The 132305-nt window shown below is 45.2% G+C and overlaps 1 protein-coding gene and 1 non-coding gene across 2 annotated transcripts; both read left to right on the top strand.

Moving 5' to 3' along the window:
• The first annotated feature begins 55040 nt into the window (after positions 1 to 55040).
• Positions 55041 to 124235, top strand: SYT6 (synaptotagmin 6). Its single transcript, XM_038748779.1, has 9 exons — positions 55041 to 55142; positions 55490 to 55585; positions 58394 to 58519; positions 72272 to 72531; positions 77920 to 78478; positions 106082 to 106202; positions 113055 to 113226; positions 113902 to 114052; positions 123017 to 124235. Exons 1-9 carry the CDS (start codon positions 55041 to 55043, stop codon positions 123086 to 123088), a joined length of 1659 nt encoding a protein of 552 aa, XP_038604707.1. The 3' UTR covers positions 123089 to 124235.
• Positions 124236 to 126806: 2571 nt separating this feature from the next.
• On the top strand, positions 126807 to 126949 carry LOC119931175. Its single transcript, XR_005452032.1, has one exon. It is a non-coding gene; the product is annotated as a small nucleolar RNA SNORA7 (small nucleolar RNA).
• The last annotated feature ends 5356 nt before the right edge of the window (positions 126950 to 132305 follow it).

Genomic DNA, 132305 nt, shown 5'->3' with positions numbered 1-132305 from the left:
CTCCCTCCCTGCAGCCTCAGATTTCCTCTTGCCTTCAGAACATCTCTACTTGGCTCTTCTGTGGACACCTCAAACTTAACATTTCCAAAACAAAACCCTTTATCTTCCTGCCTAAGCCCTGTCCTCCTCTGACTATCCCATCACTGAAGACCGTATCACCAACCTTCCTGTCTCAAAAGTCCGTTACCTTGGCATTATCTTCAACTCATCTCTCTCATTTAACCAACATACTCTGTCACCAAATCCGGTATGTTTAATACTCACAAAAACACTAAAATCCACCTTTCTTCTCCATCCAAACTGTTACCATATCTATCCAAGCATTTATGTTTTCCTGCCTTGATACTGTATCAGCCTTCTTGTTGACCTCCTTGCCTCCTCTCTCCTCACTTCAGTCATACTTCACTCTGCTGCCCAGATCATTTTTCTACCTAACCATTCAGTCCATGTTTCTCCACAGCATGGCCTAGTGGATGGAGCTCGGGCTGGGGAGTTGGAAGGATTTGAGTTCTAATCCTGGCTCCACCACTTGTCTGCTGTGAGACCTTGGGCAAATCACTTAAATTCTCCGTGCCCATTAACTTACCTGTTAAGTGGGGGTTAAGACTCTGAACCCCATGTGGAACATGGACTGTGTCCAATCTGATTAGCTAGTACTGATCCTGGTGCTTAGTACAGTGCCCCACACATGATAAGCACTTAACAAATACCATAACCCCCCCAACCAGGGGTTGTCCATCCACCTCTTTTCTCTGTAACAGAAACCCCTTACCCATAGGCTTTGAAGCACTCAATCACTTTGCCTCATCCTGCAGTACTTCCCTGATTTCCTGCAACCCAGATCACACACTTTGCTCTTCTAATGCCAACCTACTCACTGTACCTGATCTCATCTCACCACTATCTCACCACTGACCTCTTTCTCTTGTCCTGTTTCTGTACTGAAGGCCCTCCCTCTTCATATCCAACAGACGGTCTCTCTCCCCACCTTCAAAGCCTTGTCAACGGCACATCTCCAAGGCTTCCCTGACTAGACCCTCATTTCCTTTTCTCCCACCTCCCTTCTGTGCCACCCTTGCACTTCGATTTACACCCTTAATTCATCCTTTACTCAGCCCCTCAGCATTTATGTACATATTCATAATTTATTTTAATGTCTGTCTTGCCCTCTAGACTGTAATTATTGTGGGCAGGGAATATGTTTATCAAACATTATTTTGTACTTTCACACATGCTTAGTACAGTGCTGTGCACATAGTAAGTGCTCAATAAGTAAAATCGATCAGGCATGAGTCAATTCAGTCCCATGAATCAATCTAACCTGTTCTTGAGCCTTCTAAGAACCCTAATTTCCCCCTCTTACATCCCTAATCTTCCCTTTAACAATCCATTTGGAATTATTTCTAGGACTTTACCAAACCTTTCTTGAATCTCAAGCAGGTTGTGTGTCTTGGAAGAAAGGTGAATCAAATTTCAGCTATTTGTATCATTAATCAATCCATAATGTATGTACAGTTCACCATTCTGTATCCTCTGCACCTCCGAAGAATTAGTGGCAAGGTTCTAATCAGCTCAAGTAGCCAGATTTTACTTCCAATGGGTCGGCAAATTTGTTATCCTTTCAAAGGTCTTTCTTGTCACCCTTAGATATAAGCTACTACTAACTTGATCATCTTACTTCCAAATGTATCAATGTACCAGTAACTGTTTAGTTCTGAAACAAATTTTCTTATTCATTGCATTTCAATCTAATTAAGGGCCCTGAGATACATGTGTTATCTGAAGAGGAAACAACTGCAAGTCTGAGAGGCTTTTATCAGAATATATAAGCAAAGTATTGACATTTTTGGATTCAAGTTTCCTCATGAATAATGGATAGGACTTTCACGGGGGCCATTGTTCACTGTTAACCCATTCGCTATTATTTTTCATTTGGCAAAAAGGCAAACAGTGGGAATTATGAAAAATCTCATGTTGGATCAATGTTCCTAATAGATTTATTTATTATGCCATTCCTTTTATGGGGGACAATAAATCAATAAAGTCTAGCAATTACCTCATAGTTATACCGAAGAATCAAGGGGAACGTTTATCAAAAATGTGGCTCTAGCTCTACTCTATGGCAATGTATCCAGGGATTTTTTCAGATACAACGAATTCTGACAACTACGCATGCTTTTATGACTTGTTTTGTCTAGAAGGTGATGGCAGAATTAGGAACCACTCTTTCTACAATGTGTATCTACCAGGATAATAAAGATTTTTTTAAAAAGTATTTGCTAAGTACCTACTATGAACCAAGCGCTGTACTAAACTACTAGATACAAGATAATCAGGTCAAATAGTCCCTGTCCCACATGGGGCTCGGTAGGAGGGAGTACAGTTATTGAATCCCCATTTTATGGATAAGGAAACTGAGGAACAGAGAAGTTGTTACTTGCCAACTTTACACAATGGGCAAATGGAGGAGCGGGGATTTTTCTGACACCCAGGCCCGTGATCTTTCCACCATATAGTTAGTTACTGCCCTAGAATAGGATAAAAGAGGACTGTGCCTTATCCAGTATCCTGTGCCATAATAATAATGATGATGGAAAGGAACTTGGCGTTGAAATCAGTCAAAGCTGTTTACAGGGCACTTACTGTATGCAGAGCACTGTATGAAGCCTTTGGGAGGGTACAATACAGCAGGGTTGGTAGACACCACCCTTGCCCACAGGGAGCTTATAGGAAGAGATAGATGCGGATAAGAAAGATAATACATTATAAGAATGCAAGCATAAGAATATCTGGATAAGCACCTTGAGATGGCTTTTGTCTGTGTACTGTATTGCAAATGGCATGAGTACTACATGTGAGTTTGCTTTCATGTAAGATTCTGCAGAAGGCAAAACCTGCATTCCAGGAGAACTCACAGCTGCCGGCTCTATCACATACCTCCATTCTACAGATGCTGTTTTGTTAATTACCTGCCTATGTACACTCTGTCACCTCCTAGATCATTTACAATAAATGAGTTTTCTGCCTGATGAAGATTTGGATCACTGCCTTGAAAAGGTTTGTTGTTGTTTTGTTTTTAATCCGTGCAAGGAAAGGAAAATTGCTCACCTTTTGATGTGATAAATATAACTTCCTGTGATGTTAATAGTTTATATTTGTCTTTCCTTCAGTGGTTGTTTATGGTGTCAAATGGTCTATTAATGGTTTCAGTGAAATAAGCATTTCCAAGATACCACCCTGTTCTGTCATAACTTTCTGGAGTTTCCTCTATTTGGAATGAAAATTGTTTAAATCATTTTTGATTCAAAGGAGCCTAGTATCGACACACAAAGAGAAACAGGACAAAAAGTGATTAATCTACCTATCCACTAATTAATAAAGAGTTGTTCATATAGGGCAGATTCCTTAGCTGCTTTCAATCATTTTGGGACACTCCAGGTGCTTCAAAAACATTAGGTTGCAGAACCATGATTAGATAACTTTGTCATGATGACATGCACATTTCATTTTCTAAACACTTAGTAATTGCTCTACCCCAAATTCTCACCACATGGGCACTATTATTACCTCCATTTGACAGTTGGAGAGTGGGGAGGGGGCTTCTCCAAGGCCATTACCCGTGCTTCCTATTTCATTTCAAAAATGTGAAACCAAAGGGAAGAATTGCCTATAGGCATGGCACAGAGAAGTCCATTAAAAAAAGACAACTCCTCCCTCCTGCAGTGAACAACCTTATCTAAGTGTTTCAGGGTTCATTTCCTCTTGGTACATACACAACCTTCTAGGACATCTGTCTTCGTAAAACCATATCCTCCCCTGAAGCCAGATGCTCTCATTTCCCTTCTCGGGGTCATGAGGATTCACAGCCTGTTGTTAAGGACTGCCCTGCTCCTTCAATCACTCTTCCTGCTGGATTTGGCTCGTGCTGGTCTCTGGGGGTCACCACACTTGCACTTTGGCCATTTTGGTCCAGGACACCTGGTGTTGCAAAGCAGTTTTCCTTTTTCTCCATAGGTCATTTAATCCTGCTAAAATATAATGGCTTGTTTCGCACACTGGGAAAATAACTCACCAGTAAGTCATCTGAATGTATCAAAAAAGGGGGGGGGGGGGGATCCCCAACCCTTCCTAGGGGAAACTTGAGTCACATTTCCTACTGAAAAAATAACAAATAGAAACAAAGGGAGGCATTTAATTAGAATGTAATTATTCATCCGTGGTGGGCTCCAAGCCCCATGTCCTGTTCTCATTAGAGGAACATCATCTCTTCATTAACAGACAGTGCCATGAGGAGTTACTTCTCTGTAAGCATGCTGACTGGAGTTCTAATGGCTTTTTGGAAAGAACACCAGCTGCAAGAAATCATCTCGATGTCACAGCTTGGAGTCACCCACAGCTGCCACCAGACAGGGACCAGTGCTGAATGGGATTGGAGAAGCACCCAGGAGGTTGTGGCCTCTAGAAGCCCATAGTAAATGCTCTTTATAATACAGCTGTGTGAGTGAGAGGAATGGAAGTAAATGATTCCGGGGGAGAAGTATAGAGTGGGGGAGAGTCATGACACTACAACAACAAAGGAGTTTGTGGGCTTAGGGGTGATGTGCCTTTCAGGAGGGATAATAGGGAGAGGTTAGGTTTAGCAAAGGTTGTTTTGGAATCAGAAAAACTGACTGAACAACCTCGGATTCAGTTTCTTTCTGCTTGTAGATCTGTTAATAGAGGATGGAAGGAGGGTCTGTCTGAGATGGTCATGTTACAGTGCTTATTTCATCCTGACAAGGAGACCTAGATTAATGTCCACTTTTTTGTGTGTGTGTATGGGGGGGGGGGGGGGGTTGACCCCAATTTGTATTCTTCTGATGTTTTTGTTGTCAGGGACCCTTTGTAAGTGGAAGACAAAGACTCAGTATAAGTCTCTCTGTACTTTCAAACATTAAAAATGATGATGATGATGGTATTTGTTAAGCACTTACTATGTGCCAAGCACTGTTCTAAGCACTAGGGAGGATACAAGGTGATCAGTTTGTCCCATGTGGGGCTCACAAATCAATCCCTATTTTACAGATGAGGGAACTGAGGCCCAGAGAAGTGAAGTGACTTGCCCAAGGTCACACAGCAGACATGTGGCGGAGCCGGGATTCGAACCCACGACCTCTGACTCCAAAGCCCGGGCTCTTTCCTCTGAGCCATGCTGCTTCTCTAGACCCTCAACTTGGAAAAACTTGAATACTGCTCTCAATCCACCGTCTTTCTATTTCACCTACAGTTTCCTCTCAGCTCAAGCCATGAAACCAAATGGTCCAAGTACAGGAAAGCTGACTTGAGATACAAGTGGATTTTCTAGGCAAAGTTTCACTGGGTCATGCACTGAAATATATTTTTCAGATAAAGAAAATACTTCTATTCTCATGTACTTGACTTTGTTAAGAATCTCAGGCAGCGGCAGTTCTTATAGATTGAACCGAAGGCAGCCAAGAGGGTCTGAAATTAATGGGCAGCAATTTTCTGCCATTTGTGATAAATGCCTTGCCTTCTATTGCATATAAAAATCTTGAAGAAGAGTAGGAGCATAAATACAAGACAGGAAAATGTTTCTACTTGCTTCCCTCCCAGCCATTTCTCTATTGTCTCTTCCAGATTGCAACCCTTAGTTTTTTGTTTTGCACTGAATAGCGTTAAAAAAACCCACAACTTTAATGTTCAACTGAAATGCAAACAGAATAAAAATGTTCTTCTGCTTCATAAAAAGTGAAAAGAATTTGGTTAGGGGCAAGGAAACCCATTATTGAACTTCATAAAGAGCAGAAGTAGAGAGATGAAAGGGATGAGAACACTTCACCTTTTCCAAGCAACACACAGGGCTCTTTTATAATCAGCTGCTTTGATTTACTTTCTGTTCCCCATCACTAAGAATCATTATCTCCTAACAATCTTAATTTTGATCCTAGATCTCACTCCTGGGGACTTGCTTCCTTTGGGAGTCATACTTCAGGGTAAAAGGAGGTGCTTCTTACACAGATTTAAGACTGTTCTCAAGAGGATGATCATTCTAATACAAAACAGCTGCAAAGTCCCCAGCAGAAATTGGATGGAGCTGGCCTGGAATGAGAGCTCATGAGGTGAGTAAGTTTCACAGTATGGACACACATGGCTCATGCCCTCTGAGAGTCAAAGAAAAGTGATGTTCAGACCCCTCTAGAGCTAGGAAGCATTGCCCACTGGGCTCTGAGCAACTGTCAATCAACCAGTGGTATTTATTGAGCACTTAATAAGCACATGCTAACCATAAGCCTACAATACCAAACTAGACAGAAGGAAAAACTTCCTGATTGAGGATTAGCAATAAATTAGTCCATCAATGTGTATTAGAGCAGGAGGAAGAGCAAAGATATAATAGGAAGAAGTCTGATTAGGTCAGGTTGAGAACTAAATAATTGGCTATTCAGAAGAATATGTCTCTATATGTTGCCAGCTTGTACTTCCCAAGTGCTTAGTACAGTGCTCTGCACACAGTAAGTGCTCAATAAATACGATTGATTGATTGACTCTTACAAAATTGCTGATGATGACCGTAAAATATATGTGCTAAGGCTGGGGTTACCCCTCTCAGGGTCATATCTGGAGAGTTGCCAGTACTCTACTAGTCTCGACTACAGGAGGGAGAGTCGAGCAGAGGCATTGTATTGTTGTCTGTCTCTCCCTTCTAGACTGTGAGCCCGTTGTTGGGTAGGGACCGTCTCTATATGTTTCTGACTTGCACTTCCCAAGCGCTTAGTACAGTGCTCTGCATACAGTAAACGCTCAATAAATATGATTGATTGAATGAATGAATAAATACGATTGAATGAATACCCATTCCATTCCTAGCTTGGCCAGTGGCTAGCGAATGGAAGATAATCTACTACAGGTCAAAACTTCCCTGTGCTGGGCAGCAGTGGTGTGGGAGAGAGTCGAGGGGGAGAGTTAAGCTTACTGTGCAGAAGGAGGCAATGGTAAACCATTTCTGTATTTTTACCAAGAAAACCCTACGGATAAACTACCGGAACGATTGCAGATGGAGGTGGGGTTCTGGTAGAGATGTGTCTATGGCATTGCTATGGGTCAGAGAGGACTCGACAGCATAAGACAAGGGTGGGGTTGAGTTGACTTGCCCAGAGTGTTGTGAGTTAAGGGAAGGCTTCCTGGAGGAGTTGGGATTTTTAGGAGGATTTTGAATAGGGAGAGAACTGTGGTCTAGTAAATTTACTGTGGTGGGTGGGGAATGGGTTCAGACCAGAGGAACAGTATGAGTAAGGTGTCAGAAACAGGAGTGTCAAGAGTGAGGTGTAGTTAGAAGGGGAGTTTAAGAGGAGTAAAGAATGAACACTGTAGAGTCTCTGGTGAAGAGAGCTGATAAATTAGATCAAGAGAGCTACCTGATGGAGAGCATTGGAGCCAATTGCAAGTTGTTGTTGCTTATGAAGGGAAATGGGCAGGCACTGAGATTGAGTTAATGGGACAGGAATCTCCTTTTCTGGAGAAGCGGTATGGCTTAATGAAAAGAACACTGTCTTGGGAGTCAGAAGACCTGGGTTCTAATCCCAGCTCCTCCAGTTCCCTGTTCCCTGTGACCCAGGGTAAGTTACTTAACTCCTCTAGGCCTCAGTTTCCTCATCTGTAAATTGGAGATTCAGTACCTGTTCCCCCTCCTACTTAGACTGTGAGTCCCTTGTGGGACTTAGACTGTCTCCAATCAAGTTATTTTGTATTTAACCCAGTGCTTAGTATAGTACTTGGCACATAGAAAGGGGTTAACAAATACCACAGTCATTATTTAGATTGTGAGCCCCATGTCAAACAGGTACTGGGTTTAATTCTCAACTGTGTACTTTCTCCCAGTGCTTAGTACAGTGCTTTGCACACAGTAAGTGCTTAATAAATGCTATTATTATAGTAGCTAAGAGAGACAATCCTTTATCAGTCTTGACTAAATCAGGGACAGTACTGGAAGAGGAAGAGGTGTGGGCAATATATCTAGGGATTCCCCAAGCAGGTATGCAGGTGGGCTAGGAAATTGCTCAGTAAGAGAGACGGTGCCTTCCAGTTGTGAGTTTGGCATGTCAAGCTCAGCAGTCATTTCAGCCTGCAGTATTGATCTATGGCCCAATTCCTCTGCTCTGACAGTGGTAATATTTTGAACAGAAGTTTGAACTAATGAGAAACAGGCAGTAGCTGCTCAGGTCAAGCTAAATCCATTCTGGGTGAGCTTCTATAGAGGGCTGAATTGGGTTGTGCACACAACTATTTCAATTCTTCTTATCCCCATAAAGGAGGGTATTTTGAGAACTTTGCACCAAAGAGGTGCTGTGAACACAGTATGTGAACTTTTCCAAGGGCATTCTTACCTGGACAAAGCTCTCAATCAATCAGTGATATTTACTGAGCACTTACTGTGTTCAGAGCACTGTACTAAACACTTAGAAGAGTACAATATAACACAGTTGGTTTGACATGCTCTCTCCTGCCACTACGTCCATATTCTCCTCCTTCCTAGCAGTCTCTCAAGAGAGGATTTCCTACTGCTCTTAAAATCTAACACCTCTACCTATGACAAGAACCTTCCGCCCCTTTTCACCTCCCAGAAATATTTGTTCTTGTCAAATATTCTCTTCTCCCTTCTCTTCCAGCTATTTTCAACCCCTTGCTCTCCTGTGGCATCTTATTCTCTGCCTTACAGTGGGTTCTAATCTCACTTCCTTATAAAGCCTTTTCTTGACTTCTCCTCACTATCCAGTTTATCACCCTATTTCTCCTCATTCATAGACATAACTCATTAAACACTTTAAATTCTCTTTGCTACCAACACTTCTCAATTACTGAATGCTGTTTTGTTCACCGTTCACTACAGAAATTATGCTCAGTCAGGTCTCCAATGACCTCCTTTAGTGCAGGTACAATGAGCTATCCACTATGGTAATCCTTCTCGAATACCTTTGACAGGGTTGAGCACCCCATCCTCCTAGAAACTTTCTCTGGCCTTGGTTTCAGTGACAGCAGTCTTTCCTGGTTCTCTGTGATCCCTTCTTTCCTGGCTTTTATTCTACCCTTTAGCTATGGATGCCATATAAGGCTCTATTCTTGATCCTTTACTCTTCTCAGTCTACATTCATTCTCCTGGCTTCAGTTATCACCCTTGTCCTATTCTCTCTACCACCATAATAATAATAATGATAATAATAATAATGATGGCATTTGTTAAGCGCTTACTATGTGCAAAGCACTGTTCTAAGCGCTGGGGGGGATACAAGGTGATCAGGTTGTCCCACATGGGGTTCCCAGTCTTAATCCCCATTTTACAGATGAGGTAACTGAGGCTCAGAGAAGTTAAGTGACTTGCCCAAGGTCACACAGCAGATGTGGCAGAGCCGGGATTCGAACCCATGACCTCTGACTCCAAAGCCCGTGATCTTTCCACTGAGCCAAGCTGCTTCCCCAACAATCAACATCAGTGGTTTTTATTAAACGTGTATTTTGGGCAGAGCACTGTGCTAAGCACTTGGGAGAGTATAACAGAGTTGGTAGACACATTCCCTGCCCACAATAACTGTACAGACTAGAGGGAGAAACAGACAATACAATTTATGTTATATATGGATTTATTATTTACATGAATCTGCCTCCTCTCTTATCTCCCATCCTCCTGTCTCTCCCCACTTCAGTCTATACTTCACTCTGCTGCCCGGATTATCTTTGTGCAGTAACGCTCTGGGCATATTACTCCCCTCCTCAAAACTCTCCAGTGGCTACCAGTCAACCTATGAATCAAGCAAAAACTCCTAACTCTCGGCTTCACGGATCTCCATCACCTCACCACCTCCTACCTCACCTCCCTTGTCTCCTTCTACAGCCCAACCCGCACCCTCTGCTCCTCTGCCGCTAACCTCCTCACTGTGCCTCGTTCTCGCCTGTCCCGCCATCGACCCCTGGCCCACATCCTTCCCCTGGCCTGGAAGCTCTCTTCCTCCCTTCAAAGCCCTACTGAGAGCTCACCTCCTCCAGGAGGCCTTCCCAGACTGAGCCCCCTTTTTCCTCTCCTCCTCCCCATCCCCCCGCCCTACCTCCTTCCCCTCTCCACAGCACCTGTTTATATATATTTGTACAGATTTATTCTTCTATTTATTTTACTTGTACATATTTACTATTCAATTTATTTTGTTAATGATGTGCATATAGCTTTAATTCTATTTGTTCTGACGATTTTAACATCTGTCTACATGTTTTGTTTTGTTGTCTGTCTCCCCCTTCTAGACTGTGAGCCCGTTGTTGGGTAGTGACCATCTCTATATGTTGCTGATTTGTATTTCCCAAGTGCTTAGTACAGTGCTCTGCACACAGTAAGCACTCAATACGATTGAATGGATGGCCCATAAACACCTTAAACTTGATATGGCAAAGCTAAACTCCTTATCCTCCCTCCTAAACTTACTCCTTGTTCTACTTCTTCTATCATGGTCAACAATATTCTTATCCTCCATTTCCCAGAAGTTCATAATCTTGGTGCCAGCTCAAACTCCTCAGTGTCTTTCACCTCCCACATTCAGTCTGTCTCTTAGTCTCACTTCTCTCCTTCTGCAACCCAACCAGCACACTTCGCTCTTCTGGTGCTAACCTTCTCACTGTGCCTTGATCTCGCTTGTCTTCCCCCCAACTCCTGGCCCATGTCCTACCTCTGGCCTGGAATGCCCTCCCTCCTGTAATCCACCAGACAATTACTCTCCCCCTTATTCAAAGTCTTACTGAAGGCACATCTCCATGAGGCCTTCCCAGACTAAGCCCCACTTTTTCTTATCTCCCACTCCCTTCTGTGTCACCCTGACTTGCTCCCTTTGCTCTTCCCTCCTCTCCTCCCCCTACATCACTTATGTATATATCTGTAATTTTATTTATCTGTCTTCCCCCAAGTCCCCTTCCCCCCCACCAGACACTGAGCTAGCTGTGGGCAGGGATTGTCTCTCTTTATTGCTGTATTGTTCTTTCCCAAACATTTAGTACAGTGGTCTACACACAGTAAGCGCTCAATAAAAATGTTTGAATTAGTTAATTAAATCCTGCTGGTTTTTAGTTGTATCTACTAAGCCCTTACTATGTGTCAAATACTCTGGGCTAAATGCTAAGTTAAGTATAAGATAATCATAGCAGAGTAAATCCCTGTTCCAACTTGGGTTCACAGTCTAAGAGGTAGTTAGAGCAGGTGTCTTATCCCCATTTTCCAGATGAATGAAGAGAGACAGAAAAGTAATTAACCAGAGATCTCACAGTAGGCCAAATGGCCCATCTTCAAAGTCCTTCTGAAACTCATTCATTCATTCAATCGTATTTATTGAGCGCTTACTGTGTGCAGAGCACTGTACTAAGCGCTTGGGAAGTACAAGTTGGCAACATATAGAGACGGTCCCTACCCAACAGTGGGCTCACAGTCTAGATGGGGAGTTCTAGAAATCACATGCCTCCAGAAGGTCTTCAAGAGTAGTCTCTAATCTCCCTACTTTATATCCTCCAAATGTCATGTCAGCCCTACAGCTTCACCTAAGCACTTATGTACATAGCTTATCTCTCTTACTTCCTATTACCTAATTTATTTTAGTTTCTGTCTCTTCCCCTAGATTGGAAACTCCTAGAGGCAGAGATCATTGTACTCTATTGTACTCTCCAAAGACCTTAGTACAGTGTTCTGCACACAATAATTATTGACTGAGAAAGCACACAATAGGTGTGGATGATAATGATAAAAACTGAGGCATAGAGTGAAAAGGGCTTCTCTGTAGTACTGGAAATGGACCATAACCCTCGGCTCCTTGGGCTCTCTCAAAAGATGTCTAAGTCTTACTAATCCAAGCACCTTGCACAGTGTCTTGCACTCAAGAAACAGTCAATAACAGCCATTTAGAAGTCTCTCTTTGTCCCTGCAGTGGGTGAATGCTTCCTTTGTGGAGCAGTGTGGAAACTCTATAGCAGTAAGATCTCTGTCTGAGTCACAGAGTTAATACAGCAGTCTGCTTTCTGAGCTCACTGTTCTTCTATCACCATGTCCCTAGTACTTTCTGTGGCCCAGTATGAAAGAGAACTCATCTACTGGGAGACTTATACATCCTTTAATACATCCTTTACAGACTTATACATCCCTCCCTTCAGGCTTGTGTCTCCTCCTACCTTCAGGACATCTCCATCTGGATGTCTGCCCGCCATCTAAAACTCAATACATCCAAGACTGAACTCTTTATCTTCCCTCCCAAACCCTGCCCTCTCCCTGACTTTCCCATCACTTTAGATGGCACTACCAACTTTCCCATCTCACAATCCTGCAATCTTGGTGTCATCCTCGACTCCGCTCTCTCGGTCATCCCTCACATCCAATCCATCACCAAAACCTGCCGGTCTCACCTCCACAACAGCGCCAAGATCTGCCCTTTCCTCTCCATCCAAACCGCTACCCTACTGGTTCTATCTCTCATCCTATCCTGACTGGATTACTGCATCAGCCCGCTCTCTGATCTCCCATCCTCCTGTCTCTCCCCACTTCAGTCTATACTTCATGCTGCTGCCCAGATCATCTTTGTGCAGAAACGCTCTGGGCATGTTACTCTCCTCCTCAAAAATCTCCAGTGGCTACCAGTCAACATACGCATCAGGCAAAATCTCCTCACTCCCGGCTTCAAGGCTGTCCATCACCTCGCTCTCTCCTACCTCACCTCCCTTCTTTACTTCTCCAGCCCAGCCCACACCCTCCACTCCTCTGCCTCTAACCTCCTCACTGTGCCTTGTTCTCACCTGTCCCGCCGTCGACCCCCAGCCCACGTCCTCCCCCTGGCCTGGAATGCCCTCCCTCCGCACATCCGCCAAGCTAGCTCTCTTCCTCCCTTCAAAGCCCTACTGAGAGCTCACCTCCTCCATGAGGCCTTCCCAGACTGAGCCCCCTCCTTCCTCTCCCCATCCTCCGCCCTACCTCCTTCCCCTCCCCACAGCACCTGTATATATGTTTGTACAGATTTATTACTCTATTTATTTTACTTGTACATATTTACAAGTAAATATCATTTTATTTAGTTAATGATGTGCATCTAGCTTTACTTCTATTTATTCTGATGATTTGACACCTGTTCACATGTTTTGTTTTGTTGTCTGACTCCCCCTTCTAGACTGTGAGCCCACTGTTGGGTAGGGACCGTCTCTATATGTTGCCAACTTGTACTTCCCAAGCGCTTAATACAGTGCTCTGCACACAGTAAGTGCTCAATAAATTCGATTGAACGAATGAATCCTTTAATGAGCAAAGATCAGCACTTCCTAGACTAAAATTAAGCCCCTAGGCTTCCCCTCCATGCTTGTTTTCAATAAACTCCTTGGTCAAGCAGCCAGTGGCAGTGTGCTCTCTAGGTCGTCAACATGATCTCTTAATTATAAGCTACAGTTGCACTGTTAGGGATATTAGAGGCTTGGGTGTTTAACTAAGATGAAATGGCACAGACCTATTAAAAACCATATACAAAGCCCAAATGAATAAATAAAAGAAACCAAAGATGAAGTCTATAGCATTTAAATGGGAGATTAACCCATTATCCAAAGGTTAAGAGGATTATGCGAACCTGAAAGGGGTCTGGAGTCTAACCTGAGGTGAAGCCTTCACACTCAGAGAGGTTTCTGGTACAGAAGGAGAGACCACATTTCTTAAGGGAGAAAGGGACTGCCTGGTGCAGATGAAAGCAGTCGAAGTTCTCCAACCCTGCCTACTGCAGAGATAATCTCTGCCCCACCAACTGGGGCCTAATGAAGCCCGTGGAGCTGGAGGCAAAGTCTTCTCCCTACTTCCTCACAGCAGGAATAATTAAGCTCTGAAAGGTCGGGATTCATAATTTATGAAAAGCTCCTCAGAACAATTTCTTAAGCTTAATTGCCAGGCCTTTCACCCCGAAAAAGCATTTTTTAATGTCTACATTCACCTTAGCCTGCCTGTGTACAACAATGCCCCACCAACAATGTTCAAGGGGGTGAGACTCTTAGCTGGATGAAAGGAAGCCACAGATCCACTCCCTGAAATCACAGACCAGGTGCTGAGAAATCTTGCCCCATTAGCTCTGACTAACCCTTTGGTCTCAGGATTGCATTTCTCTGGTTTTCCGGATGCGTTTGAAAGGCAAGACACTTGTCCATTGATTTCATTAGAGAAGAGTCTCTTGGCTTTCTTTCTTTAAAAAAAATATTGTGCTTGTTAAGCACTTTTTATGTGCCAGACACTGTTTTAAGTGCTGGGGTAGATACAAGGAAGGCAGGTTGGCCACAGTCCGTGTCCCATGTGGGGCTCACAGTCTTAATCCCCAATTTACAGATAAGGAAACTGAGGCTCAGAGAAGTGAAGTAACTTGCCCAAGGTCACACAGCAAACAAATGGCAGAGTCAGAATTAGAACCAAGGTTCGTCTGAATATTGGGCCTGTGCTCTAACCACTAGACCATGCTTTTTCTCTGCTGCCAGGCTGCTCCTAGGCCTGGTCACTTGTGCTGACTGCTTCCTGCCAGGCAGTTCTCACGCATAATGCCAGAGAATATGGGAATCTAAGCAGGTAGTAGTGAGACTCAGGTCCCTCATGCACATCACATAATAATAATAATAATAATAATAATAATAATAATAATAATAATGGCAGCAGCTAGTACAGTGAGTTGAAGTCAAGGTGGCAAGATTGTGAAAATGCAAATGAGGATCCCAGGCAAGTGATTATTTTAGGCAACAAAGAATCATCATGGCACCTTCAGAGTAGCCAAATTCAAGAGATTTGGCTGAAAATTAAAATGACTTTTAATCCCGTCTCTCCCACTTGTCTGCTGTGTGACCTTGGGCAAGTCACTTAAAAAATATCTGTTCCCCCCTTCCCTCATCTGCAAAATGGGGATTCAATACTTGGGCTCCCCCCTACTTAAAATGTGATCCCCATGTGAGGCCTGATTATTTTGCCTTCCAGTGTTTAGTACATAGTAAGCACTTAACATAATTATTAATAGAAACAAAGGACTTTTTGTTTTGGATTAAGCTTAGTACATTGAATAATGATGATGATGATGGCATTTATTAAGCGCTTGCTATGTGCAAAGCACTGTTCTAAGTGCTGGGGAGGTTACAAGGTGATCAGGTTGTCCCACGGGGGGCTCACAGTCTTAATCTCCATTTTACAGATGAGGTCACTGAGGCACAGAGAAGTTAAGTGACTTGCCCAAAGTCACACAGCTAACAGTTGGTGGAGCTGGGATTTGAACCCCTGACCTCTGACTCCAAAGCCCGGGCTCTTTCCACTAAGCCACGTTGCTTCTCATGAATAATGAAAATATCCTCCTGGTGAACACAGCTGTTTGGGAATGATTGGTTTTGCCAATTTCAGAAAGAGTCCTAAAAAATTTGAAATGAAAGAGGCCTGTGAGGTCATTGAATCTGCCCCTGGTAAAACCTAACCATCATCCCAGTCCAGTTGTAAATTACCCCATTCCATCAACTAATGGAATTCATAGTCCAAAAGTTTTCTCTGATGTCAGGATATGTTTTCCATTTAATATTTCATCCTTCTATTCACCCTCATACTCCACTTCTAGTAGGTAAATACATTTATCTTCTCCCCTCCCCCAGGCATTATTTATAAGTTGTTATTTTATCCCTTCTAAATCACTTTAGCCCCAGCCCTCAGGTGCTTCTCTCTTTGAATCAAAGTCACAAGTTAATCTTCCCCTTTTGCCTAATTGTTTTTACTGCTCTTCACAAAGTTCCAGACAAAGTGCCTTTTTCTGGGTCTTACATGCTTTGACTGAATTAGGGCTCTCTTTCTTTTTAGCCTTAGGGTGAGGATACTTCTGAGGCTGCTGTTAATAATAATAATGATAATAATAATAATGGCATTTGTTAAGCACTTACTATGTGCAAAGCACTGTTCTAAGCACTGGGGAGGTAACAAGGGGATCAGGTTGTCCCACAGGGGGCTCACAGTCTTAATCCCCATTTTACAGATGAGGTAACTGAGGCACAGAGAAGTTAAGTGACTTGCCCAAAGTCACACAGCTGACAATTGGAAGAGCAGGGATTTGAACTCATGACCTCTGACTCCAAAGCCCGGGCTCTTCCCACTTAGCCACGCTGTTACTCTTCAGTTGGAGGTGTAATGGCACTGCATGCCCACTCCCCAGCACCTGGTGTAGAATTTTATAATGCCCTGACACTTCCATTCATTCAATCGCATTTATTGAGCGCTTACTGTGTACAGAGCACTGTACTAAGCACTTAGCACTGTACTAAGCACTTCCATGATTGACCTTTCATAACCATCATCATCATCAATCGTATTTATTGAGCGCTTACTGTGTGCAGTGCACTGTACTAAGCGCTTGGGAAGTACAAGTTGGCAACATATAGAGACAGTCCCTACCCAACAGTGGGCTCACAGTCTAAAAGGGGGAGACAGAGAACAAAACCAAACATACTAACAAAATAAAATAAATAGGATAGATATGTACAAGTAAAATAAATAAATAAATAGAGTAACAAATATGTACCATAGCACTTCTGAGTCTGGCATTTTGGTTGTGGAAGTAAAGAACTATAATTTTAATTTGTAAGTATTGTCAATGTTACTATCTCATACTCCTACTATACTAGCAGGCTGCTTTTTTTCAAATAAGCTCACTAAGATTGAATGTGTGTCAGCAGTATATTGATAACTGTACCGTGCATACAGTCATTAACATTTTAAAATGTAAAATTAGATAATAGCTTGAGCCCTGAGACCCTCTTTCATTACAAATTAAGCCCTGATGTTTTGCACACCATAGGTGCTTAGTAAATGCTCTTGATGATGATAAAATTACTGAACGTTTGAGAAGCAAAAGACTTTTGCTTCACAGATGTATCTAACTTCTTTGTCCCTGGACTTCCCACCCTTCCTTTAGCCTGAATGATTTGCCAGGCATGGGCCGTGTAGCCTGAGAGTCAGCATGGCTTAGTGGTTAGAGCACTGGCCTGGGATTCAGAAGGACCTGGGTTCTAATCCTGCCTCTGCCACTTGTCTGCTGTGTGACCTTGGGCAAGTCACTTAACTTCTCTGTCCCTCAATTACCTCATCTGTAAAATGGAGATTAAAACTGTGAGCCCCATGTGGGACAGGGACAGTGTCCACCACAATTTGCTTATATCCACTCCATCATTTACCACACTTTTTAAGGGTTTCTATTTTAGATTTATTTAATCACGTGATTTCTTTTGCATTTTCCAAAACAAAATCAAAAGTATTTTTCCACCTATTGATACCACATTCCAGTCCCTATTCCTAAACTTTGTATTCCATGATGTGTCCAATAGCATTCACTTAGTACAGTGCCCTGCACACTGCAGTAAGCACTCAATAAATACAACTGAATGAATGAATTCACTCTTCTAAACCTCTGCAAAGGAGGTGAAGAGAAAGGATTATTGAGGAAAGATGTCCAGGAAACAGGCTTCCTTTTGGACTGAAAAATGAAAGAAACCGTGTCAATGCTGGGGCCCTGTCCCTACTCCAGGTGGAGTTGTTTCACTTTCAATCATCTCAAAATTTCTCTCCCCTTCCCTCCTGCCCTCCTTAGCTTTCATCTTCAACCACTCACTCTCCACTGGTTCCTTCCCCTCTGCCTTCAAACATGCCCACGTCTCCCCCATCCTAAAAAAAATCCTCTCTTGACCCCACCTCCCCTTCTAGTCATCACCCTATCTCCCTCCTACCATTCCTTTCCAAACTCCTTGAACGAGTCGTCTACACCCACTGCCTCTAAATCCCATCTCACAAGCCCGCAACCTTGGTGTCATCCTTGACTCTGCTCTCTCGTTCACCCCTCACATCCAATCCATCACCAAAACCTGCCGGTCTCACCTCCGCAACAGTGCCAAGATCTTCCCTTTCCTCCCCACAGTACCTGTATATATGTTTGTACAGATTTATTTTATTTATTGTTTTATTACTTATTATTTATTATTACCTATTTATTTATTTCATTTATTTTACTTGTACATATGTACAATTCTATTTATTTTGTTAATGATGTGCATCTAGCTTTACTTCTATTTATTCTGATGATTTGACACCTGTTCACATGTTTTGTTTTGTTGTTTGTCTCCCCCCTCTAGACTGTGAACCCGTTGTTGGGTAGGGACCGTCTCTATATGTTGCCAACTTGTACTTCCCAAGCACTTACTACAGTGCTCTGCACACAGTAAGTGCTCAATAAATACCATTGAATGAATGAATGAATCATTTATTGAGCACTTTCTCTGTGCAGAGCACTGTACTAAGTGCTTGGGAAGTACAAGTCGGCAACATATAGAGACGGTCCCTATCCAACAACAGGTTCGTGATGCCCGCCTACTCACTGTACCTCACTGTCATCTCTCCCACTGCTGACCTCTTGCTCATATGCCCTCCCTCCTGCCTGGGATGCCCATCAGCTTCACATCTGATACATCATTAATTCATTCAATCATATTTATTGAGCACTTACTGTGTGCAGAGCACTGTACTAAGCACTCTCACCACCTATAAAGCCCTTGATATCACATCTCCCCCACCCACAAGACTGTGAACTCCTTGTGGGCAGGGAGTACGTCTACCAAATCTGCTACATTGTACTCTCCCTATTGCTTAGGACAGTGTTCTGCACACAGTAAGCTTTCAATAAATATGATTGATCTATTGAGGCCTTCCCCGATTATATTCTCATCGCCCCACCCTATATCTCTGCAACTGCCACTTCAGGATTGCTGGAGGAGTCAGGCCCACCACAAACCTCCAGATGCTGAGACATTTACCCTGCCATTTTTCTCTGTAGGTGGAAATAGTGGCTCCCAAATGAAGATAGATTGCTGCCTGACTTGAGGTTTAATCAGTTCGATGGAGCAGGCTAAGTGTGCATCATTTGGAGAGTGCCCGCAGCTGTGTGAAGGAGCATGGCACATCACTCAGAAAACAGAGAGGAAATCATCTGGAGTCCGTAACTGGTCCGTTTGACGGACAGATCTCATGGCTGCCGGATCAGGGTAGGATCATTTCAATAAAATTTGTTTTCATTTGAAAACAACCCACATGTTCATTTTACACTCCACTGAGATGGATCAAGCTCTGACCAGAGCAAAGCTGGTGAGAAAACTGCTTGCCCAGGGCAGAGAACGTGTCTACCGACTCTGTTATATTGTACTCTCCCAAGCACTTAGTGCAATGCTCTGTACACAGTAAGCACTCAGTGAATATGATTGATTAATTTGTAACTGGGGTTCCATTATGGTCTTCACTTCTAGTCAGAACCCTAAGGAATTTGAGCCCTGGGCACTTGGAGAGTTGTGTTCAGCTGTGCCTGCAGTGCTCTGAGCTCAGTGGTGCCAATCACCCACAATATCTGTCTCCCACCAATGTGTAGTCAGCATAACAGCAGCTGAAAGTACTAATGAGGGAAGACCTCAGGTAGCCAGCCTGGAATGGACTCCTTTTAGTCCCTCAACAGCATTTCCAAAGTGCCTCCAGTACTAGCCACTTGGGAGCTTACAGTACCATTAGTAGACATGATCTCTGCCATGGAGGAGCTCACAATCTAGAGGGGGAGACAACCACTGAAGTAAATTACTCCTCCAATCTCTCAGCTGCAGACTCCTTCACTTAATACCCTGCTGTAGAGTGCTCATTCTCAGAAGGGCCTGAGAATACCACTCCTGTGGTTTATTGAGACCCTATAAATCAGTGTATCCTCTCATCTGCAATAGAGGACAAATACATTTGCCGATGGTTGCAACCATGCAGATGCTGCATATTTCATATTAAATGATACCTTCTATGCAGAGGCAATTCAGAAAATGGTGTAGTTCCTCCATGCCAGTTACACCTCTGGGTAGCTGGAAAGAGAACAAAAGGAAACCCCTGTCTGTGATGTGTTTGCTCTCCATGAACTTAGCGTACTTATCTCTTTGGGCTGGGTCTCCTAGTTGGTGTCGTTCAGTCTCCATGGATTTGCCTTTTGCACCCCATACCCTTCGAGCTTCTTCAGTCATCTTCTGAGGAGTGGCCTCCTGAATTCCTCACCTGACTATGCTGTCTCATCAAACTCAGGGAAGGTCACAGTAGCTGCTTCTGCCAGGATCTGTTGTATCAATCATTGGTATTTATTGAGCACTTGCCATGTGTAGAACATAGTACTAAGCGCTTGGGAAAGTTCAACGCAAGAGAGTTGGTAGATGTGTGATCCCAGCCCACAAGGCCCTCACTTATCATGGCATGTGTAAGGGCAAGCCAGAGTGTCTGTTTTAGAGACTCCTAACACTGTCCTTCCATGAGCAGCAACAAAGGGCAGTGTCTCTGGTTCAACCTGTCCCTTCTCCCGGGCTCTGGAAATTGCCAGCTGAGCTTGGTCCTCCTCCTAGACACTTGTTCGGAAAAGCATAATTGTGTTGAATCAGTCTGGCCACTAGATGCTGTATGTGTTCTCTTCACAGATGTCTTTGGCAAGCCTTCATCTGGCACCAAACAGTTGACTTTTCATGCTGAGCCTTTGATGGGCTCCATGTTACCTCCTTCACCACTTGGCTCCAGTACAGCTGCAGCCTCAGAAAAACGTCCCTCTTCTCCTGTTGAGATTATCTCGAAGTCTAAGAACCACTTTGAGGGACTACGTGCCGAGCAGATCTCCATTTCTGAAGTATTTTCAGTTGTCTCAGAAACACTGCTGAATAAACACCAAGGGTACGTGTGTGTGTATGAGTGTGTGGGGGTATATGTGTGTGTGTGTGTGTATTTGTGTAGGGGGAAATTACTCACAATGGAACAAAATGTTTTTCCAACAGGCTCAGTTGATGCCCAATTTGTGCTCACCCGGCAGCCTAAACAAATGCCTCACATACCCACATCCCTATTACCTGTAATCCTTTGGAAGAGGAGGTGGAGAAGGAGGAGGAAGAGGGGGAAAGGCTGGGAGAGAAATGAGGTAGGGAAAGTTCGGCCAACATCAGGAACAGGTAGCGGGGGGTTGTTTTTTAGTCAGAATCAACTGGTCTCGGTCCTTTTTTCTTCCTTTGAGATTGGAAGCGTTCAAAGAAAGCCCTTCTTCTCTCTTTCTCCCTGCTGCCTTTCTCTCCACCCCTGGCATCCAACACCCAGTATCTTTCATCATTCTAGACTGTGAGCCCGCTGTTGGGTAGGGACTGTCTCTATGTGTTGCCGACTTGTACTTCCCAAGCGCTTAGTACAGTGCTCTTCACACAGTAAGCGCTCAATAAATACGATTGATTGATTTCATTAGGTCCTTTTCTTCATTCCCTTCCTTCCTCTCTCTTCTCCCTCCTTCTCTCAGCTCATCTTTCTCTTCAGGTCCCCTCCTTTTCCTAGTTTTCACATAGCCTCCTTCTGTCCTAGTTTTATGTAGCCTTATTTGGGGATTTTCCTTTAAATGCCAAAGGTACAAACTTTTGAAGGATCTTTGATTTTTCTCTCTCACCTCTTCTCTGCTCCTTTTCTACACCCCTGATTCTATTTGGCAAACAGCTCAGATTTAGCTAGGGTAAACAGGACTGGGCTGACTCTCATCTGAAGGGGCTTTCTGTGGTGGACAGATATTTGGAAGGAGAGTAGTTAGGAGGGAAGTGAATGCAGGAAAAAGAGGGGAAGTAGAGGGAGGGAAAATCACACTTCCCCATTAGCAGAGTTAATTGCTCTGTAGTGACTTTACATCATTATCAGAAATTTTATCTAAGAAAACAGCCGGCAGTCCCAGCAGACACTCTAAGCACAGAAGTGCTTGACAGATCATAATAAATGAGTACTTTTTGTCTCAGGGAAAAACTTTTAAAGATGGAAGCATTGATTCCCTTGTTTTCTGAATCTTGGTATGCCTGTGCACTAGGGAAATGTTTTGGGGATGAATCTGAGCTTCTACTAGCCCTGAAGCTTAATTAGCTTATGGAGAGAAGGATTTTATGACCTACCCATTTTCCTGGCCCTTTAAATGAAATATTGCACCTGAGAAGGACTGCTTACACATTCCCAAGAGTCTAAGACTGAGGCTGGGCTTATTTACAAGTTTGCCTTCTCTAGAGGACATAATGTTTGTTCTTTGGAAGTCTCTTGCTTCAAGCAAAAAGGTCCTTCTGTAACAATAATAATAATTGTGGTATTTGTTAAGTGCTTACTATGTTCCAAGAGCTGTACCCAGCACTGTGGTAGATACAAGATAAGCAGGTCCCTCATGGGGCACACATTCTAAGTTTGAGGGGGAAGGGGTATTCATTCGTTCAATCGTATTTATTGAGCGCTTATTGTGTGCAGAGCACTGTACTAAGTGCTTGGGAAGTAGAAGTCAGCAACATATAGAGATGATCCCTACTCAACAACGAGCTCACAGTATTGAATCCACATTTTGCGATGGGGTAACTGAGGCACAGAGGATGTGAAGTGACTTGCCCAAGGTTACACAGCAGGCAAGTGTCAGAGCTGTGATTAGAACTTAGGTCGTCTGACTTCCAGCCCCTTGCTCTGCCCACTAGGCCATGCTGCTTTCTCTCCCATTTGCTGCTCATCTCTTCACTGGTCAGATGCACCCACATATCTCTGGGTCCCACTGTGCAGTCCTTACACAGCCTCACAGGCTGCTTTAAGCCAGTTCTGAGGGGTAGGATCTCTTTAGAGGGGGGTGAGGCTCACTCCTGGCCCCTCTAGGATGTTGCACAGTCAGGGGGTCACCTCAGAAGACCTGGAGTTTGGCTGGAGGGCTGGTTCAATCACAGTGCCCAGTCGGACTGCCCCCAGTAGAATCTGTAGGATCTGGTTGTTTTAATTCCTTTGAAATCAAAGATTTAGAATTCAGAGTTTTGCCAGGGTCTTTTCAGGTTTATTACTTTAATTAACTTTGCCATTTTATCTGATTTCCTTTCATTAAGAGGGTAGAGTCCTGACATTGCAAAATTTCTCCCGTTGTTACAGCAAACTCCTGCCTTTGCAGTCATGATCTTCTAAGTAACTTGTTTTGACCTTTTCCAGGAATGCTTGTGATTTTATCATGTGAATACGTTTAGATTCCTGGGCTTCATTCATCATCTAATCTGTGGGCTAATCCTCACAATAGAAAGTATGAGGAAAAAAAACAAACCCAAAGCCTGATCTTTGAGATTCCCTAGGTAGGTTGCAGTTAAGGGACACTGGCTCCCATCTCATAGTTATCGTGGGCACCTGGAGAATCAGGTATCATCTATTCACTAGCTGCTGCTTCTATTGAAAAGACTGTGGGGCTGGAAGTCAGAGGACCTGAGTTCATATCCTGGCTCTACCACTCACCTGCTCTGTACCTTAGGACAAGTTACTTTACTCCTCTGTGTCTGTTTCCTCCTCTGTAAAATGGCAATTCAATACCTGCTCTCCCTCCTCCTTACATTGTGAGCCCCATATGAGACAGGGACTGCATCCAACCTGAGCTAGGAACAGGGCTTGACACATAGTAAGCACTTTTTAAATAATAATAGCCAGAGAGTTGTTCACAAGAAGGTCACAAAACACCAAACTCTAACGTTCTGTCGCCTTCTGTCACTCCCCACCTTTGAGTGCTTCTTCCTACTTTTCCCTTCCTAAACTTAAAACTTAAACCATCAAACTTAAACCAACGTCTCCTATCCCCTTTGTTCAAAGGTCTCTCCTTAGCTGACTCATTGCAGCAACAGGGAGGGCATGGATGCTCTGAAATGGAATCTCTGCATGTCCATGGGAACCCAGCTAAGAGCCTTTTCTTGTTTGTTTGTTTTTTAATGGAATTTGGTGAGTGCTTACTATGTACCATGCACCTTTTTTTCTGGGGTAGTTACAGAATAGTCAGGTTGGAAACAGTCCCCATTCTACATAAGGCTCACAATCTTAATCTTCATTTCACAGATGAGGTAACTGAGGCACAGAGAAGTGAAGTGACTTGTCCAAGGTCACACAGCAGACAAGTGATGGAGCCAGGATTAGAGCCTAGGTCCTCTGGCTCCCACATCCCTGCTCTTTCCACTAGACCATGCTGCTTCTCAGATGTTCCTCATATTCTTAAGAGGAGTTCCACATGCAACTGAACACTGCCCCATCTCCTTGATTTGCTCCTCCTTGGATCCAGGGACTTCCTACACTTCTGGAGAGGAAGGACAAAGTGTCTCAGTGGTGTTAGCACTGTTCTGTAAGTCCTTGTGCCTTCACCTGAATTCGGTCCAGTGGATTTCTTTTTCCTTGGAACCTTTCTTTCCTAACTGAACTCCGATTGATATTTTTATATTGCATAGACACAGCACTTTCTCCAGGTAGCGAGGTCACGTTTTCCTCTGTGCAGGAAAATTGAGAAACTCAAATCTCTGGTTTGTACAAACAACCAGAGGAAATTGTATTACTTGGTTTCTTTGCCCTTTCTCTTCCAGCACCCCTCCTCTATTTGTTCAGCGTGAGCCCACAGTATAGTGTGGGAGGGTCACTCCTTATCCTTAAAATCCTTGAATCTGAAAATTCCCAACATGCGACCATCCCCAGAACAAACCCCTAGTTTCTCTTTCCTTCTTTCCAATCTAAATAAGATCAAGATGTCACTAGCCCCTCTCTTTTAACCTGAATGGCCACACTCACACTGTTGTTCTCAGAGCAACCTTCCATTTCTGAGCTCACTAAGGATGACATCACACTTGGATCTTTTCCCCTTGGGCATTTGGTATTCACCCAACCTCAGCCTCCCTGAGCTTATGTACATATGGATAAATTATTTATGTTAATGTTTGTCTCCTCCTCAAGATGGTAAACTCATCATAGGCAGCGAACATATCGACCAACTCTTGTAATGTACTCACCCAAGCATTTAGTACAGTGCTCTGCCCGCAGTAAGCACTCGATAAATCCTGTTGATTGATTGATTGATCCCCCCAGGACATTACAAACACCCAAGAAACAGCTTCCACACTGGGTCAAATCACCTGGATCAGACTTCTCCACCCAATGGCCACGAAAATTCCCAGGATACTAGGTTCCTAGGCAGAGCCGCCAGATGGGTGAAATCCATCATGGCATTGCCAAGGGAGGAAGTTAAGAGCAGACTAGAGGATCTGCTGCTCCCAATCCTCCTGTGAAATAATGCAAAAAGGGCAGCTTCCCCACAAATCAAATGTTCTCTGTCTCCTTGGAGGGCTGGAGCCCTGTGTTCCAGTACCACCTCTGCCACTGGCTTGCTGGGTGATCTTCATCAATCAGTGGTATTTATTGAGCACTTAGCATGTACCTAAGTAAGTGTACCGTGTACTGTATTAAGTGCTTAGGAGAGTACAATATAACTGAGTTGGTGGATAAGGTCACTGTCCATAAGGAGCCTACAGTCTAGATGGAGAGACAGACAATAAAATAAATTACAGCTATGTAAATTAAGTGCTGTGGGGCTGAGAGTGGGGTGAATAAAAGGTACAAATCCAAACGCAAGGGCATTGCAGAAGCAAGAGGGAATAGGGGAAATGAGGGCTTAGGGGAGGCCTCTTGGAGAAGATGTAACTTTAATAAGGCTCTATAGTTTTTTAATGGTATTTAAGCACTTACTATCTGCCAGGCACTGTCCTAAGTGCTAGGGAAGATGTAAGTTAATTAAGTTGGACACAGTCCATGTCCCACACGGGGCTCACAATCTTACACTTTACAGATTGTAAAATCTTATTTTACAGATAAGGTAACTTAGACACAGAGAAGGGAAGTGATGTGCCCAAGGTCACCCTGACTTAAAAAAAACTATATCTACATAGATATATAATATATATGGCACATGACTTAACCTTTCCATACCTGTTTCCTCATCTGTAAAATGAGGATAAGAGATCTGCTCTCCCTACTTCTTAACCTATAAATCAGAGGAAAGATAGGACTGTATCTTATCTGAATATCTTCTATCAACCCGAGTGCTTTGCACAATACATGGCACATACTAAATGCTTTCTAAATAGCTTAACCAAACCAAACTAAGGCGTCAGTAGACCTGTCCTGGAGACAGAAGGAAATGTGAGAGTATTGGGCAGGTGAGAGGTCAGTTTTGGAACACTCACTGTTAGGGGAGAATGGGTAGAAGAGGAGCCAGCTGAAGAAGGATGTGGAGAAGTGATCAGAGAGGTAGGAGGAGAACCAGGAGACTGCCTTGTTGCTGGTAAGGGTATCTGTGAGACGAGTGGTCTCCAACGGCAAGGGCAGTCAAAGGGTCAATGAGGTTTAAGACAGAATAGATCTCCTTTTACTTGGCCAAGAGCCTGTTAAAGAGAGCCAGTCCCTCAGCTGTATTTATTCCATGCTGTGTTGTGGGGGTGGGCAGCCACCGCTGACCGGGATGTTCCACCAAGCTCCTCTGCATGGGGATGGCAGGGGCTCAGGGGGCAGCTGGGGAGAGGGGACCCAGCTGCCTCCAGACAAAAAAAGGGGAAACAAACAAATAGACCTGTGCTAAAGTATCAAATATTTAAAGGCAAATGGCAAGCATATTGAGACAAAGGCAGCAAGCGGTGAGCAGTCTGCCTTAGGTTTGTTCCCCCTCCCCTATTCTCTGCGCTCTCAGGAACCCAGCCATCTCCTCTTAGACAGGAACCCCCACCGTCTCTCTTTGGCACGCCACTACCCAGTGGCATTTGGGCTCATTTATGTGGAAGCGCTGGGACGGATGCACAAGTTTTTACCCTGGCAGCCTCTCTGCTGACACAGACCACAGGCTAGAGGGCTCTGAGTCAGCCAAGGGAAGGGGCGTGGGGGCTGGGGCTCCAGATGGATAAGATGACATCTGTTGGTCCTGGCGGGGAGGAAGGGGGGTGGAGAACATGTTTCCCCAAGGGTCCCTAGAGAACCCACACAATTTAAATTGGTGGGGTAAGTCTCCACCTCGGGCTTTAGGGCATCTATATCTTCCCTAACAACAGGTTGGCTAACTGGTTCTGAGAGACACTAACCCAGAGTGAAGTATGTGGGCTTGAACTGCTTCTGGCTCCATCCCTGTTCTTCCTCCAGGTTTCGCTACCTCTAAGTATTTTTTCATTTGCCTCCCCCACTAATTTATAAGCTCCCTGAGGGCAGGAGATATGTGTCTTTCTCCTGTTGTACTTACTCTCCTGAGCACTTAGTACAAACAATGACCTGCACTCAAAAGATTCTCTAGGAATGGGAGGAGGAGAATGGAAAGGTGTGACAAACCATCTCAAATTTAACTTTAAGCAACCAATCATGACCACCTTCCCATCATAGACATGTATAATTCATTCTTTCATTCAATTGTATTTATTGAGTGCTTACTGTGTGCAGAGCTTGGGAAGTACAAGTTGGCAACACATAGAGAAGGTCCCTACCCAACAACGGGCTCACAGTCTAGAAGGGGGAGACAGACAACAAAACAAAACATGTAGACATGTATAAGGATCCCAAATCAATATGTTAATATCTTCAATCATCAGAAAAATGGATCAGTTCTGTCACAGGAGGGGCTCCAATTGCTCTGAAAACCAGGACTATATTCAGAGTAGCAGGAAAACATTAGATTTGGAGTAATCTGAAGGAGACAGCTTGGTTCTTACCTCTCTGAAATATGGAATCTTGGCTTGGCAAAAGACTGTAAACCTGCTAATATAAGTTATCTGTGAAATTAGCCCTAAAACTCTCTGCTTATGACTGGAACATTTGGTCAGGTTACAGAAGATTTTTATAATCAGTGCTTAATAATTGCTCTTCACAGTAATGAGTGAAAAATCAAGGTAATCAAGCAGGCAATCCAACACCTTATTAGCAAACATAGCAGCAGGAGGCAAATGCCTTTTGAGATTAAGCATAGAATAAAAACAAAGAGATAAGCCAAAGACGGCACACAGTCTGGAACAGAGCAGTGATGGAGGAGCAGCATGACCAGGTGGAAAGAGCACAAGGCCAGAAAATCCCACCATTTGCCTGCTGGGTGATCTTGGCCTAGTCACTCAACTTTTCAGTGCCCCAGTTATCTCATCTGTAAAATGGGGATTCAATTTCTGTTCTCTCTTCTACTTAGACTGTGACTCCCAAGGTGGTACAAGAACTGTGATCAACTTGTTTAACTTGAATCTACCACAGTGCTTAGCACAGTGGTTGGCACATAGTAAGCGCTTAACAAATACCATTTAAAAAGTAGTATTTTTGTTTGCCTTGAATTAAGCTGATGTTTGTAAAGGTAATATGTAGATTTCAGATCTAATGAGACCGTCTCTCCCATCCAGAGCTTCCAAGGGGTCAACAGTGTGCCCTTAGGAGTATTAATTATAATAATAGTAATAATAATGATGGTATTTGTTAAGCACTTACTATGTGCAAAGCACTGTTCTAAGCACTGGGCTAGAAACAAGATTATCAGGTAGTCCCACGTGGGGCTCACAGTCTTAGTCCCCATTTTACAGATGAGGTAACTGAGGCCCAGAGAAATTGTGACTTGCCCAAAGTCACACAGCTGACAAGTGGCAGTGTCAGGATTCGAATCCACAACCTCTGACTCCAAAGCCCATGCTCTTTCTACTAAGCCATGCTGCTGAAGGTAGAAGTCTAGTGGATACAGCACAAGCTAGAGAACCTAAGTTCTAATCCCATTTCTGCTACTTGCTTGCTGTGTGACTTTGGAGAAGTCACTTAGCTTCTCTGTGCCTCAGTTTCCTCAGATGCAAAATAGGTATTCAGTACCTCTTCTCCCTCCTACTTAGACTGTGAGCCTCATGGGATTGTGTCCCATCTGATTAACTTATATCTACCCCTGAGCTTAGAATGGTGTTTGAGGCATAGTCAGTGCTTTAAAGATACCAAAACAGCCTCTTTCCCCTTCCATTTTCGTTTTCCTCAGGAACAGGCCTGTGTCTGTTCCAAGTGCAGAATCGTTATGTGTGTCTGTGTATTGGTGGAGGGTTGTCTGCGCTACTGTGTGCTTAGCCATCCACCAGGGAGCCCCTTTTAGGCAAGGTGAGGAGAAGCAGGAGCTGATGCTCTGATGGCAAAATGAAAAGGAGCATATTCCTCACTATTGGCTTTAAAGCACTCAATCACCTTAATAATAATAATGGCACTTTTTAAGCGCTTACTATGTGCAAAGCACTGTTTTTGCCCTCTCCTACCTCACCTCGCTACTCTTCTACTCCAACCCAGTCCTCACACTTCACTCCTCTAACGCTAACCTTGGAGAAGCAGCGTGGCTCAGTGGAAAGAGCCTGGGCTTTGGAGTCAGAGGTCACGGGTTCAAATCCCGGCTCCGCCAACTGTCAGCTGTGTGACTTTGGTCAAGTCACTTCACTTCTCCGGGCCTCAGTTCCCTCATCTGTAAAATGGGGATGAAGCCTGTGAGCCCCCCGTGGGACAACCTGATTACCTTGTACCCCCCAGTGCTTCGAACAGTGCTTTGCACATAGTAAGCACTTAATAAATGCCATTATTATTATTATTATTATAACCTTGTCACTGTACCTCTATCTCCCCCGTCTTGCCGCTGATCCCTCACCCATGACCTGCCTCTGGCCGGAACACCCTCTCTCCTCATATCTGACAGACAATTATTCTCCCCTGCTTCAAAGCCTTGTTTTAGGCACATCTCCTCCAACTCCCTTCTTTCCCACTCCTTTCTGCGACACCCAGACTTGCTCCCTTTATTCATCCCCCACCTCCCAACCCCACAGCATGTATGTACAGATCTGTAATTTACTTATTTATATTAATGTCTGCCTCCCCTTCTTGACTGTAGGGGTAGGGAATGTGTCTGCTTAGTGTTATATTGTTCTCTGAAGTGCTTAGTACAGTGTTCTGCACACAGTGAGCAATCAATAAATACAATTGAAATGAATTGAAAGTTCCTATTGCCCCATCCCTGGCCAACCCCTGCCAGACCCCCTAATTAGTGTGCACTGCTCAAGGATGCTATATAGCATCCCAAGGCTGTGCATAAAGAGATGGGATAGGACCTGATAGGACCAGTCCCGTCTGGACTACTGCACTAGCCTTCTCTCTGATCTCCCATCCTCGTGTCTCTCTCCACTTCAATCCATACTTCATGCTGCTGCCCGGATTATCTTTGTCCAGAAACGCTCTGGACATATTACTCCCCTCCTCAAAAACCTCCAATGGCTACCGATCAATCTGCGCATCAAGCAGAAACTCCTCACCCTGGGCTTCAAGGCTCTCCATCACCTCGCCCCCTCCTACCTCACCTCCCTTCTCTCCTTCTACTGCCCAGCCCGCACCCTCCGCTCCTCCACCACTAATCTCCTCACTGTACCTCGCTCTCGCCTGTCCCGCCATCGACCCCCGGCCCACGTCATCCCCCGGGCCTGGAATGCCCTCCCTCTGCCCATCCGCCAAGCTAGCTCTCTTCCTCCCTTCAAGGCCCTGCTGAGAGCTCACCTCCTCCAGGAGGCCTTCCCAGACTGAGCCCCTTCTTTCCTCTCCCCTCGTCCCCCTCTCCATCCCCCCGTCTTACCTCCTTCCCTTCCCCACAGCACCTGTATATATGTATATATGGTTGTACATATTTATTACTCTATTTATTTATTTATTTATTTATTTTACTTGTACATTTCTATCCTACTTATTTTATTTTGTTGGTATGTTTGGTTCTGTTCTCTGTCTCCCCCTTTTAGACTGTGAGCCCACTGTTGGGTAGGGACTGTCTCTATGTGATGCCAATTTGTACTTCCCAAGCGCTTAGTACAGTGCTCTGCACATAGTAAGCGCTCAATAAATACGATTGATTGATTGATAGGAGACTGGCCTAGTCTCTCCTTCCCAATTTGTTCCAATAGATGTCTTCACTGTATTTGACAACCTCTAGTCCTTCTCATTAGTGGTGAGAAAGATACTCCTCAGTGTTTCCAAGTTATGTTAAAAAGTTATTGGCTCATTTCCCTTTCTCTCCGAACACCCTCTTCCCCACCTCCCTCCTTCTCTCCTCTCCAGTTTTTTCCCCCTACTTCCTCTTCTCCTCTTCACCTCCCCTAATCCCTCCCTCTGCCCATTCTTTTATCTTTATTCCTCTCTTCTAACACCTTCCTCCAACAATCTATCCTCCGTCACTCCTCTTCTCATTGCTCCTTCTCTCTCCCTCTAGCAATAGCATTAAAAAACAAAATCAGACTATATTTCAAAAATATACTCTGTAATATCAGAGTATATCAGAAATACCAGTTTTTGGCCATGATAAGAGTGGTTTTGTAGCAAAGAATACATACCCTCTATTCACCTTATGCCCTTATCAAACTGTTTGCCATTCTTATATTACTTTTCCTTCTTCATCTTCCCTTTCTCCCTGTCTTCCTCTCTCCCTCTTTCTGCCTTCCTTTCCCTTTCTTCCTCTCCTCCCTCTCTAGTCCCTTCCTTCCTTCTCTTTCTTCCTTTTAAGATCTTTTGGAAATGCATTCTAATTTATTTGAAAGGGCATTACAGGAGGGGAAAGAAAATGGAGGAGGAGATTAGGAGTGAAGAAGAGGAGAGACAAGACTTTGGAGAGAGTAGGCAAAAGCATAGTAAGAGCAGGCAATAGAGGAAAAAAAGGAAAATAAGATAAGCAAACACCTTTCTAGAGAAAACTGGAAAAAAAAATTAGATGTGCCATGTAAACTGTGAAACAGTTATTGACTATCCTTGGCACTTGTACTAAAAAGAAGTGAGAGGAGGAGAATATAAGGCTACATTTCCAATCTCCATGTAGTGGAGTTCCTGCAGGGTGACCCAAAACTGTTGTTTTCCACTTCCAAATTATTCCTCTTTTCTGAGCCAACATTTCATCATAAAAAGACCTTGAATTTGTACTACTTTTTTATTTTCTACAGCTCTTTCTTGTTAATTATCTCATTTTATCCTCACTACGCTCCTCCGAGGAAGGAATTATCTTCATTTTACACATGACAAAACTGAGGTCCAGGGAGACTTAAGTGACTTGCCAGAGCTCACACAGGGTGCTAGTTTCAGAGTGGAGGCTGGAGTTCAGATTTCCTGATTCCCAGATCCAAGATCATTCCCACTGGGTGTATGTCCAGAGCTACAAAATCAGATATTTGCACCTCAATTGACCATCTTTTAGTGTTGATTATTGGACTGTTTATGGCTCTAAATGTCTCCAGTTGATGTATTGATAGTTGACCATTCATTGTTTAATGTTAGGTATTACGTAGGCGTAGGGATGGCTGCGTACGAATGTGCCAAGAGCTGGAAATGGTTCTTCCTGCTTGGCAGTACAAGTCCCCCAGAGGAGATATTGCCAGCTTTACTTGAAAACAGACTTCCTGCCCAAGAGGAAGATGAACAGGACACTTGGTCTTTATTGAAAGAATAAAACCCATTTGTCTGCACTAGAGGTCCACCCATTAGGAGATCAGACTGAGACCATACACTGTTAAGCATTTAGTACAGTGTTCTGCCCACATTACAGGCCAATGATTGATCCATTAACGGTGGGCAATAATAATAATTATGACATTTATTAAGCACTTACTATGTGCTAGGCACTGTACAAAATGCTGGGGCACTGTCGAGATTCCTAGCCTTGCATGCCTTCCCTGTGGCGTAATTTTCTTCTGGATAATAATAATAATGATGATGGTATTTGTTAAACACTGTGTACCAAGCACTGTTCTAAGCACTGGGGTAGAAACAAGATAATCAGGTTGGACATAGTCCGTGTCCCACATGGAGCTCACAGCCTTCATCTCCATTGTACAGATGAGGTAAGTGAGGTGCAGAGAATTGAAGTGAATTGTCCAAGGTCACACAGCAGACAAGTGGCAGAGCTGAGATTAGAACCCATGTCCTCTGAATCCCAAGCCCGTGCTCTTGCCATTAGGCCATATTACTCCCCGGAATATGGCATATCGCTTCCAAACTCCTCCAGGGCATGAGATAGAGGTGCCATAGGAGTTAAAGGAAGAAGGGTTCCAGGAAAAGATTCCAGCCTCAAAAAGGTCTCTCAAAATAGACCCTCAAAGGTCCCTCAAAATAGGGCGCACGTGCTCCGTTGGTGGGAAGGGATTTCTGACTCAGTGTTGCCATTTCTGGTGGATGTCTCTGCTCAATGTAGATCTCTCTCCCAGCCAAGCAGCCAGGCTCAGGCTGAGAGGAGGGGACAGAGATGCAACATAGTTTATGGTCACTTACTCAGGACCTGATAATCCAGTCTCGAGGGAACCAGATGTTTGCTTCATCTCACCCTTGCAACATCTGCTCTACCTTCTAGTCATCTCACTGCTTCAAGCTTGAAGCTATGGGCTTAAAATGGGGATTTTGGATTACCTGAGGTGGTCTAGTGGATATAGTAGAGATTTGGGAGTCAGAAGGATTTGCCTTCTAATGCCGGTTCTGCCACTTGTCTGCTGTGTGACCTTGGGCAAGTCTGTAAAATGGGGATTAAGACTGTGAGCCCCATATGAGGCATGGACTGTGTCCTACCTATTTAGCTTGTATCTACTCCAGCAATTAGTACAGTGCCTGGCACATACTAGGCGATTAAGAAATACCATAAAAAATTTATCCATGAATCCTGTGTCCCCCTGTGTCCATATTTAATTGTAGAGTTAGGGTGGATGTGTTGAAGTCCAGCTGCTATGTTTTGGATAAATACTTGCTCACCTAGATACAGCATGACATAGTGGATAAAGCAGGGGACCGAGAGTCAGAAGGCTGTGGGTTCTAATCCCAGTTCTGCCACCTGTCTGCTGTCTGACCTTGGGTAAATCACTTCACTTTTCTGGGCCTCCATTATCTCATCTGTAAAATGGGGATTGAGACTGCGAGCCCCACTTGGGGCAAGGACTGTGTCCAACCCGATTTGCTTGTATCCACCCCAGCTCTCAGCATAGTGCCTGGAACATAGTAAGTGCTTAACAAACACCACAGTTATTATTATTAGTAGCAGTATTATTATTCCAGGAGGCTCTCTGACCAGGACTTTGTCTCTGAGCCTGTCAATAAAATAGTTTCAAAAAACCTCCTGGATTCAGGTAGCAGGGGAAGTTTGTGATTCACGGGTCCTGAGCAAAGCACTGAGAATCCCTGAGGTGCTGGTTAAGCTCTCATCCACACAGTGACCTTTTGTGAGGGATTACTAATATGTGGGATGATGTATTTTGACTAATGGAATTATTTTGCTTCATCCCTCAAGGGGGATCCTGGAGGATGATGTCGTGATGGATGCTAAAGATTACGGGGCACAGCATGCTAAGTCATGGAAAGGAAGGTGATCTTGATGCCTGGGCACCTGGAGAGACCTCAGTAGGCTCCAATCAGAGAGTTTGGCCAAAGTTCACCTGTGAACAACTGGGCCTGGGAGATGGTACTGCTCTAGAGGTGCAATCGCAATCCATTTTCTATAAAGAGCAGGTTCCCCTCTCAAGGTCAAGCTTGGAGAGTTTCCAGTACTCTACCAGTCTCAGCTCTAGGAGGAAGAATCAAGCAGAGGTATACTCATTCCATTCTTAGCTTGGGCTGTGGCTGCAGAGAGGCAGGCAATCTGCTACAAGTCAAAACTCACCTGTGTCGGGCAGAAGCAACGCAGGAGAAAGTCGAGAGTGGTGGCTCAAGTTTACTGCATGGAAGAAGGCAACGGCAAACCACTTCAGTATTTTTACCAAGAAAATTCTATGGCTACACTACCAGAACAATTGCAGATGGAAGTGGAACAGTCTGGGAGAAATGCATCCATGAAGTCGCTCTGCATCGGAAATGACTCGACAGACTAAGACAAGGCACGGGAGAAGGTAAGGCTTCTCCCTCTGCTCAGAGCAGCTGGATCATCTCTCTCTTTCTCCCACAGGGACCCTTGCATCCACACCTTTCGAGACCCCCACCCATTAGATGAGACTAAATTAACATGTCAGACTGCACAGTTTAATGCTGCACTACAGGCTGGGAAAGGAGAGCGCTCCCTATTTATAAACCCATTGAGATTCAGGAAGACAATATGACACATCAGTTCATGTCAAACGAACACGTACTTCCCGCCCACAGGAGAAGCTATTATCTACCACTGCTTCATTTTTTTTTTTTAAAGAAAGAAAAATAATTTTTTTGTGGCAGAAACTGCTCAGGCTGCTCTGACATCCCTCTTTCCTGGTGGATGCCAAGATTTTGCCCCAGCGAGGCTCCTTTGTGGGTACAATAGGTGTGAAATGAACTGACTCAATGGTACCCTTTCTGGTGGATGTCTCTGCTCAACACAGATCCCTCTCCCAGCCACACAGTCAAGCTCAGGCCAAGACGAGGGGACAGAGTTGCAACATTGTTTATGGTCTCTTTTTCAGGAGCTGATTACCCAGTCTGCAAGGGAGCCAGATTTTAGCTCAGCATGGGTTGAGGTGTCCAGCCATTGGATTAAAGACCTCAGCAGTCTTGTACTGTACTCCCCCAAGCACTTAATACAGTGCTTTGCACACTGTAAATTCTCAATAAATACTGTCGATTGATCGGTCCCCCTGGTTCTCCTGGGGCAGGATGGGGTAGGAGGTTGGTGGGGGAATGTGCAGCTGGTGGGCAGAGGGGAGTGTAGTGAGTGTGGCTGAGGATAAAGGGAAAGGTCCATATCAGTATACCAGGAAGTTTTAAACAACTTCCACCCCTGGTCCGACCCCTGTGGGGCTCCTCTGACTGAGGCAGTGATTATTGGGGCGGTCAGGGAGCGTGAAAATTAATTCCTGGTTTCTGAACAATGTTTGGTCCTAACTGCTAAATGCAACCTTCCCATGGGCATTATGCTGCTGCTGGTTATACTCCTAAGAAGGGAACTAAGCTCTCAGTTTTAAAGGGTTTTGTATCTGGGTATTCAAAGACCCCAGAGCCCGGCAGATGCTCTAAGCCCTTATCATTGATGCTTGTACTATCTCACCCACCCAGTTAACCTGACCTCAGGTGGCCTGCAGGAATCAGCACCCTTTGTCACTTTCAGTTGAGCTTTACTTCCTGCACAGTGTGTCCTTAAATTAGCTATTGAGAATAAGGGTGTCAACACGATGCAATTAGAACTCCCTCCCCCTCCCTCTCTTTTCTTCCCTCCCTCTCTTTCTTCCTTGGTCCCTCTCTCCCTTCCTCCCTTTCTTTCCCTCTGTCTCTCTCCCTCAGCCATCTTTCTATCTCCCTTCCCTCCCTCCTCTCTTTCTTTCCCTTTCTCTTCACTCTGTCTCTGCCTTCTTCCAAATTGAATTAAGTTATTGACTCAGGCATAATAGCCCACGGTCCATTTATGCCTGCCATGTCCAGAAATGTCAGCGTGTAGATGCATTTTCTCTCCTTAACAGGGATACCATAGGTCTACGGAGAAAGCTGTATTAGAGAGACAATGCAGATCACATCTGACGGCTGTGTGGGATGGATATAGGAACAATAAGAAATTATGTGTTAATTCTCAACTCTGCCACCACGTTTCAAAACTAAAGCAGCCCATTCCACTCGGAAAGGGCTCCTTGGCTTCTGTTTAGATGTAAATTTTCTGACACACTGTAAGCAAAATATTGATTTCCCTGCATCAGAGGTTTTAGCTATTTGTATCATTGTATGTTATTTCATTCTCTGCAAAAGCAAAACAACAGGCTTTGTTCTTCGGGTTTTGACTAGAATGAGGGGAGTGGTAAAAAATAACAAAATGACAGTCTGCCATAAACACAGGGGAGAGCCCTGCATAACTATTTTTGTTTATATAAACATAAACACACTCCTCATTTAGGCTCCTAATGAGCTCATTTGCCTGGATTCCTCTGGTATTTGGCAAATTTTCATCCCACGTAGTCACAGAGGCATTCTCTGAGTCTTGTGCATGGTTCTGACTCTATCACAGGGGTTGAGAGAGCGACCGTGCCCTGGAAATCCCAGTACACCCAGGGGAGATTAAGGGTGTTCACCTGGCCTGGATTCTGAGTCAAAATCCAAATGCACTACAGGAGATGTCAATTATATGCCTTCCAGAAAGACAACCTTGATTGTAGGTAGAGTGTGTAGCACAAGAAGAAATGATTGTTTCCCTTCCTGACCTTGTCCCTTGACCTCTAAGGTAAGGGCATGATGAATGAAGTTGGCCTTCCAACCAAATCTTAACCTATATTTTCCAAAGCAATCAACCAATCAATGGTATTTATTGACTGCTTACTTTGTACTAGAATACTAGACTCTAAGACATAAGGAGATAAAGATCTGTAGCCCCTTATCACCTTTGCCCCACTTACCCAGGCTGAGGGCTATGATTCCTGCCTAGACCTTTTAGCTGCCTTAGACACTCTAGGTCACCCTCTTCTCCTTGAAACTTTTTCCAACTTTAGCTTCACTGACACTATCCTCTTTTGGATCTCCTGTCTTTCTGACTGTTCCTTTCCAGTTTCTTTTGCTGGTTCCTCTGCCTCCCATCCTCTGGCAGGACAATAGTAGACAATACCACTATCCTCCCTATCTCACAAGCCTTGGCATTATCCTTGTCTCACCTCTCTCATTCCACCCACATATTCAATCTGTCATCAAATCTTGTCAGTTCTAACCTTCACAACATTGCTAAAATACACCCTTTCCTTTCCAAGCAAACTGCTACCCTGCTGATCCAAGCACTGATCCTATCCCACCTTGATGATTGCATCCCTCTCCTTGCTGATCTTCCTGCCTCCTGTCTCTCCCCACTCTAATCCATACTTCGGTTTGGCTGATTGGATCTTTTTTCTAAAAAAAAGTTCAGTGCATGTCTCCCCACTCCTCAAGTATCTCCAATGGCTGCCCACCTCCACATCAAACAGAAACTCCTTACCAGCAGTTTTAAAGCACTCAATCAGCTCCCCCTATCCTACCTCATCTCACTGCAGCCCAGCCTGCACACTTCTCTCATGCCAGCGTACTCACTGTGCCCCAATCTTATCTATCTTGCCACCGACTCTTTTCCTACATTCTTCTCCTAGCCCGGAACTCCCTCCCCTTCTGTAAACACCAGACCACTCACTCTCCCCATCTGCAAAGCATTATTGAGGTCACATCTCCAAAAGGCCTTCCCCAATTAAACCCTCTTTTCCCCAGCTCCCTTTCCCTTCTGCATTATCTGTGTACTTGATCTGTGACCTTTAGGCATTTGATAGTCACACCTCCCTCAACCCCACTGCACCTATGTACATATCTTTAAATTGTATCTTATAAATTGTTTATGCCAATGTCTGTCTCCCCCTCTAAACTGTAAGCCTGTTGTAGGCAGGGAAAGGATCTGTTAACTGTTGTATTCTCCCAAGCACTTAGTGCAGCGCTCTGCCCATAATATACACTCAACAAATACCACTCATTTATTGATTGATAGTGTGTCCACTGCCCAGCATATAGTGCAGGGTGAGCACTTGCAAGCAGTGTGGACTGGTGAACAGAGCCTAGGCTTGGGAGTCAGAAGGACCTAGGACCTAAATTTTAATCCCAGCTCCTCCACTTATCTGCCTTGTCCCTTGAGCAAGTCACTTCACTTCTCTGTGCCTCAGTTATTTCATCTGTGAAATGGGGATGAAGACTGTGAGCCCCATGTGGGACAGGGACTGTGTCTTACCTGATTTGCTTATATCCACCCCAGTGCTTAGAACAGTGCCTGGAACATAGTAAGTGCTTAACAAATGCCACAATTATTAAAAGGACAGAGATTAGGATGCTGAGTCACACCAAATCTTTGTTGCATCAACCAGTACTTTGGATAGAGCCAGCGTTCGGAGAGCTTGCAGGAAGGAAAACACGGGGAAAGGAAAGAGCTATACTGAGGGACTCAAGGATGTGTTTTCCATCAAGGAAGAGAATTTAGTGAGCATCTACTGTGTGTAGAGCACTATACTGAGTGCTGCGAGAATACAAAAGAATTGGTAGACCCGATCCCTATGATCAAGAACCTAACAATTCCTTCTAAGCTCCCTCGGAGGGTGGGAATCCTGGGAAGAGGTCGCTGCTGAGGGCAGATGCAGAGTGCAGGGAGAAGGGCTGAAGAAAGAAATATTTTTCAGGAAAATGAATTTAAGTTGGGGAGATGTGGCCTGTAGGATTGTCCTGCATACAAAGGCATATCATTCCCCTCTCTGAGGGGCAGACAGCTCTGCTTGTCTTAGTCTGGGAGGTGATAGGGAAGCTTTGAGAGGGAAACCATCTTCATCTTCAACTATTCACTCTCCAGTGACTTCATTCATTCATTCAATTCAATTGTATTTAACTGAGCACTTAACTGTGTGCAGAGCACTGTACTGAGTGCTTGGAAAGTACAAATAGAGGCAATCATTCATTCAGTCATATTTACTGAGGGCTTACTGTGTGCAGAGCACCGTACTAAGCACTTGGGAAGTACAAATCAGCAACATATAGAGACGGTCCCTACCCAACAACAGGCTCATGGTCTAGTAGGGGGGAGACAGACAACAAGTAGGCAGACATCAATAGCATCAATATAAATAGATTTATAGATATATACATTCATTAATAAAATAAGTAGAATAATAAATATGTACATATATACACAAGTGTTGTGGGGCGGGGAGGGGAATAGAGCAGAAGGAGAGGGTCGGGGTGATGGGGAGAGGAGGAGGACCTGAGGAAAAGGGGGGCTCAGTTTGGGAAGGTCTCCTGGAGGAGGTGAGCTTTCAGTGCTTCCCTACTGGTTTCAAACTTGTCCATGTCTTCTGTATCCTAAAAAAAAAAATTCCTTCCTTGACCCCAAGGCTCCCTCCAGTTATTACCCATCTCCCTCTCACACCATTCCTCTCCAACCTCTTACTGACTCCACGTCTTCTCCTCCCACTCTCCCTTTGACCCCCTCCAGTCTGGCTTCTGTTCCAGACTGGAACAGTAAAGACTCCACAGAAACTACCTTCTCAGAGGTCACCAATGATCTCCTTCTTGGTAAATCCAATGGCTTTTACTCTAGCTAATTCTCTTTGACCTCTCAGCTGTGGACCATCTCCTGGAAACACCATTCAATCTTGGCTTTATTGTCACCATCCTTCTGACTCTGCTCCTATCTCTCTGGTCACTCATTCTCAGTCTCTTTCATGGGTTCCTCCTCTGCCTCTGACCCCCTAACTGTGGGAGTCCCTCAGGTCTCAGTTCTAGGTCTCTTAAGGCTCAGTTCTGGGTCTCTTTTTATTCTCCATCTATGTCCACTCCCTTGAAGAACTCATTGCATCCCAGGGCTTCAACTACCATCTCTGATCTTTCTCTTTCTCTGCAATATCGTGTTTCCTTTTGCCTCCAGGACATCTTTACTTGGATGTCCTGCCAACACCTCAAATTTAACATGTCTAAAACTGAATTCCTCAGCTTCCCCCGCAAACCCTGTCTTCCCCATGACTTTCCCATCATTGTAGACAGGACCACCATACTCCTTGTCACACAAGCCTGTAACCTTGTCATTATCCTTGACTCATCACTCTCATTCAACCCACATATTCAGTCTGTCACCAAATCCTGTCAGTTCTACCTTCACAACAATCACTAAAATCTGCCCTTCCTTCTCCTTCTAAACTGCTACTACATTGATCCAAGCACTTATCTCATTCTACCTTGACTACTTCATCAGACTCCTCACTGACCTCCCTTCCTCCTGTCTCTTCCCACTCCAGTCCATATTTCACTCTGCTGCCTGGGTCATTTTTATAAAAAACTTCTCTGGTCATGTTTCCCCACTCCTTAAGGGCCTCCAGGGGTTGTTCATCCACCTCCCTTCAAACAGAACTCCTTATCACTGGCTTTGAAACACTCAAGCACTTTGCCCCCTCATATCTTTACTGATTTCCTACTACAACCCAGCATTTTCACTTTACTCCTTTAATGCTATCCCAAGTGTTTAGTACAGTGCTCTGCACACAGTAAGCACTCAATAAATACAATCAAATGAATGAATGAATGAACCTACTCACTGTACTTCCATCTTGTCTATTTCACCACCTACTATTGCTTAAATCCTTCTTCTAGCCTGGACTCTCTCCCCCTTCATATCTGACAGATCATCACTCTCTCCACCTTCAAAGTCTTACTGAAGGCACATCTCCCCCAGGAGGCCTTCCCTGACTAAGCCCTCATTTTCTCTTCTCCCACTCCCTTCTGCATCACCTTTGCACTTGGATTTGCAACCTTTACTCATCCCACCCTCAGGCCCACAGCACTTATCTACAGATCCATAATTTATTTTAATGTCTGTATCCCCCTCTAGACTGTAAACTCCATGTGCGCAGGTAACATGTCTACCAACTATGTTATACTGTACTCTCCCAAGTGCTTAGTACAGTGCTCTGAGCACAGTAAGTGCTCAATAAATATGATTGATTTATTGGTTAACGGTTGATTAGGTCCCCGTCTCTGGGTTCCCTCCCCTTTCTCGCCGCCACCACCCCCCCCCCCCCCCCCCCCCGCCAACCTGCACATGCTTACTCTGTCTCTCTCTCTCTCTCTCTCTCTGTCTCTGTCTCTCTCTGTCTCTCTCCTCCCCCCCCCCCCGCTTTCATCTTTCCACCATGAGTGAGATGGAGCCTCATGTCTTATTTCTTTGCATGCCAGGATTTGGATGTCAGTGAGACTCCACTCCTCATTAATTTCCAGGCAAAATAAAGCCCACAGGATTTCTTTGGGAATTTTATAATTGCTGGTAGTGAAGTAACTGTTTAAAATAATTTGGAAGAGGAACCAAGATATTGTCTGACTCCCTTGCTGTGACACCTGTGTTTTTCCTTGGCTGGAGGAAAAAGCATCACTTTGTTCAAATACATTTGTGCTCTAGCCCCAAAATCTATGCTGCCTTTTCGGTCAGAGACTGAGGCCTGAAACAAGATCATAAAAGGCAGGGACTTGAGGATCCATTTCCAGAACAAGGGGACTATTAGTGCTTCACATGAATATTAATTCTAAAACATGCTCATTTCCCCTAGGGCAGGGCACAGAAAAGCACAGAAACAGTGTGGCCTAGTGGAAAGCACTTAGTACAGTGCTCTGCACACAGTAAGTGCTCAATAAATACGAATGAATGAATGAATGAAAGAGCACAGGCCTGGGTTCTAATCCCACTCTACCACTTGTCTGGTGTGTGGTCTTGGGCAAGTCACTTAACTTCTCTATGCCTCAGTTACCTCATCTGTAAAATGAGGATTAAGATGGTGAGCCTTATGTGCAACAGGGACTATGTCCGACCTGATTAACTTGCACCTATCCCAGCACTTAGTACAGTGCCTGGCACATAGTAAGTGCTTAACAAATATCATGAAGAAAAGCATCATGTTGGTCTTTCTTCTGCCTGTTCTGTGAAATGTGATTTTTAACCTCGGAACACCTAGGCCTATTTAATTTCTCTATGTTCGGAGTCAAACACATCTCCCCGCCAATCCTATTACCCCAGATATCCTTCTCTCAGTTCTGATGAAACATTTGTTCAGGGTGATTAGGCTGAGTGTTACTCCCACCACTTCCATTACTTTGGCCGGATAAAGCTTTCTCCCCATATTCAGGCTTCATCGAGATCAGCGAAGCAGCAGTGGAGCAGAGATAAGAGGAGCGGCATGGAGAGAAGCGGCATGGACTAGTGGATAGGCCACTGGCCTTTGAAAGGTCAGAAAGACCTGGGTTCTAATCCCTGCTCTGTCACTTGCCTGCTGTGTGATCTTGGGCAAGTCACTTAACTTCCCTGTACCTCAGTTACCTCATCTGTCAAATGGGGATTAATACTGTGAGCCCCATATGGGATTTGTGTCCAACCTGAGTAGCTTGTATCTACCCCAGCTCTTAGTTCAATGCTTGGCACATAGTAAGCCCTTAACAAATATCATACAGACACATCAGAGCAGCTCCAGGCAAGACCAGTCTGTCTCTCTGTTCTCTGACACTCGAGTCCCACCATCACTACTTCCATTCTGCTTGGCGAGGGGCAGTCCAGAGGATGAAAGCATGGGCTTATTGCAGTCAGCCAAGCCTATATAGGCTGTGGCAGAAGTTCTCACCTCCTTCTCAGTGCCCAAATGATGGGTCTTGGACTTGTATTTGGCTCTCTACCCTTTAAGCACTTGATATTCAGCCCACTCTCAGCACTTAGGTACATAGCCAAAATTTATTTTAATGTCAGTCTGCCCCTCTAGACTGTAGACCAGAGAACATGTCTACCAATTGTATTATGTTAGACTCTCCCAAGTGTTTGGCACATAGTACGTACTCCATAAATGCCATTGATCGATTGAATGACTGGTGCAATGAGCATGTCTAGAACCCTAGAAAATGGGGTCTGTCCAGCTGTAAGCCCTGGGGCGGGGGGGGTGGAAAAAAATAATAATAATGATGGCATTTATTAAGCATTTACTATGTGCAAAGCACTGTTCTAAGCTCTGGGGAGGTTACAAGGTGATCAGGTTGTCCCACGGGGGGCTCACAGTCTTAATCCCCATTTTACAGAGGAGGTACTGAGGCACAGAGAAGTTAAGTGACTTGCCCAAAGTCACACAGCTGACAATTGGCGGAGCTGGGGTTTGAACCCGTGACTTTGACTCCAAAGCCTGTGCTCTTTCCACTGAGCCATGCTGATTCTATGAAAGAAAGGATGAGGCACCTCTCAGAGCAGTTTTAAGGTATAGTAGTTGGGAGTTGAAAAGTCAAGAAGCGATAACTGTGGAATTTACTAAGCATTTACTCTATACCAAGCACTATACTAACTGCTCAGCTAGATGCAATATGAGCGGATTGGGCACAGTCCCTATCCCACATAGGGCTCAGAGTCTAAATAGGATGGGGAAGAGGTATTGAATCCACATTTTACAGATGGGGAAACTGAGGCACAGAGGTCACACAGAGGCAAGATTAGAACCCAGGTTCCCTGATTCCCAGGCCAGTGCCCGTTTCACTAGGCCAAGTGGGCCTTAGGGTACAGATATTAGACAACAGACGTGGTCCTGGCCATCAGAAAGTTCCCTCACATGGAGAGAGAAGGCAGATTGAAGGAAGTCTACTATCCAGAAATGCTGGGAGGGATCAGAGATGGTGGGAGAGGATTAGGGTTTAAGTGCTATCTGCGTGTGATGCAGAATGGCCTACTAGAAAAAGCGTGGGTCTGAGAGCCATGAAAATTGAGTTCTATTTCCTATTTTGTCACTGGATTACTGCATGACCCAGGCGGGTCTTAACTTCTCTGTGCTTTCAGTTCTTCTTGTGTAAAAGGAGGATAAAACGTCAATCTATCAATGGTGTTTATCGAGTGCTTACTGCATGCAGAGCACTGTACTAAGAGCTTGGAAGAGCAGGATACAACAGAGTTGGTAGACATGTTCCTAGACAGTCTAGATACTTGCTCTACCTACCTCTTGTATTGTGAATCCTGGTTGGAACTGAGCCCCCTCCTTCCTCTCCCCCTCCTCCCCATCCCCCCCGCCTTACCTCCTTCCCCTCCTCACAGCACCTGTGTATATGTTTGTACATATTTATTACTCTATTTATTTTATTTGTACATATTTATTCTATTTATTTTATTTTGTTAGTATGTCTTGTTTTGTTCTCTGTCTCCCCCTTCTAGACTGTGAGCCCGCTGTTGGGTAGGGACTGTCTCTATATGTTGCCAACTTGTACTTCCCAAGCGCTTAGTCCAGTGCTCTGCACACAGTAAGCGCCCAATAAATACGATTGAATGAATGAATGAAGGAACTGGGTACTGTGTCCAGTGTGATTAGCTTGCATCCACTCCTGCACTTAGTGCAATCAATCATATTTATTGAGCATTTACTGTGCCGAGCACTGTACTAAGTGTTTGAAAGAATGCAGTCTAACAGAGTTGGTAGATATTTTCCCTGCCCACATCAAGCTTACCGTCTAGAGGAGTTCTTGGAACTTCGTAAGTGCTGAATAAATATTATTATTAGTATTTCTAGAAAAGTGGTGTTTTTATTGCTGAGGGGGTGGGACAGGATTGGGTTGAGTTCAGGAGTTTGGGTTTCACTGGACCAAGATACCTACAGATAAATACCATTAATTGATAGGATATTTGGATATTGGATTGATTGGATATTGGGGGATTTATTAGATGGAAAGCAACAAGGGGCTAGGGAAAGAGCATGGGTCTAGGGGTCAGAGGTCTTGGGTTCTACTCCCAGCTCTGCCACTCACCTGCTGTGTGACCTTAGGGAAGTCATTTCACTTCTCTGTGCCTTAGTCCCCTTAACTGCAAAATGGGGGTTCAATACCTGTTCTCCCTGTTACTTAGATTGTAAGCCCCATGTGGGATGAGATTATCTTGTATCTAGCCCAGCACTTAGTACCTTCCTTGGCATATATAGAGCATATTATATAGTATAGTGTATAGTATGCTACAGTATAGCATGCATACACACACATATATATTTATCTATCTATATGGGATAGATAGATATTGCAGCCCTGAGTAGGCTACTATACCCAATGGGAAAGGGTCCTGTGTTGGGGAAGGCTTGGGGAATCTCCAGCCTAAAGCAGGGGAGATGTATCCTGGCACAATAACCCCTTCTGCATTTATGCTCTTCTGAAGCAGCAGGGAAATACCTCTCTGTTTGTTTTATCATTTTAAAATCAAATCTGAAAAAAAATTTTTTTAATTTATTATTTCCCCCTTCTGGCTGCTTCTGGGGGGATTTGGCTCTGTCTTCAGTGAGGTAGTAGGGCCTACTCAGATGCTCCCCTGCTCTCTCTCTGAACCCACCCACTCTAAGTCCTCACTGCTTGAGTTGATGGCAGTGAGGAGGGGGAGAGGGGAAGGAAGGAATGGGGACATCTGCACATCAAAGGTTTGTCTGCCAGGCCACAGGTACCGGATCAGACAGACACAGATGGTTGTTGATGCAGCTGCTGCTGCCAAAAGACCCAAATCATAGTCGTCCCTTCTCTTCCTTTGGAACAGTGAATCATCTCTGGAGCCATTTCCAATTACCATGTTAATGGGGAGCAGGAAATAAACCTTGGCCTCCCACTCTTTCTTCCCCTCAGGCTGGACAGGGGTTCCAGGTCCAGCCCTATAGCTGTTTCTGGACTCCTGCCGTTAACCAGCTTCAGAGACTGAGAAAGTGAGGTCTTATTTTAGTCGAATTTTAGTCGTGCTGGCCACTATAAGAAGCGCTAGGGTAGATACAAGATAATCTGATTTGACTGAGTCCATGTCCCACACTGGGCTCACAGTCTTAATCCCCATTTTAAAAATGAGCAAACTCAGGCACAAAGAAGTGACTTGCCTAAGGTCACACAGCACACAAGCGGGAAGGTCTTACACATTTATGTTTCCAGACCAATTTTCCACCAATTTTCCCAGGTATCAAATATGAATAGAGGGAGCTTTCTCTCTAAAGTATTCTTAAGTTTGCATTATGAGTTCCCTGGGTGTACCTTCACCTCAAATTTTACTCAAAATATCTTTGATGTAGGAATAATAATAATTGTGATATTAAGCACATTTCATTACACAGTACATTCAGTTCTACTATTACACTTTCCTAGACTGTATGCTCACTGTGGACAGGGAACAAGTCTGCTAATTTTGCTGTATTTTACTCTCCCAAGCCCTTAGTACAGTGCTCTATGTAGTATGCCTTCCAAATCATTGATTGATTTCACTACACATTTTGGCTATAACCAATGTTGAAAATAAAATACATTTCTAACTGGAACACAGGCATTTTTGCTGCCCTGATGGTCAGCATGTTTTTCTCAGAGGCAGAGGACTAGAAGGAGCGAGCGAGCTCTCCCAGACTTACATTTACCCTTAAGATGGGAAGTTGGCTGGACTTCCTTTCAATGATATCCCTGCTTCTGTACCAAAGAAATTCACCCAAGTCTTTGTACCACAAAACATGGCACAGCTTCAAGTCATAATCAAGAATGACCTTTATCAAATCACTTCTTTATATCTGTCACTTCATCTGTAAAATAGGGACTCAAGACCTCTTCTCCCTTGTTCTAAGACTGTGAGCCCCATGTGGGATAGGGACTATGTACCATCTGATTAGTATCTACTCCAGTGCTTTGAGCAGTGTTTGACATATAGCATACACTTAACAGATGCCATTTATATTATTGTGATGTTAGGCACAATAATAATAAAAATAACAATAATAATAACAACAGCAATGATAATAATAACCTTAATGCCTAGCACCCTATATTTAGATCACGAGGCTTAAAACCAAGCCCTGGAAGTGGAAAACCCAGAAAGTGGTTGACCCCTACTATCCCACTCCCACTTTTCCAGACCCTAGGGATTCTCTTCTGAAACTAGATTTTACAACTCAATTATCCTGAACCGTTTAAACATCAACCTTCCCGCATCAGAGTGGTTTTTGAAGGCCCTTGCAGTTTGTGATTTTGTGATCTATTAACTCCCTCTACAGAAAGGGACAGTGAAATTCTTTTCTTCCTGGACTCTAGCCACCTGCCACACCAAGACTGGGACCTCATGAAGTCATCCCATCTCTGCAGTGTGGCCAAGTGGAAAGAGCCCAGCCCTGGGAGTCTGAGAACCTGGTAGAAACTCAGCTCTGCCACTTGTCTGCTGGGTGATCTTGGGCAAATTACTTGACTTCTCTGTGTCTGTTCCCTCATCTGCAAAATGGGGATTCATTTCCTGTTCTCCATCCCACTTAGACTGTAAACCCCGTGTGGGACCTGTTTGGGTTGTCATGGGTTTGAATCCTGGCTCCGCCAATTGTCAGCTGTGTGACTTTGGGCAAGTCACTTAACTTCTCTGTGCCTGTTACCTCATCTGGAAAATAGGGATTAAGACTGTGAGCCCCGTGTGGGACAACCTGATTACTTAATAGCAACCCCAGAGCTTAGAATAGTGCTTGGCACTTAAATAACAAATACCATCAAGCGCTTAGTACAGTGCTCTGCACACAGTAAGCACTCAATAAATATGACTGAATGAATGCTTGGCACATTATTATTATTTTTACTCCAGCTTTCAGATCAACATGACCAAACATCTCAAAATTTCAGTGGGAGAGATCCAACATTTTGGGATCTCTTCCACTTCCCAAAGAGAAGTAGTCATGAAGGTATGCTACGGAAGGGGAATAGTGGGCTGGAGGAAGATGGTAATGGTGCTTTCCACTGCCTCTGTAAATTCTGGACCCATGCATGGGTCTTGGGTGATACAAGCTCCAGGCCGGCAGGAGTCAGACCCCTCACCCCTGGAGTCAGCCTTACTCCTTGGAGTAACTGTCCAGCATAATCCGGCTCACCCAGGGCTGTCACGACTGCACCCAAAAGGAGAAAGTGACAACATGGGCTTTGGGGAACTGCCCTATGCTGCATGTTTACCAGAGCCAGCTGGCTGGAGCAATGGAGAAGGCAATCAATCTCACCCCCTCTTACCTCACCTCCCTTCTCTCCTTCTACAGCCCAGCCTGCACCCTCCACTCCTCTGCCGCTAATCTCCTCACCGTGCCTCGTTCTCGCCTGTCCCGCCATCGACCCCCGGCCCACGTCCTCCCCCTGGCCTGGAGCCTGCACCCTCCACTCCTCTGCCGCTAATCTCCTCACCGTGCCTCGTTCTCGCCTGTCCCGCCATCGACCCCCGGCCCACGTCCTCCCCCTGGCCTGGAATGCCCTCCTTCCGCACATCCACCAAGCTAGCTCTCTTCCTCCCTTCACAGCCCTACTGAGAGTTTACCTCCTCCAGGAGGCCTTCCCAGGAGCCCCCTTTTTTCCCCCTCCCCATCCCCCCACCCTAACTCCTTCCCCTCCCCACAGTACCTGTATATATGTTTGTACAGATTTATTACTCTATTTTACTTGTACATATTTACTATTTATTTAGTCCATGATGTGCATCTAGCTTTACTTCTATTTATTCTGATGACCTGACACCTGACCACATGTTTTGTTTTGTTTTGTTGTCTGTCTCCCCCTTCTAGACTGTGAGAGCATTGTTGGGTATGGACTGTCTCTATATGTTGCCATCTTGTACTTCCCAAGTGCTTAGTACAGTGATCTGCACACAGTAAGCGCTCAATAAATACGATTGAATGAATGAATCAATCAGTCGTATATATTGAGTACTTACTATGCACAGAGCACTGTACTAAGTGCTTGGGAGAGTACAATACAATAGAGTTGGTGGACACATTCCCTGCTCACAAGGAGCTTACAGTGGCTGCAGAAGCACGTGTGTGCTTCTCATAACCCTGCTTCCCCCGCCATTCCTTCTCTCTCGTCTCCTCTCTCCTGATTTTTTCCATTTTCCTCCTTCCCTCCAGTTTCCCTTTCCCCTTCCTCCCATAATAATAATAATTATTATTGTATTTGTTAAGCACTTACTATGTGCCAAGCACTGTTCTAAACACTGGTATAGGTACAAGGTAATCAGGTTGTCCCACGTAAGGCTCACAGTCTCAATCCCCATCTTACAGATGAGGTAACTGAGGCACAGAGAAGTTAAGTGACTTGCCCAAGGTCACACAGCAGATAAGTGGCGGAGCTGGGATTAGAATCCATGACCTCTGACTCCCAAGCCCGAGCTCTTGCCACTAGGCCATGCTGCTTCTAATCTTAACCCTCCCCTAACCCACCCAGCCTTTCTAAGAATTGAGGTATTGTGGTATTTGTTAAGCGTATACTATATGCCAGGCACTGTACTGAGCAGTGGGGTGGATACAAGCAAATCGGGTTGGACGTAGTCCCCATTCCACATGGGGCTCACACTTCCCAGACTTATGATCTTCATTTCAGCTGGTCTGCCCACACAGAGGAAGTCTCTCCTGTTCTTCTAGGGGAAGAGGCTCCATGGCTTTCCTCAAGGATCCATCCTGCCTTGAAATCTGGAAGTCCTTCTGATGACCCCTCTACTGAGTTTGTTCATTTTTTCCTCTTCCTTCCTCAATTCAAGTTAGGTTCAGTCAACAGGATTCATCCCAGAAGATAAATTCTCAGCACCTGCAAACCCTTGTTCTCAATCAATGTCAATCAAAGGTATTTATTGAATGTTTACTGTGTGTGTTGAGCACTGTAGTAGGTGCTTCAGAGTACAGTAGACTTCATAGACACGATCTATGCCCGCAGCAAGAGCTTGCCATCTGGGCATGTAAATGATTTGCAGCTAGGGAAAATGGATATATTCGTAAGTGCTGTGGGCTTGGTGGGTGTGGGGGTTGAATATCAAGTGCCTAAGGGGTACAGTTAATCTGTGGTATTTATTAAGCGCTTACTGTGTGTGGAGCTCTGTACTGAGCACTTGAGAGAACACAAAACAGTAGATCAATCAATCAATTGTATTTATTGAGCGCTTACTGTGTGCAGAGCACTGTACTAAGCGCTTGGGAAGTACAAGTTGGCAACATATAGAGACAGTCCCTACCCAACAGTGGGCTCACAGTGGGCTCACAGTAGATTCGGTAGACATGTTCCCTGCCTACAAGGAGTTTACAGTCTAGATGGGGAGACAGCTTTTGGAGAAGCAGCATGACGTAGTGGATACAGCGTGGGCCCGGGAGTCAGAAGGTTATGAGTTCTAGTCCCGACTCTGCCATTTGTCTGCTATGTGACCTTGGGCAAGTCACTTTACTTCTCTGTGCCTCTGTTACCTCACCTGAAAAATGAGGATTGAGATCCGAGTGCATGGGTGAGGCAGAAAGGAGAAAGTGAGAGCTTTGTTTAGGAAGGCCTCTTGGAAGAGATGTGATTTCGGTAGAGCTTTGAAGGTGGGGAGGGAAGTGGTCTGTCGGCTATGAAAAGGGAGAGAGTTCCAGGCCAGAGGGAAGATAGAGGGCTGGGGGGCGGGGGGGCATGGCAAGGTAGAGGAGATCGGGGTACAGTGAATAGGCTCTCTCTCATGAGGAGCTTTGCCTGGGCCCTCCCGCACTGTGTTTTGGTACCAATGAAAGGAGCTATAGCTTCTGTTGTCCCCCGTTGTCTGCTAAGATAGGAAATCAATGTGAATGTCAACACCACCTTCCCCGGGTTGGATCTGTCTGGCATTAATCAGGGTAAAACAGTGGACGCCTCTGTACCCCACAAAATAGTTAAAATAATAAACAGCCCTGCATGTGTTGTTTCTGAGTTAAAAGCTGGGGCTGAAACCTGTGAAACTAATAAAAATGTCCTTTTTTCTGTGATGTCAGCTCGGAATGGGATTTTCTGTCAAGTCTCCAGTGAGCTGAGCTCTCACATGTTCTCAAGTCACAACAGCAATACAGAAGAAAGCCCTTTCTTTTCCATCCCCCTCCACACACTCATAGAACTTAGGCAATGCTATTGCTAGGCCAGACCAACCCAGCCCAGGATTCTGTCTCTAACAGTAGCAACAGGATGTTTGGAGGAACTCTGTGACTTTATTCTTCTTAACGTCTTAAGGAATGTACTATTTAAAATTAAAAACTTTTCCTTCTACATCCCTAACGTTCCTGAGCTACTTGCTTCATGAACTTGTTGATTTTTGCACCACTTCCTGTGATAATGAATTCCCTATGTCTACCATCTGTGGTGTAAGGATTTCCTTTGTTGTTGTTTTTTAACCAGTTTTCCATGGGTTTCTCCTTGCCCCGTCATCGTAGGATTTGGTGAACAATGATTCCAGGTTGGCCTCATTTACTACCACCTTTATGATTTTGCAGACTTAATTCAGGCCTCCTCTTAGCCTTTGTCATCCCAGGCCAAAGAGTCTTAATATTTTTGTCTATTCTCATCTGGAAGCCTCTCCATCCTGGAATCATTTTGGTTGCCCTATTTTGAACTATCTCTAGCCTCCTGCTATTGGCCTGAGCCATGACTCTCACAGCTTCACTTAATTATGGTATTTGTCAAATACCGTTCTAAGCCCTGGGGCAGTTACAAGTAAGGACAGATCTGGTTTCTGCCCCACATGGGACTTGTGATCTGAGGGAGGACAGGTTTTGAATCCCCATTTTGCAGGTGTGAAAGCTGAGGCACAGAGAAGTTAAATAACTTGCCCAAGTTCACACAGCAGGCAAGTGGCAGAGCTAGGATTAGAACCCAGATCTTCTGACTCCTAGAAGAGTACTATTTCCACGTGAGGCTAAAGAGTCAAGTCAGAGGAAAAATTTGTGAAATCGTTGGTTCTGAAATATTTAATTTTCATCCCTCTTGCCATCCTCCCTAGAATAATGGGGCCTCAGAGGTGATTTCATGGTTGGAACTGGAGGAAATGATGTATTTCTTTAGCCTTCACAACTTAAGATAATAATGTGGGACTATCTGAATCTGTGAGAGGTGTGTGAATAATAATAATGATAGCATTTATTAAGCGCTTACTATGTGCAAAGCACTGTTCTAAGCATTGGGGAGGTTACAAGGTGATCAGGTTGTCCCACGGGGGGCTCACAGTCTTAATCCCCATTTTACAGATGAGGTAACTGAGGCACAGAGAAGTTAAGTGACTTGCCCAAAGTCACACAGCTGGCAATTGGCGGAGTCGGGATTTAAACCTATGACCTCTGACTCCAAAGCCAGTGCTCTTGTGTGTTTAGTGGGTCTCCCTAACACACATTCCCACAGCAAACCACACAGCTATTCCTCACAGCTGGGAATTGTGATGACCTGTAAGGGGAGGAGACAGGTATGGACCTGTGCCATGAGGTCTTGGGCTTCCTCTTCCATTAATCCTTGAGATCTAGACTGAAGCATGGGATTAGGCATTTGGATTAACAGGGAAGAAGAAGAAATGGGGAATATTGACAGCGGCTGGAGAGGTCCAGATCCAGAGCTGGCCTTATTTGGGTGATCCAGGAAAACCAGAATTTTAAGGCCTTATTTGAGGGGTGGTCGTGTGAGGGGAATTAAAGAGCACAAGCATCTCCTGCCATTTAAACCCCAACCCTCATTCATTCAATCATATTTATTGAACACTTACTATGTGCAGAGCACTGTACTAAGTGCTTGGAAAGTACAATTCAGCAATCAATCAATCAATCAATCGTATTTATTGAGCACTTACTATGTGCAGAGCACTGTACTAAGCACTTGGGAAGTACAAATTGGCATCACATAGAGACAGTCCCTACCCAACAGTGGGCTCACAGTCTAAAAGGGGGAGACAGAGAACAGAACCAAACATACCAACAAAATAAAATAAGTAGGATAGAAATGTACAAGTAAAATAAATAAATAAATAAATAAATAGAGTAATAAATATGTACAACCATATATACATATATATAGGTGCTGTGGGGAAGGGAAGGAGGTAAGACGGGGGGATGGAGAGGGGGACGAGGGGGAGAGGAAAGAAGGGGCTCAGTCTGGGAAGGCCTCCTGGAGGAGGTGAGCTCTCAGCAGGGCCTTGAAGGGAGGAAGAGAGCTAGCTTGGCAGATGGGCAGAGGGAGGGCATTCCAGGCCCGGGGGATGACGTGGGCCGGGGGTCGATGGCGGGACAGGCGAGAGCGAGGTACAGTGAGAAGATCAGTGGTGGAGGAGCGGAGGGTGCGGGCTGGGCAGTAGAAGGAGAGAAGGGAGGTGAGGTAGGAGGGGGCGAGGTGATGGACAGCCTTGAAGCCCAGGGTGAGGAGTTTCTGCCTGATGCGCAGATTGATCGGTAGCCATTGGAGGTTTTTGAGGAGGGGAGTAATATGTCCAGAGCGTTTCTGGACAAAGATAATCCGGGCAGCAGCATGAAGTATGGATTGAAGTGGAGAGAGACACGAGGATGGGAGATCAGAGAGAAGGCTGGTGCAGTAGTCCAGACAGGATAGGATGAGAGCTTGAATTAGCAGGGTAGCGGTTTGGATGGAGAGGAGAGGGCGGATCTTGGCAATGTTGCGGAGCTGAGACCGGCAGGTTTTGGTGACGGCTTGGATGTGAGGGGTGAATGAGAGAGCGGAGTCGAGGATGACACCAAGGTTGCGGGCTTGTGAGACGGGAAGGATGGTAGTGCCGTCAACAGAGATGGGAAAGTCAGGGAGAGGACAAGGTTTGGGAGGGAAGACAAGGAGCTCAGTCTTCGACATGTTGAGCTTTAGGTGGCGGGCGGACATCCAGATGGAGATGTCCTGAAGGCAGGAGGAGATGCGAGCCTGGAGGGAGGGGGAGAGAGCAGGGGCAGAGATGTAGATCTGGGTGTCATCAGCGTAGAGATGATAGTTGAAGCCGTGGGAGCGAATGAGGTCACCAAGGGAGTGAGTGTAGATTGAGAACAGAAGGGGACCAAGCACTGAACCTTGGGGAATAAAGAGAGACAATCCCTGCCCACACCAGGCTTAGAGCCTAGATGATGGTATTGTTTTATGCACCAACTATGGGTCAAGCACTGCTCTGAGTGCTGGGGTAGATACAGTTAGTCATGTTGGGCACAGTCTCAGTCGCACATAGGACTCACACTCAATCCCCATTTTAGAGTTGAGGTAACTGAGGCCCAGAGAAGTGAAGTGACTTGCCCCAGGTCACACAGCAAACACTTGGAGGAGTCAGGATTTGAACCCATGACCTTCTGACCAAAATGCCAGCTTGTCCAGGTCCTTGTCAGAGAGAAGAGGAGGGAGGCAGGGGGTCTTCACCATTTTACCTCCACATCGGACTCTGAGAAGGAGGGTCCTTTTCTTTCTTGGAGGACTCTCTTCACCCATGATTAGGCTTCCCCCTCTCCCTCCCTCCACAGAGACACTGAATGCTCCTCCCTTAACCTCAACCAGGCTTGGGGGCTTCAGAGCAAGAGAGCAGCATGTCTTAGTGGAAAGAGCCCGGGCTTTGGAGTCAGAGGTCATGGGTTCAAATCCCAACTCTGCCAATTGTCAGCTGTGTGACTTTGGGCAAATCACTTAACTTCTCTGTGCCTCAGTTCCCTCATCTGTAAAATGGGGATTAGGACCGAGTCCCCCGTGGGACAACCTGATCACCTTGTAACCTCCCCAGTGCTTTGCACATAGTAAGCACTTAATAAATGCTTTTAAAAAAGAGAAGAGCCGCTTTCCTCAAAATGGCCCCCACCCCATCTCCCTATAATTGCAAGACCCCCTCCCGGGGAAAGAGGTAGATCTGTGCTTGAGAGGGTTGGTTGGGTGGAAAGAGGAAGGGGGCTCTAACCCCAAGATCCTCTGGCAACTTTTTCTTTCCATTGATATGGAGCGGCAGTGGCTGCCTCCGGTTGCCATGGCAACACGTGTGCGCTGCAGGGCTGGTCAGAAGGATGCTTGGCCTGGGCGGTGCTGCCCATACCGGGCAGTAAGGAGGTCAATGTCTCCGCCTCCCACCCGTGCCATGTAGCTCCTATGGAGAGCTGATTACTTAATTCCCACCCCTCCAGCTGCCATATCAGCTCTTTCCCTCTCGCTCTACCTTCACTGAGACTGTGAGCCCACTGTTGGGTAGGGACTGTCTCTATATGTTGCCAACTTGTACTTCCCAAGCGCTTAGCACAGTGCTCTGCACACAGTAAGCGCTCAATAAATACGATTGATTGATTGATTGATTGGGGTGGACAGAGGAGGTCGCCCATGTGGTTGCTAACCCAACAATGATGGCCCTTGGCGGGCTCCTCCAACCCCCTGTTCCTGGCTGAAAACCCTCAGGTGGTGGCCCTTCCTCTCCCTTCTCGAAGCGCGCTCCCACCCTGTGCCCCACTTCCTCGGAGCCTCGGTAGCCAGGAAGTGGACGAAGGAGTCAAGGCAAGGCCTGGCCGGGGTTTCGTCTCTAAGGGGACACATCGGGTCCACCCGGCTCTCTGCTGTCCCTGTCTCCGGCCTGGGCCCGTGGTCATCATCATCAATCGTATTTATTGAGCGCTTACTGTGTGCAGAGCACTGTACTAAGCGCTTGGGAAGTACAAATTGAGGTCTTAAGGTCCCCAGAAGTAATCGGGGGTGGGGACCCGCACCCCACCCGCAGCCAAGAGGTTAAAAGTTGGGAGGGGCAGGTCTGGAGAAGGAGGGTCCCCTCTCCTATAACGCGGGGCGGAGAGGTGGGGGGCTCGGAGGGCCCAGAGCATGAATGAAAGGGAGGTATTTGTTAAGCGCTTACTATGTGCCAAGCCCTGTTCTAAGCACTGGGGTAGATATAATAACAATAATAATAATGATGATGGTATTTGTTAAGCGCTTACTATGTGCAAAGCACTATTCTAAGTGCTGGGGGGATACAAGGTGATCAGGTTGTCCCGCATGGGGCTCACAGTCTTAATCCCCATTTTACAAATGAGGGAACTGAGGCACAGAGTAGTTGTGACTTGTCCAAACTCACACAGCTGACAATTGGTGGAATCGGAATTTGAACCCATGACCTCTGACTCCAAATAATAATAATAATAATGATGGCATGTGTTAAGCTCTTACTATGTGCAAAGCACTGTTCTAAGCGCTGGGGAGGATACACAGTGATGAGGTTGTCCCACGTGGGGCTCACAGTCTTAATGCCTATTTTACAGATGAGGGAACTGAGACAGAGAAGTGAAGTCACTTGCCCAAAGTCACACAGCTGCCAAGTGGCAGAGCCAGGATTTGAACCCATGACCGTGCTCTTTCCACTGAGCCATGCTGCTTCTCTAAGGTAATCAGGTTGTCCCACGTGGGGCTCAGTCTTCATCCCCATTTTACAGACGAGGGAACTGAGGCCCAGAGAAGTGAAGCGACTTGGCCCAGGTCACACAGCTGGCAAGTGGCGGAGCGGGGATTAGAACCCAGGACCTCTGCCTCCCAAGCCCGGGCTCTTTCCACTGAGCCAGCTGCTGGCTCATGGGCCCTCTGGCTTTCCTATCGACTTGCCCTGAGCAGGAGACCCCGGGATGCCCCCCGCCCCCTCCAGCCCCGGGGATTTTTCTTTTTGGTATTTGTTAAGCGTTTATTATGTGCCAAGCACTGTTCTAAGCGCTAATCTGGGATTGGGCCGAGCCCCCCTCCCCTCCATCCTTAGCTGCCCCCTAACTTTCAGAGAAGCAGCGTGGCTCAGTGGAGAACAGCACGGGCTTTGGAGTCAGAGGTCATGGGTCCAAACCCCGGCTCCGCCAATTGTCAGCTGTGTGACTTTGGGCAAGTCACTTAACTTCTCTGTTCCTCAGTTACCTCATCTGGAAAATGGGGATTGAGACTGTGAGCCCCACGTGGGACAACCTGATCACCTTGTAACATCCCCAGCGCTTAGAACAGTGCTTTGCACGTAGTAAGCGCTTAATAAATGCCATCATTATTATTCCCCTTTTAGACTGTGAGCCCACTGTTGGGTAGGGACTGTCTCTATGTGTTGCCAATTTGTACTTCCCAAGCGCTTAGTACAGTGCTCTGCACATAGTAAGCGCTCAATAAATACGATTGATTGATTGATTAACCGAGCCTTCCTTCCGGGGAGGGGGCGGCTCCCGGGCCCGGCTCTCCTCTGCTCCCCAACCGGCCCCTGGGTTCGAATCCTACCACGGCCAGCACGAGGCGGGAGCCGGAGCGGAGACCGAATCCCTCCTGCTGGGCTCTCCGGAGAAGGAGACGCCGGGTCTCCTGGGTTCAGTCGTATTTATTGAGCGCTTACTGTGTGCAGAGCACTGTACTAAGCGCTTGGGAAGTCCAAGTTGGCAGCGTATAGAGATGGTCCCTACCCAACAGTGGGCTCACAGTCTAGAAAGGGGAGACAGAGAACCAAACAAAACATATTAACAAAATAAAATAAATAGAATAGATATGTACAAATAAATAGAGTAATAAATACGTACAAACATATATACAGGTGCTGTGGGGAGGGGAAGGAGATAAGGCGGGGGGGATGGGGAGGGAGAGGAGGGGGAGTGGAAAGAGCCCGGGCTTGGGAGTCGGAGGTCATGGGTTCTAATCCCGGCTCCGCCACTGGTCAGCTGTGTGCCTTTGGGCAAGTCACTTAACTTCTCTGGGCCTCAGTTCCCTCACCTGGAAAATGGGGATGAAGACCGTGAGCCCCACGTGGGACATCCTTGATTACCTTGTATCCCCCCACCCCAAGCGCTTAGATCAGTGCTTGGCACATAGTAAGCGCTTAACAAATACCAACATCATCATCATTATCATTTGACGTGCCAGGGCAACTGGGGGAGAGGGGAGAGGGCACACTTGTTCTGCTTTGCTGTCTGTCTCCCCCTTCAAGCCTGGGAGCCCGTGGTTGGGTGGGGATTGTCTCTATTGCCGATTTGTACTTCCAGTGCTCCGCACACAGCAAGCGCTCAATAAATACGATGGAATGAATGAATGGAGGGAGGGGGTGGAGGCAAAACGCTGGGTGGAGGAGAGAAGCGTCGCCTTGGAGAGTCTCTGGTGTGTCTCTCTGTCTGTCTCTGCGGGGAGGTGTGTGGCTGTCCCCTCCCCCTGTCCCTCCTCCTCCTCCTCCTCCTCCCCTCTCCTCTCCATCCCTCCCCTGTCTCCCTCTGCCTCTAACTCGCAGAGGTGGCTCTCTGTCTGTCTCTGTCTGTCTCTTTGTCTCTCTGTCCTGTCTCTGCTGCGCTCCCTGACTCAGTGGCTCCCCAGGCTCCCACTTTCCGGACCCGTCTCTGCCTCCTCCTCCTGCTGCTGCTGCTGCTGCTGCTGCTGCTGCTGCTGCTGCTGCCGGCCCCCCCATCTCTTGGGATTGGGGGTCCCAGGGCCCGGACCCGGGTAAGCCGGACCCCCCCGAGACCCTCCCCTGCGGCGGGGGTCGCCACACGCGGGGTTGGGGGCGGGTTTCAATGCATCGCGACCCCCGGGCTCTCCACCCGAGGTCTGCAGATGTTGCCTCCTGGGCCGGGTGCCAGCATCTGCCCGCGTGGGGAAGCGGGATCCACGCGTGTTTGTGGGGCTGTGTCGTGTGCGTGTCTATGTCTACAACGGGGGTGGGGTGGTGGTGGTCCTGTCCCGACGAGATCCGCACGTTTCCCCCCACCCGCAAGAGTGGCGCACCCCTGACACTGTGGAGATGGCCGCAGAGCAGCGCTTAGAACAGTGCTTGGCACATTGTAAGCGCTTATCAAATACCATCATCATTATCCTGAAAGCCAACACCGCCCTGGGGAGCTCTCCCCCCCCCCCCCCAGTCCACCGGCTGCCCCTTCCCCTCGCAGGGAAATCGAGGCACGTTTATTCAATCAATCACACTGAGCGCTTACTGTGTGCAGAGCACTCTACTAAGCGCTTGGAAAGTACAGCTCGGCAACAGATAGAGCCAATCCCTACCCAACGGAGGCGACCAAATGGCTGGGGATGGCAGGAGGCTGGGAGAAGGGATCCATTTGTCTCCCAGCGGTCCAGAGTCGGAGCGGGAGGGAAGATGCCTCTGCTTCTGAATCCTGAGTCAAGTTGAAGATGAGAATGGACTCCACTCCGGAGTGGGGGTCATGGGGCAGGGAGGGTCGCACTCCAACATCCACATCTTCGTTGTGGCCCTGAGGGGTGATTAAGGGGGTGCACCCCATTTCCTCTGAGACCTGATGGGAAGAAATAAACTGGTCCTGCACCAGACAGGACTAAGGGTGGATGTTAGGAAGAACTTACAAAGAACGAGACACTAAAGCAGGGAGGTTGCAGGTTCTTCATCTCCACCCAGAGAGCTCTCGGCTTAGATTCCCACACAGAGGGGCAGTGTCTGAAGCCAAGCCAAACGGGTCTGCCCGAATCCCCCGATCAGGGTGACCAAACATGCTTCTCCCGCCCCTCATCCATCAGCACTCCAACCTATCGGACTAGGAAGGGGTGAGTTGGCCGAGATGGGATCCTCCAGGTGCAGGGCCGGCCCGTTTCCCTCCTAAGACCTGGCTGCATTGCCAGTCCCGCTCCCGGCTTCTGATGAGCGGCCCTGATCCAACCTTGCGACAGTCACCAGCCCGTAGGTCCCAGGGCCAGTCCCCTCGTGGCTCTTCTGGGCTAGTAGGAGGGAATGTGGTCTTGATGCTATGAGCTGGAGGATGTATAGGGCTGATAACTAGGAATTATGGATTTTATGCTGTCACTCCCTGCCTCCTTATTTACAAAGCGTGTTGGACTCCAGAGGGATTTATCATTCCTAGGGCTGGTGCTGCACAGTCCTCTGACTGGGAGTAACATCCTTCCACTGGCCCCTGCCCACCCTCCTTCCTTTATGATGTCCTGTCCGCTGCTTCTCCCCATGGCCCCTTGGAGCTCCCCAGGCCTCATCTATGGGAATCAGTGATTCTTCTGTGACTCAGAAAAAGAAGTTGGAGTTCTTACCCTCTGGGAAGTTTGGTGGCTGAGTCACCAGCCTCAGGGACCCCTGAGGCGAGAGCCGTAGGGGCAGGATAATGCAAGGGCTCAAAGTCAGAGGAGTCGTGCAGAAGCTAGCTGGGGTCCGGATGGCTGGGGAGTGGTCAGATTTAGGGCATCCCCTCTTCCCCCTCTTGGTCATCAGGGCAGGCCCCAATTTAGGGAGAGGTGGGGTGGAGTTGGTAGCAAAGGTCCCAGGAGAGATAGCTGAATCAGGAGGTTCAGTGGAACCCAGGTATACTCGTTCCCAGGCTCCTACTTGCAGATGTCTGGCCAGAGAAGTCTTCAATTGATTTTGTTGTGGATTTTATGGAAAAAATGGCTGGGGAGTGGTCAGATTTAGGACATCCCTTCTTCCCCCTCTTGGTCGTAAGGCCGGGCCCCAATTTAGGGAGAGGTGGGGAGGAGTTGGCAGCAAAGGTCCCAGGAGAGATATCTGAATCAGGAGGTTCAGTGGAACCCAGGTATACTCGTTCCCAGGCTCGTACTTGCAGATGTCTGGCCAGAGAATTCTTCAGTTGATTTTGTTGTGGATTTTATGGAAAAAATGGACCTGACAGGTGCTCCCCACCTCAATCCTGCCCTTGTTCCCCAAGCTGGCAATTTCAGGAGGCTCGAGAGAGATGCCTACACCTCAGGAAAATGGAACTGATAATGAAGGGCAATGAAATCCTCATACTAGAATCCCAGAACTGGAAGAGTGCTCGAGGGGCTATCCGGTCCAACCCTCTGATTCTGGGTAAACCATCCCAGGCAGAGAGCCTTCTTTCCATTAATTTAAAATTGCACATCCCTCACAGTCAATCTGTGGTATTTATTGGATGCTTACTGTGTGCAGAACACTATTCTAAGCATTTTGGGAGCATACAATCAGAAATTTCAGGGCATTACCTTACCTAAATCCTTCCTGCTGCAATTTAAACCTTGTCATTTAAAGAACCAAACTCTACAAGTAGGTTTCAATCACTTGACCTCACCTTTTTGCCAAAGAAAAGTACCATCAGCCAAAATCCATTTTTCAGAGTTGCTCCTTTCTCTCCTCTCCCTCCCTCATCATCAGTCATCAATCATATTGACTGAGTGCTTACTATGTCCAGAGCACTGTATTAAGCACTTGGGAGAGTATAATGCAACATAGTTCTCAGACACATTCTCTGACCATAATGAGCTCACAGTCTAGAGGGGAAGACGGGCATTAATATGAATAAATAAGTAGTTTATAATACCTAACTTAAAGACACGTACAGAAGTGCTGTGGGGTTGGGGATGGGGTGAATATCAAATGTCCAGAGGGCACAGATTGAAGTGCAAAGATGATTCAGAAGGAACAGCGAGCCAGAGACAAGAAGACTTAATCGAGGAAGTCCTTTTGGAGGAGATGTGACCTTAGTAATGCTTTGAAGGTGGACCCAGACCTCTGAGTGAGTAGTAATAATAGTATTTACTAAGAGCTTCTGGGGTTCAGAGTACTGAATTAAACATTGGGAAAGAATATGCAGGTGGGAATTAGACAGGGTCCTGTCCCTCAAGGGTCTCATAGCTGCCAGACCAATCATCATCATCATCAATCATATTTATTGAGCGCTTACTGTGTGCAGAGCACTGTACTAAGCGCTTGGGAAGTGCAAGTTGGCAACATATAGAAACAGTTCCTACCCAACAGTGGGCTCACAGTCTAAAAGGGGGAGAATCAGGGAACGAGAGGCTGAGCCCAGAGTAAGAGGTGGGAGGGTCCCTGTGGTGACCTGAGAGGGTTGAGGCCGACAGCGAAGAGGGAGTCCAACTGCAGCTTTGCACTCTCCCGGATCAGGGATAGAAATCAAGTAAGACTTTGCACTGATTCAGTAGTAATGAGTTGTTTTTTATTTCATTCACTTGTCTAATTACTCTCAAAATATCCTCCGATTCACCCGTGACTTTGAACTGAGTGCTTGGTAGCGCCCCCCCCCCAAAGCTTCTCTGATGAAGATATGGCTGTGAGATGGCACATTCAATCTCAGATACTTAATTGAAAAATCTGGGTACCTAACTCTCATCCATATGCTTTTATAACCTTCTGATCACCCTCCCATCTCCTCTCCGCTGCTCAAGATGCCCTGAGAGTTTGATTAAGAGAAGAGATTCTGGTTCATTAGCATCAGCAATAACTAAAGTTCAGCTCCAAGACCTTGGGGGGCAGGGGGAGAGCTTCTGACTCCAAAAGTCACAGGAGGCCAAGGCCCTGGACCTAGAAGCCAGCTGTTCTAGAACTCACAAGATGCAGTGTGGTGGAGGCCACTTAGGATTTGAGGGTAGGGTTATTAAGATCGGAGTCCTTCTAAGAATCCAGGTAGAGAAAAATTCCTCTTCATTACCCTAGGGGACAAGAGTAATCTCAATAGGGTGGAATCAGAGGACTCTAAGCATGGGTAACAGTCCGTGCTGCATCTAGTCAGTTACTAGAAATGGGGCATCTTTGAAAGAGTGAAGGAGGAGATTGATGTATGGATCCAATTCCCAGCCCAAGGGCGAGAGTATCTTGAAGACAGCATTTGGGATTTCTTCTAAACTTGGAGATCCTAATCTGTACCTCTGACTTGCTCTTAGCAAGCCCCAAATCACTAAAATTCAGCTCCCGAAATCCAAGCAGCAATCCATAAACTTTAATCCTTGACATTTCCAAAGATTATTATCAACCCACTGTAAACCTCAATCATGAGAGTTCTCTTTAGGGTAAGGGGTTCACGTGTCGAGGCTAGTGCTAAGTAAGAGCACTGAGATTAGATTAGAGATGAAGTTTAGATGTCGATGGCTGGTTGTACTGACAGTCAATTACATAGCATTCAATGATTGCCTTTTGATTATTGGCTTTTCGGGGGTTGACTCCTGATCACTTACTACATGGCTTTATGCTATCAGCCATAAAGGTTTCTGACTCAATAGCCAGGGAGTGGAGGAAGGGAGGTCTCTCACGGTGAATAGACTCATCGGAAATCCTGAAAATAGCTGGTTTGGGTAGGCAGTGAAGACCCCAGAAGTGACAGTTGCCTATGATAATCCCCTGCTGGTGTGCATCACTACACCACAGCATCAATACTCTGTTGTGTTCACTTTGGCCATAAATGGGCTGCTTTGGTTAACTGTTTATGTGTATTTTAGAATGTGTTGCACCCACTGCCTCAGGGGGAACGAGTGAACATGAGTGGCATCGGTGATCTATTCAATTCCTTCCCGCATGTTCTCTGCCCCAAAGTCTTTGTCACTGGTCCAAGTCTCGGCTGTTGTTGATGCCGGGAGACTCTATCACAATAATGTCCTGGTGATAGACTCCCCCAGTAATGTCCTCTCTCTGAATAGCCTTGACAAATCTTCACTTGCTCTCCACTGGCACCAACTGCCCCAGCTGACCCAGCTACAATTTCAAATCAGCACTCAAGATGAACTCTGGCTTTCCTCCTCTCCCTGTCTCCAGGCCTAATTCTCTCTGGTCATCAGGGCTTCCTGCTGACCCCAACATTTAACCGCCACCGTAACTTCAGAGGGGCTGCTGAGGTGCCAGGGTAATTTCAACTGATGATAATGATAATAATTACTAATTTAGAGCCAAAACCAGATTAACATAACTATACATTAGGCTCAGATTTATCTATGAATCTTCTTAATGATTTTGAAATCGGCTGCAGAGTAATAAAGCTCCATGTTGCTGTAATTAGCCTAGTATTATTTCCTGGGAAAGAGGTTGTTCTCATCATGCCTTTGTCAGGATCACTAATTCCTTCTCTGTTTGGACTCTGCTAATTATCCCCATTGATGCCTCGGCCATAGTAGCTGAAATCACGGGGGAAGTGAAAGGAACTAAACACCCAATTCCCCCAAACTTGAATTTTCAATTACACAGATTCTCCTAATGGATTTCCAGTCAGACTGACAAACAGAGCCTTTATTTTCTAAGCAACAACCTTTCTCAACCCAAATTCCCATTTCTCCAAACTCCATGTTCTTCCAGGCTCTTTCCTGCATTCCCTTTCCTCCTTGTCTCAACTATTTCCCAAGTATTATGCTCCCTGTTCTCAGGCCCTAAACCTAAGCTCATTCCCTGCCCTTACGTTTGGTCTGTTAGAGACCATCTCTGAGATTCAGGTAGTCTCTTCCCAAATCCTTCCTCACAGGTAACCCAAGTTCTTTTCTGCCCTTTCCCTAGTTTCTTGGGGAAACTTCATTTCCAGCCAGGGCCTGAAAAGGAAGTCTAAATATTGAGATCGGGCCTGTTTAGAGAATCTCTCCAAGACTGTAGATGGCTCTAGGAAAGCAGAGAACACTTAGTGGCTGAAAAGAGACTGCTTTAATCTTTCCTGCATCCCAAAGCCTCCTTATCTGAAGTTAGTATCCAAGTCAAGAGTGCCTCTGCAGGTAGGACCTCCCTATGTCAGAGCCCCTTCCTCTTAAAAGATTCTACCTCTCTTCCCTGTTTTCCTAGTAATTGGGCAGTCTTTCTAGAAGGTGGGTCAGAAACCCTTGGCATCCGAGGGTCTATGCTTGGATTCTCTTTAGGACCATTCAGAGTCTCTAGCTCACTCCAGGGGAAGAGATAGGTGTATAAGAACCAAGAGGGAGAGGCTGATTGTTACCTATTTTTCCATTGTCTTTGAGCATTGCCTTTTCAGTTTTGACTGCTCTTTCAGTCAGCCAGTAAACACTTGTGGTTTTAGATTTACCCATTTTCTTTTCAAACCCCACAAAATGAAAGTACCATGAACAAAAGGGAAAGAATCTGGGGGAGAGGATAAGAGAAAAGGGAAAGTGTCTGTCACCTGCCTTTATCCTGAAAAAGAAATAGAGCCAAAGGGAGGAAAAGAGGTGGAAACATATGAATGTGGAGAAGCAGTAACAGAGAAGGCCAGAGTGATGGAAAATATTTATGATGATAGCTTTGATCATCGTTAACTGAGACATGGGGGCGGGGTGGATATTCCTCTCCTCCCCAGGCCAGGAGAGGCTCCTTTTGTGCTCCCTGAACAATAAAGAGAAAAAAAAATGGGACAAGGTATCCAGGAAGCTGGAACTGGAATCTCACATACGGATCAGAGCCGGGATAGAGAAAGGGGCATTGGTCTAACTTCAGCCTGGGAGAAGTCTGATGTGTCCCAAACTGCAACTTCCATTTCTTAAGCTGGATTTATTCTAGGCAAAACCTCTGTAGGCCAATCCCAGACCTTCGGGGAATTTTAATAAAACCACTTCTCCTTCCATGCCCCGCAATCCATATTGATTCAAATCATTTGAAAGTGTTATTTAAACATTTCTCTAAAACACTAGTGAAAACCTCACTCTAATACTAAAGACAAAAGTGAATTCAGAGATCCAAGATGTGAGTTATTAGTAGATCTGGCTTTAAGAGCCTCAAGTTTCAATCAATCAATGGTATTTACTGAGCATTTACTTTAGGAGCGTGTAGTACAAGAGTTGGTAGAAATGTTCACTGCCCATAAAGAGCTTACAGTCTAGAAGAACTAGTTCAAAGAATGAAGAACATCCACAGGAAAAATAGCTCCCCGAGATCTCACAGGAGAATCCAATCAGAGAACCAGTGTGGCCTAGTGGATAGAGTACAGGCCTGAGAGTCAGAAGGACCTGGGTTCTAATCCCTTTTCCACCACTTGTCTGCTGTGTGACCTTATGCAAGTTACTTAACTTCTCTAGGCTTCAGTTACCTCATCTGTAAAGTGAGGATTGACACTCTGAGCTATATGTGGGACAGGGACTGTGCCCAAGCCAATGATCTTGTATCTACTCCAGCACTTAGTAAAGTGCCTGACATATAGTAAGTGCTTAACAAATACCACAATTATTATTATTATTATTATTATTATTGTTAATTAATTTGCCTCAGGCAGGTGGGCAGGGCTGGCATGAGTGTAAGCTGACTACCAAACTTCTCCCTCCTGTTCACTGATGTTCTTGAGTCTGACCATCTAGTCTATCTGGTACCAAATGTGCCACGATGGATAATATACGTTTTGGGATTTGGGTACACACATGTGTATGGATTTCTTTCTGTAAAGAGGGTTCATGGACCTTTTAACTTTGACTGAGCATTCATGGGAAGGTGCCCGTGAATGTGTCTATAGACAGGTATGTGCATTTGTGTATCTTCTGAGTGTGTGTCCATGTGTGGGGCTCTGTGTGAGTGTGTGTGTATATATGTGTGTGTGTGCAAAGTGCTCTGCAGTGGCAGCAGCAGTAGCAGCAGCACTGCAGTGTATGAGTTTTCTCTGCAGCTGAGGGTCTCTGCAGCCCCTGGCCCTGCTAGCCATCCCCTGACCCTGTGCTTAGGTAGGGAAATGACCGTTCCTTTTGCTTCCCCTCCTCTTCAGTTTTATCTTTTCAATTATGATCTGTTAATGGGAAAGGCCTTATACAGTAACAGAATGGATTTTCCTGCCTTGGAAGCTGGTTTAAAGAAATGTTGTTACAATAGCAGAGATAAAAGCCCGGGATGAATAGCTAATCCTGCTGGGGGAATAATGGGAGTTGAGGGGAGCTGGGTTCCCAGTAATGAAGTGTCAGAATGGGAGATAAGTCCTTGATAGTTAATTAAGCATTGACCATTGTTCCCCTGGAGAATGAGGAGACCCCAGACCCCAGCAATTTCCCGCTGCAGTGTCCTAGTTTAGGACACATCCCACCCTATAGACAGTCTCTTGTTTTCTGGGAATGCCCCCTTATGGTTGAACACCTAGGGAGGGACCTAGAAAATACATAAAAATGTCTCAGCAACACATTGAATTGGATTTCAGCAGCGGTGGTGGGCTCCATCCATCCCCAAATGTTTAGCTCTGCCCTGGAAAGAGGGGCAAGGTGCTGGGGGGTGGGGGGCACCTTTGCCAAAAGTTAGGGAAGCACTGAATGTATGTTGAGAGGGGAAGACTCGGAGGGAGACAGTAATAGTGATGACACATCCTCGAAGAGAGGGTCCTTAGAAATGATATTCAGATCCTCATTGAAAAGAAAGGTTGGATATTGGCCCTGTGGATACGGGGAGTGATAAAGACTGAGACACTTTAGGAATTGACTCACAATCTGACACCTTCCCATCCTCTTCTGCCTCCCTCCTCCAGCCAACTCTGCTGCTTATCCCCAGAGATGCCTGGGTCAGAGCCATACAAGATTTTCCTCACGCTAGAGAGTTTTTATGCCTTTGGAATGCCAGCCAAGTCTGATTATTGAGACCAGCTCATAATCTGGCCAGGCTATGGCCTAGAATGGGAAAAAGAAGCCATCACCTCTGCCTTCCCATCATCCCTGTTCAGGATAAAACCGACAGAGCCTCCTAGCCCTGAGTTCATGAGGCTTTTAATAGGGAAACTGCTGGAAATGAGGAATTAACTCACAATCTGATGCCTTCCCATCTTCCTCTGCTCCCATCACTTCAATTTTATAAGCATTAAATGTTGGACAGACAGGTTAACCTCTTGTCCTCCCTCCCTGGTTTTGAATTTCTAATTTTGCTTTCTTCCACATGCCGTCTTCACTCCCCACTGCCTCATACAGGTCTCCTCCTCAACTCCATCTCTGACCACTCTTAGTTCATACAAGGTCATATTCCAGGGGCAGATGAAGAAGAGGTTTTTAAAATCAGGATATTGTGGTGATCTTAGTGTTTGTTACCCACCCCCCGTGCAGTACTGCAAAGCTTAATTTAACCCACATACCCTTCACAATGGAGGGGAATTCTGCACAGGAACAGAACCTCAAACTCCCCTCACTGCAAGGACAGTCCTTTCACTTGGCTCAGAAAAGAAAGTGGAAAAAGCACCAAAGTCAAGGAAACTTCCATTTTGGTCCAGGCTCCTTCGCTGGAGTCATTCTGTTGAGCTCCTTGCCTCCAGAAAGGACCTTTTCTTTTCCAGACCTCATAAATGGAGGACAGGGACCTCTCTTTGGCAAGGAAAGTTGGTTGGTTTTTTTTTGATGGCATTTATTAAGCGCTTACTATGTGCAAAGCACTGTTCTAAGCGCTGGGGAGGTTAAAAAGTGAACAGGTTGTCCCACGGGGGGCTCACAATCTTTTACATCCCCATTTTACAGATGAGGTAACTGAGCACAGAGAAGTTAAGTGACTTGCCCAAAGTCACACAGCTGACAATTGGCAGAGCCAGGATTTGAACCCATAACCTCTGACTCCAAAGCCCGGGCTCTTTCCTACTGAGCCACCCTGCTTCTCAGTTGGGGAGGAAAGTTGCTCACCTGCTCCCAGGTTTAATGCCCCTTACCAAACAAAGCACATGGAGAATGCTTGGGAAAATCCAAGTGCTAAGTACAGTGCTCTGCACACAGTGCTTAATGGATAGCATTTTTTAAATGGTATTTAATAATTGTTAATAATAATAATAATGATGATGGCATTTATTAAGTGCTTACTATGTGCCAAGCACTGTTCTAAGCACTGGGGAGGTTACAAGGTGATCAGGTTGTCCCACGGGGGGCTCACAGTCTTAATCCCCATTTTACAGATGAGGTAACTGAGGCACAGAGAAGTTAATTGCTGACTATGTGCCGGGCACCGTTCAAAGGGCTTAGGTAGATACAAGCTATTCAGATTGGGCACAGTCCCTGTTCCACATGGGGCTCACATTAACTCATTTTACTGATGAGGTAATGGAGGCACAGAAAACTGAAGTGACTTCTCCAAGGTCAAACATTAGACAACGATCAGGATCAGAACCCAGGTCCTTCTGATTCCCAGATCTAGGTCATGCTGCTTCTCCCCGTTCATGATGAAAATCCATACCTCAGTGATGTAGAAGACGGAGCTCATCAGGGGGCTCGATACTGTGGCAGAACATGGATAATAAGCTGCCTTTCACCCCCTCCCATTTAAGTGTCACCTCTTGTCCCCAAGCTGTGATGCTGATTACAGGGGCTGTTCAGCCCGATCTCTGACTTGACCCTCTTTGGCCAGCTATTCATCTTAATAATAATGGTATTCGTTCAGCACGTAATATGTGCCAGACACTACTAAGTACTGGGGTGGATACTTGGTGACTTCATCTGCTTCCTCCCTCTTTGAAGGTACTGGAGTCATCACTGCAGGGTTGAGATGTTTGGCAGAGCCCTGTCATCTAGGTTCAATTCTCAAATGATCCTCTTCTGGAGGGTCTAGGAACAAAAATGTTTGGGGAGAGAAGTGTCCCAGAGAACCATCCTACCCCAAGCAGCGCAGGAATCTGTGCAAGGCCTGGGGACTGAGCGGACCAGCCTCCTTGCGCTAAATCTCCCCCTCCCCATCCCCCCAGCCCTACCTCCTTCCCCTCCCCACAGCACCTGTATATATGTTTGTACAGATTTATTACTCTATTTTACTTGTACATATTTACTATTCTATTTATTTTGTTAATGATGTGCATCTAGCTTTACTTCTATTTATTCTGATGACTTGGCACCTGTCCACATGTTTTGTTTTGCTGTCTGTCTCCCCCTTCTAGACTGTGAGCCCGTTGTTGGGTAGGGACCATTTCCATATGTTGCCAACTTGTACTTCCCAAGCGCTTAGTACAGTGCTCTGCACACAGTAAGCTCTCAATAAATACGATTGAATGAATGAATGAATAAATCCCAGATGGACCAGGTCAGAGCTAAGGCCATGACCCAAGAAGACCGCGAGCTCCGAAGACAGCAATTTCCTGAGCTTCCCGTTGCATCGTGCCTGTGCCATCCGAGTCTCTGTGGAGGTTCTGAGTACAAACAGGAATTAGCCAAAGTGTTATTTCCTAAGACAGGCACCGCGCACTGCCTCGTTCATTCATTCAATTGTATTTCATTCATTCAGTCATTTTTTGAGCACTTACTGTAGGCAGAGCACTGTACTAAGCATTTAGCCTGCAACCCCTCCCTGGGCTCTAGTATATCTCATCTAGGCGATGACTTCTGAGAACCTGGGGAGGTGCAGACATTTGGAGCCTAAGCGTGATCCCCATTCATTCCTCTTACACAGTCTCCAGTTCCCTCCAGCTCCCGGGATGAGAAAGTCGTCCTTGGGTTTCCTGATCTACATTTGCCCCAAGGAAAGATGCCCAGTGCCAGGGCTGAGGGGCAGCATACCTGGGGGGGGCGTTCCAAAGCCCAGGACAGATGACTCTTTCCCACCCCCCTTTACTTGGAAGTTTATGAGCAAAGGCAAGGAAGGTGGAAGTGAGGTCCCCTTGGTCCTGGGGCAGGCATTTCCCCAGACAGTGGGGAGAATTGGTAGTTTTCCTTGTAACAAAATACAGTAAGTGGAGGTGGACAGGACTCCATTTTTAAGCAGATTTCTCCCTGATGATTCAGGGTCAAGCAACCAAACCCCTCTGCTGCAGGTTGCGCATGCACGGCCCCGGTTTCTATTGCTAATATTGCATACTGGGGGCTCTCTTCCAATAATCCATACTTCCTACCTTCCCTAATCAGAAAACAGAGAAGGAGGCAACAGCCTCAGGTCGTGTGAAGAGAATTCAGAATGACTGCATGGATTAACTGGTTTTCTTCTTCTTTTTTTTCCCCATTCCTCTTGTTTCTGAATTCAGGTTTTTGTTAAGAGGAAAAATGTAAAGCATGGTCTGTTCTATGCCTCCCTTTCTCTTCATATACCTCCCGCCCCCACCCCATTCACCTTTCTTATTAAAATTCTAATTATTACCAGAGCCAAAGAAGATGCTGGTTGAAAGGGAAGAGAGGCTCTAGAAATGCCTTGTATTTTAGTGCCATTCGTATTCCAGGGAATGTCTGTGGAACTCCTGTAATAAAGAACAGATGTGAAGTGTCTAGAAATCCCCAAATGTCTAATAAGGGTATCGTTTAGCTGATATTTTTATTTTTTAACAGATTTTCTTACAATCTCCTATACCTTAGGGTGAACGAAACCTAGAACCCGTTTCCATTAGCCTGACACCCCATGTGGAAGATGGCTGGCCTGATGGAGACTTTTCTGCCCACCAACCCTGAGGCTCGATGTTGCCGTGATATTATTATCTTAATGTGATAACTCTCGATTGTGTAATAATCTTACAGTAATGATTTTGGTGCTGTTTACAGTAGCTGCCTCATATTAATGCCTCATCCTGTAAATTAACCACTGAAGAGGTATTTAGGATGTGTTTTCAGTGCTTTATAGACAGTGAGCTCTCTTCTCCATGCATAAGCCCCTTTCTAGTTTGTTCAGCACTTGGGAAGGCTTATAAGCTCTTTCAGACCCATGGGGAGTGATTGAGTGATACAGCGTGAATATGGTTCATTGGCTTAATAGTGATGAGGTTAGATACCTGAGAGACCTGGAGTTTGAGGGCACAGATGGTTCAAAACTGTGGTATTTATTAAGTGCTTACTGTATGTCAAGCACTGTTCCAAGTGTTAGGGTAGATACAGTGGGCTCTCTTCTCCGTGCATAAGCCCCTGTCTAGTGTGTTCAGCACTTGGGAAGGCTCATAAACTCTTTCAGACCCATGGGGAGAATGGTTATTGAATCTCCCTTTTACAGATGAGGAAACCAAGGCACAGAGAACTTAAGTGACTCACCCAAGGTCACAGAGCAGACAAATGACAGAGCCAAGATCAAGACCCAGAGCCATGGTATTTCCACTAGGCCATGCTGCTTTTCACTATTCTCTGCCTGGCCCATTTAAAGTTGGCAGTCACCCTAGGACTTTCGGGACCATCGTGGACCGGGAGAATCAGTAATGAATGTTTCCAAGTGACTGATGTCCCAATATCTTTTCTGCAAAAGCTGACAACTTCCCCTGGACAGGTTTCTCCACTTAAGCTCTGGCCCCTTCTAAAGAAGTTGCTTGTAAGTTCCCTCTTCCAGGAAGAGAGGGAAGAGGCTACAGGCTGCAGCCCGCAGCCTCCAGCCACAAAATCCATCTGCATTTGTTGATTTGTTTTCTGTAAGAAAAACACCTTTCCTTTGATTTGGTGGCTTTCTCACAATCACTCTCTTCTCTTCTCCCTCCCTACTCTTTTTCGTGTCCCTCCTACTTCCTGCACCCCCATATCCTGCCCCTGTTTTGTCTGTCTCTGTGGCCGTGGCTCTCCTGTCTCCCTGCTCCCGCCCCAGTAGACGTCTCTGTCAGCCTCCTTGCCGTGGTAGTTATTGTGTGTGGGCTGGCCCTGGTGGTAGTTTTTCTCTTTCTTTTTTGGAAGCTGTGTTGGTTGCCCTGGAGGAACAAGACTGTCTCCACCGCTAATCCTGCTGACCTCCAGAGAGCCGCCGCCACCAGCCCCATAGACATCATGGCAGACAAACTGAAGGACCCGGCAACCATGGGTTTCCTGGAGGCAGCTGTGAAAATCAGCCACACATCCCCAGACATCCCGGCTGAGGTCCAAATGTCCGTCAAGGACCACATTATGCGGCACACACGGCTGCAGCGTCAAACCACAGAGCCAGCCTCGTCCACCAGGTAGGACCGACTCTGACTTTCTCTCCCTGGTCTTTAGAGCCCACTATGTCTTCTTTGGTCAATTAATGAATGGCATTTATTGAGCACTTACTGGGTGCAGAGTACTGAACTTAGCTCCCTTTAATTCCCATAAATGCCAAGCCAGATTCTCCTTACCAAGCATCTGTTCAGGCTCTCACCTCAGAGTCAGTTACTGAAATTGAGTTCCTCTTCAGTTCCCCTAAAAGGAAGAACAAAACAGCTTGGAATGCAAGTGGAACAGGAAGACTGGAGTTATAAGAAGAGAAATAGCATGGCCTAGTGGATAGAGCATGGGCATAGGAGTCTGAAGGACCTGGATTCTAATCCTGGCTCCACCACTTGTCTGCTGTGTGACTCTGGGCAAGTTGCTTAACTTCTCTTTGCCTCAGGTACTTTAGGTGTAAAATGGGAATTAAAAGTATGAGTCCCATATGAACCATATCAAACCTGATTAGCTTGTGTCCACTCCAGTGCTTAGTACAGAGTCTGGCACATAGTAAGTGCTTAACCAATACCATGAAAAAAAGGAACTTACTGAAAAGATTGAGAGTCACTGGGAGAAGAAGGTGCCAGAACCTCCTTTGTGGCAATTGTTTCCCACAAACTCCTTGTTTGGGTTAAGTGCCCAGACTGTGAGCCCATTGTTGGGTAGGGATTGCCTCTATCTGTTGCCAAATTGTACTTTCCAAGAGCTTAGTACAGTGCTCTGTATTCAGAAAGCACTCAATAAATGTGACAATGAAAGAATGAAGCAGGGGAATGAACAAGATGATCTCTGGGGTCTCTGATCTTTTTGTGGGGTTTGGATTTGGGGGAAAAGTGACAAGAGGCATGGGACCACCAAGGAGGAGTCTTGCAGGAGGGACTGAGAGAGGATTTTAATGCATATAGACAAACCAGCTCACCCCCTCCCAAAACCCCTTCTCTTCCCCAGTTATTTGCTTCTGTGTCTCTGGCACATGTAATGCCCAAGCAGGGAGGTGGGTGGTAAGGGCCAACACCCAGAAAAGGCCCATGTGGCTCCCTAAAATTCTGCCACAGGAAACTCCAGCCTAGGGTCAGGCTGGGAGAGGCTGATCTCAGAGTGATGAAGCCCCTGACTCCCTGTTTTTACCACCAACCAGATACCCTGGCACCTGATCAGTCAATTAGCATTTGTTGAGCACTTACTGTATATGGGGCACTTTACTAAGCGCTTGGGAGAGTACAATACAATACAGTTAGCTGTCATGATTCTTGCTCTCAAGAAGCTTAGAGTATATTTGGGGAAACATTAAAATAAATTACAGATGGGAAAGCAGCAGAGTATAAGCTATCCTATCCTATCCTATCTCATCCTATCCCGTCTGGACTACTGCATCAGCCTTCTCTCTGACCTCCCATCCTCGTGTCTCTCTCCACTTCAATCTATACTTCATGCTGCTGCCCGGATTATCTTTGTCCAGAAACGCTCTGGGCATATCACTCCCCTCCTCAAAAATCTCCAGTGGCTACCAATCAATCTGCGCATCAGGCAGAAACTCCTCACCCTCGGCTTCAAGGCTCTCCATCACCTCGCCCCCTCCTACCTCACCTCCCTTCTGTCCTTCTACAGCCCAGTCCGCACCCTCCGCTCCTCCACCGCTGATCTCCTCACCGTACCTCGCTCTCGCCTGTCCCGCCATCGACCCCCGGCCCACGTCATCCCCCGGGCCTGGAATGCCCTCCCTCTGCCCATCCGCCAAGCTAGCTCTCTTCCTCCCTTCAAGGCCTTGCTGAGAGCTCACCTCCTCCAGGAGGCCTTCCCAGACTGAGCCCCTTCCTTCCTCTCCCCCTCGTCCCCCTCTCCATCCCCCCACCTTACCTCCCTCCCTTCCCCACAGCACCTGTATATATGTATATATGTTTGTACATATTTTTTTTACTCTATTTATTTAATTTATTTGTACATATCTATTCTATTTATTTTATTTTGTTAGTATGTTTGGTTTTGTTCTCTGTCTCCCCCTTTTAGACTGTGAGCCCACTGTTGGGTAGGGACTGTCTCTATATGTTGCCAATTTGTACTTCCCAAGCGCTTAGTACAGTGCTCTGCACATAGTAAGTGCTCAATAAATACGATTGATGATGATGATGATAAGCTCGTTATGGGCAAGGATTGGGTCCACCAACTTTGTTACATTGTATACTCCCAAGCACCTATACAATACTCTGCACATAGTAAATGCTCAATAAATATGAATGATTATTAATTAATATGTACATAGGTGCTGTGGGGCTGGGGGTAGAGTCAGTAGTGCTTATGGGTACACAATCAAGTGCCTAAGTGACAAAGAAGGGAAAGAGAATAAGGAAGAGAGATGAGAGTCAGGGAAACCTTCTTAGAAGGGATATGATTTTGGTAGGGCTTTGAATATAGGGAGAGTGGTGGTCTGTTCGTTATCCTATCCAAACTTGACTACTGAACCTGCCTGCACTCTGACCTCCCTGCCTCCTGTCTCTCCTCACTCCAGTCCATAATTTAATCTGCAGCAGGGATCATTTTTCTAGCATGGTTTAGTGGATAGAGTATGGGCTTGGGAGTCAGAAGGACCTGGGTCCTAATCCCGGATCTGCCACATGTCTGCTGTGTGACCTTGGGCAAGTCGCTTCACTTCTCTGTGCCTCAGTTCCCTTAACTAGAAAATGGGAATTAAGAGTGTGAGCTCCATATGGGACAGTGACTGAGTCCAACCTGATTAACTTGTATCTATCCCAGTGCATAGAACAGTGCTTGGCACATAGTAAGTGCTTAATAGGTACTGTAATTATCCAGTTCTTCGTACAGCGGAGAAACAGCATGACTCAGTGGAAAGAGCATGGGCTTTGGAGTCAGAGGTCAGGGGTTCAAATCCTGGCTCCACCAATAATCAGCTGTATGTCACTTAACTTCCCTGTGCCTCAGTTACCTCATCTGTAAAATTGGGATTAAGACTGTGAGCCCCCCATGGGACAATCTGATACCCTTGTAACCTCCCCAGTGCTTAGAACAGTGCTTTAAACATAGTAAGCACTTAATAAATGCCATTATTATTATTATTATTATTATCATTACAGTGCCCAGAGTTTAGTACAGTGGCTCACACATAGTAAGTGCTTAACAAACCATAATCATTATTATTATTCTATCTCCCCACTCCTCAAGAACCTCTCTCCAATGACTACCCATTGACTTCAGCATCATCCACTTCCATATCCAACAGAAACTCCTTTGCATCGGCTTTAAAACGTTCAATCAGCTCGCCCCCATCCTACCTCACCTCACTGATTCCCAGACTGTGAGCTCATCTCCAGTCTGTGAACTCACTGTGGGCAGGGAATGTGTCTGTTTGTTGTTGTATTGTACTCTCTCAAGTGTTTAGTACAGTGCTTTGCACACAGTAAGCACTTAATAAATACAACTGAATGAATCTCTACTACAGCCCAGCCTGCACACTTCACTCTGCTCCTCCAATTCCAGAAGACAACGGGGCTCTCCCTCCCTCCTCCCTCCCTCCCAATACCTTTCCCCTTTCTAACACTCCTTCTAGCTGGGCTTTGACATCCCTGACAAGGGTTGGGGGAACTGCTGTTGGTGACGGTGAACTGAACTCCCACAGCCTAAGAAGTGGTCCAATTCTCTCCCTCCTGGCAAAGAAGGGTCCCTTTAACCCCCTCCAGAATGTTACACTCTTTAGCAAATGCAGTGTCTCTCACCATGCCCTCAGGGCAGGTCTCCCTGCTTTATTTCCTATGTTGTTCTCTGCCTCCAGTTGAATCATTCTGGTCTTCTGAACCAGTGAACTAGGTCAGATTTTCAAATTCACCTCTCCTTGACCTCGTGGCCTCCCTTACCCACTCTGTACCAGACATTCTAAGGCCTCACTGCATCTGTCTGTCAGCAAGTAGAAACCATGTTAAGTTCATCACAGTGGAAGCCTGGAGCCATGCAGGTGAAACTGTGCCAAGCAGAAACTCCTCACTCTCGGCTTCAAGGCTCTCCATCCCCTTGCCCCCTCCTACCTCGCCTCCCTTCTCTCCTTCTACAGCCCAGCCCACACCCTCCACTCCTCTGCCGCTAACCTCCTCACTGTACCTCGTTCTCACCTGTCCCGCCGTCGACCCCCGGCCCATGTCCTTCCCCTGGACTGGAATGCCCTCCCTCTGCACATCCACCAAGCTAGCTCTCTTCCTCCCTTCAAAGCCCTACTGAGAGCTCACCTCCTCCAGGAGGTCTTCCCAGCCTGAGCCCCCTTTTTCCTCTCCTCCTCCCCATCCCCCCAGCCCTACCTCCTTCCCTCCCCACAGCACCTGTATATATATATATTTGTACAGATTTATTACTCTATTATTTTACTTGTACATATTTACTATTCTATTTATTTTGCTAATGATGTGCGTATAGCTTTAATTCTATTTGTTCTGATGACTTTGACATCTGTCTGCATGTTTTGTTTTGTTGTCTGTCTCCTCCTTCTAGACTGTGAGCCCATTGTTGGGTAGAGACCGTCTCTATATGTTGCCGACTTGTACTTCCCAAGCACTTAGTACAGCTCTCTGCATACAGTAAGCGCTCAATAAATACGATTGAATGCATGCCAAGTCTGGTGGGCTCAGATCCTTTGATTGACTATTGCAGCTCAGATGGGAAATCACTAAACAACAACCCAGAATGACCCATCCCCATCTGCTTCTCCAGCTCCTCCTGTGTTTGTGGTTTCCACCTGATTGAAAGACGTCTGGGCTACCTGCCCTCTGGAGAAGGGGGCAGGAGGGGAGGGTTGGGGGGATGTGGGAGGAGGGGGTGTTTTGTGGAAGGTTCAGGGGGGCTTTTTGCAGCCAGGCATCCCCCCTGACTAGATGGGTCTTGCCTCTACTATATCAGAGTGAGATGAGTTGATCTTGGGCCCCAGCTCTCCTCTCCCAAGAACAAGCCTGACCCAGAAGGGTCTGGGCAGATCAAGACCACCCCTCCAATCAGAGAATCCCTTGATCCCTTGGACTATGTGCCATCCCTTTGTCATTCTGCTGTTGCCCCAGGGCATCCGTCTCCATCTGCCTCCAGAATGTGGGCACTGAAGCAGAGCCATTTTCCTAGTGCCTTACTGGAGAGGCCTGAATCGACCCAACGCTGGTAATTACTGAGTACTTACAGTGTGAAGAGCACTGTACTAAACCCTTGGGAGAGTACGATACAACAGAGTTCGTAGACCCGATCCCTGCCCTTAATGAGTTTGCAATCTAGTGGGATTGGCCCGGTCCCTCTTCACCTTCAGCCTTGGGGCTGGTAGCAGGGAGGGGCGCAAATCCCCTGCCACATCCTTCTCTCCCCTCAGGCCAGGTTGAAAACTCTGTCCTCCGCTCCCACAGGCACATCTCCTTCAAGCGCCACCTGCCCCGGCAGATGCACGTGTCCAGTGTGGACTACGGCAACGACCCCCCACCTGTGGCCGAGCAACCCACCAGCATTGGCCGGATCAAGCCCGAGCTCTACAAGCAGAAGTCGGTGGACGCTGACGAAGCCAAGAACGAGGCGGCCAAGACCTGTGGGAAGATCAACTTCAGCCTCAAATACGACTACGAGAACGAGACCCTCATCGTGTGCATCCTGAAGGCATTCGACCTTCCGGCCAAAGATTTCTGCGGCAGCTCGGACCCCTATGTCAAGATCTACCTCCTGCCTGACCGCAAGTGCAAGTTCCAGACCCGCGTCCACCGTAAGACGCTGAACCCCACGTTCGATGAGAACTTCCACTTCCCCGTGCCCTACGAGGAGCTCGTCGACCGCAAGCTGCACCTGAGCGTCTTCGACTTTGACCGCTTCTCGCGTCATGACATGATCGGCGAGGTCATTCTGGACAACCTCTTTGAGGCCTCTGACCTATCCCGTGAAACCTCCATCTGGAAGGACATACAGTATGCCACCAGTGTGAGTAGCCCCTCCAGCCCACCCTCAGCCTTCTGCCCTCACCTGCTCTTTCTCCCCGTCTTTGTGGCTTGGTGACAGAATAGGGAGAGCTAGGAAACTCAAGGAACGGTCCCTACCTTGGGGTTCTGAATCCTTATCCTAGTGGCTCTGGCTCTACCTCACTGTGCTTCCTGCCCTGAGGCTACTCCCCTCCCAGGCCTCAGGCTCCCCATCTGTAAAATGGACAAAATAATCCTTGTCCTTTACTACCAGCAGGAGCTGGTAGTATTCTGAGCAAGGGGCTGATGCAGGTCTCAAATGTTCCACCTCCCACCTCCTCCCCTCAAATGCTTTCCATTAGCGGTAAAACCCAACTTTGAGCCCATTGTTGGGTAGGGAATGTCTCTATATATTGCCAACTTGCACTCCCAAGTGCTTAGTACAGTGCTCTGCACACAGTAAGCGGTCAATAAATGACTGAATGAATGAATGAATGAACCCTTTCAGGGCCACTCTCTTGGGTATATTCTGCTTTCATACAAGCAATAGTACTTATTAAGCACCCACAGAAGCGCGGAGCACTGTACTAAGTGCTTGGGAGAGTACAATAGACTCAGTTGACATAGTTCCTGCTGTCAAGGAGAGTAATCTCTATCAGGGAAGAGAGGTCCTAAAATATGTTACTGATAACTAACGACTTAAGTAGTGCTTAAGTAAGGGGCTGTGTAAAATAAATCCTTAAAGTGCTACAAGAGGTTGTGAGTTCACATGTGCTCAGGTAGTGCGGAAGGGCTGAAGAGGTACTTGAGGGACATGACCTGGGGAGATTAGAAATTAATCGAGGAAGGCCCCATGGGGGAGATGAGATTTAAAAGGGCTCTGAAGATGGGGAGATCAGGTCTCTCAGATTTGTGGGGGAAGGAAATCCAGTCGGGGGAATGGCCTGGTGTGTTTCTTCATAAATGACTATTTGAGAATTCCCCAGAAGAAATGAGCCAGTGAAGGATCTCCTGAGACATCTTGAATAATGGCTAGCTGACTGATTGGTTTACAGATTAGCCTCCTGGAAGAGGAGAGTACAGGCACTTCTCTGTTCTTGGGCTCATGTAGAAGGTGGTAAATGTTTTGGCTTTCAGAAAGACCTTTGAAGTTCTCTCCAATAAGTTTTCCTCTTGAACTTTATTGTCAGTGTGTGAGCAGATTCTCATGTCTTGTGTCCTGCAGAGAGGGATGGGATCCTGCGAGGGGCATGGAGGCGGGGGTCACATGCCCCTGCACTTTCTAACAGTTCAAATTCTTACATGTAGGACATCACAATCCTGGATTCTCCACCCTTCAAGCCCACTATTTGATGCAATACTTGCAGGGGGGCAGAGGGGAACTGTTCAATCATATTTATTGAGAGCTTACTATGGGCAAAGCACTGTATTTAGTGCTTGGGAGAGTACAATATTACATGGCTAATGAAATTTTCCCTGTAAGAGCCCCAAACAGGGATCAATCAGTCAATCAATGACATTAACTGAGCCCTTACAGTGTCCAGAGCACTGTACTAGGCTCTTGGGAAAATACTATAAAATAGCATCAGTAGACACATTCTCTGCCTTCAAGGAGTTTATAGTCTATAGGGATGTACCACCACAAGAAGAATTCTCATAAGCTCTTTGGGGCCCTTACAAGATTGAACTACTCCAGGCAAAGCAATAGCTAAGAAGCAGCATAGCCTAATGGGTAGAGAATGGGCCTGGGCCTGGGAATCAGAAAGTCCTGGGTTCTAATCCTGACTGCCATTTATCCGCTGTGGGATCTTGGGCAAGTTACTGCACTTCTCTGTACCTCAGTTACCTCATCTGTAAAATGGGGATGAAGACTGTGAGCCCACGTGGGACATGGACTGTGAACAACCTGATTAGCTTGTATCTACCCCAGCACTTAGTACAGTGCCTGGCACATGGTGAGCGCTTAACAAATACCATAAAAAGATCTGGTTCAGCCATTTCCAGGTTTCCCCTTGCTTCCCAGGGCATCCTCTGTCTGCCTGTCTGTCCAGCTCAGGGATGGCTGATTTGCAGCTTTGATAAGCTTTGGTAATCAGTCAGTGGTATTTGAGTGCTTACTAAGTGTTTGAGTCCATTATATTGAGTGCTTACTGTGTGCAGGGCACTGTACTAAGCACTTGGGAGAGTAAAAAATATAACAGAGTTGGTAGACACGCTTCCTGACCACAGTGAGCTTACAGTCTAGAGGGTGATCCTACAGCCCTGTACTAGGTGATTGGGAGAGTACAATACAACAGAGTTGGTAGACAAGCTCCCTATGCGTAAGAAGCTTATAGTCTAGAGCGTACAGTCATAGTCCTTTGGAGAGTGCACAGAGACCTGATCCAAGCTGGATTTGGGGGGCAGGGGGCGGGGGAACTGTGATGAATTTAAAAATCCATAGCTTTCCGGCCAATGAAGATCACCTATCAAGATTAGGAAGTGTCTAACAGAGGAATCGGGGACCTGATCCTGGAGACAGCTCTCTTGCTGCCAAAGACAGGGTCTCTTAGGACAGATTCAGGTCAAACTCAGAGTTTGTTCCCCTCCAATAACTATTTGTAATGCTGCAGCAGCTGGGTAACCAGAGAGCTGTACTGCCTATCTTCAGGCTGGGAGAAAAGGCTGGGAAATGTGCCCTGGCTTGGCTTGTGGGAGGAGGAGGAGGGGCAGCCATGGCCCTGCCTCTGGAGGGTGGAGGTCAGTCAGTTTTTCTGTTGGACCAGCTGCCAGCCATCTAACTCTGGTGGGGAATGCTGGCTGGAACCACCGACATGGAGGTTTTATTAAGACTTCTCAGGGGAGCAGGGAAAGGGTCTGAATCCATACCTGCCAACTCCTGGGTAGCCACAGCGGCAATTGCCAGGTTTCCTTGGAGGTGAGGTGAATGAGAGATGCAAGGAGGAGGGGAACAAGTAGAGAGCTTCCCCTGGAGTCTGAGAATACTTGTCGATAAATCACTCTGAAATTTACATCTGTTGCTGTTTTTGCCTTCCAATCTCCAAAGGCAGAGGCATCCCGTTATGATTACTTCACAAGTAAGGGGGAGTGATGACATTCTCACATTGGAACAGACACTGGAGGAGACTGGATAAGGGGAGATGTGGCCTCTTAATCTTCTCAAGAAAAGGGGCCAACTGCTCCACACCTGCAAAGGCGCCACTTGCCCCAGTATTGTTTCCAAATGACCGAAGAGTCTTGGGATAGGCAAACCTCAGATTTCACTGGGTATTCACTCTCCCTGGGAATTGAGGAACTTGAGGTATTTGCCCCTTCTGTATTTCCATTTTAGAGGCTTCATTCCTACTTTACATTTATGTCCTTCACTACCTCAGGATCAGAAGGGTGAGGTTTTAAGGTCTAAAAAGGGATGAACATGGAAATTACTGCTCACCAAATCCTAGGAGGTGTCTACTGAGGCTTGAGCATGGTAGATTCAAGTCAAATAAAAGGAAACACTCCTTCACATAATGAGAGGTAAGCATATGGAATTAATTATCCCAGAAAATTGTGAAGACCAAAAATATCAATAGGTTCAAGAAGAGGTGAGATAAATTCACGGTTGGGAGTTCCATAATAGGTTATTAGAGGAAAGTGTTAGGCTTATTATATGGAACATGCCTTAATCATGTGACTGGATGTCAAGGAGGACAACCATCATACTGTTTCTCCAAACCACATTGGTTAACCCTGTCAGAGACAGAACACTGGGCTGGATGGCACTTTTTAATGCTTTTATTAACTCTGGATGTACATGACTCCCCTTCCTTGGACTGTGGCAGATCCTTTCACTCCAGAGAAGTCTGTCTGAAGGCAGGAGGAGCACCTTATGAGTTAAACAAGGGGCTGTAACATCCCAGGAGCCATCTGCTGATTCCTGAGAGGCAGATAGGCAGATAGTTCACCAGAGAAGTTCTGTCCTGGGCCCGGCCAAGGATGGTGCTGCAGTGCTGTTGGGGTCATTGCTTTGCCCTCAGGTAGAGAAGGTTTGAGAGGGCCTTTGGATCACTGGCATGTCGAGACTGGTTTTCAGTCCCTGCACAGGGCTCACTGGCCCATAAGTGGCCGAGTTCCTAAAAGCTCCTGAGTATCTTCCCTCCCCAAATCTCTGATAACATTCAACACAGAAATAAAACAATTAGAGCATCTCTGTGTGCACCAAAGATGAGATGAACCTGACTCTCCTCCCACTGACTCATAAAGCCCCTGGCCTAGGAAGATTTTTCAATACATTCTGCCTAACTAGGCCAGCGAGACAGTCAACTATCCCTTTAAACACAAGCAGATCAGGAGACTCCATACCCTTCTATACAAATGCTTTCCAGTGGATTTGTTTCTGTTTCTCCTAGTAAGATCACCTGTAGGTTTTCCTAGCTTCTCTCGCCTCCTTCTCCCGGTGTTTTTGTTTGCTAAGATAATGGCTGCTGCTCCCACTCTACCTCGCCCTCCCTGAGTACAGTCTTATTATTTCTATATAAAGCTCTAGATTTATCATTGTAATGGAGCAGCCGTCACCCGGGTTTGCTAACATCTCCCTAATCTTGTAGTTATTGCCACAGAGCCCTCAGGCCTCAATGCACACCACTAATTCTCCTGCTAATCCTGCTTTGTTGCAAGGGACTAGGAGTCATAATTGGCACCATAAATATTCAGCACTGTGGAAGCGCTAATGAACTTCACCATCTTCCAGCTTCGACTGGTGTCCAGCCAGGCTGAGCTAAACGGGAGTTGATTCTCCCTCTCGAGAAGATGGGCACAGCCTGTGGCTCAATAAGGGCATTTTGAACTAAGTGGAGAATCTAGACCAAGGGCAGAACACCTCTACTCCTCTGTTATCTGATGGAGATGTTCACTCAGGCTAATTAACAACCACTGCCTTGCCCCCTGGGAAAATGTAAGGGCCACAACACTTATGAATATAACTTTATACTCAACTCTTTCCCCTATCTGTAATTTGTTTTAGTGTCTCCTCTAGAAAAATGTAAGCTCCTTTCCCAAGCTCTTAGAACAGTTGCTCAATTATTGATTGATTTATTGATCACTGCATTATTGGAACAGAGCGTGGAGATCAAAAATGAGATTTGCTTGTCGGGAAGAATGTGGAAGCTCTTTATTTTGGGGCTGTCATACAAACTCAGCCCCAGTTGTCTTGGTCTTCAAATGGTGGCCCCTGGGTTAGGCTTTTTTACAAACCATTCTCCCATCCCACAGTGCGCCTGACATTATTCCCGGTGAAGTCTTCATTCTCTGATGGCTTTTGGAGGATGCATATTTTTTTTCAGGGTCCTTAGTGCCCAGGTACCTAGCAGCGTACACAAGGCAGTTCCCCACTCTAGACTGTAAGCTCCTTGTGGGCAGAGAATGTGTCTGCCAACTCTGTTATATTGTATTCTCTCAAGCACTTAGCACAGTGCTCTGCACACAGAAGTGCTCAATAAATACTATTGATTGATTGATTAGATTCATTCCAGCTCAGGGTCTCCAGACTGGGCTATTGTTTGCTGCCTTCCCCCTGTTTGGGTAGGTAAGAGGTGATCCAGTCAGTTATAGAGAATAAATACGGGATGTTGGGGCAGCAGTTTGGCTGTGGTGGAAATTGACTTGTGAGATCAGTGTGAAAGTGGGTGGGCAAAGAACAAGCAGAGGCAAATAGCCCACAGCAGTTGAAATACTACTTCATGTGTCTTCTCAGAGGAGTAACTATCAGCCAACTGACCAAGAGCTGGGAATCATTAAGCCACATTGCTCTCAAATCACTCAAAACCCCACTGACCAGGAGCTGTAAATGACATCTTCAAAACCCCTGGACTGAGAGCATGGCTTTTAGAGGAAGAGCAGTTGTCGAAGGCTGGGAAGGCATACCTTGCACCTTTCAGAAATTGCTTTAAGCCATATGCTCATAATCTGGGACCCTGGTATGCTTATGTGACCCTTTTTTTCCCCTCATCCACCCCTTGGCGGTTGGCCACAGAAGCACACTGTTTCCAGTGCTTTGGATGCCAGTTCCCTGAGGAACACATTTGGGCTCTTATGGACAGAACCTGGAGCCAGAATGAAAGGGGGGGAAAAGTTATCTGAAAGAGGGCAAAGTCCCAGGAGAGTAGAACTGGGCTCCATTCCTGGTGGTTTATCCCTTCCAGAGAAGATTTCTTTTCACGCCTGCAGGCCAGGCTGCCTTAGCCAGCTGCTCTGAATAATGTATGAAGGAAAACTGGTCCCAAACCTCTACTGCGTCTGAATGAACAATCGCTACTGCACCCAGAACTGCCACCGCCTGCCCAACCCCTGCCTTTGGCACTTGAATCCACAGGCCGGGATCAGGGGGGCAGGGGGTGGCAGGGCTTTCTTGATTACCTCAGTGATGTAATTGCCTGATACCCTGATTGCCTTCCTTGGATGTCTATTCTTTCCTCAAGCCCTTCATAGTCTATTCCCTGTTTATCTATTTGACCCAGGTTCTCTGAGAGCCCCACATGGGACAGGGACTGTGCCCAACTTGATCTGCTTGTAATAATAATAATAATAATAGCATTTATTAAGCACTTACTTTGTGCAAAGCACTGTTCTAAGCACTGGGGAGGTTACAAAGTGATCAGGTTGTCTTCCGGGGGGCTCACAGTCTTAATCCCCATTTTACAGATGAGGTAACTGAGGCACAGAGAAGTTAAGTGACTTGCCCAAAATCACACAGCTGACAAGTAGCGGAGCTGGGGTTTGAACCCATGATCTTTGATTCCAAAGCCCGGGTTCTATCCACAGAGCCATGCTGCTACGCTTGTACCCACCCCAGAGCTTAGTACAATGCCTGGCACAAAGTAAGTGCTCAACAAATACCATCACCAGCCCTCACCCTGAGGGAGGATAGGTGCCATGGCCAGAGACAGTTTGAAGCCAGCCCCTGCGCTGAGCGTCCAGACAGAGGCAACTGCCTCGTCTCACCCACCAATACATGGCTGGGATTGGGAAAGTATGGAGTCAATCAATCAGTCGGAATCTTGGCACAGTACAGATCTCTACTCTATGACATGTTGAGGGAAGGAAAGCTGTTTATTGTGGGAAAGCAATGTGTCTGTTTATACTTATATTGTACTCTTCCAAGCATTTAGTACAGTGCTTGCCACAGTAAGTGCTCAATAAATGCAACTGAATGAATGAATGAGTGAGGTGAAAGGTAAGTGGAGACAATTCTTGGTCAGATTGGGTCCATTGAAACAAAGAGCAGCTTTTCTAGATGATTAATAGTACTATGACTGTCACCCACAATCCCCTTATCTGGTAAGAACTGGGATGCAAGCCATCTGTGATCTAGGCAGCCAAGGAAGGAGCCAAAGCTGCTAGCAGGAAGAACAAAGTTCTGGTCCGCCTCAGTGAGGGCTCAGTTCCCTGGATAGCTTTTTGCAGAGAATAATCCACAGTGAAACCCACCTCTTCCAGAAGCCTAAGGTCTGCTGCAATGCCATTAGGCAGGTGCTGTCAGTGATCACACTTGGAAGCAGCTCCCTTTTGCCCAATAAGTCCAACTGTCTAGTATTTATTAGGAAGGATTTAGCCAAAACAAAAAAATTCTAGAGAGGGGAAAAAAGGAAAACTCCTTCCAATAGGCAGAGTTCTAATAGGGTCTTTAACAGATGACACAGGAGACAAGTTCCATTTGCCATCCAAGTTTTTCACCTAGGTTAAGGACTGTACTATCAGTCCCTTTATAGAGAACTTAATAACCACTGTACTGTGGGGGTGGGTGTTCACCCTCACGGTTTCTGAGTTGAATTTTTGCAGTAAGATATTGGCTGTGACCCCAGAGCTACAAAGAAGGACCAGGCCAGGGATCCCTGGAGACCTACCTATTCTGGATCCCCTTCCCCCTACTCCTCACCCTCTAGGTGTCAATAATAATAATAATAATGGCATTTATTAAGCGCTTACTATGTGCAAAGCACTGTTCTAAGCACTGGGGAGGTCACAAGGTGATCAGGTTGTCCCACGGGGGGCTCACAGTCTTAATCCCCATTTTACAGATGAGGGAACTGAGGCCCAGAGAAGTTAAGTGACATGCCCAAAGTCACTCAGCTGACAATTGGCAGAGCTGGGATTTGAACTCAGAGCCCGTGCTCTTTCCACTGAGCCACGCTGCTTCTCCGAAATACCTTACAGCCAGGCAGGCTCCCCAGGGAAAACCTGCAAGAATTCTGCAGGTTGTGCTCAGACTGCATCTGCTCGCCACTGTCTCCCTTTCAGTTTGGAGTGATTTAGAGATTACTGGCTAGTCTACTGAAGACCGTGCCATGCACTCACACTAATACGGTCCTCATCAGTATTCTGGGCCTCTAAATGGTATAAATATCTAATCTTTTCCTTACAAGAGAACAGTTGGGAAATCATTTGGCAACAATCTAATGCATCAACAAAAATCTATTCCTCTAACACTGGGATACTTTGCACTTATTTTTCCCTTCCCGTGAACACATACGCTTGTCTTGTTGCTTCCATCTCTTGGTAACTCACAGCAAGATTTTCTCCTGAAGAAAGATCTTTTTTCACAGTGGAAAGAATCAAGCACCCCCCGGGGACACTCTCATGGCTATTATAGATTCATTTTATAGGGAGGGACCACACAGTGTGTGCTGGATTAAACACAATTCGGATTGGCAGGGCTCTCATGCATAACTGTGCCTGGAATAGAAGCCCACCCAGATGTAGAGCCCAGGTGGTATTAAGGCAGTTCCTGTGTAGTTGTGTCCTGAAGGTGTTCTTTGAGCTCTTTGAGCTGTAGCAAGCGCTTAGTGCTCTGCACATAGTAAGATCCCAATAAATAGCGTTGATTGATTGGTTCTTGTAATGAATTCCTCGCTTCATTTAGTATATTGGGAAATACCAGCGAAGGTCAAGAAACCTCACCTTGTACTGACTTGCCCAGTTATTTCTTTTCAAAGATCTGTCCTTCTGAACCCAGCATGGAAGGGGTGGTATTAAATTCCAGTCTTCTTCATTCATTCAATCGTATTTATTGAGCTCTTACTGTGTGCAGAGCACTGAAGTGCTTGGGAAGTACAAGTTGGCAACATATAGAGACGGTCACGACCCAACAACGGGCTCACAGTCTAGAAAAAAGAACCAAGATTTCATTCTGAATACTGAAAACCAGCCAAGGAGAATAGGGACTCAGAACAACGAGAAAGCAGTGAAATGTTTATTCAATTGTAAGCTCTTTCAGGGCAAGGATCATATTTTTTTACTACTACTCTTCCAAGCACTTAGCACAGTGCTCTGCATACAGCGGGAGCTCAATAAATAACTATTGATCGATTAATCGGTTAGGTTAAATGTGTGGAATAAAGAAAAATAGCGAAGGATATTGGACAAAGAACTGCACTTCCAATGTTCTCTCTTTTGTTTCCTCTCCAAAACAATGATCCACTAAGACCTATTAGCTGTCTGTGACAGTGCAAGCTGATAAAGAATTACTCTGAGAAATATAAGGAAGAAGGAGTTGAAGTTGATCAAAATGCCTGGAACAACCAACAGTGTTTCCCCCAAATGTAGATATTTATGACCTGCATATAGTCAGTGGGGCAGAGGAGTTCCAGAGTTTATGCCAGTCCTTGTGGAGCTGCAAAAATGTTTTTTATGGATTTTTAGCATCAACAACTTAATGTAGAAAAATGTGGCCACTTAATCATATCCTGGCAGTATTGCAGCCAGTTTGTCTTGCGTGGTCCATCTGGCCCTGCATATATCCTAATCACTTATCGCCATAGCCACATTTTTGCTCTTACGATTATTTATTGACACATGTATTCATTCGCAATGAATTTTTAATGCTTTTATTATTGCAGAATAAGTCCGAGGCAGTGTCAGTTCTTTCCTGGGCCATTTGAAGTGAAACATTAGAGACTAAAAATGGGGTGTGGAAGGGTTACTTGAAATTTTCTTTTCCTTGGGCACAAGGATATAAAATGAGACAAAACAGATTATCTAAGCCTTGGGCTAGTTCTGCTATCTGGCTGTTTTACCACTGGCTTTGTCAGGGGCAGATTCAGCATTTTGGTGCCCCAAAGCACAAGCTTATTGTAGGCCTTCAAGTCATGATTTATGATATCTTTCTCTGTCATGCTTTTCTTACCTAGTTTTTCATATTGAACTCCATTCAAACCTTTTCTTCCCCGACTACTTTTTTTTTTAAAAAAAAAAAAAGAAAAGAAGTTTGGTCTCTCGTACTTAACTGTACCGCTCCTAAGACAAGCTCAATTCTAAGCCATAATGGTCATACCTTACTGACTTGCAGTACGTTTGTATTGTTTGAAGAGTGCAAATTGCAATTGAAAGAAATAAGTACAGATACCTTGAATCATTCCTCATTACTCTGTCATTTAAAAAGCAGTTATAAGGAGTAGAACATTGTTCTAAGGCCTGGAAAAAATTACAAGGAGTTAGATTACGACAGGTTTCTAGCCCACAGGAGGCTCTCAATCTAGATGGGTGGCAGCTGCATGGGGCAAATTCAATACTAAACATCCAAACTTCAGCAAAACAGCAAATGAACAATAAAAATGAACTACAGCATGGCCATGCATCACTGCTGAGGCCGAATAGTTTTCAGACCACGCCCCCACCCTCCACACACTTTTTGACCTAAACTGACACAATCTTTCCAACACTCTAAATGGTGTTCAAATTTGGCTTTTACCACAAGCTTCCCAGGGGCCTAGACAGTCTGACTGAAGTGAGCTGGCTATGGGGAAAGAGTATGAAAAGACCCTCACTGCCCCCACCACACCCTGGCTGGTTCAGCACAACTTTCCCTCCTCCTGCCCACCACTGGCTCCCGCAGTCCTGGAGAAAGAGGATGGCACCCATCTCCTGCCCCAAAGCTGTTCATAGGTAGAAATGGCAGAAGAGGGACTGACAAGGGTGAGGAAGAAGCTCCTTATTTCTGAACATGGGCCACTTGAGTCTAACTTCCTGGGTGTTCTCAGGAGTCATTTTGTCCTTCCTCACTCCAAGGAAAGCCTAAACCGGAGAAGACTCTCCTTTCCCAATAAGTAAAGTCCTCCTAAACAGGTGTCTCCACCCTTGCTCAGGGGAAGAAATCCTTCCTGTTCTCTGGCCCCATCCCTCACCCTGCAGCACATGCCCATTTCCTCCCAGAAAGGCCCACAGAAACTGAAAGGGAAAGCACCAGCTCAGTTTTCTTTTCTCCTTGAATAAAACATTCCCAGCCCCATTAGTGCTCCTTCTGGATCTTCCTGTTCCATTCAGGAGTCTTGTCCTGCCAGCTGCTTTCACCGTCTGTTCTCTGACTGGAATGCCAACTGCCCACCCACCTAGGTGCACCCCTGAATGATGCCACAAGGAAGGAGGAAGATTCATTCAAGCCATGAGATATTTCTTTTCACTTGGCCTCCCCACTTTCCAGCCAGTGAGATTTAACAGCTCCAAGTTCTCCTTGACAGAGGATTCAAGCTCTCACTCCTGAGAGAAAAACGTAGGACTGGGAGCCTTGATGAGCAGTCTGGCAGGGTATGAGGGGATGGTTGGAGGAGGGGCATGGCCACTGAAGCACCGAGAAACCCAGCCTGGTGGCAGAGGGCACAGGCTGCTTCCATCCTTCATGCCCCTCTTCTGAAATATTGCCCCCAAGCCCCTCCAGATAATTTTCCTCTCTAGGCCAGGGTCTATCAAGTCAATTATTGGCAGGGAACATGTCCACTAATTCTGTTGTACTCTCCCAAGCACCTAGAACAGTGCTCTGCTCATAGTAAGCACTTAATAAATTTGATTGATTGGGACTCTACCACTGGAATTGGTGCTATTTTCAGAAGTCCTTTTTGTCTGAGAAATGTTGACACTCAACTTTTATTGCCTTTTTTGCATTCTTGATTCTTTGCTGACTTTCCCAGCTTCTTCTGCTCTCTAGAATTCAGAGAGGTTTCAGGGTGTGAGAGAGGCCTACTGTGCTAATGGATCTGAATTAGGGCTTCGGTCAGAAAGGGGGGAGTGTCTGGTGCTGCTTAGCAAGAACAGAGCATCCCATTCTGTCCCCAGCCTGGAGGTCTTCACAATGGCTCTGTGGGAAGTACTACTACCTTGATAGAGAAATTGAGACCTAGAGTGAAGATCTGCCAGAATTCAGCCCACTCCCTCCTTGTGGCTTAGTTTACTCAGAGCTTCAGTGATGACAAATAAGACCACATACCGTGACACCCTCTAGCAGGAGAAAACAGCTCAAGTGAAGCCACATAAAAAGATTCCTCAATTCCCAATTAGGGGCCTCCCGCTTGAGAGAGAAACATTACATGAAGGAGACAGGACCAAATCAAAGTGGAAAGCAGCCTGATTAATGTGTATCTAGCTCAGAACTTAGAATAGCGCTTGACACTTAGTAAGCATATAACAAATACCATTAAAAAAATGAAGCCTCATTGAAGGCCACTTATATTGAAGGAATCAGTGACACCTAGAAGGATCACTGCTTTTTTTTTGGAGGGGTGTGCCATGAAAAGAGGTAGAGAGGTAGTTTACCTGGAGGGGAGCAGGCATCTCTTAAGCACTATAGTTCATCCACTAGTTCTCTTTTCAATTCAAAAATCATCTCCCACTCAGAGCCACCCAGCCACCCAGCTCTCTTTTGGAAGGAGAATTCCCAGAGAGATGCTCCTCCCTGAAGCTGTAATTTTCAGTGTTCCCTACTTCCCTTAGTCTCTCTCTACCCAAGGGAAATTTCTCTCCTTTCCCCCTTCAGAGGTGCTTCCTCTGTTGTTTGCAGTGGGGATGAGTAAATTTAAAGATTTGAATTTGCCACCTGAAATCTAACTCAGGCCAAACTCTAATCATCATAAACAGCTACATTCACTGAGAGCCTACTGTCTGCAAAGTGCTGTACTAGGCACTTAAGGAACACAGTAGAAGTAAAAATCCTGTCTGTTTAAGGAGCCTACAGTCTAAGCAGGAAGGCAAGCAGGCACAAATTGGCAGATATGCAGTAAGAAAAAATAAGAGAAAAAATACAAACAAAAAGCACAAGCATGCAACTAAATGAATATGCGGACATGTGGGAAGGGATGGTGGGAAGTTCTAACCAGGAAAGGGAGGAAGAGGATAATCAAGGAACAACTTCTGGAGGAGGTGGGTTTTAGAAAAGCTTTAGAGGAGAAGGGATGCAGAGTTGACAGAACAGTGAGAGTCTACCAAATGTATTGTACTCTCCCAAGCACCTAGAATAATGCTCTGTACAAATCTCGTGCTTCATAAATACCATTGACTAGGAGAGGCATTCCATGCAGGGAAAAAAACTTGTGCAATGCGTTAGAGGTGGGAGAATTGCAAGCAAAGTTCTAAGAGAAGATTACCTTCGACAGGGCAAAGAATGCAGGCTGGGATGTAGCAGGAGAAAAGAACAGTTAAGTAAGAGGGTGACAACTGGTGGAGAACCTTTTAGTCAGTGGTCAGAAGTTTTTGGTTTTTGCTAGATGAAATTGGTTAGCCATTAGAAGTTATTTAGGAAGGGAGAGTTGTAGTCTAATTTGCATTAGAGAAAAGTAATACAGCTGTACGAGTGGAGAGTGACCAGAGGCAGGGAGATCAGTAAAGGAGGCTTTTACAGTAATTCAGCCAGTAGGTGAGCTTGACTCAAAGGATAGAGTCCTAAGCCCATATTACTAGCTATTCCTGTTAAACCATGCTGATGCTATCAGACTGTGTGCTCTGATCTGAGGGGAAACCTGGATATAAAGTCATTTGGATTAATTGATCATTGGTGCATATCGAGCACTTAAAATTCATTCAATCATATTTATTGAGCACTTACTGTGTGCAGAGCACTGTACTAAGTGCTTACTGTGTGCAGAGCACTGTCCAGTAGCTAGACAGCCATTTCTGTCTGCTTTCTGTCCCATTCCCTTAAGAGGATTTCAGCAGTGAGCAACAATTCTTAACACCCCCAAGAAACCACATTTGTGAAGGGGGGGAGGACAGCTTTCTAAAGGGTAGCCCCTCCTAGACTAGTAAGAGGTCAGGATAGAAAGCTGAAGGGTCTACTCTTTGCAGTTGATAGCATTAATGATGCCACCACTCTGTAGTTTTACAGCATTGTGTTTATTCTCAGAGCAGGAAGAGAGGAAATTCTGAGATAACTGCCCTTTTTGCAGAAAGGAAAACCGAGACCCAGAGAAAGGGGGGAAAATACGCCCAAGGCTACCTGGGAGAATAATAATAATAATAGTATTTGTTAAATATTTACTATGTGCCAAGCACTGTTCTAAGTGCTGGGGTAGATACAAGCAAATCAGGTTGGACCCAATCCCTGTCCCACATGGGGCTCATAGTCTTAACCTCCACTTCACAGAAAAATTAACTGGTGTCCAGAGAAGTGAAGTGACCTGCCCAAGGTCATGTAGCAAACAAGTGACAGAGCTGGGATTGGAACCTAGGTCCTTCTAACTCTCAGGCCCATGCTGCTTCTCTAAGAGTATGAGATCCCGGCTAGAGCCTGGCTGTTTAGACATCTCATTTTAGCTTTTGCCATCACCACATAGTTCAGATGTCCCAGATATTATGAAGCAGTGATAGATTAATTCCTGTGACCTCTCTAGGGAGAGGAGAGCCATCACCAGCCTCCTGTGATACCTTGAAGGAGGTTTCAGGGACTTCCCTAGAGTTTCTTAGTAGCAAAGAACCTACTCTTCTGCCTAGGGCTGGTCTGAGCCCCAAAGTCCATCACTACAGCACTACCATCAGAAATGGTTTCTTTCCAGCCAGAGTCCACTTTTGTGAGCCAAGACAAGAGCCAGTGGGAAGCTGGGTTTCCTGCCAAAGGTCCCCAAGACAACTCTGCCTAAATCCTGCTTCTTGGAATTTGTGAGGCATGGAAACTGGCACCAATGGCCTCCCCCACTGGCAAGGCATCAGGCATCTTGGAGAAACCAACAAGCAATTGGAACTGAACTGGGCAAAGTCCAGTGTTTGTTTTCCTATGTGGAGTGGCCTGGCTCCAGGCCCTGGACAAGGCTCCTGTCCCATCAGCGATAAGGGTGCATCCCAATTGGCAATGGCGAGGTCCTGGGCTGGGAAATTCTATCCCCATGGCAAGACTAAGAAAGATTGGGAGGATGGGGAGTCAAGAGCTAGCAAGCTGCCCGTCTGTCTGTGTTAAGGGCTAAACTGAGATCCAGTGACAAAGCAGAAGACCCACTGGTGAAATGACTATACAAATGACACCAGCAACACATTTTCCCTTCTAGTGGTTTCTTCTGGATTAAAAACTGATGAATTTTTATTCTGCACATTACAAAACCTGACCAAATGGAGGTCAAGCAAACCCTAAAGTAGCTCTTTTCTAGATTGAATCTTCTTCTTTCTGTGGGAACTCTGATGCTCGTGTTCATTCATTCATTCAATTGTATTTATTGAGCACTTACTGTGTGCAAAGCACTGTACTAAGTGTTTGGGAGAGTACAATATAACATCAGATGCCCACAACAAGCTCACCATCTAGAGGGGAAGGCAAACATTAATATAAATAAATTAATAGATAAATAAATTACAGATATATACATATGTGCTGTGGGAAAGGGAGAGAGGATGAATGAGGGAGCAAGTATGAGCAGAGCAGAAGGGAGTGGGAGAAGAGGAGAGGAGGGCTCAGTCAGGGAAGGCTTCCTGAAGTAGTTGTGCCTTCAATAAGGCTTAGACGTGGAGGAGAGCAATTATCTGTTTGATATGAGGAGGGAGGGCGTTCCAGGCCAGAGGTAGGATGTAGACTAGAGGTCGGCAGCAAGATAGATGAGATAGAGGTACAGTGAGAGGTTAGCACCAGAGGAACGAAGTGTGCAGGTTGGGTTGTAGTAGAAGAGCAGCGAGCTGAGGTAGGAGGGAGCAAGGGGATTTGCTGACTTAAAGCCAAGGGTAAGAAGTTTTTGCTTCATTCAGAGGTGGATGAACAGGCACTGGAGTTTCTTGATGAGTGGGGAAACAAGGTCTGAACATTTTTGAAGGAAAATGATTCAGGCAGCAGAATGGAGTATGGACTGGAGTGGAAGGAGACAGGAGGCAGGGAGGTCGGTAAAATAACCCAGGTGGGATAGGATAGTGTTCATATTAATTTGATAGCATTTTGGATGGAGAGAAAGGGGTGGATTTTGGCAATGTGAAGGTAGAACAGACAGGATTTAGTGATGGCTTGAATATGTGGGTGGAACGAGAGAGAGGAGTCAAGGATAATATCCAGGTTATGGGTTTATGAGACAGGGAGGTTGGTGGTGCCACCAACAGTGATGGAAAAGTGAGCAGAAGGACAGAGTAATTGAGAGGAGCATCTTCAGAGTTCAAGAATGTGTCATGATGGGGGTGCAGTCGAACCTTTGGGGTAACAGTGCAGAGATGGGATACTCCTGGGGGCAGGAGATGGAGGCTGCTTGAAGGGAGTAGATTGGGGTCAAGGGATATATTGAGCATACAAATGGGGCAGACAAAGTGGCAATAACTTTTTGGTTCAGATCTGGTACCTGGAGGATGTAGAAAGAAGGGGCCAGAGGCAACCTAAAGGAAAGAGGAGGCCGGCTGTGTGGGACAGGGGCCAAGCAGTCTTTCTGTTTTGACTGGAATGCTGCAGTTTTTCTCGGAGTAAAATTCCCTCCTTACAGCCTAATGGAAAGATTACAGGCCCAGGAGTCAGAAGGCCTTGTGTGAAAATGGGCATCACAACATTTTCTTTGCCCCAGTTTCCCCATCTCCCTCATACTTAAAATGTAAGCCCTGTCCCTGAATACCTTGCCTTCAGTGTTGGGCAAATACCACTATTATTATTATTATTATTACTTTTATTATGAGAGAGAGATTCGTGTTGGGGAAGAGGGAGAAATGGAAAAGAGGGAAGGGAAAGGCCAAGTCTGAGAGAACAAAGCTCTGATTAAAGTAAAGAAAAGCTGGCTGTCTTGTGTTACGGAAGGAGGGAAAATGGAAGAACAATACCCAAGAGAGGTCTATAAAAGGTGTAAAGGGCAGAGTCAAATTCCTAAGCCAGTAGGAATGTAGGACCAATCTGTCAACAAGATAGAGTAAAAGGAAAAGAAGTTTCTAGATATGGGGCTCCTTCTTCTCTCTCCGTAAGCTTAGTCTGAGCCCAAGCTCTCATTCTGTTTGTTTCCGTCTCTTTGTATTCATACTTGGATGGAAGAAAATTGCCATTAGTGTCACCTGCTCAGTAGTGGGAGACATTAGCTGGCATTGCCAGAGCGCACAGTATATAATTTCTGAAAGAGTAACAATAATGGTGTTAATTTGGTGTTTCATCATTTTGTTCCTGGGTGAGCAGTGAGGGAGGGAGAAATGGGTCACAGGCTGAATAGGAGAAACAATTCTCCCGGCATGATGATGATGGACCCCTCTGAGGCCCGGCAGGGACTCCCACATTTGTGTGTATCCCCAACACACACTTTTCATGTCAGAACCCAGCCGGCAGCCGACAGAATGCCAAATCCAGTCCTGCACCAATCAACCAGCCCCCAGCTGCAGATTTGTCTGTGAATGGAATGGACTTCTGACTCCACAATTGGGACATCTTCTTCTTGGCTCCTTTGGGAAGATGTTCTGTCTGCTCCATCTAGGCGTTGGTCCCCTAGGGCAGCAAACCTCTCCCCTCTCTGCACTGACAGACATGCTCCTGCACCTCCCTGCTGAACTAGCATTTGTGACCAGGGCAGAGGCTCTAGAGAAAACGTGCAGAGATAATTAACAGGTTTGGAAAGCCAAAGAAACTGAGCTCATCCAGCCTAGAGAGGTGGAAGGGAGACCTAATAACAACCTCTAAGGATATCGTACAGGCTGTGAGTGCCTGCTTTCTGTCTCTTCTGAGGTAGTCCTACAGGGAATGGCATTATGCAGGCAGGATTTGTTAGCTGATAAGAAGAAATTCCTGACAGGGTTGGGAGACACTGGAACACATTCCAGTGAGTGGTTGAGGGATTACTGGGGGGTTGGGGGAAGGTACTGTGTGTAGTCCAGCTCCAAAGCAGATAGATGAAATGACCTCTTGAGGATCCTTACAGGCCTGGGATTCCAAAGATGGAACATGGAGTCTGCCCCTCTGTTCAGACATCCCCTTCCCACCCTAGTTCAATAAAGATAGAAGTAACCTGGAATGTACCAATTTCCTTCTATCCAGTGGTGTTGCAGAAAAAAAGCAAACACTTGGTAAGAGAAGGAAAGTAACAGCAAGGAAAAACAATCTCCATCGGCCAATGGAAAAATCATCCTCTATACACAGCATTGTGGCCTAGTGGAAAGACCATGGGCCTGGGAGCCTGGGGACCTGGATTTGAATTCTGCCTCTGCCCCTTGTCTACTATGTGATCGTGGACAAGTCACTTCACTTCTCTCTGACTCAGTTTCCTCATCTGTAAAATGGGATTAAAACCTACTCCCTCCCACCTGGAGAAGCAGTGTGGCTCAGTGGCAAGAGCCCGGGCTTGGGAGTCAGAGGTCATGGGTTCTAATCCTTCAATACATTCATTCAGTGTATTTATTGAGTGCTGTGTGCAGAGCACTGTACTAAGCACTTAGCATTGTACTAATCCCACCTCCGCCACTTGTCAGCTGTGTGACTTTGGGCAAGTCACTTAACTTCTCTGTGCCTCAGTTCCCTCTCTGTAAAATGCGGATTAAGACTTTGAGTCCCTCGTGGGACAAACTTGATTACCTTGTATACCCCCAGCGCTTAGAACAGTGCTTGGCACATAGTAAGCACTTAACAAATAATAATAATAATAGCATTTATTAAGCGCTTACTATGTGCAAAGCACTGTTCCAACGTTATTATTATTATTATTATTATTATTATTATTATTATTGGACTATGAGGTCCATGTGGGTCAGGGACTGTGTCCAACCAGATAACCTTGTATCTGCCTCAGAACTATGCTTGGGAAATAGTAAGTTCTTAATAAATATAACAATAATAATAGTAATAATAACAACACCATAAATGGAATTTCAATGAATGATTCTTCTCTTCACCCTGTGGGGAAGGAGCTAACAGGGTAGGGAGAAGAGAATAGGAGAGTGAAGAAAGGGGCTTTACCCTGATCAGTGATGCCTTTCACTATCCTTGAGGGTGTCAGACAGAGGCAGGAGCTTTTCATCTTTGCTGTTTCAAAGGGTAAGACCTTCGGAGCTGATGATTCTCCCCCAACCCTCCCTCCCTTCTCTCTCTCTCCCACACTGCACTGTCCTTTTGAGCAATTTAGCACTTAGTGAGATGATGACATAACAGGCACTTTTCCTGAGATATGACAGCCTGAGACCAGAGTGCTGGCACAGGGGAGATTTGAGTGAGCAACAGATGGATATTCTCGCAATATGTAATACTCCTGACACCATCAATTTGCCTCTATTATTTGAGAACTGGGGAAGTGTTAAATACTGCAAACCCCAGTGGTTTCTCCTTCAGAGCTCTTGGGATACTACCTTTGAAACCCATAGGGATAAGGTCCACTGTCACTACTGACTGCCCAGGTAACTGTGATCGGAAGCAGAGAGGGGCCTTTTTCAGTCAGCCAGTCAATCGTATTTATTGAGCCCTTACTGTGTGCAGAGCACTGTACTAATCGCTTTCAGTGGATAGCCTCAAGTTTGGGGCTCCTCGACTCTCCAGCTGAGTCTAGGCATACGAGTCTCAGTACTCTGCATAGACCTGAGAGCTGGCCTGAGTTGCAGAAATTCCCTCGGGCTTCCTCCCAGAGCAGCCTCAGGTTTCTCACTTTATCCCACCCTCCTCCCCTCACAACTGAAGGGGTCACCACTTGGCCATTTGTTGAGATAGCCAGACCCCAAGGCTGTGGATTTCCCCTGGCTCTTTCCATACTCGATTATGTCTCGGGCAAAGGATTCCAGGCACCCATTAGCCCAAGGATTCACTGAAGTAGGTAAGGTTTCAGGGATACAGGCAGAATGCATGGAAAAGAGGAGGCAGAAATGAAAACCTTACAGATAGCTGTCCTGGAGCCTGATGTTAATGCCCTGAAAAAGATCCTGACTTTTGAACTCTCACAGGGACAACTGTTCCCAGTAAAGGTCATTCTGTTTGATTCCTCAGTGGGGTCACAAGAGGAGATGTGGACTTCACTCCCCTGGGCCATGGCCCCTCTTACCCCCAGATACCCAGCTCCCACAGTTCATGCACAGATGGGAGAAGAGTTCACATCTGACCCACTGAGACATCCACTCCCTCCCTAATGGAGCTCATGAGTTGCTTGACAACCTCACTGCATGGCAATTTGGAGCAGGAAATGATGGATTCTTAATTGTTAACTTCATTCGTGTGCTGCATTCTCCCTTTTCTCTTTTGAATAAAGATGGCCAGTGAGAGGGCTGACTCTAGGCTAACCTACCAACTCTGCTACCTACTTTCTCATACTGGAATCTCTCCCTCTCCCTCTCTTCCATTTTCTCTCTCCCTCCTTTCCTCCCTCCCTCTCTCCTTCCCCTTTGCCCCTTATGGTTGGGATTTTTGGCCCTGCTCAGTCTTTGTGACCTTGTTCTCATTTTACTAAAAAATACTGAAACTTGTCCCTCCCACCCACCCACTTTGGGAAAGAAATCTGGTGATTCTGACTCATAGGTATTTGCCCAAAAGTAATGGTGCGTATGATACACCCAGCCTCTTTTCAAGGTCACGTTCACAGGAAAAATTTCCTAAATAAAGCTGTCTGTTTCCCTGGAGAGGCTGAGATGGAAGAGTTGCCTTGCCTTCTGCTGATTGGCTTCATCCCTTGACTAGTAGGCCAGAACTGAGCCCAACCACGGAAACGCTCTCCAACGTCAACCGCTTTAAAGTCACCAGTCAGCAGGCGTGGTACCTTCTCGTCCTCAAGGGCTCTCTCCAGAATTTTCAGAGCTTTTCACCTCTGCGGGAGTCAGTGGAGCTGGAGTTTATTAGAGCATCACTTAAGACACCTCTTTCCAGGTTTATCATTTATTCATAAAGCTGCAAACCCTCGGGGTGAAAACAGTTGAGGAAGAACGCTACGGCAGTAGACACAGAGCACGAAACAAATTCAAGATATCCTGAGCTTGAAACACAAAGCCCAAGGCATCACACAGACACACCCCTCGTAAAACAAAAACTGCCTCCACACACCCTGCGGAAAACCCGACCTAGTGGGCCAAGAAGCCAGGAAGAAACCAAATGCCATCCAAGCCTGATGGAGCTAATGTCAGACTTCACTCAAACTCATCCTGAAAGACCAGGGTGGCTGAAACAACACTTGCCCCTGTTTCCAAGAGCGGAGCATAAGGCATTGAGAGGGCAGGAGCCACACAGAGAATTTCACTCTGTGCTCTAACTCTTTGATATCTCTTCTGCCCTGTCATAATGCACCTCCTGGCCAAACAGTGTTGATTTTTGTTGGCTGTGGCTTAAAGGTGGAAAGGCCATTTGCTGGCCCATGATGGGAGATATGGACAACCCACTTCATGATTGAGTTATCAGAGGGCTTTTTTCAAAAGGCGGGAAGGATCAACCTTCCCTCTGTGTGAACCCCAAGTTGGAAAATGATCACTTTTCACTGACTTTTTTCATTGGGGCATGCAGTAATAATAACTAGTTGCCCTTTGTATTCAGAGAAGCCACTGATAGTGAAATTCATCTGTGTGTGTGTATATGTGTGAGTGTGAGAGACACTGAAAAGGCCAATGCAGAACCCACAGTCCCAGCAAGATTGTGAGCACAAAATGGGTGTCCCTCATGTGTTACCAGGTTTGATGTAGGCAGCATTCAGGTCTGTTTTCTCTTCTATCTTCTTGTCTCTCGTTCTTTCCGAAGACTTTGCTCAAAAAGAACGGCTCATTTCTTAAATACAAGTGGACCATCCTGGCATAGCCTTGGCATTTGATTCCTCATTTTCAGCTGGGATGCAGCAAAATCTGAGGCTCTGTTTTACTATGTCCTTAAAACATTTCCTCTGTCCTCCTTACTCTTGGTTTCCCAATTTCAGTTCTCCCTATTGTAGCTGTTTGGGTATTCTGCTGTCGTAGCTTCTTCACATGGTTCCCACCCAACACAGCTGGGTTGAGGTGAGCATTGTAATGTTAGGAGATTGACTTTGTTCCAGAACTTCATTGTCTGTGATCCTGTCTTGGCCATTTGATGTTGAGAATAGCCCATTAATGACACTGAGAGAGCAGCTCAAGGAGTTCGACGTGCCCCCTGTGTAGAGTCCAAGTCTCAGACCTGGAGAGGAGGTTGGACACCGCTACAACTCTGTAGATTTTGAATTTGGACCGGAGTCTGTTACCATGCTGCTAACAAATTCTGTTTGATAGTTTCCCAAAGGATATGCTGGTCTTCTTGATTCAATTTTCGCCTTCCTTGTCTCTCACTATCTTAATGGTCAGCATGCTGCCTAGGTCACAGAATTCTGTGACAGTGTTTTAGCTACTCAGAGCAGAGTCTGTGTGAATAGGACAGGGCACAAGGGAAACTGTGACGTGATCACCAATAAAAAGATACCTGCTGGGACGGTGAATACATTCAGTTTGTGTGAGATAACAGGAGATGTCTACAGTTCTACCTTTTTCCATTTGGAGAACCTGCTTTTCTTGAGACCAGATGTCTATGTTCATTATGTCAAAGAGCATTTAACTTAATTATTTTTGCTGGGTCAGAGGAGAGCAGGTGAATGACCATGCTGGGACACTTAGAAGGCCAGTAAAAGGCTTGATGTTCTGATGATAGAATGGCCAACCTATGCATGAAAGTGTTTCTATTTTTTGGCGCATAACTGGGTACTCCTGTGTGCACAACATATGCTTAAGGATTTCCAAGGGAAAGGGCACAGAGACCTAGCTTTTCTTTCTGGCCACAGAGACCCAGCCCTGGCTCTGAATAACATGTATCCTCCTAAACAGCTCCTGCTCTAAACCCTTAGCCAGCCAATCAACCAATGAGTCAGTCATATTTATTGACCACTTACTGTGTGCAGAGCACTGTATTAAGCACTTGGGAGAGTACAATATAACACAACGAATTTACAGTGTAGAGGGGGAGACAGACAATATAAATAAATCAGGGATGTGTACGTAAGTGCTGAGGGAGTGAAGGGGCGGTGAATGAAGGAAGCAATTCAAGGTGATGCAGAAGGCAGTGGGAGAAGAGGAAACAAGGGCTTAGTCAGGGTTGGCCTCTTGGAGGAAATTTGCCTTCAGTAAAGCTTTGAAGGTGGGGAGAGCAGTTGTCTGTCGGATATGAAGAGGGAGGGCATTCCAGGCCAGAGGCAGGATGTGGGCGAGAGATCAGTGCCGAAATAGACAAGACTGAGGCAGAGAGATTAAGTTGGCAACAGAGGAGTGAAGTGTGCAGCCTGGGTGTAGTAGAGAGCAGGAAAATAGAAGATAGAGCAGGAAAGCCAAGAATATCAAGCTGGTTTCTGGTCCCAGGTCAGCCCTTCAGGACTGGGGAGCTAATTACCAGCTGGTAGTCAGTCCTAAAGCAGCCCACTCCAGAAGCCAGGTGAAAGACAAAAGCAGTGACCTGGTGTGCTGCCATGCAGCCTCTGTAATGCTTGCTTTTATTAAAGTAAAACATCTAGAACAAGTCTAATTAGAATTAAAGGCTGGTGAAATGACCAGGAGAATACAGAATTTGGGTAGATTGAAACTTTCTGGAAAAAAAAGGCTAGTGTGGTAAGGAATCCCACAGTGAGTTATTAAGCAGAAACATCTTTAAGACAGAAAGTCAGAGGTTTTAGGGCCAGAGGAGTAGGCCGGTTTGAAGATGATGCTTAATACTTTCTGGGGGAGAAAGTGGCCTATCTAGAAATGTTGACTTTCTGGTTTATTTAGCCTCCTTCTTATTTACTTAGAACAAACCTATTTATATTCCTATAACGAATACCGGCTTCCTCTGGCTGCCTTCATATTTGAGGTAGCAATATCCTGTCCACTTAACACAGAGTCATGAATAGCTAACTTGGTGTGAATCTGCCTGAGTCCTTGGATAAGAAATGAATCAAATATGATTACTGATGCGGAGTGTGGGAGAGAGTGATGTCTAATTAAAGCTATGTCACATTCATTCATTCATTCCATCGTATTGAGTGCTTACTATGTTCAGAGCACTGAACTAAGTGCTTGGAAAGTAAAATTTGGCAACAGATAGAGACAGCCCCTACCCAACAATGGGCTCATAGTCTAGAAGAGGGAGACAGACAACAAAACAAAACAAGTAGACAGGTGTCAATACCATCAAAATAAAATTATATATACACATGAATAAAATAGAGTAATAAATATGTACAAATATACACAAGTGCTGTGGGAAGGGGAAGGGGGAAGGGCAGAGGGAGGGAATGAGGGTGGTGGGGAGGGGAGGAGGAGCAGAGGAAAAAGAGGGTGCTCAGTCTGGGAAGTCCTCCTGGAGAAAGTGAGCTCTCAGTAGGGCTTTGAAGGGAGGAAGAGAGCTAGTTTGGCAGATGTGTGGAAGGAGGGCATTCCAGGCCAGGGGTTGGACATGGGCAAGGGGTCAATGATGGGACAGGTGAGAATGAGTGGAACTTCTCTTAGGATTGTTGCAAAAAAGTGGCAGTTCAGCAGTTCTCTGTTGGAAGCTACCACCCCATCTCTAGACCCTGAAGTCCCTCTTTGATCAGAGGGGAAGAAGCTTTCATGAAGCAAGGGATGTCTGCCACTCAGGATTTGTTTCTCCCTGGTGGAAAAATGCTCAGGAACTAGTTAAGGAAGACCCAAGGTAGTCTGGGAAACCTGGAGGCAGTACTCAGGGACCAACTCATCTGTCAACAATGCCAACAAGAGTCAGACCGTTTGGAAATGATAGCGCTCAGGGTCTCTAAAAGAGCCAACGTGATTCTGGTTCTCTAGTGGCATGGTCTCTTTCTCCATTCCTCCATTAAAGTGGGTTGTTGGGAAAAGAGAGGTATGTTAGAATCTGAGTAGCATTTTGAAATACACTTTCTCCCCAAACTAAACTCATTCATGCTCCCTTCTGATGCTTCTGTCGGGAGAGGGAAGGAAAATGGGCACCAATTCACTTTCTGCTTTGTGTCCACTGAATTCTCTGGGCCGCCAATGCTGGAATACCAGCTGGTCAGGGCAGGATTTGCTCTCAGTAGGGGGGTCCTGAACTTCAATTTTGCATATTATATCAAAATGGCAATTGGATTCATGACCTAGCCCTCCCATAAATGCCCACAATCCTGCCTTTGTCTATCTTTGTCTGTGATTCAATCAGCTTGGGGGAATGATGAAGAGACTGTAGGAGTGAACCAAAGGGAAATGTGCCAGTGCCACCTAGAGGAGAGTGGGAAGGGAGATGGTTGGTAGAGGAGGAAAGAGGCAGGAGCTGGAAGAGCCTTCAGGATTGGGGGCTATACAGGCTGAAAACAATATTTCTGAAGCCTTGAAAAGCTGTTCTTGAGCCTTAGCCTACTGGCTGGATCTGCTTGGAGAGGTAACAGGTAACTGGACTACTGCCTCAGCCTTGTCTCTGATCTCCCATCCTCGTGTCTCTCTCCACTTCAATCCATACTTCATGCTGCTGCCCGGATTATCTTTGTCCAGAAACGCTCTGGGCATATTACTCCCCTCCTCAAAAATCTCCAGTGGCTACCAATCAATCTGCGCATCAGGCAGAAACTCCTCACCCTGGGCTTCAAGGCTCTCCATCACCTCGCCCCCTCCTACCTCACCTCCCTTCTCTCCTTCTATAGCCCAGCCCGCACCCTCCGCTCCTCCACCGCTAATCTCCTCACCGTACCTCGTTCTCGCCTGTCCCGCCATCGACCCCCGGCCCACGTCATCCCCCGGGCCTGGAATGCCCTCCCTCTGCCCATCCGCCAAGCTAGCTCTCTTCCTCCCTTCAAGGCCCTGCTGAGAGCTCACTTCCTCCAGGAGGCCTTCCCAGACTGAGCCCCTTCCTTCCTCTCCCCCTCTCCATCCCCCCATCTTACCTCCTTCCCTTCCCCACAGCACCTGTATATATGTATATATGTTTGTACATATTTATTACTCTATTTATTTATTTATTTTACTTGTACATAGCTATTCTATTTATTTTATTTTGTTAGTATGTCTGGTTTTGTTCTCTGTCTCCCCCTTTTAGACTGTGAGCCCACTGTTGGGTAGGGACTGTCTCTATATGTTGCCAATTTGTACTTCCCAAGCGCTTAGTACAGTGCTCTGCACATAGTAAGCGCTCAATAAATACAATTGATGATGATGATGATGATGAGGTAACCAGCAAGAAATAGCCAGGTCTGATGAGCAAGATCCATGCTAACCCTTACCCCCCAGGCTCTACTCCAGCACTGGGCCCAGAAAAGTTTTAGGGAACTGAGGTTCTTATGTTGTCATGGTCTCTGTGATTTCTTTCTCAAGCAGAAAGCCTGGAATCTTGAGATTTACCATAACTGCTGTTCTCCCGGAGAAGGGGCCTCACGGCAAGGCACCTAGTCCCAGAGGTGTCTGCTCTAACCAAAGGCAGTCTCTGAGGTTTTCTCCCAGAGCTTGAGCCCGGGCACCCATGTAATTCTGCCCCTCAAGGGAAAGGCTGGGCATCTGCTGGTGGATTGGTTCCACTAGAAAGCATGGCCTAATGGAAGAAGCATGGAACCGGGGGGTCAGAGAGCCTGGGTTCTAATCCCAGCTCTGCTGCTTGCCTGCTGTATGATTTTGGGCAAGTCACTTAAACTTCTCTGAGCCTCAGTTTCCTCATCTTTAAAATGAGGGTTCAATATCTGTTTTCCCTCCTGCCTAGTCCATGAGGTCCATGTGGGAAAGGGATTGGATCCAATCTGCCTGTAGTGTACTGCAAACTCAGCACTTAACAGTGCTTGACCCATAATAAGCACTTGGAAAATACCTGTACTCACTATTACAGTACTTATTAAAGGGACCGAATTAAAGAAATACCATCAGAATTCTGGATAGCAGAGAATGTGTGATCAATGCCATAGCCATATGGAGAGTTACTTTCCTCTCTCTCCATTCTCAAGGACTGAAAGTTGGGTGTTTCAATGCACTTGGAGAATAAATTTGTCACTCAGTGGTATTTATTGAGTGCTTACTGTGTGCAGAGCACTGTACTGTTTGGTAGAGTAAAGAGTTTGTAGACAAGTTCCGTGTTCACCATAAGCATTTTTTATGGTATTTGTTAAGTACTTACTATGTGCCAAGCACTATACTAAGCCCAGGGTGAATGTAAGCTAATCAGTTTGGACACAATCCCGTCCCTCATAGGGCTCACAGTCTTAATCCCCATTTTACAGTTGAGGTAACTGAAGCCCAGAGAAGTTAAGTGCACATGGTGGTGGAACTGGGATTAGAACCCAGATCTTCAAATTCCCAGGCCCCTGCTCTTTCCACTAGACCATGCTGCTTCTCTTACATTCTAGTGGAGGAGACAGACATTAATATAAATAAATGAGGAAAGATGGAAAGTTTTAGAAGGTGAGAGTTATACACAGAGTATTTGTGGTGGGTAAGAGGTTGGTGGGAAGTTTCCAGAAAGTTGAAAGGGGAAAATGGGTGTTTGCCTAGTGCTTGCTTTATCGCTGATCCATTGCTTTTTATTACATTCCAGGAAAGTGTGGATCTGGGAGAAATCATGTTCTCCCTCTGCTATCTGCCAACAGCAGGTCGCCTCACCCTTACCGTGATTAAGTGTCGGAACCTCAAAGCTATGGACATCACAGGCTACTCAGGTTTGAGTCTCACTGCCTCTTTTAATTTTGCTCCTTCTGCCTCCACCCACTCGTGTTACTTGTGATAACAGGAGTCATGTTCACCTGGGCATAAAAAGGAAGACGGACAGTGATTATAGAGGGTGTATATGCAAGAGGGAATGAGGAGGTGGCAAAGGGGAGGGGATTTTCTCTAAATTTGGGGCATGAAGGAAGTTCTGAACGTAGATTTTTGCATGTGTATTTACAGACCTACACCCACCTAGCTACCCAAAGCTAATCTGTTTTAAAACTCAACTGAGTTATGACTGCCTGGACACTTGGTTCAGTCTCACATTTCCTGCTGCCTTCAGGACATCTCAACTTGAGTGTCCTACCATCACCTCAAACTTCACATGTTCAAAACAGAACTTGTCATCCCATCCAAACCCTGTCCTCCCTGTGATTTTCCCATCACTGTAGTTGGCACTACCATCCTTCCTGTCTCACAAGCCCATAACCTGGGCATTATCCCTGACTCATCTCTCTTTCAACCCCATGTATTCAATCTATCACTAAATCCTGTTGGTTCAACCCCCACAACTTCACTAAAATCCACTCTTTCCTCTACATCCAAACTGCTACCATGTTGATCTGAGCACTTATCCTATCCCACCTTGATTAATGTATCAGCCTCCTTGCTGACCCCTCTGCCTCCTGTCTTTCCCCACTCCAGTCCGTACTTCACTCTGCTACCCGAATCATTTTTCTACAAAAATGTTCAGACCATGTTTCCCCACTCCTTAAGAACTCCAGAGATTGCCCACCCATCTGCACATCAAACAGAAACTCCTTACCATTGGCTTTAAAGCACTCAGTCACTTGCCCGCTCCTACCTCACCGCTCTCCTACTCATTTCACCTCTATCACATCTATCTCACCCCCAACCTCTTGCCCATGTCCTGCCTCTGGCCTGAAACACCCTCCCTCTTCATAACCAACAGAAAATTACTCTCCCCATCTTCAAAGTGTTATTTGGAGGCACATCTCTGCCAAGAGCCTTTCCCCAACTAAGCCCTCATTTCCTCTCCTTCCACTCCCTTCTACATCACCCTGATCTGGCTCAGTGGAAAGAGCCCGGGTTTGAGAGTCAGAAGTCATGGGTTCTAATCCCGGCTCCACCACTTGTCAGCTGTGTGACTTTGGGCAAGTCACTTCTCTGGGCCTCAGTTCCCTCATCTGTAAAATGCGGATGAAGACTGTGAGTCCCATGTGGGATAACCTGATTACCTTGTATCCCCCCCAGCACTTAGAACAGTGCTTTACACATAGTAAGTGCTTAGCAAATGCCATTATTATTATTATTCACCACCCCATCAGCTCCACAGCACTTATGTACATATCTGTAATTTATTTATTTACATTAATGGCTGCCTCCCCCTCTAGACTGTAACTTATTGTGGGCAGGGAATGTGTCTACCAACCCTGCTATAGTGTTATGTTGTACTCTCCCAAGCTCTTAGTACAGTGCTCTGCACACAGTAGGTGCTCAATAAATACAACTGACTAATTGACTGAGTCTCAGAAGGTCTCTAAGGTGCAATCAGTAAGAAATCAGCAAAGACTAACTAGACAAGGCAGAAATTTTGTCTCCTTGGTTGTCACCAGAGCAGTCACCATTTGGGTTTCCTTTCCACATCCAGGTTTTTCAGAATAGAGGATTAGAGTTATGGTAAATGGAGGTGGAAAGTCCCTCTGAGTTGTCACATAATAAATAGCTTTCTCCAAATATAAGAATAATAATAATAATAATAACTGGGGTATTTGTTAAGTGCAACTTCCAAAAGTTGTACTAAGCCCTGAAGTAGATACAATACAATCAGATCAGATATGATCCCTGTCCCAGAAGGGACTCACACTCTAAATAACAGTAGTTATCATATTTATTAAGCACTTACTGTGAACAGACAGAATACCCACATGGGAATTAGACATGGCCCCTGTCCTACAGGGGGCTTACAATCTAAGAAGATGGAGGGAAAACAGGTATTTGATCTCCATTTTACAGATGAGGAAATTGAGGCCCAGAGAAGTTTAGTTACTTGCCCAAGGTCACACAGCAAGCAGAATTAGAACCCAAGTCTCTAGACTCTCAGACCCATACTTTTTTCCCTAGGCCATGCTGTTTCTCTCTGGTTTTCTCGGTCTCCCACTCTCATACTGCCTAAACAATTAGTCTCTTCTTTGAGGGAGGAGTACAGAGAGGCCTCTGATTTGGGACAGAACTGAGAATTCCCTTTGGGTCTTCACTACCCCTGAAGGGCAAATAGGTGCAAAGTGACTTACACTGTACAAGAAAATTGTTTAACACCATCTCAGACATAATTAAGAAAGAACAGTCCAACTGACCCGATTTTTATCCAGGTATAGCTTAATGCCTTTGAAAGGAGATGAGGTATTCATTCATTTGTTCATTAATTCAATCCTATTTATTGAGTGCTTACTGTGTGCAGAGCACTGTACTAAGCACTTGGGAAGTACAAATCAGCAGCATATAGAAATGGTCCCTACCCAACAATGGGCTCACAGTTTAGAAGGGGGAGACAGAAAACAAAATAAAACAAGTAGACAGGTGTCAATACCATCAGAATAAATAGAGTTATAGCTATATATACATCATTAATAAAATTGATATAATAAATATGTACAAATAAAATAGAGTAATAAATATGTACAAATATATACAAGTGCTGTGGGGAGGGGAAGGGGGGAGGGCAGAGGGAGGGAGTGGGGGAGATGGGGAGGGGAGGAGGAAAAGAAAAAGGGGGGGCTCAGTCTGGGAAGGGCTCCTGGAGGAGGTGAGCTCTCAGTAGGGCTTTGAAGGGAGGAAGAGAGCTAGTTTGGCGGTTGTGTGGAGGGAGGCCATTCCAGGCCAGGGGAAGAACGTGGGCTGGGGGTCGACGGCGGGAGAGGCGAGAACGAGGTACAGTGAGGAGGTTAGCGGCCGAGGAGTGGAGGGTGCAGGCTGGGCTGTAGAAGGAGAGAAGGGAGGTGAGGTAGGAGGGGGCGAGGGGATGGACAGCCTTGAAGCCTAGAGTGAGGAGTTTTTGATTGATTCGAATGTTGACAGGCAACCACTGGAGATTTTTGAGGAGGGGAGTGATATGCCCAGAGCCTTTCGGTACAAAGACAATTCGGGCAGCAGAGTGAAGTATAGACTGAAGCGGGGAAAGAAAGGAGGATGGGAGATCAGAAAGGAGTCTGATGCAGTAATCCAGTCGGGATAGGATGAGAGAGGTAGCTGTTCAGATGGAGAGGAAAGGACAGATCTTGGTGATGTTGTGGAGGTGAGACCGGCAGGTTTTGGTGATGGATTGGATGTGTCGGGTGAATGAAATAGAGGTAGGTATTAGGCCCTGAAAACTGAGATTTTCATAGAAAGGCAGCTCAGTAGTGATATGTATTTACTGTGTGTTGAATCAATCTGTGATTTTGCTGCCGGTCTCCACTGTCTCTTCTCTGTACTGTGCACAAACCTACAAGGCAGCCTGAAAAACCCTACCCCTGATTTAGGCAGAAAAATGATTATCCCAATTCTTCTCCCATTGTGCTTTTAAAAGTTAGACATGGAATTTAACCCTCTTCATGTCCCAAAAACCCTAGGAAACTGAAATTACTTCCACAAAATATACATAATACATATTTAATTTCACTATCAAAATTACCCAAAGGCTGTTGAAACTAGTCAGGGAAATAGAAGTTTGATGTATAAATCTCTAAACCATCTTCCTTAAATTAAATTGGTGCAGAATTGTCACTGAAATAAAAAATAAAAAATCCCATGAAATCGGTTCCAAATCTGAAGGGCGCTGTTTGGTTTATGAAGTTGTGTTCTCTTCCCACCTTATTCTTTTACTAAGCCTCTGAGGTTCAATTTGTTTGATTCTTAAAATATTGCTCCAATCTTTATAGGAATTGGAATTTTCGCCACAAAAATATCAGTCTGCAGAAAGAGGATACTAACCACTGCTCTTCCACTTGGGTTTGAACTTCCCTGAAGGTTAGATGCCTTTGTTCCTGAGCAAGAGAATCAAGATTTTGTCCCCTAGAAAGACTGAGATAAGCAAAATGCTGAAATTTGATTTTACTATTAGAATGATGTGTCAGTCTCAATTCCTGTGACATGGACTTTTGATAATGGGATCGTTCTTGCTCTCCTTGGCCTGAATAGAAAAAAATCAGCTCTAAAAGAGGCCCACATATCACTCAGATCACTCCCTAAATCCCGAGAGTCACATAAGTTACTGCTTCCACAAAGAAAACAGGAAACTTGTTGGGTGTAGCAAAGAGCTATTGATAAAATGGATAAATCCAGCCCCGCCACAAAGGCCTTCTAATCACCTCTGCTCTGTAGAACACACTCAGGTTTTCCCCTATCTGATTGCGATAAACAGCTTGTCCAATGCCCATATCTCTCTCTGTGAGGCTGGGGTTTCTGTTCATTGGCAGGATTTATCTCTGGGGGTGAGGGCCATCGCAATGGATCATCCTCAACTAGCAAGATAGTTCACAGCCACTTTCCCATAGCAGGCATAAAAGAAGTCATGCCTCCGCTTCATTTCTACAGATGTGGAAAAGTTTCTCGGTTACTGCCAGACAGAAAATCGGCACTATTTGTTGGCCCCTTGGTTTTGTTTTGGACTGTGGGAAAGCAAAGAAGGAGGGGGTTGGGCTGGCAGCGGGGAGTGACTCAGACAGGACTGAGGAACCTCAAGCCTGCAGAAACTTGGCAGTGTGATTTGGGTAATCCTTATTATTATTGAATTTATTAAGCACATACAAGATGCTAAGCAGCCAGGTGGATTCAGAGTTATGAGATCAGACACAATCCCTGTTCCCTACAGAGCTCACAATCTAGTTTATGCTCCTTTTACGGATGAGGAAACTGGGGCCTAGAGAAGTTAAGTGACTTATGACACAGTGGCAGATGACACATTTGGCCACTGGCTGAGCTGGGATTAGGACCCACTTCTTTTGATTCTCAGTCCTGGTCACACTCAACTAAGATGAACTGCTCCTCCCCTGATAAATTGAGCTGTCCCCAGCTACTGAATGCAGGTTGGAATAGAGCTGGGGCTCAGTCTGCTCTGCAAGAAAGAAGGCCCGGCCCAGGACACTGGGCAGGAGGTCTTATAAGGGCCCAAAACCTGTTAAGTCAGAGAATATTCATTCTACCTTCTTCAACTGTCAGAGCAGCTGGGCTCAATTCCTTTAACCAAGATCCCATTCTCCTGGTCTCTCCTCTGCCATCAAAACTTTCCCAGTGGACAACCATAGGCAGCTCCGCAGCTTCTCCACTCTAGCCTGCTCTTCTCAGGTTAGGCTTTCCTGATATAAAACAATATCTGCTACTGCAAAGTTGTAAGTAAAGCGTTATGAAAACATTTTTAAGGATGCATGCTTTCTGATCAGAAATATGCTCCTAGTCGGCACTCTTCATACTCTACTAATTCCCCTCTCTTTAATTTATTTTGTCTGTCTTACCCTGTAGACTGTAAGCCCCTTGTGGGCAGGAATCGTGTCTATCAACTGTATAGTACTGTACTTTCCTAAGTGCTTAGTATAGTGCTCTGCACACAACAAGCACTCAATAAATGCCATTTATTGATCACAGTTCCCTCCCTCATTTTTTATTGGAGAGTTGCATTCAGTCCCTTGGGGAAAAGTAAAAATTGGAGTATGTGGGAGTGGGATATTAATGAGCAACAAAATCAAAGGCCTGGACTACAGGCCTCAGGAGGACTAGCTGAGCAGTGGACTCCCTGATCTATTGTGCATCCCAGTTTCTAAAAAACAAGGTGTCTTAGGACATCTGCTTCTTAAAGGCCGTTATCACATATGTTGCTCCCCATTTCCTCTGCTGCAGAATATAAATAATAATTAGGAAGGTGATACAGACACCTGGGTGGAAAGACACAATAGATTCCTTCATTTGGCTGCACAGAAAATTTCAAGGATCAGACGTTTCTGGAATATCATTATGAAGAACTAATAAGGGACTTGGGGAAGGAGAGGCAGGCTGGAAGTGGTGATGATCATTAGGAAGGAAGATGCTCAGACTGCCCTGAATCATGCATTTGTCAGTCAAACTCCCCGGATCCTTGTACTTCCCACTGCCCACCATTCCTCCACATTCAACCACCCCTTGAGGGGCCAGGTGAGACTTCCAGGGAAGATGAGAACAGGCTTTTTCATCCCTTTTCTCCAAAGGACAATGAGCCCCATAATTATGCTCTCTGCTAGGGGGACAGAAAGAGTTCCCCGATTGTTTCTGTTCATTTCATTCCAATGTTAGGCTTAAATGTGTTCTATTTATACCTCTCAACTAAAATCTGTTGGTTAATGATGTTGGCAGAAACCCCAGAGGACAGGAATCCAAGTAGGTGAAAGGAACAAAGTTACTTTATTCCATTTAACTACCGTCTTGGGCCTAGTAAGCAATGTGAGCTAGAAGAACACCGGACTAGGAATAAAGGCTTCTGATTCCCCCACCGATTCTCTTCTGGACCCTGAGCAAGTAATTTCCTCGGTTTCCTCCCTAGTAGAAATCTGAAAAATGTTATCCCCTGGATTCTGAGAATCAGAGACCATATTTGTTTAAAGGCTGAGGACCCTTGGAGAAGAGTGGTATAGAATTCAAAATGGTGCCATTTTTTCCCAACCCCACGATGCAGTACTGAAGAGGGGCGGGAGAGCTTGTGTCCAGGACTTAGAACAGTGCTTGGCACATAGTAAGTGCTTAACAAATACCATAATTATTATTCAATCTTTTGCTGCAGTTTTTCATGAGCATCTGTTTTAAAAGAGCCACCCTTCACCTTCTCTCCCTCACAGATCCGTACGTCAAAGTATCCCTGCTCTGTGATGGGCGGAGACTAAAGAAGAAGAAAACAACTATAAAGAAGAATACACTTAATCCAACCTACAATGAGGCAATTATTTTTGACATTCCACCAGAGAACATGGACCAAGTCAGCCTACTTATCTCCGTTATGGATTATGATCGGTAAGTGTCAGCCCTAAAGAGATAGGACCCTTCTGGATTCTAGGAACATGGGAGGTCATTCAAGCTTTTTCTATGAAAAAAATAAGCCTCTTCCCAGAGGCTAAATGTATTGCACATACACTTTAGAAGATAATTTCCAGGCTTACTGAAACCCAAGGGCAGAGGGCCCAGAAAGTATCATTTTAAAAGTTTATGTATCTCCTGCAAGTAGCCCAAGCAATATTAGTCTCTTTGAGCAGTGACGAGACCAGTGAACCAAGTTTAGCTCAAGTTAAAACAGACTTGATCCCAAATTCAAGGCAATTTCCAACCCCCAAGACATTTTTAAGATTCAGAATAATTCAGAAGATGTTTTACTTAAATACTTCTTGTTGTGGCTCTGTGCCCCTCATGCTCCTCTTGAGCTAGAAAGATTCCAGAGAGATTAAAAGTCCAATTTCAAGCTCAAGAAAATTTGGTTTGATGGAGCAAAGCCCTAAACCCTGCTAGCTTCTCTGTTTCTCTTTCAACCAAGTTGAGTTACCATCCTCAGAATTTAAAATTTAGACTAGCAGCTATTGAATTCCCTTTTGTGCGAGGAGCATCACAGTACTCCAATAATTTAAAAAGACCTAACCCTTGCCCACCGGGAGCTGACGCGACTACCAGTGTTGTGGTTCTTTGTCTCCTTTCCAGAGTAGGCCACAATGAGATTATAGGTGTCTGCCGAGTAGGGATCAATGCCGAAGGCCTGGGAAGGGACCACTGGAATGAGATGTTGGCCTACCCGAGGAAACCCATTGCCCATTGGCACTCGCTGGTAGAGGTAAAGAAATCCTTCAAAGAGGTGGGTGTGGCCGCTCCTGTCCCCCACCCGGGCCGCATGTGTTGCGCATGGCTGAACTGGCTTGAGAATGGCAGTAAGCTTTTACTTTGATTCAAGGAATAAACCTTTCACCCAGTGCTAGAAATAAGCCAAAACTGGTTGGAACTTGGGTCAGAATAAGAACAAGTCCAGGAATGCAGAAACGCTCTGGGCATGTTACTCCCCTCCTCAAAAATCTCCAGTGGCTGCCTGTCAACCTACGAATCAAGCAAAAACTCCTTACTCTCAGCTTCAAGGCTCTCCATCCCCTCGCCCCCTCCTACCTAACCTCCCTTCTGTCCTTCTCCAGCCCAGCCCACACCCTCCGCTCCTCTGCCACTCACCTCCTCACTGTACCTCATTCTCGCCTGTCCTGCCATCGACCCCCTGCCCACGTCCTTCGCCTGGCCTGGAATGCCCTCCCTCCACACATCCGCCAACCTAGCTCTCTTCCTCCCTTCAAAGCCCTACTTAGAGCTCACCTTCTCCAGGAGACCTTCCCAGACTGAGCCCCCTTTTTCCTCTCCTCCTTCCCCTCCCCACAGAACCTGTATATATATTTGTACAGATTTATTACTCTATTTATTTTACTTGTACATATTTACTATTTTATTTTGTTAATGATGTGCATCTGGCTTTAATTCTATTTGTTCCGATGATTTTAACACCTGTCTCCATGTTTTGTTTTGTTGTCTGTCTCCCCCGTCTAGACTGTGAGCCCGTTGTTGGGTAGGGACTGTGTCTATATGTTGCCAACTTGTACTTCCCAAGTGCTTAGTACAGTGCTCTGCACACAGTAAGCACTCGATAAATATGATTGAATGAATAAGTGAATGGTCATCCCCACCCCCAGCCTGTGATGTTTCTATAATAATGATGGTGTTTGTTAAGCACCTACTATGTGCCAAGCACTGTTCAAAGCGCTGGGGTAGATACAAGGTAATCAGGTTGTCCCACGTGAAGCTCACAGTCTTAATCCCCATTTTACAGATGAGGTAACTGAGGCACAGAGAAGTTAAGTGACTTGCCCAAAGTCACACAGCTGACAAGAGGCAGAGGCAGGATTAGAACCCACAACCTCTGACTCCCAAGCCCGTGCTCTTTCCACTGAGCCACACTGCTTCTCTTGTTTGCCAGCAGGTGCAGCCCTGCCTCTGCCACTTTACTTTGTCTCAAGAACTCGGGTTGTGTGTCCGACGTTGTCTTCAATGGCTGGCTGGTCCTCCTCCACCCCGGAAAACCCTTTCACCACTGGGGCACCAGGAGTATTTAATAATAATGATAACTGTGGTATTTCTTAAGTGATTACTATATTCCAGGCACTGAACTAAGCACTGGGGTTGATACAAAGTAATTGGTTTGGACACAGTCCCTGTCCCACATAGGGCTCACAGTCTTAATCCCTATTTTCCAGGTGAAGGAACTGAGGCACAGAGACATTAAGTGACTTGTCCAAGGTCACACAGCAGACAAGTGGCAGAGCTGGGATTAGAACCCAGATCCATCTGACTCTCAAGCCCTTGCACTACCCCCTGAGCCACCCTGATTCTCACTTACCCAGGGGCTGCTGCTGTTCTGATTAGAAATGCTTTTTGAAATTTTTGTCACTGGTTTCAAGAATGGAAAACAATAGCTGAGGGAGAGCTCAAAAGGTCAGAGAGTAGGAAGTTACCTGCAAAAGGCCAATAGGGCTGAAACAGGAAAGCAACTCATTTTCTTTTTCACTGGGAAGTAATAAAGGTCCTGTGATTGCTGGATTGATGGCCCAGCTGCACTGGGCCCTGAGAATCTTTTATAAAACTTCCTCTGCTAATGCTTATCTTGAGGAGAACTCGTATGAGTAGAACTCCCTGTGTCCTCTCGATGAAAAAGATGGCCCATGGGTGGGAAATTCAACTGTGGGGCAGGACATAGGTTGCAGAACATGCTGATGCAGAAATTGAAAATTGGCTTCCCCCAGCTCCCTTATGGCCCTCTTTCTCTGTGACACCCAGGATTGCCATTTCATCTGCACTCATCCTAAAATCTAGGCTATCTAGGAGTAAAGTCTCAGGGTGGAAATCCTGTTTCTAGTCAGATGAAATTCTTTGATAGAGTGAAATGACACCAGTTGCCTAAAAGTTCCATTGGCTGGGCTTCACGACTGAGACAGATAGGATTCCTTTAGGACCAAAATTCAAGACAGCAAGCCCCAGTGACCCAGGGCCTTTCTGTGGAATCAGGTTCTAACAGTATAATTGGGGATCTTCTCCCCTGCTCTCTGCTTAAATTGGGAAGCTGAAACCTGAGGAAATTGGTGCAGCAGAAATGAACTGAGCCTGTATCAGTGACAATCAATCAATCAATCGTATTTATTGAGCGCTTACTATGTGCAGAGCACTGTACTAAGCAGGGCCCCCTCTCCTCAACAGGGGCCAGCACCTTCAACCTTGCCTGCCTGATTTCAGTTAGACTTCAGAACTGGTACGTCTCTGGCTAACTGTGAGGGTTTATCAGAAAATTTCCGACCTGTGGATAGAGCACGGGCCCAGGAGTCATAAGGACCTGAGTTCTAATCCTAGTTCTGCCACTCGTCTCTTGTATGCCTTTGGGAAAGTCACTTCACTTCTCTGTGCCTCAGTTACCTCCTCTGTAAAATGGGGATTAAGAATGTAAGCCTCATATGGAGTATTAATCAATCAATCGTATTTATTGAGTGCTTACTGTGTGCAGAGCACTGTACTAAGCGCTTGGGAAGTACAAGTTGGCAACATAGAGAGACAGTCCCTACCCAACGGTGGGCTCACAGTCTAAAAGATGTAGAGAAGCAGCGTGGCTCAGTGGAAAGAGCATGGGCTTTGGAGTCAGAGGTCATGGATTCAAATCCCGGCTCTGCTGCTTGTCAGCTGTGTGACTTTAGGCAAGTCACTTAACTTCTCTGTGCCTCAGGTCCCTCATCTGTAAAATGGGGATTATGTGAGCCCCCTGTGGGACAACCTGATCACCTTCTAACCTTCCCAGCACTTAGAACAGTGCTTTGCACATAGTAAGCACTCAATAAATGCCACTATTATTATTATGTGGAACATCGTCTTTGTCCAACCTTGAATCTACCCCAGAGCATAGTATAGTGCCTGGCACATAATAAGCGCTTAACAAATACCATAAAAAAATTAGCAGAGTAACCACCTCCCAGTCCCTCACCCCATCTGCCTGGAACCACGGGGCAGAGACGTCCCTCTCTGTTGTGTGTGTGGTCCACTTCAATTATTTGGCCTAGAGTATCACTTGCAGGAACCAGAAATCCATGGACACCTAGTTCTTTTACAAATGCAGGGGTTGCATTCTTGCATAAGGGAAACTGAACCCATGCACGCACTGTTTCTTCCAAAAGTCATGTCTTTATTTGCACAGATGCACATTGTTGGAAGAATGCATTCTAATTTTGCCATTGCTTCCTGTCAAAAGTGTGAGGTAAAAAAAATGTGTTAGGAGAACTAAGTATATCAGTGAAAGTAGGTAATCCAGATAACTGCCAGGCAAGGAAACCAAAAGGGAAAAAACATGTGGGCAGGAAACTAATTGATTTTTCCTAACTTGGTAGAGGCCTCTTAATTGGTAAAGCTTATTCCTTTCCTTTGGGGCCATTCAGGTCTTCATTAGGAAGTAAGATTATAGGTGCAAGAACTTCTTATGCAAATACTTCAGTTTCTGCTTTTTGTTGTCTTTTGTAGCAAAGCCTTTGCAGACCGTTGTCTTAGTTCTTCACTGATGAGAAGGCTTTCTCTCATATTAAAAATTCTTCCTTACTTCTCCTACATGTTCTGGTTTTGCACCTAACTTGGCAGGACTTGGTGTAAAAAATTACACATCTGCATTACTATACCATTAGTGTCAGAAAAAGTCCTGAAGGGAGGCTGGGGAATTTTTTCCCCTGGTGATGGATCTCATGGAGTGGGATAAGATAGATGTATTTTCAGTATATCCTACAAGGAAGCAAACAAATAGGTTAAATGACCTCTGCAGCTTCCTCTTAACCTAATTTTCTTGGATATAAATTCTGAGCAGCTTGCCTCTAACCCAACATCAGTCATCTGATCAGACTCTGGTCAGAAAGCACTGGAGAGCGATAACCCAGGAGGTCAAAGTTGGAAGGGTAGTTCAGCAATGCTGAGATTAGGGGGGCTCAATTCCCCCAGTCCCTGCCTTTCAAGGTGAACATAACCTCACTAAGAGTAGGACCACTGGAGCTGAACTTTATGAGGGAAATAACAGAATAGGGGAAAACTAAAAAAAATTTAAAAATCACAGTGATTCATAATCTGTAGGTTTTCTGTTCTGTCTTCTAATACTCAACTTCTGAACTTTCTCCCCTTCATCCCAATCATCCCACCTATACTTCTGACCAATTCACATTCGTATCTATCTGTCAAGAAGCTGAAAAATCACATTCTTCCTACCAGTATAGAATTTTACTGATGCATATTATAAATGTTCCTCCTACACTTCTGGCAGTTGAAGTACCTGCAAAAAACACCTAAAGGGCCCGTTGGAATAATAAGAAGCAATAACCCTTTGGAGTTCACATAGTTTGATGCACTTCCATATAATCAAAAAGAGGACCAGGAGCTTCAAATAGTGGCTGTAGAAACACACCAGTGACCCAGGGGGAGAATCCTCCCATTTCACTCCTCAACAAGTGATACAATTTATTGGTAAAGACACCCTGCAAACTAAGCAAAGACCCATTGCACCCCATAACTGGGACCACCTGGAGGGCTACTCCTCTTAGTAATAATAATGATAATAATAATAATAGTAATGGAATCTCCTTCAGAGACCTGGAGAAAGCCCAGCCCGAGCTGAGTATGCGTATTTCGTTCCGAATATTTTTTATACCATTTTGGTCGCCACAGTACCCGGTTTAGAATAATTAGAGTATTTGGTGGCTATGTCTCATGCCACCCACTGGTCATTTCATATCGACCATCCTGGCATTCTTTCCCCTGGCACTTCCATGACATTGGGCTTACAGTCATTTCCGTATCAGTAATTCATTAGCATCACACACAGGTAACTTATTTGAACAGGGAACTTACTGTAACAGTGAATTTTAAACAGAATAAACAACAGAATTTAAAAAGTTACTGACAGCAAAATTATTGTGATTTTCCTTGTAAGTTAAATAGTATGATAGTAGCTGAGAGTACTCTAAAGATACATAAAAATGATTTTCCCACACAGAGTATACCTTAGTTGTCATAATTTCGATGGTTAAGGCAGATTTAGAATATTTTTGATGGTCACAAACTTTTAATTTCACCCAATATGATCAAAGCTGTAGATTCTTTAACATCCCCCTACTTTCTCATCCAGTCTTTACTTAGTCAACAATACTATTATGAAATGGGTGACAGGTACACTCTATCTGTATACCTGTGAGATTTCTACCACAGCAGACACCTCTGAATAGTCAAGTGCTCCATAAACAGGGCAGTGTATATTAAGGTTTGGGGTTGGGATGGTCTTTCTTCTTGGTAATGTTATTAAATGAACAATTAAATTAGATGGGAAAATCATGCCATGAAAGCATATATGTACTTCTGGCACGATTGGCAGAAAACAAGATCTAGAAATGTGTTATCTCTGGGTGAGGGAAAATGAAAGGCAAAATAAAATGAACCATGAGGGCAGCCTGGATTCATGGGTCGAGTTCTAGTCTCCTTCCCATTTACTGCAAGATCTTAAGAAAAGAAACATTCCCAGCTCCCCACCTGTGAAGTACAGAAACAACATTTGTTCCCTAAATCAGAGAGAGATGTGAGATAAAATTTGTGAAGTACTCAACTTTTTCAGAAGAATAGTCCTGTGTAAATAGTGCTAATTATTTTTTTCTAATGAAAGCAAAGGACACAGCCTTTGCTCTCTTGTTTGGGGTTTAAAAGGATGTTGTGGAAGGAAAAAAAATGACTGGAAAAAGACATTTTCTCCACTAGGAATGTTTCTGAATAATAATTAATTAAATCACAGCTAGAGCGCTTCTTTGGCAACTGTCATCAACGCTCCTAACCATGTCTGCACATGTTTCCAGTTCTGGTATGTCAACTAAGTCTCAATACCAAGTGTTTGGATTGGCCAAGTGGTTTCGTTGAGGCATCTTATCAGGGAGAGTCAAGCTTCAATGATTTTTCTCAGGAACATATGTCCCATTTCAAGATCATGAAGGGGTACATAATGTGATCACCCTGAACAATAACTCTGTTGCCAGGCAGCATCTGCTTTTGACCTCATCCCTAGGACTCTTTGAAGATCCTCCTTGCATTGTTTGTTTTGACACTGACAACAACACTGGCCTCCCCTGTGTGTTTCTTTATATGTGGACAATCAGGAAATAGCAAGGGAGTCAGTCAGTGGATTGTCTCCATTTGTCCTGGACAGACAATTGAACACAGTATGATTTCTACCTTACTGTGTAGAGGGTTCCTTGAAGTCTCTGTAGTTTCCTTTCTCTAGTTTGACATATCAATCAAGTTGTTTAAGTGGCAATCTTACCCCCGGGGAAAAAATCTGAAATTACAGCTTACCTTTTACAGACAGAGGGAGAAACAGAACAAGGAGAAATTCTGAAATGTGTTTGAAGGAAAGGGTAGAAATCTCTTTTCACCTTCTGGTTAACATGTAAGTCAGATTTTACAACAGGCGCTCTTGGCCATTAGCAACCAGACATTTATTTATTTGAAATATTTCACCAGGGAAACCCTCGATTGTGATTTCATTCATGTGGATGCTGCAAGCAAAGAGACTGTCATCTGGAGTTAGGAGTAAGTACCACTGGTTTGGAATCAAGAGTTCAGGGATGAACCTGACACAACCAATTTCAGAGCTAAACTGATTACTCAGTTATTATCAGTACTTTCTGAAACCAGAACCCACAGCTGGGAGATGCACAAGTTACTCTTATTAAAGTGTTGATGTCACCTGAGATTGTCTGCATCCCAGCCTACCTCCGTCCCTCTGGGATAGTTGAGTTGGGTGGTAGTGGTGATTTGGGATCTGCCCAGCACATTGGTATTGCAAGAAGCTTTGCATTTATTTATATTGATGATGCTGGGTAGCCTGGGAAAAACTCATACTGATGCATGAGTCCTGGTGATCCTCTGAGGGGCAAATAGCTGTCAAATGGATGTATCTGTCATTCTTAATGGAGAGGAATAGCAGGTTTTACTGGTTCCGAGTCTCTGCTCCCCGAATGCTGAGATTTCCAACCATTCCCTATGTGACACACTGCTTGTTGCTCAGCTTAGCTGGGGAAAACAAGATGTCTCCTTAATCCATCCCTAGGTCTTCCCGAGATGACTGGATCAAAAGGAGATTGACTCTTTTTCCCTGTTCCCAACCGTGGCCAGGAAAATGGACACCACTCAAAATGATGGCTTGATTTCACAGTCTCCAGAAAACTGTGGGAAAGGGCCAAAGCACTTTTTCCAGCTAGGCTGGAGGGATTTCCCTTCAACCAATCAAACATATTTATTGAGCACTTACTGTGTGCAGAGCACTGTACTAAGCGCTTGGGAAGTACAAGTTGCCTGCTTCACCCAAGCAAGACTCTATGTTGGGAGAATCCAACAGGGAATACATCGGTTACAACCTTGTCTGTGATGGTTTTCTCCCTGAATTTCCAATCCACAGAGCCCTCCAAGAAGCGGTGTCCCAATCATCCTGGCAGTTTTAATAATAATAATAATGGTATTTATTAAGTGCTTACTATGTGCGAAGCACTGTTCTAAGCGCTGGGGGGATACAAGGTGATCAGGTTGTCCCATGTAGGACTCACAGTCTTAATCCCCATTTTACAGGTAACTGAGGCACAGAGAAGGTAAGTGGCTTGGCCAAGGTCACACAGCTGACAAGTGGCGGAGCTGGGATACGAACCCATGACCTCTGACTCCCAAGCCTGTGCTCTTTCCACTGAGCCATGCTGCTTCTCATACCAACCTCTCCCCATCCAGTCTCAAAGAGTCACCAAGGAACCTTTAGAGGAAAGGGGAGGTGACAGGAATTCAGTAGAAGAGTCCCATTTGAGGTGTAACACACTCTCAAATTGCTGGCGGAGCGCTAACCAGGCTGCTTTTCACCACTGCCGCAATCTGATATTTCATTTGAAAAATGGCCATCTCCTCTGCCTTTCCAATCCCATTTCCCAATCCCTTCCCCTCCATTACACTCCACCCTCCATCGTGGGGAAGAGGGCCTACAGTAAGTATGTACAATATGAGTAAAGGGAGACATCTCTCGAAGGAAGACGTGTCCTCATTAGTTTGGCAGAAGAGAGGGGGTTTATGAGGAGAGAAACAAGAAGGGAGGGAGTGCTCCCTAGGTTTTGGAGCCTGTGGCAGGCTCACCAACCCTCCCTGACCCACTGTCCCTGTGGAATGTACACTGCACATTCAAATGTAATGAAGTAGGATAAATCAGAGAGGGAAGAATGGCTCACAGCTAGAGAAATATTAGTTTGGAGAAGAACTAACAGCTCCCGGACAAATTGCTAATAATTCATGACCGAGGGTTTTCAACAATCAGAGCCCACACCGCTTGCTGCCTTTCATTACTAGCATAATCGGATTTCCCGTCTGCAAGAATAGCTGGGGTACTTCGCAATGGTCCATCATTAAAACCAACAACCACAAAAAAAAACCTCTTCCACATTAGAAATGAAAAGCAAAACCATAAAGAGAGGTTGAATTATCTCTGCAATAAACCAGGATCCATAAAGTGAGAATTCTAAAATGGGAACTGTTAATCTATTTACTTATTCCTGTGCATGGCCTTCAGCAAAACTCAGTGCAGCTTATGAGAAGCTGGGAAAGGTGAATTCAATGCATGGAATGAGATGATGTTTTAGAGGCTGAAATTTAAGACCTCAGTGTTCCCAGAATCACACTGCTCTCTCTTTTTTTTTTTTTTCAGTGGCAGGGCCGAGCTGCTAGCTTTGACAGCCAGGGTTCGTGCCCATCTCCAAAACCACCTCCAACACCGTGAGTTGCACGATGGTGAAAAACAAATAGGACTAAGCAATGTTATTTTTGCACTTGTTCTACAGTCTAACTACAGTGCTGCTCAGCAGCAGCAGCGACAACAGCAGCGACAGCAAGTCACTTGCTCCAGAGTCTTCACTGTTCCTGCGTTGATCCAGGCAGAGAAACTTGTCGTGTGGTCAGATTTGTCTTAGTCTTTTCTGTCTCCCAAGGTGATGTTTTTGTGGTTTTCACTTATATGGATCTGCTGTCAAGAAGAAGAAGAAATGGCGGATGGATACCCCAGATTTTTGTTCTTTAAAATATAGTATAAAATAGAAGTATTTTCTGTGGAAATGGACAAGTTTCAGCTCTTCCAAACCTCCACAAAGCTCAACCGCCAGGAGAAGAAAATGGAAACGGTCTGTGGCTACAGTTTTAGAGTCCTTTGGGAATGGTATATTTGAGAAGGCCCTTGTTAGGCTAATCGCAACACTTGGCCGCTTTGCCCATGTGATAAATGAAGGAAGATTCACAGACTCGTGTACAAACTTTGAATTTACAGCAACTTTGAGGTGTTCTTGAGCATTCAGATGGTTGTGCACGGTGCCCCTAATTTGCTTTTCTCATGAATTAAAGATGTGTCGGCTCCTCAAGGAAATTAAAACACTTTCTTTAGAAATGATTCTGCTGAAACTCAATATATACCATATGTTTTCTGGATCTTGACAATTATTGGTCACATTTGTTTGAAAACAAGAACTCTGTTTTGGAAATCTCCCTAATTACAAAGAAAGTCAGGCATAGTACAGATGAACAAAATGGATTCTAAATAATATATTTTTTGATTTCCCTGAGGGGTCACCATCTGTTTGAAGAAAGCAGAAAATAAGAAAACACAAACCCAGATAAAATGCTCATTTTTGAAAATTGAAGTTTTGCTACTTCCATAAGTTTCAGGTTCCAGGTGGTGCTTTAGTCTCTCCAGCTGCATAAGAACTGTCTTCTCCACTACTAAGCTAACCAATTTCAACCAGACTTTTGGGTAATTTTCATCTTACACATTTAGTTCTGTATATTGCTAAATAGTGTTATTTGTTTCAGTGTTAGTAAATAGTTTTCCTTTAGGTCTTTACTTGAAGCCAAATTCATTTGAAAAACTGATAATCCTCTGTATCACCATACACATTTATGTTGATTCAAATTAATGCAGTAATGAATTTTGTTCCCAATAAACCAAGGCCATTCTGTCAATATCAGTTTGAATGACATCAGTGGGCACGTTAGACATTAATTTCTATACCACCGCGTAACCAACCTGGACTGACCTCCAAGACTTGTAAGGATGACTTGCTTGAGACAAGTCTAATGAGGTACCACAAAAAGATGAATACATAAAACCCAGTCACCAACCTTGTGGCTTATTCTTTATACACACCATATGCTATAGGAATAACAACCAAATAACAATCCATGTAAAACCTGGATTTACATGGAATTGGAGTTCATAGAAATCACTGGCAGCAGAGCCTGTGAAAATCACTGGTGACAGTGTCTTCCATTCCTAAGACTTCATATCAGAGAGGAACTCATTTTGAACCTCTTGGACTTAAATTAATTCAACCCATTCTCAGAGACCCCCCAACTGCATGTTAGACTCAGAGTTCTTGTCACTAGTTTTCAGAAAATTTCCACCCTGATTTCAGAGAATGACATTTACTAATTCAAACATACAGTCTTATAGGAAGGAGATGGGTTTAATCTTTTTTTGGGAAGAGTATTCTTGTTCTTTAGTATACCAACATTCTTTTCTTTCATAAGAAACTGTAGTAGAGGTGGCATGGTCCCTTTCATCCTATCCAGTCAAGATGGTTTTATTTCTAGATTGAGAATTTCAGTGTTCACAGGATTCAACCAGGCACACTACTATACCTAGATTAGACCCATGATCCACCCAGTCCTGTATTTAGTCTATTCCAATTGTAACCAGATGTTCTGTTCAAGGGAACCATCTTATAGTCATCTTCCTTTGCATTCATCCTAATGATTTTGGATGTTACAACCACCATCCTTAACTTTTCTCACTAATAATTTATGGACCTAACACTTATGAATCTGTTTAAAATCCTCCTTGAGTCTTCTTGTTTCCCTTCTAGCACTCCATTACAATCCTCCCATCCATAAATTTCTCCAAACTTTTCAGGAATCAACTGGTATTATGCCTGCACAACTTCCTGTGGTAATAAATTCCACATATTTTCCAATCAATCAATTGAGCGCTTACTATCTGCAGCGTTCTGTACTAAGCACTTGGGAGAGTACGCCTAATATATGAAGGAATGTTTCCTTTTATTTTGAACCAACCATTTTCAAGCTTCAGTGAGTGCTCCCTCTCCCCTTGTGGAATATAGTAGGCAACAATTTTGAGTCTGCCCTGTCCATATTTTTCACGTCCCTCTTGGCCTTTATCCTTCCAGAATAAAAGATCGTAATCCTTTCAATCAATCCTCATGTGGAAACTTTACCATCCATCTCATCATGATTGCCCTTTCCTAGACCTTTTCCAGCTCTCTAGTATACCCTTACTAAGATGCAATGACAAAAATTCTGTCCTCAACATCCACAGCATTAGTTGAACATCTTACTGTGTACAGTGCTTAATGGACACTCTAGGTGCTTGGGAAATAAGCAATAAGAATAAAAATCCCAGGCCTGATTCCCAAGGAGTTTACATTATAACAAGGGAGACAAGCAGAAACAGACTCCAAAAATGCATTAGGCAAGAAAATAAGAGAATAGATGCAAATGATTAAACACTCAATGAATTAACTAATAAAATTACATTTTTAGCACTTTTAAACATATTATACATGCATAGCATATGTATATGCATTTATATTACACATTAAAAGATGTACATGATAATATGTGCATAGTGTGTATATAACAAACATATAATAAGCATAAATAAGTACAATTTGTTTAAAGGGCTAAAATGACTGTTGGGCCCCCCCACCCCACCAAAGGTGGAGGTTTTGTTTGAAGTATGTTTCTTGGAGGAGGTGGCATTTTAGGAGGGCTTTGCTTTGAGAAGCTGTGTGCCTCAGTAGAAAGAGCACGGGCTTGGGAGTCAGAGGTCATGGGTTCAAATCCTGGCTCCGCCAATTGTCAGCTGTGTGACTTTGGGCAAGTCACTAAACTTCTCTGTGCCTCAATGACCTCATCTGTAAAATGGGGATTAAGACTGTGAGCCCCACGTGGGACAACCTGATCACCTTGTATCTTCCCCAGCACTTAGAACAGTGCTTTGCACATAGTAAGTGCTTATCAAACACCATTATTATTATTATTATTATTTGTGTGGGAGGGAGTTCTATTCAGGGAGGAAAGTTTGAGCAGTGGATCAGAGATGAGAGAGCTGCAAGTGAGCCAGGCTAACATTGAAAGAATGAAGTGTGTGAATTGGAGTGTAGTGGAAGAAGAGAGAAGATAAGTAAGAGAGATAGCTGGTAGGGAACCTTGATATTAACAGGTAGGATTTTTCTTTCATGTGAGAAGAAATAGGTAGCTACTGGAGGTTTTGAGGACAGCAGTGATGTGTCTACAAATGTGTTTTATAAAGATGCTATGTGCAGTGAGTATGTAGGAGAGGCTAGGGGCAGAAAGGCAGGTAAGGAGGCTATTAGGGTAATTGATCCAGCAGATCGAGAGAACTTGAATTTGGGTGGTGGTAATAAGGCTGCCCCCTCTCAGGGTCGCACCTGGAGAGTTTCCAATACTCTACCAGTTTTGGCTACGGGAGGTGGGGGAGAGTCAAGCAGAGGCCTACTCATTCCATTCCTAGCTTGGGCAGTGGCTAGCGAGTGAAAGGCAAACTGCTATAAGTCAAAACTCACCCTTGCTGGGCAGCGGCGGCATGGGAGAGCATCAAGGGTGGAGACTCAAGTCTACTGTGCAGAAGGCAGAAATGGTAAACCACTTCTGCATTTTTATGAAGAAAACTCTATGGATACACTACCAGAACTATTGCAGATGGACAGCAGGGCACTCTGGAAGAGATGTGTCTGTGGTGTCACTATGGATCAGAAATGACTTGACGGTGTAAGACAAGACAATAAGGCTGCAGAGAAAAGCGCAGGCCTACTCAGTTTACGAAGAAAGGAACTGATGATGACACCGAGGTTATACGTTTCTGGGATTGGGAGGATGGTTGATGTTTGGACAGTAATGGGTAAGTTAGGAACGGGGGGTGATTTTGGAGGGAAGCTGAGCTCAGTTTTTGGCAACTTGAGTTTAAGTTCCCAGGTGAAGATATTCCAGCAACAGGAGGAAATGCAAAATAATAAATTGAGTGGATAGAGTTGGAGATGTAGATTTTGGGAGTCATCTGCCAAGGGTGTTAGCTGAAAACATGTGAGTGGGAGAAGATCTTCCAGAAAGGAAAATAGAGCAAGAAGAATAGAGGATGCAAACTGAGCATTACAAGTTGGGGGGTGAGGAAAAGACAAAGACCAGCCAAAGGAACTGAGCAGGAGTGGTTAGTGGAATGGAAAGGGAATTATGCAAGGTGCAGTCTACGTGAAGGAAAGCCGTAGTTTTATACAGTAACAAAACTATGTCTGTTGGTTTGTTTTCTATCCCTTTTCTGATGATGCCTAGAATTTGGATGGTCTTTATGACTGCCTCTATACTTTGGGACATTACTAGAAAAAAAAACAACAGTCAACATTGACTTTGAAATCATTCCTGAGCTGGAACTGATAGCTCCTAGCTGATATTCATGCAGCATATTTTGGATTATTTTCCCTCAGGTGCATGACACTGCACTTCCTCGCACTGAAACTCATTTGCCATATTTCAGCCTAGTTTTTCAGCTTTATGAGGTCTTCCTGCAGCTTAACCTTCAGAAGGGCCAAGTTTCATCTGCAAACTTTGAGATTCCATTACAGACTTGGCTCTTCCAGATAATTTATGAAGATGTTAAACAAAATTGGTTCTAACCCGATCCGTGGGGCACCCTAATTTACACTTCTCTGTTCTGAAAAGCCCCATTTTATCCTTAACCTTTGTTTCCTGTTAGCCATTTTTCTATCAGTGACCAAGCATTTTCTGTAGTCCTGTGATGACTCCATTTATAAAGTCTTCAGAATAGAAAACCTCACAGTTCTTTTAAAAAACTAGGTACAGGCATTTCTGTGAAAATACGTTAGTTGTGTTCTCAAAGAATCTTGTGCTTTGAGACCATTGAATAGTAACAAATGACTTAATGGGAACTAATGAGTTGGATGTAGATTGTTTGAAGATACCACCATGACCAACATTTTCCAATATTAATGCCTATATTATTTTTGCATCTATCACGTTATATGCTTGCCACTCCTTATTTTATCCTGCTAAATACTATAAAGTTGCAAAAATATGAAGAAATACTTCACGTAAAGTACACAGAAGCAACCATTCCTTTCTTGCACCACTAATTACTTGCACTAGCTTTTCGATCATATTTCATCATAACAGGTTCAAATTGTGGGAAGAATGTTCCCTGATTATTTGATTATATCTAAATCATCTAATGAAAACCTGCATTGTAACAGAACTGAGAAATAGCATGGCCTAGTGGATAGAACCTAGGTTTAGGAGTCCGAAGGACCTCCGTTCCAATCCCAGCTCCACCACTAACCTGCTGTGTGACCTTGGGCAAGTCAATTACCTTCTCTGTTCCCCAGATACCTCATCTGTAAAATAGGGATTGAAATTGTGAGCCCTGTGCAGGACAGGGACTGCGTCCAATCTGATTAGCTTGTCTCTACAACAGCACTTAGTACAGTGCCTGGCACATAGTAAGTACTTAATAACTTAAAAAAACTGACTCTATATATTGTATCTATTGGTTTCTCTCTATGCATGTACTTATTAACCCCTTCCCTTATAGAAAGGACCCAGTCTGTAGTGGGAAAAATGCTTGATGATACTAAAAAAGTTAAAACTTTACTAGTTTTCCAAAAAAGGAAACAAAACCAGTATTCTATTATTTTCAGAATCAACTCTGGAACTCTTCTTTTAGAGTTACATTGGAATCTGTAAATTCTCTGATATGGTGGCTGCTTCTAATAATAGGTTACATTCTCTCTTCAGGAGTTCCATTACTTTCTATCTAAATTTCTTCAGAACTCTTTAATGGAAGCCATCCAATTTCAGTGATTTGTTCACATCTAGTTTATTCATTTAGGTCCAAAACATCTGATGTAATCACTCTGAATCAGTTCCCCTGATCCCAATCTACTACAATTTTAGTGTGACAATCTCGCTAACAATTTTCCCTAATAAGAACCAAACGTAAAACATTATCTGAGCCTTTTTCAGTCACCCACTTTCCATCCCTGAGTGCTCTTTAGAATCATCAAGTATCTCCTCTAAAGAATGTATCCATTGACAGTTTTCTTTAAACTCCCCTTTGGTCTCTCTGATTTCCTTTTGTACCTACCCCAGTATTCTTTACAGGCTTTCCTGTTCTCTTCACCCAGTTGAGTTTGGCATTTTTTAAAGGTGATCTTTTGCCTTCCAATCCCCTCTTCCATCCTGCCAGCTAGTAATGCGGGGTTTTGCTTTTGCCAATTACTGGCTTCAGCAAATTTTAAATTGCTGTCAATCATCATTACATTGGTTCTTCCCACTCCCAAAACTGCCAGAAGGCACAGTACTATTTGGTCTCTGCCTCTTGCTCATTTCTCTTGTCATTTTATGAACCTGAAACTTTGCAGTCAGAACACACAGGGGACATGAGCAAAGCTTCTATCTTTAATCTTTGTTTCCTACAGATATCATTTTCCTTCAATCATATGGACCACAGGAGGGCTTGTTTCCTTTTTTCTTCCTGAGTAACAGTCATATCCCATATGGCTAAGCACAAACTTGTGTACTGTAAAATATGTGTCTCCCAGTGACATTAAAGTAACAAGAATTGGATGTTTCCTTTATTACACTAAACAAATAGCTATTTCTCAATCCAGGCTCCCTCAAGGCAGAGGCACATATACCTTCACACCTCCACAGAGTAAAATTTTTGTCTCACAGGATAACACTTCCCACTTTGGGTCCCAAAGCCAATTTCCTGAAACCAGAAATAGTTTGCAAATGCTGTCTAACAAAAATACATTTTAACCTAATAGAAATTTCCTGCTTGCTCACACACAACTTAGAATAATAATTATGGTACTTGTTAAGTGTTTACTATGTGCCAAGCACTGTTCTAAGCTCTGGGGTAAATACAAGCTGATCAGGTTGGACACAGTCCCTGTCCCACATGGGGCTCACACTCTTAATCCCCATTGTACAGATGAAGTAACTGAGGCCCAGAGAAGTTATTTGCCCAAGGTGACACAGCAGATATGTGGGGGAGCTGGGATTGGAACCCAGATCCTTCTGAGTCCTGGGCCCCTGCTGTAACCACTAAACTATGTTGTTTCAGCATGAGATGTGAGTCATTTGGAAGCTGCTAGAGAAAGTGAAGCTACTACACATTCCTGCAGGTCTGCATTAAAGAATACAATGAGAAACCAAGGGGACAGCCAGTTGCTGAAGTTGTCATTGCCTAGCAACCCAGCTTATTAATTGTGCCTAGTTACGAGGTCACAAGTCAGCCCAACACAGGGTTCAGTGAAACTCAGGTTACCCAACTGTTAAATGACTTACAGAGAAAAAGCCGATTAGAGATGACAGCAGACTAGCAACATGCCTGAACGAGTAAATGACTGATGAAAACGCAGCAAAAGCCAAGTTGCTAAATTCAATTTTTATTGTTATTAATAATATTGAGCCCAGTGCTGCAATATCTAAGGCTAGTCCATGCTAGTAAGTTGGGTACTCTGAAAGAAGCATAAATGGCTTCAGCTTACCTGGAGATCATTTAAATACTAATAGTATCTATTCAGCATTTACTATGTGCAGAGCACTGTACTAAATAGCACCAACCATTTGTTCATGTCCTCCCTCTGTCCTAGAATGCCCTCCCCCTTCATATATGACAGACTACCATTCTCCCCATCTTCAAAGCCTTATGAAAATCATATCTCCTTCAAGAGGCCTTTCCCAACTAAGCCCTTATTTCCCTTTCAATCAATTGTATTTATTGAACACTTATTATGCACTGTACTAAGTGCTTGGGAGAGTACAATACAAGAGAATTAGCAGACATGCTCCCTGCCCGTAATAAGTTTACAGTCCCTTTTGCATCACCTCTGCACTTGGATCTGTAACATTTAAGCACTTGATATTCACCCCACCCTCAATCTGGAGCACTTATGAACTCAGCTGTAATTTATTTTAATATCTGTTTCCCCCATAGACTGTTAGCTCCTTGTGGGTGGGGAATGTGTATTCCAACTCTGCTATTTTGTTCTCTCCCAAGCGTTTAGTATAGTGCTCAGCACACAGTAAGTACTGAATCAATACCAAGCAGCATGGTGTAGAGAAGCAGCATAGTGTAGTGGATAGAGCGTGGGCCTGGGAATCAGGAGGACATAGATTCTAATCCCGGCTCTGCTACTTGTCTGTTGTGTGACCTTGGACAAGTCACTTCACTTCTCTGGGCCTCAGTCAGATTGAGATTGTGAGCTCCATGGGGGACAGAACGGTGTCGAATCTGATTTCCTCGTATCCACCCCAGCGCTTAGTACAGTGTCTGCCACACAGTAAGTGCTTAAAAAATACCACAGTTATTATTATTATAATTGACTTATTGATTGATTGACTAAGGGATGGGAGTGAATACACAGATGGGAATTAGACATGGTCCCTGTCTCTCGGGGGCTCACAATTTAATGTATTGCTGTAGTGAAAATAATCACTGACCTATAAGAACAGCTCCTGTAGCACATGAATTGATCCAGAATGGAGTTGACATCCCAGAGTAAGACAGACTAGATTACCAGAAGAAGAACAGCTCCTAGAGATAGATAATGAAGACACCTCCTTTGGGTTGGCCTAGGGTGGGGTTTGCATTCACTAATAGGGGGACTTCCAAATCAGCCCAGAGGCATGTGATCATCTGAATTCTGCCTCTGAAACAAAAGTACTTTGCCACCATCATGAGCACATATGTCCCTATAATGATGAACTGTGATGATGAAAGACTAATACTGATGCAACTCAACAAGAAGCATGGATTCAGGTGTTAAGATATGCTTCCACCCCTTTGGGAAACTCTTCCAACTGAACAGACTTGGAGCAGCAGAAAATGTCCT

Source organism: Tachyglossus aculeatus, chromosome 7 (assembly GCF_015852505.1).
Source record: "Tachyglossus aculeatus isolate mTacAcu1 chromosome 7, mTacAcu1.pri, whole genome shotgun sequence".
NCBI classification, from domain to species: domain Eukaryota; kingdom Metazoa; phylum Chordata; class Mammalia; order Monotremata; family Tachyglossidae; genus Tachyglossus; species Tachyglossus aculeatus.
Note: the sequence above shows the minus strand (reverse complement) of the source record. Positions and strands in the feature narration are given on the sequence as shown.

Excerpts from the sequence above, each read along its gene's own strand:
- SYT6 (XM_038748779.1), top strand. The coding sequence starts at position 55,041 with ATGGAGCGGCAGTGGCTGCCTCCGGTTGCCATGGCAACACGTGTGCGC. Across the intron at positions 55,143-55,489 it reads GGTGCTGCCCATACCGGGCA|GTGGTGGCCCTTCCTCTCCC; the intron begins GTAAGGAGGTCA and ends GAAAACCCTCAG. Across the intron at positions 58,520-72,271 it reads GTCCCAGGGCCCGGACCCGG|CTGTGTTGGTTGCCCTGGAG; the intron begins GTAAGCCGGACC and ends CTTTTTTGGAAG.